Source organism: Diadema setosum, chromosome 10, assembly GCF_964275005.1.
Source record: "Diadema setosum chromosome 10, eeDiaSeto1, whole genome shotgun sequence".
NCBI classification, from domain to species: domain Eukaryota; kingdom Metazoa; phylum Echinodermata; class Echinoidea; order Diadematoida; family Diadematidae; genus Diadema; species Diadema setosum.
The window spans coordinates 6,133,238-6,235,553 of NC_092694.1; the positions used below are offsets into that span (position 1 = coordinate 6,133,238).

At 37.5% G+C, this 102,316-nt stretch overlaps 3 protein-coding genes across 3 annotated transcripts; 1 reads left to right on the top strand and 2 right to left on the bottom strand.

Annotated features, from left to right (window-relative positions):
* Nucleotides 1-8,962: 8,962 nt before the first annotated feature.
* LOC140234445 (uncharacterized) lies at nucleotides 8,963-14,166 on the bottom strand. The gene is made up of 2 exons (XM_072314490.1): nucleotides 13,829-14,166; nucleotides 8,963-9,194 (listed from the first exon to the last, which is right to left on the bottom strand). Exons 1-2 carry the CDS (start codon nucleotides 14,164-14,166, stop codon nucleotides 8,963-8,965), a joined length of 570 nt encoding a protein of 189 aa, XP_072170591.1.
* Nucleotides 14,167-21,383: 7,217 nt separating this feature from the next.
* On the bottom strand, nucleotides 21,384-35,344 carry LOC140234534 (regulator of chromosome condensation-like). Its single transcript, XM_072314575.1, has 9 exons — nucleotides 35,218-35,344; nucleotides 32,844-32,982; nucleotides 31,647-31,840; nucleotides 30,898-31,077; nucleotides 29,257-29,473; nucleotides 27,739-27,894; nucleotides 26,790-26,903; nucleotides 26,125-26,283; nucleotides 21,384-23,667 (listed from the first exon to the last, which is right to left on the bottom strand). The coding sequence occupies exons 2-9, from the start codon at nucleotides 32,926-32,928 to the stop codon at nucleotides 23,498-23,500; spliced, it is 1,275 nt and encodes a 424-aa protein (XP_072170676.1). The 5' UTR covers nucleotides 32,929-32,982; nucleotides 35,218-35,344; the 3' UTR covers nucleotides 21,384-23,497.
* Nucleotides 35,345-40,260: 4,916 nt separating this feature from the next.
* On the top strand, nucleotides 40,261-94,730 carry LOC140233621 (proto-oncogene tyrosine-protein kinase Src-like). Its single transcript, XM_072313722.1, has 12 exons — nucleotides 40,261-40,377; nucleotides 49,549-50,117; nucleotides 57,406-57,523; nucleotides 70,990-71,085; nucleotides 74,487-74,590; nucleotides 79,003-79,158; nucleotides 79,856-80,011; nucleotides 82,152-82,297; nucleotides 85,842-85,955; nucleotides 87,537-87,690; nucleotides 92,390-92,521; nucleotides 94,434-94,730. The coding sequence occupies exons 2-12, from the start codon at nucleotides 49,952-49,954 to the stop codon at nucleotides 94,640-94,642; spliced, it is 1,551 nt and encodes a 516-aa protein (XP_072169823.1). The 5' UTR covers nucleotides 40,261-40,377; nucleotides 49,549-49,951; the 3' UTR covers nucleotides 94,643-94,730.
* The last annotated feature ends 7,586 nt before the right edge of the window (nucleotides 94,731-102,316 follow it).

Genomic DNA, 102,316 nt, shown 5'->3' on the forward strand with positions numbered 1-102,316 from the left:
TTTGACAACAGTACAACTGTTTTGTCAAGAATTTGTATGCAAGCACTGTACTATACATGCAACGCCACCTCCGGCTGTTTATAGACAAATAATCCAGCTATTTGTGTGATTCTTAGTCTCATTTCAAGGACACACGTGGGCAATCTTTGTTGACAGTGGTTGTGTGGCTTCTGCATAATAACCCCAGAGGTCATGCATAATGACTGCACTTCCCAATGAGCCATCATTGTAATGCACAATTTCGTATCTATTGTATTACCATATGATTTTTTTTTTCCATTCTCAACTAGCTTTATGAGATTGAATGAATGGCCAAAACTCTTTATTTGGAGTGACTGAACAATATTGGTTGTCATTCTTTTGAAAATGTGATTGATGGTTGATCAGTCACTGTACAACCGATCAGATTGACTTCTGTAGTGACAGTCTACATCTTGCATTTGCATTTTTCATTGCATTCAAAATGTAAACACAGTTTTGTTACAATGGTGTTCTTAAACAAACAAAAATTCTGCCACAATTTATCAACAGAAGCGTGCCCTGTTTCAAACCAAACCTTCTTTTCTTGTCGCGCTGTACTCAACTGGAAGAACCCCTGAATTTAAACTAGTGAGTTCAAAGGAAATAATAAGTAAATTTAGACTGCAACAGCATCATTACAAATAAAGAAACATTAATTTTTTATTCAAAATCTTTCTTTGACAATGATATTCCATCAGGAGGTACATAAACTATCAAATGTGATTTTTTTACACAAACCCGGATATTATATTTGTTAATCAACTTTTGATTACTGCATACAATTCATGGCTTAATCATTATTTTTCAGACTTAATCAGGGTGTGAGATGATGGGCTATATAATATGCATATTGAACAGATGAAGCATTATCCTTTTCTTAAAATATGAAGTCATATGCCCTGATTTTCTTTTCTTTCTTTCTTTCTTTTTTGCAAGAAACAGAGAAGGGGGGCTGCCAAAGGAAAATTTACATTGATATCAGAGTACTGTAAAACCAGAAATATTTATGGCATGAAACTTTCACAAATTGGAGCTGACTGCCTTTTTGCACAGTATGAAAGTAATGCAAACTGGTAACTGACATTCAATGCATTGCTTAGAAACAAAAACTTCTGCATGTATTTTAATTGGGTGAATCTTGGCTCGTTGCTAGTAAAGGTCCTGGTTTTACTGCATATAGCCAATAGTTTCTATGTCAGGCAGTGTCTCCTGTCATCATCTGGGATCTGTTTCACTAAGCTCTAGGATCAATTCTAAGTTCAGATAGACTGATCATAATGGCAATTTTGGAATGAATTTGTCCTCAGAAGTTGGGAACCATTTCAAGGAGCCATTTGGGAACAATATCTTGTACCCACTGTCTTCTTTCAGAATTCGTCTAGAATGTCTTGTATACTTCTCCACTATTACAGCTCTAATCTGAATCCGGGCCAATATTAGGTTCATTGCTTGGCTTGATTTAGTTCTCATGTTAGTAAAGGAGAGCTCTATCTTTCATGCTGAAGACAGACACACCATAGCACTGACTGGTAAAATTGTGTAACTAAATTCTATATAGAAGTGAATATTTGCATGCAAATTGGAAAAAAGAAAATATGCAAATCTACACCCCTTCTGGGCCAGGAGACGTGACTGGTGTGAGCAATGCTTTGGCGTTACTTGTCCCAATCCATACTCATCAGCACTGAAAGCACTAGAAGGTTTAAAAAGATAAAACTAGTGATATTTCAGTCAAAACAACATGATCATGAGTGCCATGCAAGTAATTTGAAGGCCAAGGCAGCTCTCTTGAGGTATGCTATGTTTGATCACTTGATCAAATTGACATGGTCCATTATTTCATAAAATTTGTAGTGCTTCCCTATAAGTTTCCAAAGATGAAAAAGGCAGTTGATCTATTCATTCATCATCTAAATAATATCATTCATTCAGGAGTAATTCAACTTTAAATTTCAGATAATTCTAAACACTCCATGAAGCAAATTCCTTTCAACCATCCAAAGGCTGTCAATTTCCTGTTTACTCTGCATCGTGATCTGTGTCTACCTTCCAACTCTCCTCCCTCTCTCTCTCTCATCTTTCCGTCTCCCTCTCTTTCCTTTTTTCTCTATCATTTCTCTCATCTACCTCTCTCTCTCCCTCCATCTATCTACCTATCTATCTCTCTATATCCCTCTATCTATTTCTCTATATCTCTCTCTCTCTTTATCTCTCTCTCTCTTTCTGCTTGTATCTCTCTCTCTCTCTTAAAATAGTGAAATATTATTATAAAACATATAGCACACATTTAAATATTCCTATGGCCATATAAATAATGATCCTGAAAGGGTATTATGAATCAGTACACGTCCACGTGCATTTGCAATGTATAGTCCCTTTAAGTGGGGCTGCAGGTTTACACAGCATATTAAAGTTTGAATCCTAGTCATTTGGCATGATGTTTTACAAAGATCCCTTTTTGTGTCTGGAAGGGAAGACTAGGCAGGGATCCTGGACGCAATCTCGAGGAGATAGCAAACCACCCAGAACGGGAAACCCAAGACATTGTAAACTTAGCAGTGAGGGCATGACGAAGGGGGGAGCTAGGCAGTAACTCAACACAGACCCCTGGTGCCGCGTGAATCCCGGCTGGCAAGGAGAGATAGTTTCTGCAATTATTTCGGGGACATACATATCACATATTCAATCTCTGCGCCTAGCTGACCCCAAACCGACCCCCCCATTGATCGGACGCAGTGTGGCGGGCGGCACCGTCCGTGCCGTTCGAGGTGGTGATAATTGCATTGATATGTGATCGTTCTTGGCGCATCTTCAACTCCTTCCTTGCCAAATTCCATCTCCTCATCCAACTGTTGATATGTTGAAGTCACACCAATCTTTTTCACACTAAACACTACTAAGAGGATACACAACATCTAATCTACTTCAAGTTTTTACATCAAATGTTAACCAAGACTTTGAATTTTTGTGATACTGAATATATGAAGGGTTTGTTTGCAAAAACCAATAAGTCCATTTTTGAAGATTTTGAAGTACGATCTCTGTCATAAAGTACAAAATAATACCTTTTAAATGATATATTTGTCACTACATATAAAGGTATATTTTTGAAGTTATGGTCAAAAGAAGCAAAAATTTTCTTAATATTTTCTTTATTTTTCTTGACCTTTAATCGCAAATATCTCCATTTGGCAAATATGGACTTATCGGTTTTTGCAAACAAACTCTTCATATCCAGAGCAGTGCAATCAATAACCAGTGATTTTTACTTTAATTTTTGGTCATTTATATGACATTCTACAGACAAAAAATTTCCCTCTGACAATGCCTTGTACTTCAGTTGTCAAATCTTACACATTAGAATCAAGAAATTATACATTATGTGTGTCAATGTTGAACTGAAACTTATGTACTTCTTACTTTGATATTAGAAGCCTGGAGGAATTAAATATGATTATTTTTCCTTCAGATGAGCATCATGCCTTTTGTAAAGCCTGCAGCGACTCTCACAGGCAGAATATCACAGTGCAACATCATTATTTTGTCATGGTAACCATGGCAACCTGACAACAGGAAGCCACCTTGTACCTGATGGGAATTCAATTAGACATGACTCCTGGGCCAATACTAAGCATAAATCAGTTTGAATTAGTATTCAGCATCACAGACTTATTGCAAGGTGCATTCTCTCTCTCCCTCTTTCTCTTTCTCTCTATCTATATATTTATGTGTATAAATTCATATCTCTCTCTTTCTCTCTCTATATATATATATTTATGTGTGTATATTTATATTTCTCTGTTTCTCTCTCCCTCTCTATTATATCTATGTGTATATATTTATATCTTTTTCTCTCCTCTCTCTAACACATGTGTATATATCTATATCTCTCACTTTCTCTCTCTCTCCCTCTCTCTCATTTTTCTGCATTCTTTCTCAAATGTGCATCTCCCTCATTCCCCCTCCAATGTCTAAAGATGACTTGTCTTAGGTGCAATCTTTTACCAACTGTGATTATCATTTCTCCCCCCCCCCCCCCTCTTCCTTCTTTCTCTCTCTCTCTCCCATTAATCTCTAGACGTATTCTCCTATCTTCCTATCTTACTTGTCGTTTATATACATCTTGATGAAAAGTTTGATTGCAAAATGAGTTACCTCCTTGCTTGTTAATTTTAAATTTTGGGGAAGAAAGCTGATTTAAAAAAAAAAAAAAATCAAAGAAAAAATAAGAAATATGGGATATTTCTATCAGTCATAATGTCATTCATATCCTTTGTTAATTAACAAGTAAGGTATTACTAGAAAGGTTCTATGTTGCTCCATCTGATGAAGGAATTGGGATAAAATGTTTAAAAATGGTGCTTGATCCCTTTTGTCATCAAACCTCCCAACCAATCTCGCCATCTTTCTTTCCAGCTATTTATTAGTCATTCACTTACATTTATGTCCATGCATCTCTGTATATGAAGAGTTTCAATGCAAGAATATTTGAGATTGACAATGCTGAAAAGCAAAAAAAAAAACTGAATAAGAAATATATGGTAGATTTAATAATAACTTCAGAATATTTCTTGTTAGGTAATGAGTACAGCATCACTGAAAAGATTCAACTTTCTCTATTTGATAAGGACCTTACTTGTAAAAAAAAAAAGGCATTCATCTCATCTTATTATTTTTTTTTTTTGCATTCAAACTCCTTACATCTACATAATCTATTTGTATGTATAGCTACATGTAATCGTCTTTAATGTCTTCAAAGGAGGCTGGAAAAGTCAGACTACTAAGTTCAGGGATTATCACTTGCTCTGGCTACACATTGACATGGGATGGAATGGAAGGGATCAGACCCTTGACCGCTATGACCAAATTCCATGGGTGCTTGACCACTCAGAGTTTGACCAGCACAGGTGCCAATGGGTTAAGATGAGAGGGCATGCAGGAACAAGTGGTCAGAGGATGAGAAACATTACGGCCAGGGCCGGCACGCCGGGCTTCCTGGGTAGTTCTATCTCGCGGAGCGCAGCGCGGCGCGAGCGTGACCAAGAGGAAATCCACTATTTGCGCGTTGAGGGTGGGGCACGACCGCGGTCTGATTCAACAACCCGCTGTCCTGGACGCGATCCAAGCAGTCACTACACAGTACATCTACAATTGCCCCAAAGTGTATATGTACATTCACAGAGTATGCATACAGGGACTGTATCCCCCTCTCTTTCTCTCAAAATCCTCTCTCCCTCTCTCACACACAATATTCTCTTCTGCTTGGACTTCATCTGTATGTTTCTCTCTTTCTATACCCCTCCCTCTCTCTCTCTCTCTCTTACTGTCTTAATATTCTTTTGTTCTCTTTCTATCTCTCTCTATCTCTCCTATATCTTTTCTCTTCTATAATATTTTCAGTATTTTGTCCCTCTCCTTTCAATTCGTTAGGTGAGAATGACAAAGGCACGAAGTTGCTACTAAAACCGAAGTGTTTGAGGCACTGTAATGCCCTTATCATTCTCAGCCGACGAATTCTAAATCAGCCATAATCTCATATTTCTCTGTTTCTATCTCTCTCCCATCTCTTCCTCCCCTTCTCGTGCTGCCTTGTTCCTTTTTTGTTCTCTATCTATCTCTCAATCCTTACATCTCTTCTCTTCAGTCATATATTCAATATCTCATCCCTCTCCATCTTTTTCTATTTATGTCTTCATTTCTTCTCCCATCTCCCACTTTCTCTCTCTCTCTCTCTCTCTCTTACTATCTATCAAGTCATATCTTTAGGCGAACAGGACTATAAGACAGAATGAAAACAAACATATACACCAACACACACACACACATACATACAAATACTCATTTGTGTTTTACACCATTACCCTATTTAGCTCCTTTCACCTACTGAGAGCCAGATAGACTATATGAGTATTTCTATGGTGATGATGTCCGCCTGGTTCTAACACAAAACAGACAAAGAGTGTGTCAATATCTTCTTCAGATCAAACTCTCAGTAGAATGGGCCCCAGTATGACATTTGACACTCTTCCTCAATATCTTGACAGCCAAGGATTCATTCTTTTATCAGGTAAACATTTTGTTCATCCATTATGGATGTCATTTCTTTGTGTCATTTTTACAACAACATTCTTTTGCTATTCTCTATGTCATTTTACATGTTTACATGGATATCTAATTACCTGATTGAACATATCATTTATTGCTGTGTTTATTAATTTTAAACATCTTAAATATTTAACAAACTAATAAAGTAATATTTCCATTCTAACTATCTTTCTGCGAGCATTTTTGTCTGTCATCTCCTGCAAATTTCTTCATCCTTGCCTTTTCTTTTCTCAAGGTTCAGCTGAGGTTTTATACATACATGGGCTTCATTATGTTGTTCTGTCTCTATGTAGGTCGTTTGCTGATTGCATTTCATAATGGTCTTTTCCTGCTATTCTCTATTTCAGTCTTATCTAGTTTTCCTTCTTCCCTGATCATATTTCCTCCTTTTTGTTACTTCAATGCCCTCTGCCTTGATGGAAGACTAAATCCTTCCATTATGCAAGGAGATTCTGTTATATTGTACATTGTAATGTCAACAAAGTATGCACACTGTTTACAACAACAAAAAAAACCCTCATATTTACATGCTCTCATTGAAGATGGAAAATAAATGAAGGAATAAATGAATGAATGAATAAGTGAATGGATGAATAAGTGAATGAATGAACAAATGAATAAATGAATGAATGAATGAATGAATGGATGGATGGATGGATGGATGGATAGATGAATGAATGAATGAATGAATGAATGAATGAATGAATGGATGAATGGATGGATGAATGAATGAATGAATGAATGAATGAATGAACAAATGAATAAATGAATGAATGAATGAATGAATGAATGAATGGATGGATGGATAGATGAATGAATGAATGCATGAATGAATGAATGAATGAATGAATGAATGAATGGATGGATGGATGGATGGATGAATGAATGAATGAATGAATGAATGAATGAACAAATGAATAAATGAATGAATGAATGAATGAATGGATGGATGGATAGATGAATGAATGAATGAATGAATGAATGAATGAATGAATCCATACGAGATTAAAAGGCAAAAAGCACTATTTCAATGCTTTTCCACTTCTGAGGTTGAGTGAGCTTGGCAGAATCCTCAAGTTTATGAGGGATTTACTCCCCATCCAGCTGATCTCAACTAAATCTCATTCTAAAGTCCCCAGCTTTGCCACACTGACATATTTGATTCTGTTGTCACTGCTGCCTTATGATGGTCAGAAATGCATTGGAAGTCCTAACACAGAAAGGCAGGGAATAAATATGTATGATATTGATAATCAGCTGGGCATTTGTACTATTTTGTAGTGAACCTTGCCAATGTTCTTTGGGGTCTCAACTGTATGTGTTTTCTTTATTCATGGCCTTTAAAGTAAATATAGTTTGTTTTGAAAAAATAAATTCATTGTCCTGTCATATATTACTATTTTTCTTCAAGCAATATTGACATTGCTATTATTTGATTCATTATTGAAAATGTTATCAATACCATTATCATTATTATTTTTTCAATAGTTACTATACTACTACCAACACCACCATTACTACTATAATTGATGCTGAGTTTTATCAACATTTTTATCATATCATTGTTATCATTACTGTTGTATTTATCATTTCAGTATCAAGCATAACAGAAACTGCAAGTTAGTGTTCATATTTCACCGCAATTGGACCTGTAACCCTCTGAGGACAGGCTGATTGTGCTATGACAGACACCTGCCCGTAGTACATTAGTTTCCCAAACACATCTACTCAGACAATACTTAGGACTAGTCTTCAACAGCTTAAAGGTAGGGGGTACCTTTTACAGAACTCCCAAAATGCAGCAAAACATTAAATATGAACCTCAGGGGACTTGTTTAGGCCACTGCTTAGAAATTTGAAAGTCAACAGTTATCTACAATTTGAATAATGCACAAAACTCAACTACTCAGTAGTTCTGTGTGTCAGCCACACTTAAGCCTTTTTGTTGCAGTCTTCTGTATTTTTTTTATCTATAAACACAAATCTAAAAGTATAAGAGCTGATGTAATAACATATAGAGTGTGTGGCAAGAATGTATATAGAAATGTTTATAAGTTTTGATGAACTTTATTCACAAAATATACATGATGGACACACATGCAGTGCATGGGTCTGCAAACGTAGCCTAGTAATGTACTGGAATTTACGGTGAGCCCCGAAAAGAATTCAATTCAAAATCTAACGGTCAAGAAAAATGTACTATTGTTACCTTCCACTTTCAATACTTTATGGGAGTTTCTAAAATGATACTCTCTTCAACATACCACTGTTTTTATACAACTCTTCATTTGAGGCATGCAAATGGGATTCCCTACCTTTAACATGGAAAGCTTCATGTCTTTTCAAGAGTATATCAGGGCTCCACACTAACCCATTTTTTTCTACTTATTGGTCTGACCTGTCTGTCCTACAAGTAGGTACCTTTTTCTTTTTTTTTTTTTTTTTTTTTTTTTTTACTGGTCCATTCCTGAAAAAGTTACTGCTCCAATAGTCTATAAGTTTCATGTTTGTAGTACTGTAGTTGTTTACAAAGACTGCAAGCTTAAATAACAGCCACTGCAGATTTGTAATCACGACATTGTGATGTGAGGGTATTTGTGATATCCTGTCCCACAGACAGATGAAGTCAATAACTTTGTTCATTGGTAAACATAAACAGATTCAAATAATGTGTGCAGGAAGAAAAAAAAAATAAAGTAAAAATGTATGCATTGCAAGCTAAATCACATTCATGTAATATCCATACACATCATACACAGCATTCTCAGCTCGTTTTGTCCCTCCTTGTCAGTATCACACATCATAATCCCACATCATCTCATTCCACCATCTCTCATCACCATGGTAACCAAGATGCTGATCCCTTACCCCCAAGGTAGACCACGGCAGAGGGAGCATCCCCAAACTTATTGGTGAGGCCGTTCCTGGCTCCCATATGTTGGTACGCCCTCAGGGTCAGCACGCTGGTCTGACCGTCAACAGTCAGCGACATGACCCCTGTCTCCGGACTGATGCTGAACTCCAGCGTGTGCCATTGGTCATCACTGACCCTCTCTCCTGCTGTAATGCTGCAAATGGTTCAAAAAACAAAGTACATGATGTTGATGGTCAATTGATTCTAGTTTTGCTAAAGACATCATCATACATTTAAAAAAAAATATGATAGGTAGATATCATAAATGGTATGAACTTTTGGAATAGAATGGATAGCAGAAATTTTATACTAGGAGGTCTGAATTACTAAACAAAACAAAAAGTTGGGATATGTACAGAACCTGTAATCACCTACAACTCCAAAAACCATTGATTTGTTATCCTTGTATGTGTGTGTGTGGTTTTGTGTGTGTGTTTTGTTTTTGTTTGTTTTTTATTTGCTTGCTCTTGAAATCCACAAGTCACTGCAGGTATCAAAGAATAACCTGTAACTGGCATCATGATATATAACATTTTTTTTTCACCTAAAGGTATATCATACCTTTTCTTTTCAAAGACCAATATGAAAAGAAAAAGAAAATAAGTGAATATAGATTGACATTTGCTAATGCATCCAGGGGCTACATGGACAATCTATCTGAAGGCCTCAGAATAAACAGATACAGTACATGATGTACAAAAAATGTGAAGAATTCTCCCAGATTCCTCCCTAACTTTCAAATATCTCTTCAATAATAATGACATCATTAAAGTGCAGGATAAAGAACTTTAATCTAAATCTAAAAGGTAAAAATATGTCATATCCAAAGAATTTCAATGACAATTACTCAATGCAGCATCATTTTGATTTCCTTTTTAATTTAGTACAGCATTCGAGTGATATGATTCCCAAAATGTGAAATATCAATGGGGAGCAAGTTTGACAGGAAACTAATTATTAGATAACTCCCTGGTTGTTGACTAACCATGATATTTATAGTAGGGATAGATGTATTCTGTTTCACCTCCGGCAATACTGGAATTAAAATATGCCATATAGAGGCTCACAAAATGTTTTAAAAATATTGTTCCCAACTATTGACTATTTTGACATCCTATTTCTGTCATATTGCCTGATGTAATATTCAACTTATATCATATAAATCAGGAATAATCTCGATGAGCTATATTCTTTTTGCTCTTTTGGTGTCCTCTTTGTTAAATCTGTCTTTTCAAGCACCTTTTTTTTCTCCTTCTTTATCTCTCTATAATTATGTATCTTCCTTTGACCCAGAGTGTATTTATGATAGGCACACAAATGCCAGAGAAAACTAAGCTACAATGAATTCCATATGAACATATAAATATATTTTCATCTATGCTTCATCATTTTTGACAGCACAAAAAGTTTATTTGCTAGCAGGTTCTTTGCTTTTTTCACCCTGCATCGAGAATATACTCGCTGACCTGCCTTTTACTCACTCTATTCCAGCCTAAAGCCACGATGCCTTGTAGCTCATCTTAAACATAATGATGCAGGGTCATATGATTTTGGGATGAGGTTTTCATTGTAGGGAAACAGACCACACATACTGCATTGCACTTTAAACAGATCAGTCAATTATTAACCCTTTAAGGCCTACAGATGCTTTGTGTTTGTGTGTTAATCTATGTTTCTGTGTGTGAGTGTGTCAATGCCTACATCATATGGGTAGGTGGCTGCACGTTCAGACCATGGATATGAGAACATTGTTTGAATTTCTTGTTCTGGTTCATATCAAACACACACACAGACACAAAAACACACAAACACACACACATCATTATAATTTGCATGATGTAAGAGGTATCTGTCTGTTTTTATATTATGTCATGTGTGTATGCATGATTTTGAAACTTACATGACGAGAAAAAAGCAAAGTAATATTGAACTGCAACATGCATAAAAATTGTAAATATTGGCAAAAAATAATCATTTCTTTACACCTCGGCATTATGCTTGAATTTAAAGTGCTTTCTAGTGATTTAGTTTCAAGAAGCTCCCTCCCTTCATATAGACCAAAGTCTCCATCTTGGAAAGTCTCCATGTTGAAAGTTAACCCGTTGAGGACGGTTTGATTTTGCTACAAGACGCATTTCCCATAGATGCTGAATATACTCAGGACTCGTCCTCAACGGGTTAAGAGGAAGAGAAAATGTTATCATTATACACACACACACACACACACACACACACATACATACACACACATATACAGCGATCAAGGAGAGACAGAGATAGATGATAGATACAGAGAGAGAGAGAGAGAGAGAGAGAGAGAGGGAGAGAGGGAGAGAGATGGAAATTCCAAGATCATTATATTCTCCATCCCCCATCAACATTCTGAGGTCTCACAGTAGAGACAGCAGCACAATCTCTTTCCCTCTCCTCGCGACGACGACGAGCCAAGCTCTGGCTTTCACGCCGGGCTGAGTGACACGTCCTGTGACAGAGCCAGGTCCAGGGCTTGGATCTCAACTGACAGGATGTGGTCTCTTTTCATCTGGTCCTGAGTCAGACCCTGACTCATCGCCCCCTTGGCCTAAACCCCCAACCATCCCAACCTTCACCGGGAGGGCAAAGGTACTCGTGGGTGCTTGCTGCCCGCACCATGTGCTCGACTCCTTTCGGATGTACCTCAGGTTACACAGAAGGCTTGTGATTTACTATCAATCTTTCAGCATGAATAAAGGGCTTAAATGTGCCTTGTTAAAATGCCTCTTTCATTATCCCTGATAAAGCTTCAGTTAAAATGTAGTATTAAGCACAGATAAATAGTAATCAACTTAATCTACAACTCACATATCTTTCAATAAACTCTGAGATCAAAATGCAGTAAAGTTTGGCTAATACATTATCTTTTCTTGTAGTATGGACATCTAACTATCAGACTGACACTTTAAATATTTAGCTGGCCAACAATGGATATTGATAACAAAATTGTATATACATGTATATACTTTTGGTAGTACTTCATGTAGGTGAATTATTACAGGACAGGCTATGATGCAAAGACAGAAAGAAGAGCTCTAAAGAACACGTTTTTACTGCTTGGGATATGGACTTTCTAATCTGGAACGTATTTTTTGTTCTCACATTATTATAATGCATTAGCCTTCCTTTGAAAAACATTATGGGGATGCAAGGTAGAAACAGGTGTAATATATCTCAGCAATAATTCATGTGATGATGAAGGATATATTACTTATTTAAATCAAGGGGTAACTTCAACAGCAAAGTAAGGTCACTTTGTCTCAAGCAATTCAGAAACTGTATTTCACCATTAAGGATTAAGATGAAAATTTTAAGAATAATATATTCTTACAATTCACATTAACAAAATTGTAGTTCTAATGTCATCTTCAAATGAACATATCTAGATTGGGGTTCAAAAGGAAAACCTCTACTTTTCTTCCACTGCTTCTTGGCATTTTGTTCCAAAGCTTTTAATCACATATCAAACATGTTGATGACATTTGACACAAAAACATTTTACTTACATAGTCTTTACATTCAATGTGTCTGCATATGGGGGGAGGGGGGGGGGAGGAATTCCCAACCATGTTAACCAAAGCTTCCCCCTCATTACAGCAAAGAATTGCAGTGAAACTGCTGCCTCCTTAAGCCGAGTCAGGATGCACAAGATTGTTCTACTTAGGAATTTTCCACAGTGCTGAGAGGAAATTGGAGCATAGCTGCAATTAATTTCCATGTGTGCTGGGTTTTACTACTCTTCTGATAGTTCTTTTGCAAAATGCAAATCCCCCATTTCTTGCTGAATCATGTGCTGAATTTTCACTCAACAAAGTTGCAGAAATAGCCCATGAGTACATAAGACTCATGATAGGGCAGATACAAACTTGTAGTTTGTCTGCTATAGGCTTGAATAGAATGCAATCTGAAACTAATGACAAATGTCAGCCATAACCCAAGACTAAAATGTCTGGGTTAGCATCAACGATTCTCTGCTATGAGAATGAAATATTGTTGCTGTGCTTGATGTAATTTCTTTTGTCAAAAGAATTTGAAGCTAAAAGCAAAGCTGCCACCCTTTCCTTGGTTCTGGGTAACAACTCTTTTGACAAATAAGAATTTCTACCAATTGAGGAGCCCAACAAGAATTGCTGCATGAAATATCTTCTTTTTTTTTTTCTTACTAAGGTACACGTATCAATTAGTCATATACATGTTAGTGTTCACAATCAGGGGGAATTAGAATTGATCAGTAAAAGTATAGGTGCCTAGCCAAATGGCATAATCAACCACCTGCACAGCCATCTGTCTTACTGATACTGTCTACAAATTCAGCAAGATATGGTCTTGGAGATCGAATGTATCACAAATGAACCATTGTTGAAAGAGCAAACTGTCTAAATGTGCCATTTGTCATTACATTGAGGTGGTTTTAATGAACCATGATAATGTCACTGTGGCATAATTTCATTCTGATTTTACTGGTTTCACCTCAGTAACAGTTGCCTCTCATAGTCTCAGTTTAGATATATGTATGGCATAGACAACTGATTTATCCTATAAATCACCTTTGCATGCTATGCACAGTGATGCTTTTTATCCCCTCTCTTTTCATTTGCTCTCATTTAGATCTGTGTTTGGTTAGTCACGGTGATTGGATTTATTCGATAAGGTTGGATAGGTACAGAGAGACCCGTGTGTTCTTGGAGTGTGAATCAGATAAAATGAATGTGCAGTCAAAAATCATGACGTCATTAATGGATGAAATGACATTACCTTTCGACTACCGTTTCGTAGTAGTTGGTAGCCCTGATCCTTCCCGATATCACCTGCAAAACGACGGCATACTTATCCACTTCAAAATTGTACTTGGTTTCATTGTCGCGCATGTAGTGGTGGGCGAAAAGAAGCGCGTTGCTCGTTACCGTACGAAACTGGAGCGAGATTGCCTGGATCTCGCCGGAGGGCATCCAGGGAGGGTTGTAGAGCACGTACGACCGCTCGGGATCGTTGAAAGTTAGTCCGCACACCGAGTTTGCGAGGAAGAATACGACGCCGAGAACGGCTATCGACAATCGAACTCCGAGATTTCCGTGGAGCGATATCCGATCCATGGTTGGGGAATAAGTGCTCCGAGTGGCAGCCAAAATGAGAATGAGAGGAGGAGGGGAGACACACACTCCACAGGCTAAGTTCGTTTCACTAGCTGGCAAGCGACGGTGAGGAAGCGATCATTACGGACTGAACTCACTGAGGCAGTCAGAGAGTGAACTTCAGCTGACGAGAAACTGCACGCCTACACAATAGAGGACATTATAAGGCCATCATATTGGTATAGGCCTACAACGCACGGGTGCTCCTTACTGGCATTGTGTGTGATTGGTTAAAACATAAAGCGCTCATCTAAGAGATATTACCGTCTTCCGCTGAGGGAGAAGTTACGAAAAAGCGCATTATGATCGCTGTGTGTAGTTTTAATCAAACCATTCTGTTTGGAGTTTCTTAGTATACACTATCCTCCTTGCCACCATAAACATAAGTGGGATACTTTCTTTCATTTTTTTTCCTTTAACAGGTGCCAATATTTCGCCCTTATTTTCATCTCCTTTCTCTTTTTTTCTTTCTATCTCTCCATCTTACACTGATATACACACAACATTGCATGTATGCTAATATGCTCTCTCTCTCTCTTTCTATATAGTATCGTGCGTAGCCATATGCAATATCTTACTATCTGCTGTTACATCTATATAATTATGTAATACGTCAGAAAGTGATATATATATAGGGAGCCAGTCAGTTATAATTGCCATAATAACATGCCGATATTGCTCCCTTTCAAGCTTTCCCTTTCCCTCTTGTTTATGGAAATATCACGATGTGAAGTATAGGGTGTAATGTGTGGTGTATTTAACATCTTGTGCAACATACACGTTCAATTAAACATCATTTATAGAAGCCCCCGACCGACGTGCCCAAAAATAGATGCTCATTTTTCGTGTCTGCTGTTTTCCTATCTCTCTACGTCGTTTTCTTTCTTTCTTTCTTTCTTTCTTTCTTTCTTCTTCTTTCTTTCTTTCTTTCTTTCTTTCTTCTTCTTTCTTCTTCATCATCTTCTTCTTTCTTCTTCTTCTTCTTCTTCTTCTTCTTCTAGGACTTAAAGGGGATGGCTAGTAACTGATCAGTGGGAATCAGAGGGAATGCTGGGGGATGATTGTTCCAATCGTTGTGGGATTCATTTAAAAGTGGAAGTTATTTATATATCTATTGTTGTGTGAAAATTATTTGCCTCAGAATGGTCTCATATTCAAGTAATGTGCAGTTCAATGTTAGCGATCTCCCCGTCATTGTACAGGCATGCTGACCTGGAAGCATTAAACTGCACATTACTTGAATGAGACCATTCTGAAGCAAATAATTTTCACCCAATTCTATAATAATGTACTCTTAAATGAATCCCACAAGGATTGGAACAATCATCCCCCAGCATTCCCTCTGATTCCCACTGATCAGTTATTAGCCATCCCCTTTAAGTCAGAAACGTACTATGAAGAATCGTCATCATAACATATCGCCTTTTAATCATAATTATTGTAATCAATGAAATTTTGTATTCATAGGACAACGGGAAGTCTGTATCGCTCAAGATTTCTTTTCTTTAAAAACAGTGACTCCATCATTTTGTAAATTTAGATTACACTTTCAAGAGAAAGGTCATCCCAGACTAGAAATATATCTAATCATCTATATATCTATCTCTACCTTTCTATCTGTCTATCTTTCTATCTATCTATCTATTTGTCTATCTGTCTGTCTATCTATTTATTTGTCTGTCTGTCTGTCTATATATCTGTCTATCATGCTATCTATCTATCTATCTGTCTATCCGTCTATCTATCTATCTATCAAAACTGTGGGCCCTATCAATCTATCTATCTATCTATCTATAATCATCTTCTGATTTCAACTTTACTCATATGTGCCGCAATTTATCATGCAATGTTCATATGTTACTAGTATTTGATTGTTCTATAAACTCGTGAAAGTGATATTATGCTAACATCGGCTATGATGATTGCTATACAATCGGGACACCTGACTGCTCGATCCGTTTCTGGAGGATATTACGCTGTTCACATTACTTATGCAATAACTTAGTTCAGGTTACCTGTGAATTCAAATTGCATAGTTCAAATTCAATGCAACATCACTAGCTGAAAATTATAAATATGCAATAAAAAGTATTCATTTTCGAAGGCGTGCGTGCTTTAAGGGGTAAAGCAATTTTTTACCACGTCGAGCTTTTTAGAGTTGGGTTTTTTCTTCTTCTCTTTCTTTCTTTTCTTTTTTTTTTTTTTTTTTTTGCAGCTGAACGCTGAGATTTTTCTTTCTTTACTTATTTCTTTGTAGCCTATTGTCACAAATAGCGCAAACTGTATCTATGTAATAACCCAAATTCTTTGGCGTGAATATCATGAAAATCATGCTAGGAAATCGTTATGAAACAGTAGACCTTTATCAGGGACCGCAGTTCCACCCCCCCCCCCCTTTACGTTGACATTTCACGAAAAAAAAAAAAAACGAACGCAAAAAAAAAATATGAAAAAAAAATCACGAAACAAATGACTTTGCAAGAGTTCCGTCCGGAGATTCTTCCCATCAAACAAGTCACAGTTTTCAAGTTCCCTTCTATCGATGGACTCGACATGAGATTTGCTCAAGGGCGTGGCCTCAGAACACTCGTATAAAATTGTTTTAATCAGAGTCCCGAAGTTCTAGAGCAGCGTCGTTAGGGGGTTAAACCAATTTTCTTTTCCTCTGTTTAGGAGGTTAATTCCTAGTTCCGTTTGATTCAAGACATGCACGCAGCGGCATTTGAAGCGCATCTGAATTACACCCATAGGTACACTACGATGTACTTTATTCAGCAGTGTATAATACACAAACTTGAATTAGAGGTTTACTTTGTGAAACCAAGAAATTACGAATAATATATTATCGACATTTATACTGATAACACACACACATAATTATGCACACGTTATGTTCGTTTTATCCGCAACTGATTTCGTTGGTGGCCTATATATGAGAGCGAATTAAAGCAAAATGTCGTTGTTGTGAAGGGGAAAGTTTCATTTTGCCACGCTAAACCAGTCAACAATGTGAAGAGCCCGCTTGAGGTGTTTACATTATTGTATAAACTTCGCCAACTTGTTGTCAATACGCTTTATTGACAGGGTATGATAGAAATATTAGTATAATCATGACATGATAATTATAATGATAATAATAGTGGAAACGGCAACAACAACAATGAGAATGGGCGCCACTATTTGCCAGTCATGGAGTTTGATGAAAGTAGGGTTAGCATGTGCTGTTAAAAAGACGAAGCTTATGAATATGAAACAATAGGAAAATTATATTTTTACAAAGAAAATTAAAAGAGTTGAATTCACTTTGGTGAACCAACAACAAAATAGATTAAGATAGCAATAGACCTTTCGGGTAATACTGTGGCAATCTATTATTAAAGGGTTTAGGTTTATTCGATTCTCAGTTACGCAGACCCTATTGTGAAAAGGTTGAAACATGTTATACGTGTAGCTGTAGGTGATGTCCTATCAATAATTTGCGGTATGGAACAGATAGAGCTAATCTCCGGTTTGATCAGCTACGATGAATGTTTCACATGGTCTTTTCCCTATACGATCTGCCGTGGTCGGATGGAGAGATTGACTTCTTACCATTAAATCACCGTCTTTAATCTAACAGAAACAAAGAAAGAACATGTAATTTCCACGTATTGACTATTGATTCGGTCTTTCACCAATCTGTTGTTAAGAATGGGGCCCTATAAAGCAGCCTCTGTCCCAATCTGTTCACATGTTATTAAACGAATCATAAAAAGTCGATATTCCATCTGCATGTGCATTGACCACCCCCCCCCCCAACTTCACCAGAGATGATAATACATAATATGAATAGCAACGCTCTTATTTAATCCCTTGTGAAAGTCCAGGCCATGCTCCGAAAATTCGGATAAGAATTAAACGCTGACTGTGCGAATGTATTATTGTCAATCTGTGAACGATAATCATAAATTATGGTATTAAGTTGAACGAGTTTTCTCTCCTTGGATACCAAAAATCAAAACATTCATCCATTCATTCATTCATTCATTCATTCATTCATTCATTCATTCATTCATTCATTCATTCATTCATTCATTCATTCATTCATTCATTTTATCACATTTACACCAACTGTCTTTATGGAAAATTATATTTACATAACGTGTGTACACTATTTATTCAGAGTATTGCATGCATGAATTCAGACAACTAGTGAGACACCGGGTTCGTCACACTGACTGCTTGGTCAGTGTCGTAAGTAGTCCTGGGGCCGTTTCATAAAGCTGTTCGTAAAGTTACGAACGACTTACGAGCGACTGGTGATCAGTTCTGATGTGCTATACTTATCAGAATTTCCATAATTCAGCACAAGAACTGATCACCAGTTGCTCGTAGGTCGTTCGTAACTTTACGAACAGCTTTATGAAACACCCCCCTGGCCGTAACTAGAGCGGGTTTGGCCGGAACGCGCGCACGCCATCTACGATGAATATAAGCACAGTCAACAAAGACCGAGGCTTTTATAATTCGGAGGCGGGACTTCGAAGCTTGGTGGGCCTATATTCGTGGTTTCCGGTGTCAGGAAACTTGCATTTGAAAACAGGAATGCCGCTCTTTATTCTCAATTAGACTTCCGTAAGAGAGTGATGAATGCATTGTTCACTCCTTACACTAAACTAACTTTGTACTCGAACATTTGAGCCCCACCAGCACACGGCTTATTCTTTGCTCACATACAACAAAGTATAAAAAAAAATATTGTACAGATAATGGTGCTCGTGAAAATGTTTTCTCTGTCCCCTGGGTCCGTTCCTTCTCCTTCTCTTTGACCTTCGGTGTGTAACACTGTCATTTTGTTCTTTCTTTCTGCACAAAACTATTACTTCTTTTGCTCATAAGTGAACAATTACTTTTCCCTTCCCTATTTTTCCTTTTTCTCTTTGCCTGATCAAGTGCACAGTGTTTGTTTGTATGTATATTGTACTTTTTCTTCACCATATCACATATCCCATTACCATCCTGGTACACACGGTTCAACGAATTGTGTCTGTGCCCTAAATTTTATCTCATTGTTTGTATGTTCTCTATACTTCAAAACAAGTATGTTGTACTATCTATATCAATGTATTTTGATATAACCTGCAACAAAATTACTAAAATATGTTATAAAAAGCTTCCATTGTGAATAGACAAATTTGGATTAATATTTATTGGTACAGTATTGTTTTTCGAATAATGTTCTCTTTTCGTTGCTATTATTTACTTTTGGTCACCATTGCAAATATGCATTGCTATCATTCATACCCCAGTCACCAACTTAATATTCATTCACACACTCATTTACACTTCTTCATGTACAGTATGTTATACCTTCATTTTTTTTTTTCAAACACACACAATAGAAACATACTATTGTAAGAGCAGTTCATACAAAATATTCACATTTAATCAAATGAACAAGGTGTCTATCAAACAAATTATTTTTATAGTCAGAAAGGGGGTAAGCTTGGATGGTATTTAAAGGCACAGTGCAGGATATACACAATTCACATGATTAAAACAAACATACAAAGAAATGGTTGTGATCTCTAAAACGGCAAAGGGGGTCAATGACTGTCGGAATCCATTCCATTTGCAAATGGGCCAGCTTTCACCCACAAGATTCCCAGAGTTGAGCACGTCATGTTTTTTTTTTTTTGCACAAGTACACACTACATCGTAACATTCTGATTCTCTCTGCTCAGTTCAGGTGAGCTGAATTCACAATCATACAGCCTTCTGATGGGTCAGTAGCCTCCCCCAAATGTTAAACTTAATTCGTTCTCAAAACTATGACATTGTTTTGTTTTATTTTGAAGAGCTGAATTAGGTAAGGTAAAAAAGAAAATGATAAATGGTCTGAAATTGGTCTTAGAAGCTCTGTGTTCAAATAGGGGAAAATGTGGTGCTTTATACTTTTCACTCACGACGGTCGTGTCAGTTACGTGACTGACTCCACGACAAAAGCATGTTGAACTTGGCAGCTAATATGCAATGTGAGGTAAGGTGGCTGTAAGCATCAAATAGCAATCAAATACTCTCACAATCAGCAAACAGTACAACATACACAGCCCTGCAGATCTTTGCTCGATAAGACCGCCAAATGCAGCTTAGTCCTGACTAAGCCAATTTCTACATAACCTGCCCACTAATGCTGCAGCATATCATGAAAAGAGGTATAAAAAAAAGTCACAAAACTTCTGGATGCTAAATGCTTGGAACTATTAAGAGAGAGTCTCCCATAAATAGTGCAGGTGCTCAACTGATGTTGTTTTCTTTTTGTTTGTTTGTTTTCCTAGGAATACCCAGACTGATGAATGAGATCACAACACTTTCAAGTTTATCAGTCACTCTCTAGAATAAGTCTCTGGTAACCATGGAGATATATTGTACACGTACATCACAGAGAATACATCCGACCGCCGCGGGAAATTTGATCAACAATATCAGCAGTAAGCCCTTTCTTCTGTTGAAGAACACAATATTTTAACTGAACACATACTTGTACATATTTGTACAGAGAAGATTCATTTAACAACCTCATGTGAGATGGACCATGTGGATTGGGAAGTTCTGGCATCTTGCTCAGACGAGTGGCAGCAGGTTTTTCAATGGGAACTGCCGAATCAGGTTCTGTCAATTTATACTATTGTGGTATATACTTACGAAAGGTTGGTAAAGGCAGATTGGTAGTAAATCTTACTTTTAATTAAATTGACTTTAGGAAGGTACCATATTTGGTGGCTATTTTCTGGCCCGTGTTAAGACCCTCCCTCGACTGAATCTGAAATGTGAAAGGCAGGCTAGTCTCTCGGCAAAAATGAGAAAAAAAAAAAAATAATCATGATGAGATAAACATATGAAATACACAGATATGAAGATTTTCCTAGTATCATTAGGGCAACTTTCTCTCATGCCAATGCATGTACACCGTATGATTACATTTTAGGTAGGTATAATCCTTTTTCTCCAAAAAATACTAGCAGTATTATTCAAACATATTCATAATAATAGCAACACAAGATGCAAATATCGGAAGTAATGTTGGTATGGTTCTCATGTATGCTTCCAAATGACAGAGAAAACCTTAACTCACCCAGTCCCATGTATGCTATTTCATGTATGTAAAATCTCCTCCCACCCCCCCCCCCCCCCAACACAAATGTATTAAACAGATGAAAAAGCATGCATGTATAATGCTACTTTGAGCACATTTATGGTTGCACCAGGTATGGCTAATATCATTCTTCCTGGGACACAACTCCATACTGTTTGACCATAAAATGATGATAAAAAAGAAAGAGAGAGATATACAACAGAATTATGATTATGGTACTCATATATTACAATCGCAGTTTTGTATTCCTACTTCTCTAGTGCACAGCACTATACCACCTGCTTCCCATCCTACCGTACCAAGCAGCGGTGCTGCACAACTGTGTCTTTACCAATGGTTTGAATGAACTGCGGAGTAAGGTACATGAAAAAGTTCATTCTCATGTTGATGTAGTCAACAAAACAATCCCTGAAACACATACTTAATGATTGCACTCAAGCAGTGGCCACGTACAATACCCTATTAAGACTACATTGCCTGCACTTTTATGTAGGATGCACCCTTTTTCTTTCTTTCTTTCTTTCTTTCTTTCATTCTTTCTTTCTTTATCTACAATATAATTTCTGTTCACACATGGTATCACAAAGCGATTCCAATGTGACTGGTGTTTCCCGTGTCGTGCTTTGCATTATGTGTGCTCGGTCTTTGAACAAGTATTTTCACAATGATAGTCTTTTACCAAGCCACTGTATTGTATTTCTTATTTATCAAATTGTATTTTCTTACCTGTTTCAGTTTAGCAAAAATGAAAGTAAAAATAGGGGGAAAATACAATGAAAACTTGACGAACAGAGGACCATGAGGGTAGATTTTTTTTTTTTTTTTTGAAGTATTTTGCTACATCAGTGACCACAAACAAATAAATGACAAAGGAATTTATGTCAAAACAACCAAGGAAGACAGTTTGCTTCATCAGGTATTTTGCTGTATCAGATTTTTTCATAACAATTTTCCAAGAAATCATGAAAGTTACCACTGCCTGTTTGATACGAAATGAACTCACACCCTATCCTCTGTTATGTCCCTTTACCTCAGAATAGAAGCACAAAGCCCATACAGAGATCCTATGGGAGGACAAAGTTATATCACATCTGAAGAAGTTTGTGCCAACAGCAAAATTTGGGGCACGTTGTGAGACTTTATATTAATATTGACACTGCCACGAGGTAATACACAAAGACACCAATTACACTTAAAATCTGACAAAACAACATGAAGCCCACGTACAGGGAATGCAGCTGTGTATGAAAAACCAACACACATCCACGCATTCCCACCAAACAGCTGCATGTTTGTCTCTAAATTTCTTGCCAATCTTGTTTTAACCATTCCTGTTCATGGCCCCCAGAACTGGTACATACTGTTATAGTTTTCTTTTTCCATAATGGAAGAATCAAAACACAGAGATATCAATATACTGTACACTTCTTTAAAAACTGACAATTATATCTAGAAATGGTAGCCTTCATTTGCACAAAAAAAAAGAAGATGAAAAAAAGGCGAACAAATACAAAAACGTGGACGGCTTCTTTTACAGAAACATATCATATTTTGGGGACTCTCGATGTACACACACTGCAATATTTGGGCTCATACTTAATACCGCCACATTACAGAAATTCTACAACACACTTCCATGCAGGAGGAAACCACTAGCAGCTCTGAAATACAATGAGAGTAAAAAGGCATCAAGGAAGGCTTCACTTGTTGCTGTTTCCTCACAATGTAGTCCAAAAGCTGTTATTTTTGCGTACGGATATTTTCACACGCGAGGAGGTCACAAACTTTTTCACCGGATGTTGTTTTTGCAAATTTGACACTAAAAATCTCATAAGTGTACTAATGCCTGTCCTTTTGCAACATTTTCTCGCATTGTAAATTTGCGGCCAAACAGTGATTCGCAAATTTAGCTGAAATCACTGCCTCATGAAAAATAGTAGCTTTTGCAGTATTCAGAGCACCGTCTTGGGATTATATGGAAGATTGTATTTTCCAGTGCAGAAATCCTCTTTCGAATAAGACCATGGAGATGATGACACTAATGATGATGATGTTGTTGGGGTGTTTGCAAATGAGGGCTACCACAATCAAACTTCCTTCTATCAATACAAAAAAAAAAAAAAAAAAATGAAAATAATAATTAGGGTGTGGCCAGTCTCATTTCTCCACTGCTAGGAGCACGGTATGCTGCCCTCCGGCATCAACTTTGATGGCTTTCCTCATCTCCAGCTGTTTGCTGGCGATCTTCGTTGGCACGTACAGGTCCTCATCTTCATCACCGTTGCCTAGCTGCAGGTTGCTGCCCATACCACAGGCATACACGTCACCTGGAAAAGGGGATTTGGGGATGGATAATATTCAGTGATTATGTCTATCAATGTCTCTTAAAGGACAAGTTCACCTTCATAAACATAAGCAGGGCTCGACACTAACGGTGGCCCGGTGGCCCGGGGCCACCAAAAATGAAAGTCGGGCCACCAAATTTTAAAAAAGGGCAAATTTGGTGGCCCGCCTCGGGCCACCAAAATTTTTTGAAAAGTATGTCAATAAATTCGTAACTTTTTGCGCCGGAAATTAGCAGTTAAATTTGTGTAAAGGATGGATAAAAAGGACTTAATGAGTGCCTGAGAGTGAGTGTTGCAAGTTTGTTGAAGTTTATTCATGAGTAGATATGTCAAACTTCTAATTCTTACTATCATAAAACTTAAATATTTGACTCATTTAAAAAAAGGACTTTTAATGTTTTTTATTGTTTTTTTCGGGCCACGAAATTTTTCTCTCAGGCCACCAAAAATTTGAAATTTAGGATTTTAGTGGCCCCATCGGGCCACCAAACAAAAAAGTTAGTGTCGAGCCATGACATAAGGACTGAGAGAATGCAGCAATATTAGTAGAACACATCAGTGAAAGTTTGAGGAAAATTGGACAATCGATGCAAAAGTTATGAATTTTTAAAATTGTTGTGTTGGAACCGCTGGATGAGGAGACTACTAAGGCTCATGATGTAATATGAGTACAACAGTATAAAGAAAATGTAAAGAAAATTCAACATATTTTCACTTTTTTCGCATAATAAAAGAGCACTTGACTTGCCTCTTTCTAAAGGCAAGTGGAATAATATTACCCATAACATACGTCAGTAACGAGTCAAGTGAATGTGTGCTTTTTTCAAAAGATGAAATCTTGTGAAATTCTCTTTATATTTTCCTTATATTGTTGTACGCATGTGACATCATACACTGCAGTAGTCTTCTCATCCAGCTGTGACTGCACAAAAACTTCAAAAATTCATAACTTTTGAACGGATTGTCCGATTTTCCTCAAACTTTCAAAGATGTGTTCTACGAATATTGCTACATTCTCTCAATCCTTATGTTAATGAAGGTGAACTTGTCCTTTAACTGTTGCACTTGTGTGCTCTCTGAAGGTACAATGACATGTTCGTGGTACAGATGGAAAGTAAGAATCACATCCCGTTTCTAACTGTGATTCATCAACCTGCCATACAGCATTCATATCCACACTTTGAACTAATCAATGTGTGATAAATTCAATGTTTACAAGATTCATGATGAGCTAAGGTTCTATCTCTTCGTTTTATTTTGCTTGATTACTTCTGTTTTATTCCCATAGTGCATTACAGCCAGCTCCAGTACCTTCACTATGCACACTGGGACTGATGTAATCATCATTTACATTGGGATAATCTGCACCAACAAATTAATGATGAACAAAAACAAAAAATTGCAAAAATAATAATAATATGAATTTATATTGCGCTAAATCCACTCTGTAGAGTGCTCAAAGCGCAAACATACTATTACTACCCCAGTCTCTGGATACATTATTTCCTGCCAGCACTGACAATGCTCATTCTCCACTCACAGGGGAGCATTCCAGCCAGTCGCCATTTTACAGGCGCGCACATGCTGATCAACCAACATAAACATTCTCATCCTAAAGGGTACCCATTTATACTCCTGGGTGGAGAGCAGCAATGCGGATAAATTGCCTTGCTGAAGGGCGAACATGTCCGACTTTGAGGGGCTCAAACTCATGAACCTGAATCACGCTCACGCGATTCAGAAACGTGCGTTCTTACTGTTCTTACTACTAAATAAGAAAGTAAAAAAACAAACAAAAAACAATTGTTTCTGAGTGGCAACTGCCACATTTCCTCAACAACCCCCCCCCCCCCCCAACTTTTCACACTCTTAACTTTGATCAATTCATCCAGCAGTGATCCCCAAAATATGACAAGGTTGCAGTAGCTGGCATGTAGGGAAAGACATCCGTTAGGACAACGCCCACGTACAAAAACCCGTTATGGTGACCGAGCCTTCTCTTCCATTGCTCCCACTCTTTGGAATAAACTCCCTCTGTATATTCAGAATGCCTCATATGTCGAATCATTTAAAATTCTTCTTAAAACTCACCTGTTTAATCAGTTGTAAATTTATTTATTTATTTAATTTTTCTCCTGCAGGCGCACACAGTTATCAATTATTGTATCATTGTATCACATGTATTTTTCTTTTCTTTTCTTTTCTTTCTTCTTCTTTTGTTACTGTTAACGCTGATTTTGTTAATGTTATTGTGTTTTCTAATCTATTTGTATGAGTAGCAAAGTGCACTTAGAAACGTCAGTATGAAGCGCCATATAAATGTAATTATCATTATTATTATTATTATTAAGAAGGTCCCACACACCTGCATCGAAGCCATACACCCCTCCCCTCCCCCCCCCCAAAAAAAAACCCAACAAACACAGTAGTCCCACATACCCGTATCTGTGCAGGCTAAGGTGACACTTGCTCCACACCCAATGTCGACAAACTTCTCCAGCTTTACTGCAGACATGAGTGCAGGTGAATGTGACTCTTCGCACTCCTTCCCCAGACCAAGGCGCCCATAGTTGGTGTTTCCTAGGGCATGCATGTGACCTGTCATGTGATAAGTAGAGGAAAAGCAAAATGTGGGTGAAATACAAAAACCATCAGGTGATCAAAAGATGTGTCAAAAACAGGGGCACATCTACTCCTTCTGGGGACTTTAATCAAGGACCTCAGAACCTCATGACTGATAGTCTGTGGTCTTCTCCACTGAGCTAAAGCAACTTCTGGAAAAAAAACCAAAACAACAGCAGGTAACAGAGGACAATACTTAGAATACCTTCCCTGCTGTCATCCATTCAATGCCATCAGCCAGAAGTTTTGCTAAGTTTTGCCATTGTGGTCAAAAATACAGTACACAGTGCAGAGGGAAGTGGCAATGCCATTTTCATGGCTTGCCTTTGGTCAGAAAGTGATAATGTCAGTGTATAATCAGTGTATTTGAAATCATTGCTAACCTTGGATGTTAGGAGGAACATACTGCTAAATAAGGAAACGAATGAAAAAAAAAAAAATGTCTGCAGTATTTTTCATATCATTTGTCCCTTTATACTGACCTTCCTTGTCCAAAAGAACCGTGTGATGTTGTCCTCCCGCAATGGACTCAACTTGGACGTCGCTGAAAGACAAGATGGGCTGGGGGGTGAACCAGGATTTTACATCCTCCAAACCTGCGGAAACAACATTTCAATATCAAGCAAGTATTATCATGCTGTCTCTTCTAGTAGAGGCAGAACACTCTGTCCCTTGAAAACATAGATATTTGGTAAAAGGACATACAATGTACAGCAATAAAACTGTAGATTTTAAAAGATTTGAGGATTTTTGAAACAAGAAAATCATCAGATAATAAAATTTGAAGTGCATCGAACATTCTACAAGAGAACTGACTGCCATCCTAAGATTAGTTACTTCTACAGTCATGGAAAATTGCAAAACTTAAAGGCAAACTTTCTCTGTTTGTTGTTGTTGTTGTTGTTGTCTGATTAAGATATACATACAAGTAGGCCCTTTAGCGAAATCACGTCCATGATCTGTATGTCAGACATATGAAATGGATGCCCCCATAAAACTTGATGTCCTCTCTTGTTTTATGTCAATGATGTCATAGTTTGTTTTAGAGTAAACTGGGCATTCATGATGTGCCAAGGTTGGTCAACAAAAGATTTAAGCCTTCTAGAACCACGCAATACCCAACAGAGATTTTGGTATCATAGCTGACAGCGGTAATTATTTTTTTATAAAGGGGAAGTTTCCCCAAACAAACATGTGCATAAATAAAGTAAATGCAGCCATATTAGCACCCGGATAACACAATTACACTGTTAGTATTGTAGTCTTGTCATCCAGTGATGGTGGCACCAATCCTTCAGAAATTCATAACTTTTGATCGGGTTGTCCAATTTTCCTCACACTTTCACTGATGTGTTCTACTACTTTTACTGCATTCATTCAATCCAAGTGTATATTCGGGAAAACTTCCCTTTTAAATAGTCCCAGACATACCTAGATGGTGATAGTTGTTGAGTCCCCAGCCGTAGTATCCCCCTCCCTGTACCCTGGCAAAGGTGCAGTAGTTGGAACACCAGATTCCGTCGAAGAGGACTTTTCCTTTACCCCTCACCCTCTTGCAGTAGACGACAGAAGGTTCTAGAAGAATACCTGTACAGTAGCATGGGGGAATTAAACAGACATCGTGTGGTGGTCATCTTCGCAAGTCACATTTCAACAGTACAGAACTCTCAAGTGTGCTTTGCTCAAGGTGTGATTATATTCTCATACCATTTCACAACTAGAAAAGCACTCTGAGAGCGCAGACCTCCACCATGCAGCTACTTTCCACCACGATCTTGCTCTTCCACAGAGATCAGTGATTTCCACCCACTGAAAAATCGCCCGATTTTTCCCAATATAGAAGCCTTTGTTACGTCATAAACCCTCAGCTGCGCAGCACACCTCGCCCTAGCAGAAACTAGAGCACACACTTTAGTGCGCGCATGCAAACCGCAATACGCGCAGCCTGAATTCCCAAGTTCACTGACCCTATCTGTCAAAATATCAAAAATCCTTCAAAAATTCCCCCAAAATTCTCGGATCACTACCAAATTTTAATCATCTGTTACTTGTATCATTCTAAACCTTTCCTGCAAGTTTCATCCAAATCCGTTCACTACTTTTTGAGTTATTTTGCACACGGCCAAACTAACTAACTAACTAACTAACAAACCAACCAACAAACAAACAAACCAATGGTAACAAAAACATAACCTCCTCCCTTGGCTGAGGTAATAATGCATTAAAAGCCCATTTGGATGGGACTGTAAAACCAGAAATTAAATTTTTGCGAATGGGAATGGACGGCCTTTTAGGCAACATGTAATTTTCACAAATTGCCACTGCCATTTAAGGCTTATAGTGTAGACTAGAACTTTCATGCACATTTTAATTTTGCAAATTTTGGCTCCTTGCGAAAATTTTGTGTACGAAATATCTGGTTTCCCAATGCTTTGTACAGAAAAAAAAAAATGAAGAGAGATTATAAATCAATAGCACAGCTTCAAACAGGCAGCAGATAAAACATGTAAACAAGAATCTACACAAGAATAATCATTGGGACCTATCACTAGATTCAAAGTTTCCTCAGACAGAAAAAAAGGCCAAGGCAATGTTTTTGCAAGCTTTCATGTATTTTCCAAATTGGTGCAAGTAAATTAAAGTGACGTTATCTTTTTCTGTCTTCCCATAATGTTTTCTTCATTCTAGTCCTCGGTATAATACCATTTATGAGAAATGCACAACAGGGAAAATATAAGTGTTTTTTTTTTCACATATTTTAATATTCCTATACAGTTCCATCAGCAAAGCTGGCACTTTTTTTTTTCTTAATTACGCTATCACAATGTTCAAGGGGTTATTTTGATGTGAAAGAGAAGTTCTGTCTACTGAGAGAATGCTATTCTGCACTCAAGCAGTAACAAGGAGTGAGAATTCTGACCCCAGGAATTGGAATAGCTCCCAACTCACCAACGCCTTTCCTGCCTCCTCGTATCGAGAAGCATTCCGCTATCCTCCCCAGCTGACCCTGCTCCCCGCAACCCATGGTGTAGATCTCCCCTTTACTGGTCAGCATGCACAGGTGGTCATTGCCGGACGCTATCTGGACGACGGTCTCCTCAAGGGGCACGAGGTACGGCGACTTCTTCAGTCCCTCCACTGTAAGGCCTATAGGACCATTGCCATCCTGTGAAAGACGGTTCATCAATGGAATAGATGTACACATGGAACTGACAAAATCTCACAGCTTAGTTCTTATTACCCTTGCCAGGAAGGAGGAGGTTAAGGGATCATCAGCTTTAGTATGCCTGTTTGGAAAATAAACTCAGAAATTGTTGTAAAGGATTTGAATGAAACTTGCAGGAAAAGTTGATAATGACACAAGGAACAGATGATCAAATTTTGGTAGTGATCTGGGAACTTTCATGGATTTTTGAAGGATTCTTGTTATTTTGGCGTATAAGCTCAATGAACTTGGGAGTTCTAGCTGTGCGTACTGGAGGTTTACATATATGCGCACTAAAGCGTGTGCTCTGATGACATAAACAAAAGGCCTCTACATTGGGAAACTGCATGCGTGTTTTTGGTGAAAATGAGTTGCTAAATTAGTTGAGGTCTGTGTTCTTCTAGTTGATTTTAATAGTGAACAGAGTTAAAGGCCCATTAGCATGGAGAGACTATGCTGGCTTGATTGAATTAATCTTCATTTGCTGTCCACCAGGGTAAATGTGAAGAATGCATCTCGTGCAGGCCTGCTAGAACAGAAATGCTCTTCAGGTAATATGTGCAGTGAATCCTCAGTTGATATTCTTTGAGTGCTGCGTGTAAAGCTGAACACAATTTGTTGCAGGGACTGCTGAATATATCCGAGTCGCTCCAACCTTTGCAATACACAGTCTCCCCAAACTACTGCTTCAAACTTTAACACAAACAAACAGAACAACATAACAGTACATTTTTGTTGAAACCTGACAATGAATAAGTTACGAAATTCTATAGTTATGCATATTTTTCTTCTATTCTTTTAGCATTTTTTGCAACATGTTATTATAACAGATAACACAGACATCTTTCACAATAACATACAGCCCCCCCCCCCCCTTCCCCTTGCTGTTGCTATTTCACTCTTTTCCTTTCTTTATCCCTCTGTTGTTCCTTATCTTGTTTGATGTTGCCTCCCTATTCATCCTCTTCCCTCAATGGTTGCCCCCATGGTCCTCAGGATCATCACTGACCCTCCTCTGCCTTTTGTCTGTCCACCCTCCTGCTCTAATCCCCCTCCCTTGACCTGTTGGGCTCCTTGCCCATGACCTCCTACCCTTTCCTTTTGTTTTCTTTGTTCTGTGTCCCTAGCCTGTCCCTGACTGTTCTTGTTGTGTGAAGTCCTTATAATTATGTGATTGCTTTCCCTACCTGATTGTCATTTTGCCTCTGATGAAGATTCTGCTACAGGATTGAAAGCTCAGGCCCCTTTTGACTCCATTGGCTCGCCACTATTGGATAAGTAATTTTCAGCAGCTTTTTTTGCTACACTTAATAACATACTTAAACGAAGATGCGATGTGATGATGTGATGGCAACTTCATCTGCCTGCAAAGGAGCAGAGCTCACCCTAAATGTCCCCCAGGCGTAGACCTTGCCCTCCTCAGTCAGGGCTGCTGTGTGCGAGTCTCCTGCTGACACCTGCACGATCTTCGCGTCCAGTGAGACTAATCCCGCTGTGAACTCTGACCCCTCCTCGCTCGTGTCGCGACCCAGGGCTCCTTCGTCATTGCACCCAAATGTGTAGACCTAGGAATAGGATGGGCAAACAAGGCACATATTTTTGAAGACCTTTTCTAAATCAACCTGGAGATGATAAAAATAAAGTCTGCCATGTAAACTTTAATGCAAACTTTAGTGCATTCAATTAAAATGAACATTACAAATGAGGAAGAAATATATATCCCAGCATGATTTTAGTTGTGTGGAGGTTATTAAGGAGAGAAGAAACTATGTGTACCAGTTGTTGAACAACATACACTGCATAACGTTTGCTTCAGAAACAAGGAATAATATTTCATTCAAACAAAGACTTTACATTCTAACACAAATGGAAAAAAAAAATCTACATGTATGTCAGCTTCCAAGCTGCCCACCAGATGTTGTAATTCTCATTCTCATGTTTTCTCTTTTTAAGAACTGCAAGAGTAACACAAAAGATATTTCCCCACTTGCCCAAATGAAGAGCACTTTGGGCAAGTGCAGCCATCTTATATCACTTGCCCCGACAGAGCATTTTTGCTGCTCCGATCAAGTGGGCAAGAGGGCTTTTAACACCCAGTAAAAATTTGGTTTTGGCTCAAGTCGCCTTCCCTTACCATCCCGTCCTCCGAGATGGTGACGGTGTGCATGCCACCAGCCACAACATCCACCATGTGCTTGGAGTCGCCAATGCTGGGCAGCGCTGGCTTCTTCCTCTCCATGATGTCCTCTCCTAGACCGAGCTGACCCACGTCGCCCTGACCAAAGGTCAGAACGGTGCCTGGCTTTGACCGATGGGACCAGTGAGAGACTGAGAGCAAGACGGAAGAAAGTTAATATCATAACATGATCACAAATTAGTTGAATCAAGTAACTGGAAATAAACTCACTGTTTGCGACGTTTCGCCAATTATCAATTGGCTTCTTCGCGCGAATGAAGCTCCCGATGATGGAATGGCCCTTAAATAGTGCAAGATTGTGCAGAGCGCACTGGACCTTGTCCAGCCGCGAAAGACGGCTTGGGATTTTGCGAACGGCCCGGTTCCACGCGTGCGATAAATTGAAGCGGAGACCTCCTCTCTTGTTCAGTGTAGGTCTGCACAATCTCGCACTATTTAAGGGCCATTCCATCATCGGGAGCTTCATTCGCCCGAAGAAGCCAATTGATAATTGGCGAAACGTCGCAAACAGTGACTTTATTTCCAGTTACTTGATTCAACTAATTTGTGATCTTGTCCTTCGACTGGATTAATGAGAAGAATTTACATCAGTTTAATATCATAACACTCACTAAAGTCTGCACATTGTGAATAGATGTAATCTGTTTGGGGCACTTGAGCATTCTATTCAAAAATTGGTTTGGTTTTGGATATTTTGCCTGGCTCTTTTTTATTGACCATCATCGTACCCTTCAGATGTTTTTCTCGCAAAGTTGCTAAGCGTATTACCACTCTGCAATAATTTGATGGAGGGTAAAATCTTGATTTCATCTCAAAATTGTGCAAAAATTTGTATTCAGGTTGGTGGAAACATTGTGAGGCAACAACATCATCACCAAATTCTATTTGCATAACCGTATATAGTGTACCAATATGTTGTGAACATAGACCCCTACTTAGCATAACTTGGTTAAAACATCTACTACTTGGTCTGTACATACAATTGTAGGCCTATATACCTACACTGTAGCTTTTTATTCTTCTATGTTCAATTTCAATGAAAACCTCTACTGTTGAGATCGCTTGATCACGTTCAGTTTACTAAAGTAGACTTGTACATGGAGTGGCAGTTTTGAATGATGTAGCTCTGCTTACTTTTGACTTTTTTGGCAGGCACTTCATCTACATGATTCTCTGTTGCGGGTTTGGTGGCAGACTGCGTCTTTCTCTTTGGAGGCATTTTCGAAGACAGACCAAGAGGCGTTTGATCCAAAGCTGTTATTCACTTGTTTATCTGTAAACAGAAATGAGGACATCAAATCACAAACACACACACACACACTACAGAGTTACAATCTAGGGTCACCTAGACAGGTTTTCACCTTTTGCTTTGGCCTAAACAGTATGTGATACACAAGAAGTAAGAAGAGGGTAGACTGTATGATCATACTTCAACGAAGAAACAAGTTAGCATACAGTACCTATCGCCTATACTGCAGTGTCTACCAGTACATCGCAGTAGAATCTAGTCAGTGGGGCGATAGTGTACTTTCGCACCTGTTTGTCAAATGATCTCCAAACATGCACAAACACACCCTTGTTACCTAAAATACTTGCATCTGCGTCTCCAAAGTCAAATAAACGCTAAGTTTTAACGCTTTTAGTATTTACAAGGGTCAGAAAATCATTGGAACATTTGATCGCTTAAAATACTGCTCTGTACACAAGCACAGTACGAGTATGTTCAGCGCATGCTAAGGTCGATCATTAGGTCTGAATGTAGTGACACAGCGGCTTTTTCTATGGTGTTGCTGAAAAGCTAAAATTTGTTTTTTTTTCTTTTCCTCGGCAAAGTCTTGCGTTAGCGGTTGAGGCTTCAAAGAGGTTGAGCGCGTGTGCAAGTGTGTGCTGCCACTTCTATATCTTTCTATCTTTTTTCTGTCATTTTCATGTAGAATCCATACCGGTACCTAGATTTCCCTTTCCTTCCTATCATTCATTTCTTTGTGGTTTTCCTCTTGTCTAACTTTCCCAATTTCCTATTTAACTGTACTTTCTGCCTTAACTGTTCTTTGTTTCCTTCATGGGTTGTTTTTCCCCCAGGACTTTCTATCTTCTCCAACATCTTTTTTTTTTTTTTTTATGCGTCATTCTAATGAATCCTTTTCTTCATTTCCTTTTCGTATAATTCTTTCTTTCCTTCCCAATTATCTTTGCTTTCATCAAGTTTTGATTCATCTCTCATTATTCTCCGTAGTAGATACAATGTACATTGTACATGTATATTTTTCTCTTTGCTTTCCTCTTTTCTTTTCAAACATATCCCTCCCTTGCTTTCCTTTATAATGCAAGTTTCTTTTCTTTCTTTCCTTTCATTATCTTTTAGTGAACTATTTTGTCAACCTTTTGTCTCACTTTTTCCAGATTTTTAAAATACCTTTCTTTCATTTCCTTTTCCCCCCTTTTCCAAACTTTTGGGTGCGTTCGAGCGCTCTAAAGCGAACCAGAGCGAACTGAAGCAAAGCGTACCATACCGAACTGTGCCAGTTTTGGAGCGTTCGAGCGCTCTGTGGAGAAAGCGTACCTCACAAGTTATTTTTAGAAAAGGTCACGCTTGTTTGTCAAGAATGTCATCCACCTGGCTCTTTACTACTTACAGCTGTCCGGAACAAAGAGAATGATGTCTTTGCATTGTGACGTATGCGCATGATACGCGCATGCTTTACATCAAACTTTTTTGGTACGCTTTTGGTACGCTTTTGGTGCACATCGGGAAGTGGTCCACTTTTGGCTCGGTATAGTACGGTACGGTACACTTTAGGAGCATTCAAGCGCTCCTCTGGTGCGGGTATGGTTTGCTTTTAAGAGAGCGCCCGAACGTACCCTAGTTTTAAGGCTTTAGATATTCTTTCACCCTTGTCCTATAACCATGTTTTTCACAATCTTTTTTCATGCACACACATACACACCCTCACACATACGCATGTGCGCACGTGCGCACACACACATACACACAATACAAACAACCCCAATCCTCAATTGTTTGACCGCGACTCGGTACAAATCTACAAGCTGAGAGAAAGGTGGAAAAAGTATTGCTCTGACTGATCGCTCTACTGCTCTAGGTCTACATTCAGATCAATCCCGGCACTCGCTTCTGCTGCCGTGAACGTTTTGACTTTTGGACACCGTTCTGCACTTTCTGCTCTCGTGCAACACAGGTCATCGGTCACAGTTAGCGCAGAGCGAACTAACTACAATCGACATAGTCCGACAAGTGTAAAAGTGTCAAAATGGTGAAAAATTCCTTTTCTACTGACGTTGCGCCTGCTTTGTGGCACTGGAACTAACGTTAGTGTACATGGTATGGTACACGCACACGTGTTACCACTCAAGTTTCTGTGTACTGTAAAAGCACGCAGCAGTACCGGTGCGAGAGCTACGCTACGGAACCGTACATGAAATTCAAAGACCCACTTCAAAGTCTAATTCACCATCACTTCGTAAGCTTTTCATATAATAAACATACCCTCGAGAAGCAAAAATTCAGCAAAGTTCACTCTGTGTTGCTGTTTCCCTCACATTACTGCATACGGCTAAAATAATCACGTAAATTACCGCTGTATTCTGCACTTCCTTACGGAATGTTGGCCTGGACTTCGTACGTGTTGAATTGTACGTGCAAAATTTTGCGTATGCCGCCTTGTACGAAGTATGGATCGCCAAACCAAGCCTGAGATCTACCTATGGCTCGCCATACAGGTCAAGTTAATTTTGATAAAAAGCGAATAACTTGGCCCTGTTGCATAACCACCCTTACCACTGGCCGGACTTACCGCTCCTTCCTAGCGGTAAGTCTTCAAATTAGCGGTAAATTTTATAATCCTTGATGCTGATTGGCTGTGACGCCTAATTTTGACGGTAGCTACCATTGAAATTCAATGGTATAAGTTTTATGCAAGGGGCCACTTTTCAGAAAAGTTGACTTGAGTGTAGTTGACTTGAGCCTATACTACTTTACGTAGTATTACAATTATATATGATACATGTACTAAGTACTATATTGATGCTTCATGGTGTTTGAAACGCCTGCAGCCTAAAAAAAAAAAAAAAATGTTTTAAGATTGTACCCATAAATCTAAGAGTTAATGCTGAATTAATGGGTAAATTCAAACCGCAATTACGTACACGCCTTTCAACAACCTCTCGAATATAAAAAAAAAAACAAACAAACATGCAAGACGATGGGAAAAATCCAAACAAATAAACAAAACTGAACAACCTTATAATCATCGTTCAGATATTATTGACCGTAATTTTCATCCGACATGATATGCACACGTTACAATATCAATGTTTGCCACAGTGGCTAAGATTTAACAACTCAGTGAAAAGACGTCCTTTTATCTCATACATCATAGAGAATGCATTTCAATTCAGCCATTTTTTTCTTCAATTCAATCCGGTAATTTATTTCCATCAACAACAACAAAAAAGTGATACACAGACTAGGGCCTACATTCGGCAAATTCATATTAAAAACTCTAAAGAAGTACTACAGTAGGCCACCTACACGTTATAACGAGTATGATGCAAACTTGTATACAATTATTATCAAATTACAAAATACGGCGTCAAAATGCTAAATAAATCGATGGAAAAGAGTGTTACTGAAAACCGGAGCTTGTGAGAAATGGATCACTTTCAACTATCATATGCCAAAAACTTATTATATAAGCAAAATGTATCGTTCTTGATCTATGGTACTACCGATGTAAATGCCACGCAGAAAAAGAGGAATGTTATGATAAAGTGTACAATGTCAAATTTTCACGGCATATTTGTAATTTTGACATTTTAAATATTTTATAGTGCTAGTTATCAAATTAATGACTTTGGTTGTATTTTCCCCTTTCTTGGACCACGAGTCCCCTTTTCTGGGTTTGAAAACCATTTATGTTAACTTCTAGGCCGTCGTTTCTATTTTAGAATCGATCTTTATGACTGAACTTTATCTTTCAAGCATTACAAAGCCTCGACAAAAAAAAAAAAAAAAAACCAAACAACAACAATGATCTTTATGTTGAAAATTCTCATTGCTTGGGTTGACATCAATATTATACTCTTGAAGAAAGAGTAACAATCAAACAAGCCAAACTCTAAGTCATGATTGAATCGGACCATAACAGCTATTAATGACACAGTTGCTGATTTTCATCGTTGCATAATTAGGCTCAAAGGGGCTGTACAGTTCTGGTTGAGGTGAGGATTTAGCTTTTAACGTTTTGCGAGATATTCAGAAACCACTCTATGAGATGTCAAAGAGAATAGAATTCTAAGGGGTATCAATAGTTTATTTGATGAAAATCAGTTTTGAAATGGCTGAGATATCCAAAAACAACGTGAAACAAAGAGATCCTAATAAAAGGCGTGGCCTGTCGCCTTTTATTATCATCACCTTTTTTTTTTTTTGGATATCTCGGCCATTTGAAAACCAATTTTCATCAAATAAACGTTGAATCCTTCTTAAAATTACATGCTCTTTCATATTTTCATAAGAGGTTTCTCATTATCTCACTTAGGAATGTTCAAAACATGAATCCCCACCTCAACCAGTATACTGTACAGTCCCTTTAAGGTTTTCACAAGCAGTATTCATACTTGGCAATGGTATCAATTAGCTAATGATGCCAGAGTCTCACAAACAAACAAACAAAACCAACAATTTGTATACCGTACATGTGAGCCTTGAAAATGATACACTATGTTTACAATCTGGTTGCGATGGCTCAACGAGGATGAATTTTCTTTTTTGATTCTTGAAGAGGAGACTTGTCTCTCTCTTTTTTTGTAAGACAATAATTATTATTTACAAAGAAGTTGATTATTTCGATTATTGTTGAACAGCATAATTATGAATGAGTATATTGGGAGTAAGTCCAACTGCAATGGTACAACAAATTAATGAATTATGATAATTATTACAGAAAATAGAACGTAGTCTATTGCACTACTGCGAGATTCGCGCCCTCTATTGTTAAGACCTGCTAACATTACTAGTATTTTTTTTTCCATTGTCCTCTCTCGCTGCTATTCTTTAAAAACTAAGTCGAGATCACACCGGCAACACTTCTTGAAGATTAACGATATGATGACACTTCGAGAAGTTTACTCTTCCGTTTGTACTGGCCCTCAAACTTCTCGATTTTTTTTTTTTTTTCAGTTTTCGATAAGTTCTCGACTTCTTGGTCAGAAGAGCGCATGCGCGACAAATTACAAAGCACAAACTTGAGCGCGCGCTTTATAGGTCGGAGGCGCCGCCCGCAAACAGGTGGTAGATTGGGACAAACTTTGTAAAGTTTCAGCTGCGAGGGTTCAGATTGCACAATAATTCAAGAATATTTGCACTGGGATTCTTTAAATTTCGCTAGTTTTAGGAAGAATTTGTTTCCCGAGATGTTTTGGAGAGGTATCTGCGGTCACACTGGCAAAACATCGTGAAGTTTCAATTACATTGTACTAAGTAGACCCAACTTCGTGAAGTGTTCCATCCACAATCAATGGCGGCCAAACTTGGGTCACTGGTGCTCATAGTCATGCGCAACATAGAAGAAAACGCGTCCCGTCTGATAGCTAATAATTGTGACGTAATAATGTACACGTATAACATCCCAATGATCGCGCTCTTCCTGGAGGGGCTCCGCCCGCAAACAGGTGGTGGATTAGTCACGTGACTAAAAAACTTCGCAAAGTTTGAGTTGCGCGCGTCCAGAGTGTGCAAACTTTGCTGCTCATGGGCTCGGGAAATTTGCCTAGTTTTGATATAAGAAGTTTAGATAATGCGAGAAGTTTCGAGAGAAGTTTTCGGAAAGTTTGTGGTCACACTGGCAAACCTTTTAAGAGAACTTAATAATCTTAACGTTTCAATATAAGCCTAATGCCATGATTAAATGTGACCCGATGAAGATTGCAACTGGTATAAGCTACTGAACGCAAGTAAAACTTTTCCTCCTATGACGCTAAACAAATCTAGCAATTTCCTCATTTTCGGGATACAAAATACATTAAAAGTAGGCCTATTGCTCCGACAGCATGATCAATGATTTCCTCACTGCAAAAAGTTAATTTTCTCTCCAAGATGACCGGATCAATTTTGTTTGTCTGTCACAAGGGCTTCAGGATGATTTAAACTCGGATGCATCAGATCTGATTTAATGACGACACCAAACCTCGTTATTGTATAGGTACAGTTATGAACGTAATGTAATTACTTGATTGAATATCTGTTTGCAAAAAAAAAAAAAAAAAAAAAAAATATCTGTTTGCTCATCTACTCTCGATCATTGATTCAATCGTGTTTCTATCATTAGAATTAGTGGAGTAAAATGGAGTAAAAAGGGGCCTTGGCTTTTGATACCAGCTGAATCTTCATCCGAGGAAAAAATGACAAATTTTGCCACTGACGAAGATTCTGCTATGGATCGAAAAGTTCATTAGAATCCTTTTTTACGCCGTTGATAAGTCTCCACTGAATCAAAAAAAAAAAAAAAATCGTGTGTTTATCTAAGTAGGAGTTACCTGCTTCATTTCGTTTTTTTTTTTCTTAAAGGGATAGTAAAGTTTTGGTTGAGATGGGGGAGTCAGATCTTAACTTTTTTTTTTGCCAGATAATAGAAATCACTTATGAAATATTAAAGAGCATACAATTCACAAAAGAATTCAAAGTTTATTTGCTGAAAAAAGTTTTATAATGACTGAGATATCAAAACTGAAATTCAATAAAAATGGTTTTATAGTAAGAGGCGGGTCCCACGTTTTATTAGGAGTTCTCTGTTTTTGAATATCTCCTCAGCCATTTCAAAACCACTTTTGATCAAATAAACTTTGAATTCCTCTTAGAAATGGTAAGCTCTCACAATTCGTGAGTCAATCGATGTTTTTCATAATCTCGTAAAATTAATAATAGCTCCCTTTAAACACGACTCTCTTCATGCAATTCATCCCCTCTTCATTATCCGTCCAACTGTCGCCTTCCTCCTCCTTATTCCTCTTTTTCTTCTTCATTTTCTTTTTTTTTTAATTCTCTTCATCGTCTTCTTCGATCTTCTGACTTCTCCATTCTTCCTCCTACTTTCATATCTTCTACAGTTATAGTGCGTCTATACACCTCCCTGGTCTATCGTTCTGTTGAATCAGTGATTGACGGGGTGATGTTGAGGGATATACTTCATTGTAAGAACTTATATGATGAACTATACAACTGAAATGTTGGAGCTTTTTCAGCTCAAACACGAAAAGATGTATGATGTTGGGGGCGAACATTGCCCGGGCGGTGGTTGGTCGTGGGATTTGATAGGAAGCGGTACTACGGTAGTGAAGCGGAAGTGCGCAAAAACAAATCCTTGTGAAGTGATACAGAGGGCATAGTATACGCACTACCACCGCAGGAATTGTTAGCTATTGAATTTCACCGACCTGTCATTACTCCGTACAGTAAAGTAGTGTACGTCGTCCGACTCTAACCAAAGAGCGTACGTACAAACCTTGCAGTGATTACAAAGTTCAATGATATTACCAGCCTTTCCTGTAACTCTCGTCTGGAGCTAGCTGGGATCTATCGAGACTGACGAAATCGCGTCGACAGACATTTGCTCCCAAGTTTGGGAACACGGATCTGCTCACAAAAACGGTGAGTTATGTCGACGAAGATGTCGGAGTTGACTAGATCGGTGTGTTGTGTAAAGTGGGCGGTAAAGTGTGTATTCGAAAGTTTCGAAAATAAACGATAATGGATCTATGGAAGTTATCTCTCGTATAAATGTGTAAACTATACTCGTATTTAATATCCTACTGGTATTTGACTAGGTAGCTAGGAGGGCAGAAATTTAAAACCTCAGTCGTCGAGAGGGCAATACTATCATATAGATAAATTAAACAATTTGCCACACTCTTTATATCTGATTTAAGTTACCACTTCAATCCACTAAAAGTAAGACGAGTCTTCCACTAGCATGACTTGGGTGGTACCTACTTAATAGTGACACCTGTGTGGTGCTGTGGTAGGTGGTGGAAATCATGTCTGTGTTGTGTGCACACTGGGTCACAAATCATGAAAGGACAGGATACGGCGGAGGAAGAGAATGCCATCAATAATGATTAGCATACTGAGCTTTGAAAAAGTTTAATGGAACAGTTGTGTTGCAACTGATTGACAAATTGCCCTACATCGACGTAAAAACATCTCGAAGGAAGAATGTCATGAATTTGAGGAACAGTAATTGTGGTTCGCATGTTCCTCACTTTAGCTGTTTAGAATAGAAGTGTGTCATTTGTTTAGAACCGTACCTCATCACTGTTGGAGAATATCCCAGCAAACACATGCGGTAACGTTTTCAGAACGTTTCCTAAACGTTTTTTTTTTTTTTTTTTTTTTGAGGTTCCGTACATGTTATTATAAAATGGACGTTTTTAAAACCTACATACAACGTCAAAGTTGGGACTTAGCATTTACCGCAAAGCACAGGTTTTTTTTTGAAAACATTTTAAATGTTTTTATTATAAATGTGTCTTCGTCCTTTATGAACGTCCACAAAACGTTTTTATTAGGTCTGCTATGTCAACTTTTTCTTTAATGAACATTTGAAAAACGTTTTCATTTGGTCCGCTACATGTTCGTCATTGGTTTCTTTATCATGAATATTCATGCATATATTTATGAATATTCAAATAAAGTATAAGATTTAAAAACTAGTGGAAATAGATTAAAGACATATGATATTGAAATCTAAAGACTAATGCTGGGTTCAAACTTTCTGTGTTAAAAATACACTTACCTATGTTATAGACCATGGTTCAGTTATTCACAATTTCAAATTGTGTTATGAAGAGGTATTTTTATATGTTAAGGTGTGTGTGGTTTATGGTAACCATGTCTCCATGCATTACAACATTTTGCTGGTACATATGTATATAAACATTGATAAAAGAATGTGTCAATACAGATTTATTTATCAATTGGGAATAGGATGTAATAGCGATAGGTGGTAGGTCATTAGGAACAGGTTAGGATAGGATTATGGATTAGTATTAGGGTACATTAAATCCAGATTGTACCTGTATAATCTTATAACTATAATTTTTTTTTTGAATACCCAATAAAAAATAAACATTAGACATGTTAGACATTCTTAAAAGGTTTTCTAGACGGATATGAAAGGTTCGCTAAATGTTCTGGAACAGGTCATAAGACTTTTTAGACGTTCTTAAAAGGTTTTCTAGATGTTCTAGATGGATGAAAGGTTCTCTAAATGTTCTGGAACGGGTCATTTTTTTTTAGACGTTCTTAAAACATTTTTTGAATGTTCTAGATGGTTTCAAAGGTTTTCTGGATGTCCACAGAGCGTTTTGAATATTTTTAAAAGGTTTTACTGATGTCTATAACATCCTAAAGGTTTTCTGCAGGTCCTTAAAAATTCCAAAAGGTTTTTATTGTTTTTTTTTTTAAATGTTTAAAAAACGTTTTTATAACATCCATGTGAAACGTTTTAAATGCGTTGAAAACCTTCCACAAAAAGACGTTCTGAAAACGTTTTGACAAAACATCCAAATAAGGAACTTGGAACGTTTCAATAATGTTCAGAAAATGTCCAAATGTTAGCTGGGATGCTAAGGCTTAAATTTGTTTCTTGTCATGCCTACTCCTAGCTAGCTGATGCTGGTGCTAGCTGATGTAAGATTTACAATAGGCCCTATTAATGTGAGAGAAACTTTGAAATGTACAATTTTGATAGAGGGTGTTTTGTAGTACTCGGTACCTAAAGTTGATGTAAGACCACAATCAGATCAATGCTATGAACATGTGACTCACATTCAAACAATCATCACAAAGTGAGCAGCTCGTCTCTGAGACAGAAAAATCGTGTCTGTCCGGAGGTTTTTTTTTTTATAATTCTTTGACATTGATGGCTCTCCTCCATAGACATCAAAAGGGGGTTCAGAGAGCCAGGCGTAATCTCCACGGAACATATTCGCGACAACCAGATACAGACTGATCTTTCGATCAACTTGTCTCTGTACAGACTCTAGCTCACTGATGTTTTTCTGAGTAGCAGCATCCAAAACACAGGAGGCATACTCAAGTGCTGGTCTTACAAAGGCGTTGTACCCTCTTTCGTTGATCTTACTGGAACTTATTTGAGATTTCTTCTGAGGAAGCCCAGTGTTCTGCTTGCTTTAAATATTGTAATTTGTAACTGAGTATAGGTACATAAGTATATCATAGTCATGTTTAGTTTATGTCTTGTACCAAACTATTCTTGATCATTATATGAGATTCAGCTAATAGATTAATTACTATACTATTACAGACTTGTTGCAGAGGACCCTGTATCTTGCAACGCAGTCCATACTATTATGTTGACGTAGAGTAAATATCATGCAAACTTTGGAATTCATCATAAACGTCCATGAAAGTTGTCTTTGATTATAAGTGAACAACATATGTTTGTGCATGCAATAATCATGATCCATTTTCGTTTGAAGATGATGAGTCTTATATACAGTGGTTCATAAAAATATGTTTGGTTCTGAATGTAAACAGTAACTGCCCATTATGCTGGTTAGGCACATAGGGCAACAACACTTTCAGCTCTCCACTCTGCTCTGTCCATGGTCAGGCGTGGTAGTGTCCCCTATGTGTGGTTTAGGTCCTTCATCCCTCTCTCCGTTGTCCTTCTCGAAAGGTTTTTGTGGTTCTCATCCCTCTTCCTCCTCCCTTCTGGAGTCCAGAAGAGCACTTTGTTGGTACAGTAACTGGGCAATTCCCGATGGGAAGGGCAAAAACAGCAAAATTCAAAGTAAAGTCAATGCTCAGAAATTTAAGTTTCCAATATGGATGATTTGTTGTATTTACGGAAATAAAACACTTTTTCCAATAACTTTCCTATTTTTTTGCACACACTTTTAAAGAGGGGAAGAGTATTCATTGATTTTACCTTACATTTGACATCACCAAATGAAAATTTAAAATAAAACAACTTAAATATCTCTCTGCTATATCCATACTTTGACATTTTGCTTGTAATGCTTCAATAATCACATTTTATGAAGCAATCAATGACTCAGTATGATATTTCTTTTTGAGAAATCTTCAAAATCTACCAGTTGACAAATTGATGTAATTCCATTACTGTGAAATTGAACAAAGTTTTCCCCTGAACAAACTAATCGCTGATTTTGCAAAACATTTTTGAAGGTGGGCTGGGTTGGGGGTAGCCTTTTGTCAAGGCCCTCTCGCTGTATGGTGAAGAGAGCCCAGCTGAGTGGGGTTGCGCGAGGGCCTTTTGAGATCTGCTTCGCATCCTTTTGTTAGCCCTTTGAATTACCGACTTTTGCTCCCCGATTTCGGGAGCAAAAGTCGGGGTCCAATCAGCGTGTCTGTCTGCTCGAACCCGATTTGAATAGAGCAAATGCACGCCGCTGCCGCAGACCTCACAGAACTCTACACACAGAGTGTGTAGAGTTCCGTGGCAGACCTCCTCGGGTGGTCAGTGATGCATGCGAACAGGCATGACCACCAAGGCTGAGGATGCGGGGAGCGCGCCATTCCATTGGTTGACCGGAAGCCATTAAAATGAGTATTCAGAAGGGTTCACGTGTCATGAATAATAATGTGTGAAGCAGATCTCAAAAGGCCCTCGCGCTGGCGCGCTCGGCTGGGCTCGCTTCGCTCGCCCATTACAGCGAGAGGGCCTTGACAAAAGGCTAGGTTGGGGGATGAGATTTGCAGGTTTGCAGGTCATTGATTCTCTACCTTCCCCCCCCCCCCCAATTGCACAATTATAGCTAACATGGTATCAAAAACATTGTAATCACCATTCATACATGTAGTTACATCTAGGTAAATATAAGAGAAGTACAATGTATTCTCATGATTTGAGATTGAGCAGGAAATTCATGTTAAGTTCACCATAAGAAATGCAAACTGAATATAAACCACTCCAAACTGACATGCTGTGTGTGTGTTCCAATATTTCGCACAGAAAAGAAAATTGACAGCTGGTATAGGGAAGAAACATTCACCCGCAAAGTTTGATATAGTTGTGATGTTTGATGCAGATGGAGATACTATTCAGTATGTCTTGAGGCATGAAATGAATTTTCTGTGATTAACTTAAAGGAGGCCATATTATTTGAGGAATTTGGTCTTTACTACTTTAGTTTTGTCATTTTGTACAACTACGAGGAATAATTTTACTCCTCAAATTTGAGTAGCAGTTCTGATCAATTGAAATAATACTTTTAACAAAGTTCTGTACATTCATATAAGAAGATCTGCTACACACAAGAAATTTTGTATAGCAGTCATATTTAATAAAAGAATGCATAGCAAATTGCAATGTGATACCAGGAAAATTATTCTCTGTTGTAAATGTTGTAACTGACTGTGTTTTCCCGAGTTATGGGTGGGGAAGTTGCAATGTACAGAGTGCATGTGTATGGTGTCCATAGAGTGTGTGGCAACGTGTGCTTTACAGTAACTGTGAAGGGATATCCTCCTGGTGATAACGTTCGTGGTTCTGTTTCCTCTGCTGTTGTATCCTTTCACAAACACCGCTCGTCAGTCGGTGAGGCCGCTTGTAGGAAAGGATGGATGATTCATGCCGCGGTATTTTGTCAAATTCCCATTGTCCCAAATAAATCGAGAAACTGATCAAATTTGGCCATGAGGGACCAAAGTCTGCGGAATCTCTCCGTGGTTATAATGTGTCCGCAGTTGTACGTGTACCAGGTGCGCTCTGACCAATCCATTATAGGCTTGCATTAATAGTGAAGTTTTGACAGAAATGCCACTTTTATTTTTGAGAGAGAATTTGAATATCTGGTAAAAGTGCAGTGCCACAGGGAGCTCAAATTTACAAGGCTGACATGACATTTGCTCCAATGACAGTTGCTCTGGTCTTATTCTCTCCACGGACTTAGGGTTAGGGTTGGTGTTGTGATAAGATTTTAAGTTTAGTTTGATATGAGGATTAAGGATTAGGGTTGTGATAAGGTTTTAGGTTTAGTTTGATATGAGGATTAGGATCAGGGTTAGGGTTATGTTTGTGTGTAGAATTTATATTTGGCTTAGCCTGCAGATATTTCATGGGAGCAATATTGTTGCTGGAGCAAATGCCATGGAACCCAATTTTGCTTGGATAAACAGTGACTATAAAAGTCATAGAAACAGACTGATTAAAGTTCATGAGAAGTAAACTGAAATAAGAAAAATATGGAATTGGTTGAAGTACAATCTGTACAATGTAGCCCACATTTTCCCAACACTTGATGTATTTTTTGTGGTCTCTCGCTACCGTACTACAGTTTTCAGAACGAAGGTATTAAAGGACAAGTTCACCTTTATAAACATAAGGATTGAGAGAATGCAGCAATATTACATGTAGTAGAACACATCAGTGAAAGTTTGAGGAAAATTGGACAATCGATGCAAAAGTTATGAATTCTTAAAATTTTTGTGTTGGAATCGCTGGATGAGGAGACTACTAAGGCTTGTGATGTCATATGAGTACAACAGTATAAAGAAAATGTAAAGAAAATTCAACATATTTTCACTTTTTTTCGCATAATAAAAGAGCACTTGACTTGACTCTTTCTAAAGACAATGGGAATAATATTACCCATAACATCGTATGTCAGTAACGAGTCAAGGGAATGTGTACTTTTTTCAAAATATGAAATTTTGTGAAATTCTCTTTATATTTTCCTTATATTGTTGTACGCATGTGACATCTTGTACACTGCAGTAGTCTTCTCATCCAGCGGTGACTGCACAAAAACTTCAAAAATTCATAACTTTTGAACGGATTGTCCGATTTTCCTCAAACTTTCAATGATGTGTTCTACTAATATTGAGCACATTCTCTCAATCCTTATGTAAATGAAGGTGAACTTGTCCTTTAAATGAATATGATGAGAGGAGGGAGGGGATCGTGAAAATGTTTGCTGTATTATGGGATAGACATTGTAACCAATTTTAGTGATGAACATTTAAATCAACCCTATTTGTACATTCAAACATTTTAAATCAACCCATATCGATGTGTTTTATCATAATGTTGTATTGGAGAGCTGCAAAGTCTTTCTGATCCTGCAAGAGACTTTCTGAAAAATGAATATGAAATAAAATGTATTATGTCTATATATGTACATTGTAACCCATCACAACAAAAAGATCCTAATGTCACTGATGGATGAGCCGAGAAAATGATCGGATTGCTGTTTTTGGTGTAATTTTACAGTCTAATGTATTGTCTATCATCTGCCACAATTTCGAAGCTAAATGATCAAAGGAAAGGCAAGAAATTAGTGTTTTTCTGGGCCATGATTTTCTGACTTTCAATGGAACAGAAGCGTGTCCAAAGATCTGGATTTAGCGTTGCAGCTAGACTCCGCCCCTAGCAACGAGGGAGTTATCTTATTGGTCAGTGCGTGGCATCCTTGTTACTGATTGGTTGTGCGTAGACCGCTGGGGCTAAGCTTGAATGAACATCGTAGAGGTTGTTAGGAGCATACATTGTTACCTTCTGTCAGTCAAGGAAAACTGTCTTGCCTCCCCTTGATCATGATAGCGTCAGAAGGAAAACTTTGAAGGCGGTTTTCTCGAAACACTGATTTCATAAACCACTCAACATGTGCTAATAAATTCATCAATATCTCTGCAGCGGAGTACTTTTAGGAGTTGTGTTGTATATGAAAATTAAGTAGAAGAGTAAGAGAATAAGGTCATTTCATTTTCAGAAAATTACCCTCTCCTGACTTCGGACCGATCCTATGTTGCTGTAGTGGGTCACATATGTCCTGACATGAGAATATTTCTACAAACCTTCCAATTTTTTTTTCTAAAATCATCTTTTATCGGGTCAAAGTTTTGGAATAGTTTGCCCAAAAATATTAAGGAGGAAGGAACAAGATCTTCATTTCGAAGAAACCTAAAAAAATAACTTGTTAAATGAAGTTTAGTGAAGAAAAGAATATTCAGTGTTTAGTTTAATGTACTTTTATAGTACAGTTACTTTACAATCTAGACCTTGCAATGTAGCTATAATGGGAGAACCATTCTCGACTAGCACTTTGCTAACATTTGGTTCCCCCTTTAACAACATTATCATCTGTTTTTCTATTTTTTTTTCTATTTTTTTTTCAGAACCTTTGTCTATGCGTATTTCTACATTACATACTTATTCATACTCTTTGCCTTAATTCAGTGATAAATGTATCACAACGAAACTAAATCTATTACACCACATGTATTCTTATGTAAGATAAATATAAGTATGTAAAATATATGCTTGCATAGCTGTAAGAACCTTGTACAAAATCATTGTATTCTCATAAAAAATGTTCATGTTATTGTATCTTACCCTATGGAATTTCATGTTATCATGTTATCATATTCACATGTATGTTGTTAATAAACTCAACTCAACTCAACTCATCTTGTATATAGGTGCACAGTGAGAGACATCTTGTAGACTACCTGTATGAGAGCTCTTGGGAGTAGTGCTGAGTTTGATTGTGAGTGTTGCTGGCCCTTCTACAGCACTACTGTAGATAAATAATTTTAAGTTTATATACATGTATATCAATTATGAAAGTGGTTGCTTTCAGACAGTGAATGTTTGCTGAAAAGTATCATAGATCCCCATGGTGAAATTTACTAGTTACAACGTTGTTTGGTGAAATTCACTGTCAGTTCAAAGACAACCATGAGAGTTCTTACATTGTTGATTCATTTAATATTTGAAAAAGAAAATTTATATCATATATATGCTTCTGAATTGTCTTCAGAAATCAGTGTTTGATTCAAAATTGAATCCAAGCTCTGTTGTCTTAAGATTATTTCTGTTGATTTTCAGAGGTATAATATTCAAAGGTGATTATTTCTGTTGATTTTCAGAGGTATAATATTCAAAGGTGATTAAAGGGAAATACCAGATGTCCTGATATCTACGTGTAACAAATTTACCAAAAACTGTTCAACACATTGGTCTACATCACACCGAGTTGCAAATTTCATTTTCCTTGCCAAACTTCCACATTTCATACTTTTTTATGTGTCCAATCCCCTCCCCCCCCCCCCAAAAAAAAAAGAGAAAAAAAAATTATTAATCTACAATACTGTACTTTCCTGATTTTTCTGTTTTCATACAAAGCAATATACTATCTGGATGAAATTTCCTTTTATACAAAATACAAGTTTTGCACAATATTCAAAAAATTGTTACTGTACACACCACTCTTAAAATCCTTTTAATATTATATATATATATATATATATATATATATATATCGTCGATGGGGTGACAAGACTTTTATCTGCAATTTTGGTGAAAATAACTTTTTTGGGTTAATGGTCAAATAATGGATTAAGTGATGTCCTGTCCAAATTCCAACTGTCTTACACCAAAAATGAAGCCACCAGGGCATGTCAAAGGAAAGGCTATCCCATTCGCCACAGTGCTTTGTCCGGCATGTTTTTTTGGCTCTCCTGAACATTTGACATTTTGTAGATACGAGGTCTTGTCGCCCTAGCAACGATATGTCACCCATGTTGCTGAAAAAAGTAACTATGCCAGTAATTTAAAACATGTTTAATGAAGCAAAAAGGTTGTTATTTATGAAGATTATTGACACTTCAGGGATCAAAAAAGTCCACTAACTTCAATAAATCGCATGCTCCTAAAACAAATTGTAATTCCAAAAGTAGGTTAAACATGTGACATGATCCCATGAACATTGTGTTGTTGATGACCTATAGAGTATAATGATGTTGTTTTTATTACCATTTCACAATGAACAGGATACAGTACATCACGGAAGCATGTGAAACAAATCAACCATGGCAATTCGTTGATGGCGGCATCTGGTCTTGGTGCGACTCTTCCACCATACACAATGTCCAAGCTCTGCCATTTCCAGTTCACGGAAGGAACTTTGTGACAATGTGGTGAATAATAATTGTTTGCATAAGAGGAAAATCCAGTTGTAAAGACAGTTTTGACTGATTTTATGTTTGTGTAAACAAAAAACTTCTTTCACCAAGACTGACCGACCATTAATTTGTCTGCAATATGGTAGCAGTGTGAGACATTACGTCTGCAATGAGTGTGACCGACTGTTGAATGCAGTCCAGCCAGGTTGTTTTGGCGCATTTTTGAGTGGAACACGTACTCTCTGTGGGACCTCGTGAATGTTACGCGAAGATGGGGCAAGCCCTGAGGAAGCTATTTCGGCGTGGAGACGACAGTGCGGGCCCGCCGAGGAAGTCGAACGACGTAACTATCCGCAAGACGAAGCAAGACAGAGAAACGCATTATCCGCAAACAAACCTCCCGCGTACTCCTATGCAAGAAGATCCACCACCGCCAGGTGAGAAGTAACTTGTAACCAAAGATGTTAAACATTTAAAGAGTTTTATCGCAAAGTGAGCTAATTCCGTTCTTGTTAAGTTGTGACATTTCTGATTGAAGCTGCTAAAAACAAAGAAAATAATAAAATACAGGATATTTTTGATCATATCAACTTCAAGAATATTCCTTGTTATGTCACAAGTGAGGTATGGCTGGAAAAGTTTAATTTTGTTTCATCTGATGACTGACTTTGAAATGTTTAAAAATGGCACTGGGATCATTTTGCAATAAAACTTGTCATTAATAATCACCTCCCATAGAGGGCAGACTAGGTACATGTCTGCAGTCATTTAAAGGAAATGTTAATGTGCCCCTCTTGGTTATAGTGCGGACATACAATTGTAAAGTGCTCCGAGTGCTCACAGTACTTATTATACCGTATGTCCCCCCCCCCCCCAAAAAAAAAAAAAAAAAGAAAGAAAGAAAAGAAATTACAACACTACCCTCGGCAATGATAACTTTAAAAATAGTGAATCAATCCAAATACAATTTCAGGGTATGAAACTATAACTCATTGTCCACATCTTACAGAAAACCCCATTCGATTTGCTTCAGTGGTTAAGGATAAGAAATGAGGAATTTTGTAGAGTAAACTTGGAAGAATCAGACTCATGACATGCTTTACAACAATCCACATTTCTCTGTGACCACTTAACCAAATAGAGTGGGTTTTCTGCAAAAATGTTATATTCTAAGACACTGAAATTAGCGTTTAAACGGTTTAATCATATTGGGTGTTATCGATGCAAAAATCTGAGTGTAATTGTAGATTGATGCAAATTTTGCATCTTATACTTTAGAATTGACTTCAGATAAAAGAGCACACTTGATGACATCTTCACCTTCAGCTGCCCCTGTGCCAGAGATGACAGCGTGTATAAAATGCTGAGTTTGTGTCTTTGTGTGTGTGTTTGTGTGTGTGTGTGTGTGTGTGCTGTAGACATTTGTACTTTGCACTCTAAATGTATGCAGTACAGTTAATAGTGGTATGTTTTCTTGCTGAGAAGATGTACGGTTCAATATGCATTTCCTACAGTATTAAGCAAGAGACTCTCTGAGAAATTAATTTGCTAGTAAAGTCACTTGTGAAATTGGTAATTTGCCAAGAAGGGCAATGTTTAAAAAAATTAACTCATTACTATTAATTTGCTTTCAGACCAACCCCCCCCCCAAAAAAAAAAAGAAGAAAAAAGAAAAAAAAGAGAGAAGATCAAACTGGCAAGGTAGAATCACTTTGAACAGCAGACATTTTCATTTCAGAAGAGCAGAGCTGTAAACGTGAAACATTTTGTAGCTCTGTCGAAGCCAGTCCATGAAAACTTTTAATAGCCAATTTACCCTGATGTCTGTCATGCCAACGCCGGACATAGTATGCTACTCCATTGAATTGTGGGGTTGAGGGATGGCTACTCATTCCCAGGAAGTGGTCAAATGCCAGCTGGAAAAGCGGTAATACCAGACCGGAGTAACATATAATGTACCTTTGTACAATGTACCTCCTTTTACAGATGAAATACAGAAATGGGGAAAAAATTTGGCAACAAACACTTAAAAAGCAAAGATGTCCATAATGTTCAACATAACATCCTTTTTCTTTTCCAAATACAGTAAGAAGAAATAATATCAAACAGCCAATCGCATGGGGAATCAGATCTATGAGGACTTGAGAACTCTGTTTGGTGACTGTCAATGCTATCTGTGACAGTCAAACTTGAAGTCATGAATGCTTGTAATATTGCGGAACATGTCGCCTCGAGACATAACCGGAGCAGTGACCTTATCGGGTCTACCACATGGCGGAAGAAGATACATACAGAGGTGACTGTACTCTGGTCATGTGACCACCGCAGCAGTTTATAGCCAAGGCCCTCTGGATTGTAAAACCCCTTGGAACATACTTGGCACATGTGTTACATGTGGTGTTCGAAAGTGACAAGTTTGTTGAAAATGGGATGGTGGAAGAAGCAGTCAAGTGAACTTTAAAGGCATAATTTACCATTTGCAGATGAAAGCATTAGTGCTTTAAAATAGTTCTAAAATGTGAGTTAGGGATAGAAACAACCACTGTCAAAATTTGAATCCATATTTAATCGATGTTAAGTGTTGTTAAATACACAAAATGTGAACAATAGTTATAATAAAAATGTTTCCAGACTAAACCGTATACAGTTACGGTTTACTGAGAAAAACCCTGATATCTCCATATATTTTAGGTTTTATTGCAAATATTTCATATGGTAGGATGTTTTATGATACAACAGACCTACATATGTACACATATGCATCAAATGTGATATCTTGAACATTTTTGAAATCACTGCTCCCAAAGGTAAACTGGACCTTTAATGTAGATCGTAGGGATAAACACAGACATCTGACTGAGGTCAAAAAGGTTGTTTGTACACCAGAGATCTGTATTTAAACGGCATCTCCAGTGTATTCTAGTTGTGGTTTCAGAGCCTCTATAAAATAGACAAAGGAAAAGTTTGTCAAAAGTAAGGCAGCAATGTGTTTTACTTTTTTAAATGCAATACAATACTTAAAAGGGGATGGCTAGTAACTGATCAGTGGGAATCAGTGGGAATGCTGGAGGATGATTGTTCCAATCCTTGTGGGATTCATTTAAGAGTACATTAGTTGTGTGAAAATTATTTGCTTCAGAATGGTCTCATATTCAAGTAATGTGCAGTTTAATGTTTCCACGTTAGCGTGCCTGGTCAGTGACGGGGCATTAATCTGCACATTACTTGAATATGAGACCGTTCTGAAGCAAATAATTTTCACACAACAGTGGCTATATAATGTACTCTTAAATGAATCCCACAAGGATTGGAACAATCATCCCTCAGCATTCTCACTGATTCCCACTGATCGGTTACTCATAGCCATCCCCTTTAAAACGCTCTTCCAATGAGGCTTTATAAAATGCTTACAAAATTACAGAAAAGGAAACATTTACAGACACAATGCAAACAAAAGAAATTACGTGAATATTTATGTGCAGGGCAGTGAAAGATTTAAATGTACTTTACATAGTAAACATCATTCACATCCAGAACTTTGCACATAATGGTTTTTATTGTACCATCACCACTGTTTTGAGGGAAAATAAGAAACTTTGGCAAGTCCATAATTATCTTAATATGAAGAGTTTGTTTGCAAAAACCGATCAGTCCATATTTGCCAAACGGAGATATTTGCGATTAAAGGTCAAGAAAAATAAAGAGAATGATAAGAAAAATTTTGCTTCTTTTTACCATAACTTCAAAAATGTACCTTTATATGTAGTGACCAATGTATCATTTAAAAGGTATTATTTTGTACTTTATGACAGAGATCGTACTTCAAAATCTTCAAAAATGGACTTATCGGTTTTTGCAAACAAACTCTTAATGTGAATCATTTACCATTCTGTTGTGCACTTGAAATTAAACTTGCTCCTGAAGATGATGATACATGGTTTTTTTGAAGTCACCAAACCACCAAAAAAAATCTTTTTTTTTTTTTTTTTCATGACAACTGAAAATATATTGATCAGAATTTTATTAGATTCATCATGGAGTAGATGTAGAAAGTGACAAAAGTACAAAATGTAACCTGTCAAAAATGTAACAACTGTCAAAAGAAGAAGATGGGAGCCTGATAAATTTGTTATAAAATAGATACACTAATGTACCATGCATATCATAAATGCTCCTGCATTAAAATCTTGTTAAGATTTTGGACAATTATTCCGAAAAATTATTTTTCCAGTGATTAGCTTTTGTTTTCTTGAACCTGTGGCAAGCCACAGAAAAGTATGGAAAGTTTGTCACCAGATTTAAGAAGACACAGTTATGAGAAATGAGATTATATATAAATGAAGCATGCACTACAGCTGTACATTGTATACCAGGAGGCAACATCAGCCATTTAGTAAAATGTCACTTTTAGTGAGGAGAGCCAAAACATATGAATACTAATGATTGAGCACTGGTGCAGTAAATAATCATCTTATAAGAAAACTTTCTTTTTAATTTATGATTTAATTGTAATTTTTTATGTTTGTCACTGAAACACAACTGCATCTTTTCCCTTAACAAATCAGAAGTTTCAAGTATCCTTTGTGTTCATCCTTAGTATTAAACATTGTGTTCAATGATGGGTCTGTGCACTCTGCTCGGACTTGCACTGTAAAGTGGCACTTTATGACTTATGATTAACATTCAATGTCAATCTGGACAATTTTTATTCTTTTCTTGTACATGTGCACATAATATTTATGTACAACAGTTGTAAGTAATTCACACATATTATCAATAATTGGCATACTTAGGAACAAGAAAACAGAAAAAGGTGTCTTGCATGATATTAACAAAAGAAATACAAGAAAACTTGGGTATTGTTGACTTAATTTATAGAATTGTATGTGTAGAGCTATTGTAGCGCAATTCCGTTACCATGTGTCTTAGATGTAATTTTCCTACAGATTGTGAAATTCTCAACTTGAAAGTAGACAAATCTTGATGGATGTGGTACTTCAAAGTTAAGAGATCTTGACTGTCATAGTTACAACTTCAAATCACAGTTGTTAGCATGAAAATTTAGTTTTTTGACAAAAGAAACTCATTTGGCACCTACAAACTTGTAGAATTTCTAAATTAAAGGCTAGAGAGTACTTATTTAGTGGTTATATTTTACTTGAAGGCATAAACAATCTTTATCAAGACATTTCAGAATACATGAGTACCAAGAATTTGTATTTTTTCCAGTGTATTTCAGAAGGTGTAATTCTGTTACCATTTGTGTAATTCCGTTACCCCTGACTTTACAGGGGAAAAGCCTGCTGCTAAGAAAATGTGATGAAATATTAGAAAAACAATCCAATTATTAAAACTGAAGTGACACAATCAAAGAATGATGAAATCAGACTACCACCTAGATAGTGTATGTGTTATAGATTTCAGAGAAACTACTCCCAAAGTCAGGGTTGAAGTTGTGACTCAGTTTTCTGGTAATTCAGTTACCATCACACATAGACCTCCTTTGTAACCAACCAAGTGAGAACATTCAACAAATTTGTATTTTGGATGATAGTGTGAGTATCTCTGCATCTTTTAAGTATATTAAGAGAAGGCAAAGTAATCAATCCAGTGTACAGGAAGAAAGAATATAAGCCAAAATTCTCTGATTTGTAATTCCGTTACCGCGGAATTGCCCATCTACAATGTATCCAGAGCATGTACATGTAGGAATTGCTGAGACCCAATGACGAGGCATTTAGAACATTAGAGTATCATGCTTTCGAAAAGTGAGTATTTTTTTTGGAAACATTTTACTGTTTTGAAACCTAGAATTGAGGTACATTGTATATGCCACGTACATTGTATGTACATGTATGCTGAGTAGTATAATTTTTCTTTAAGGTTTTAACTAGTGTTACTAGTTTTCAAACTTCACCATTAATTTACATTTCTCTGCTTAAAGTCTAGAAATTATCAGGGTAACAAAATGACAGTCATACACATGAGCTACTGCACATTGTACACTTCACTTGAGTTCTTATTTATGAATCCTAATTAATTTAGCTTTCTATACAATAGGAGTAGAAATAATATCCTAACTGCTTTAATACAATATTTGAAAGTAGTCCAAGCTCATCCGAATGACTAGCGGTATCGAATATACATTATTTTGTGTAGAAAGTGAGCTGGGTATCATTAATGTGTGCAGTGATGGATATGGTTGATAATCGGGGTTTTCAGACCAACTTGAGAAACAATGATGAAACAAGACACCGATGACATTTCGTTCAACAGCAATAAGAGCTAATTTCACACCGCTTCCTCTTAAATTTTATCCCACTTTATTTTAAGTGCAGTGATTTGATGTTGATTTTGGCTCCATTGGATGGCGTGAATACATTTGTATGATGGGTTTGGCTGTCTGGCAATTATTCACTGAAGTAAATGTTCATTGTATGTCTCCAGATTAGAAACTAAGTGCACTTGTTGAGTCCCCACTGAGAGGGGAAATTCCATTCTGATAATAATTATATTGCTTTGTATGAAAACAGAATAATGAGAGAAGTAGATCATTGAAAATGGTGGGAAAAATTGGGCATGCAAACAGAAAATAAAAATTAACCATGAACTGTAGAAGTTTTAAGAGAGCAGGGCAAATTGGCAACTGTGATTTACATTGTAGATGTTGAGCAGGTCTTCGTTCAGTTTTCACATTCAAGAGATCACCAGATTTCATTTTGCTCCCAATAAAAGAATTTTCTTCAGAAATGCATTTTGTGTGTTGCTGCTATACAATAATATGAGTAACGTGTTCTTGTGGTACAGTGTAGTTCTCTGGTGTATAAGTTTTATTTGTGCCCAAGCATTTGAGAAAAATGAAAATTAGTTGTTTTTTTTTTTTAAAACAAACTGAGGGCTGCTCATTACATATATCACACAAAGTTCCCAATTTGTCTTACACTTAAAAATTTTACAATTCATAACTTTTGTATGCATGTTCAATCCCCCAAAAATCTTTACTAACTTTGTTATATTTCTTTTATTTTTTTAAAAATATTATATATTAAAGGGATGGTGCAGTATTGGTGGAGATGAGAATTGGGCTTTTAACTTTTTGCAAGATACCAAGAAAACACTTATGAAATAGTACAGAGCATACTGTTTTAAGAGGAATTTAAAGTTTATTTGATGAAAATCAGGTTTGGAATGACTGAAACATCCAAAAACAAAGTAAAACAAAGCAATTTTCATAATAAAATGTGGGTCCCACACTTTATTAGAATTGCTCTGTTTTGGATATCTCAGCTACAAGTATTTCAAAACCAATTTTCATCAAATAAACATTGATTTTCTCATGGAATTACATGTTCTTTCATATTTCATAAGAGGTTTCTCATTATCTCACCAAAAAATGTTAGAAACCTGAAATTAGGTCTCAACCAAAACTATACGATCCCTTTAAAGGCAACATACTGTATATCAGGGTAGAATTTCCTTTCAACTTTTTGGCAGTATAGTGACTACCAGAATTGTTTTTCCTCTAAAAAAAAGATTTTGATGGTCATCTACTATTGAAGGGAATGTGAAGAAAGGTTACATTTTGTCTTGTACTCAAGTATAAAGTGCCCAAATTTTGTATCACTGCACTTTAGCTCTGCCTGGATGATGAACTTGCGATACCTCACAAAGCAATTAATGAGATTTGATGAATGTGTTTTAATTTGGTCTTCCTGCATTTTCTAGCTGTGCCATGGAGACCACAAGCGGAGCGGCATTTTGTGGCCCTGTACCCGTTTGCAGCCCGAAATGATGGTGACCTGTCCTTTGAAAAGGGGGAGGTGCTGAAGGTATTCGACACAGAGTATGTAACAACAATTTGTTTCATATTTTATACACACTTTATTTGTTTTGTATTGTTAGTACCTCTGACATGTGAAACAATCCTTACTGATTAAATCCAATGAGGACAGGCTGATTTTGCTACAACACGCATTTCCCATAGACACTTGCCTGGGTATACTCGGGGACTCGTCCTCAACGTGTTAAAGGGATGGTACAGTATTGGTGGAGATGAGAATTGGGCTTTTAACTTTTTGCGAGGTACCAAGAAAACACTTATGATATAGTACAGACCATACCATCATAGAATTAAGAGGAAATCAAAGTTTATTTGATGAAAATCGGGTTTGGAATGACTGAAACATCCAAAAACAAAGTAAAAAAAAAGCGATTGTAATAAAGTGTGGGTCCCACACTTATTAGAATCACTCTGTTTTGGATATCTCAGCCATTTCAAAAACAATTTTCATCATATAAACTTTGAATTCCTCATGGAATTACATGCTGTTTCATATTTCATAAGAGGTTTCTCATTATCTCACCAAAACATGTTAGAAACCTGAAATTAGGTCTCAACCAAAACTATACGATCCCTTTAATGTTGGTATTCTTCTTTTCTTAGTGAATGATGGGGGGGGGGGGTTTCCTTGATTGGATGACATGACATTTGCTCCTGTGACAATTGCTCCAATCTTTTATTTTCTCCAACACAGACTTAGGGTTAGGGTAAGGGTTGTGATAGGGTTTTAGGTTTAGTTTGATGTGAGGATTAGGATTATGGTTTGGGTTATGTTTGTGGGTGCATGCAGATATTTCATTGTCCAGAGCAATTGTTGCAGGAGCAAATGTCATGAAACCCCTTGATTTGGAGTTGAGTAAAGGACAGTTTCACTTTAAAGGGATCGTATAATTTTTGGTTTAGACCTAATTTCAGGTTTTTAACATTTTTTGGTGAGATAATGAGAAACATCTTCTGAAATATGAAAGACCGTGTAATTCCATGAGGAATTCAACGTTTATTTGATGAAAATTGGTTTTGAAATGGCTGAGATATCCAAAACAGAGCAATTCTGATAAAGTGTAAGACCTACCTTTGTTTTACTCTGCTTTTGGATGTTTCAGTCATTCCAAACCCGATTTTCATCAAATAAACTTTGAATTCCTCGTAAAATGGTATATGCTCAGTAATATTCTATGTTTACAGGCGTTTTAACTTGGTATCTCGTAAAAAGTTAAAGGCCCAATTCTCGTCTCAACCAATACTGAACCATCCCTTTAAGCTTGTGATCTGTCATAATTTTTGCCTCATAACCAAAGAGATACATAACATCTGGATGATAAGCTAAAGAGCAGATCATGATGTCTGACCACACCCCCACTTATTACATATAATGAGTCTTCTATTGGTGCCATTATCAATTCATTTCCCCCCATAACTGTAAATTCCCCTACAACATTTTTTTTTTTTTGTCAACCAAGTAGTTGTAAATGGATTGTTAACAGTATACTTTGGTGTGTGTAATTGCTTCTTCTGCACAAACCACTTCCTATACAGTTCGACCTCGATTATCCGGCCTCCTTTTATCCAGAAATCTCTATTGTCCGGACGCGTGCACGCAGTGAATGCATACATGTACTTGCCAACTAGTAAGATTTTATCAGATTCAGTAAGATTTTTTACGTTAAAAATAGCAAAATCAGATTTTCTGTCAGAGAAATCAGATTTTTGAAAAATATTTAGATATACCTTTCATGTGTATTTTCTGAAGATTTGACCGAAAGTAAGATTTTTAACTTCAGTTTGCATATAAAATAAGATTTTTGCAATCCACAAGTAAGATATTTCGTCTTGAAATGTTGGTACAGTAAGGGCACCGGTTTTCGACACTTTAGCACATTTCCTTGTTTACCATCAATACTGCACCGTTTTACCTCGGAATTTCGATATGAAGTTGAGCTACAAAGGCCAATAATAATATGCCTTAAACGAATTCCCATGTAAATGCACTCGCGTTCAATTTTAAGCGATTTCCGTCACGCCGTCGCTGGCATCAGATTTCGACACCCAGCATCATTTTTCAACACAATCACAGCGCGCATCACACAGAAATCACATGGCGCGTACAGTACGCGTACACTGCATTGTGGACGCAAACTAGCAATCATACCGGCGCAAGAACTTGTTGTTTCCTCTGTAACGTGTCTTGATATGGAAATGTCGAAATCTGGTGCCACATTCTCAAAGCCAACTCTTTCTACAAGTTTGCTCATTTATCATGAATTCAGCCATGAAATTACTAAAGACGATTATGAAATCAAACATCAAGATTTGGCAAACAAACTGATACTAAAGCAAGATAACCGGCACGGGTGAATTTAGTTTTACGGCGATGTATACAAAATGCGTCATATTGTTTTGAACCCCTAAAAATGGCTGACATTAACATTTCTGCTGACACTGTGTTGCTTTTCTCCTAAATATTCTACCGTCGGATTATGATGACAAGTGACAAACGGTGTTTATATAAGACTAGAAATGTGATTGATAACTTGGTTGATTGCTGAAGTCAGACATTTGTATTGAGTATAAAATTTTATGAGAATTATCTGCTGGGTGTCGAAATCTGGGTCCTGTTGAAAACTGGTGCACTAACGGTAGGTATGTGAATGACTTTTTTTTTCACCCAAAAATTGAGAAAAAACAGTGACTTTCATGGATCTATTTCACTAATTTCATAAGATGTGCATGATAGGTTTCTCAATATCTAATGAGGTAAAACACATATGATTTTCACATAAAGATATACTTTAATTTTGTGAAGAAGGGACTACAATTTTGCGCAGGCTAGCATAGATTACACCACCGTTGCGGGGTACGCTACCTGCCTAACTGCCAGTGCACTGGGACGGCTGCTTGGACGGCAGCTATATACATTAACATTGTGTCTCCCATATCCGGCCAATTCGCTTATCCGGATGAAGCGCCGGTCCCGACATGGCCGGATAATCGAGGTCGAACTGTAGCTGTAAATGGATTGTAAACAGTATACTTAGGTGTATTGCTTCTTCTGCACAAACCACTTCCTTTATTAAAAAGAACAGAAACTGAAAGATGATGGATGGTCGGCTCACAACATTGTATTCAGGATTATGTCAAAAGGAGCACAATGCTACCCCTTACTGCTTGCAAACTTGCTGCGAGACTACTGTAGCTTTTGTGCACACTTCCATGTGGGAAAAAATGGAGAAAACCATCTTGGAATAGATAGAGACAGCTCTATAAAGACTGTACCGATGAAATGAATGTTCATGTATGGTATACTACATATGTATTTGTCCTTGTTTTCATGTTTTCAAACTTTGAATTTTGATAAGAAAAGGGTTACTCTGTCTGAAAATACACCAAACCCAAAGGCAGCCGGGTTTACCCATTGTACCAATCCATTTACAAGACTCTGTTTTAAAACTCTCTATGTGCCATGTTTACATGCCTAACTCAGTCGACGGTGTGCCAACTTCGCATTACTTTCCGGTCAAGCGCATAAACCCGCCCAAACCGATGCCACAGTACAATAAAAGCATTCCTCTCCCACACAGCTTGGATTTTATGTGGTGAATGACCAGCAAGCAGTGTCCCCTACTGGATTCTGCGGTTAAATTCTAGGTTTCTTTCACTGTTTTGTGTGCAAAAGTTATGCCTTTACAATAAATGTATCTCTTAGTCATTTGAAAGAAAAACAATCATAGATTTGTCATACAGTTTACATGAAAGTGAAGCTTTGCATTTTCTCTACAACATTGCTCACTCCATGTCAGAAATCTATAAAATTTTACATAGATTTGAAACACAGAATGTTTTCCCAAAGCATGATGATGTTGCTGTCTCATAATAATGTGGTACACAGTGAGATTATACCATGGCATGTAAAGAGTTAAAGGGACTGTACAGTACTGGTTGAGGTTGGGATTCATGTTTTGAACATTCCTAAGAAGTGAGATAATGAGAAATCTCTTATGAAATATGAAAAAGCATGTAAATTTAAGAAGGATTCAACGTTTATTTGATGAAAATTGGTTTTCAAATGGCTGAGATATCAAAAAAAAAAAGTGATAATAAAAGGTGACAGGCCACGCCTTTGATTAGGATCTCTTTGTTTCACCTTGTTTTTGGATATCTCAACCATTTTGAAACCCATTTTTGTCAAATACACTTTTGATATATCCCTTAGAATTGCATGCTCTTTGACATCTCATAGAGTGGTTTCTGAATAATATCTTCCAAAATGTTAAAAGCTGAAACCTCGCCTCGACCAGAACTGTACACACCCTTTAATATCAATATCAAACCTTGTCACATTTTTTAGTTGGATTTATGATGCAGTCACATTTGCAGACAAAGATTCATTGAAAGTCGTTCAATACAGAGGACTTGGACTGTTGGGCGTTTGTTTATTTCGTTTTTCCACCTGAGAAGATGGCTGGATAGCCCATATTTACATGTACCAGGGAGGTGGTCACCTCCCTGCATGCACATGTAGCTGCAATACTGTAGCTGGTCCTGTTGGATGTGAGTCGGACCACTACACTGGGGTATGCATCTTGCTTGTAGTGAAAAAAGAATGAAGCAGGATCTTTTACATGCAGAGTTGTGACTCTGTCACACACTAGACCTCCATTTTATGCCCTATCCAATGGACAAAGTGTTTTGCCTCTTACTAGAGGGGACAGGATGATTACACACAACATGATTATTGCTCAGTTATAGACCTTGGAACTGAAACCGGGTCCTTTGGATCAGGAGGCAGATGCGTGCGACCGACCGAGCCATGTCAATTTAACGCCCATAGAAGCCTTTTCGATAATAACACTCACACAGCATCACTTTTAGGCTGGGAAAACATCTAGGGAAAAGTAGTTGCGTGCAAAGATGGTTTGAGAGAGATATAATTGTATGTCACGAGATTCATTTCAAAAGTCATGATCATAAAGTGACATTACAAATATTTTGAAATTTGATACTTTTATGTTAGGGCAACCACATGATGCACTGCAGGCATTCAAAAGAAAAGTCAGACATTCCTGGCATCCAATTTCCACAATAGAACATATATGTGCACAGTTCCATCTCTCAGAAACTTGAGCACAATGTGGCTTTTTTGTATGCTTTTATGGAGACAGTTTTCAGGGCCTATTAAAAGTATGTTGCTGTTGAACCTGTACTCCATAACATCATAAAGATGACTAGCCACAATGATATAAAAATTGACGAGGTAATGTTATCTGGTCTGTCTTCCAGTGATCTTGCTTAATACAAGTTGTCATTTAGATTTCTTGTTTCAAAAGGAAATTGCTAGGAATATAAATGTTGAGTATATATCAAACCCACCTTGTCACACCTGTAATTGTGAAAATCTAATGATGATGATGACATTTAAAGGGGATGGCTAGTATCTGATCAGTGGGAATCAGTTGGAATGCTGGGGGATGATTGTTCCAATCCTTGTGGGATTCATTGAAAAGTACATTTATCTATCTATTGTTGTGTGAAAATTATTTGCTTCAGAATGGTGTCATATTCAAGTGATGTGCAGTTTAATGTTTCCAGGTTAGCATGCCTGTACAGTGACGGGGCGATCGGTTAACGGCCCGTTAATGATCGGGGCAATCGGTTAACGGCCCGTTAATGATCGCCCCGTCATACTTGAATATGAGACCATTCTGAAGCAAATAATTTTCACACAACAATACAGTAGATAGATAAACGTACTCTTAAATGAATCCCACAAGGATTGGAACAATCATCCCGCAGCATTCCCACTGATTCCCACTGTTCAGTTACTAGCCATCCCCTTTAAGAGGGCATAGGAGTTGTGAAAACATGTGGAAGCTCATAATTATTAAATTATTAAATCATTATTTCATAACCTTCTCACTTTTTTTCCCATTTTCACAAACCTCTACCAGTCTTAATTGTTATATCTAATTTTTACTTTGTTTGTTTGAGGTCAACATGAATAGCACCATGAAGACAATGTGCAGACTTTGAACTTTTAACTCTTTTTATTGCTATGGGGGTTTGGTGGTGTGCATCATGGCAGATAATTATTACAATATTAGGGCCTCTCTGGGGAAAGCCCCATCAAAAAGCCCCTCAGGGCCTACCATTCATTGTAATTGTATCAATTTTTAAAAGGGTTTATACGTTTGTGGATATGTAGTGTCAAATAAGTGTAGTGACTGATGCCCAGCCACAATATGTACCTTATCCGTTTACTCAGTATGCAGCAGATACTGTAAAACACTGTATTTTCGCGGCATGAAATTTTCGCGAATTGGAGCCAATGGCCTTTTTGCGGAATGAAATTTTCGCAAGTTGCCTCAACATTCAATGCATAGGGTAGACAAGAACTTTCGGATGCATTTTAATTTAGTGAATCTTGGCTCTCACGAAATTTGCAAAATTAAGATGCACCCGAACATTAGTCATTTTACAGTATTATACTGAGATCAAACAACATGACAGTAAATTGTAGTGAATTATGAACACTATGTAGTGAAGACATGTAACATCTTGTAGTTGATAAATATGTTATTGCATTCATTAGACCTGATGTCTACCATACCTTCAAAACCCCATCAAATCCATTATGACTATAAACAATGGTTTCAATATCACCTTTTTGACACTTGATGATTATCAACTGCCTAGATAGAAAAATGCATTGTACACCCATTGCGACTTACATTTGTACAATGTAGGGCACAAGACTTACTAATAACGTAGTTTGTATTTTGCACGCACACTCATCCCCCAGCGCATCCATAAGATCACTAGCTACACTGTATACTTCTCCAGTCTCTCGCACATGAACATAACGCTTCATATAAAGTAAAGATCAAATTTGGAGTGTGATACAAAGCCAGTAACTATTGTGTGTGAATGGGTCTACAGAAAGTGAAATGAAAGATTCATGTTACCGTACATCTTCACAAGTTTGTAGCTATCCATGAACCATGACACAACATAATTGTTCCTGCCACAATTGCTCCAGTCTTATTTTCTCCAAGGACCTACATTGTAGGATTAGGGTTGGATTTGTGATAGGTTTTAGATTTATTTTGATGTGAAGAGTATGATTAGGGTTAGGATTAAATGTTTGTAGGTGGGTTTTGGGTTAACGTGCAGGTATTTCAGGGGAGAAATTGTCATAGGAGCAACTGTCATGGAACTGACCTAACCACAAGAAAGTTTGTGGTTAGAAAGCAATTTAAATGACAAGTTCGCCCAATATTGAGTGAATGCAGCAATATTAGTAAAACATGTCAGTAAAAGTTTCAGGAAGATTAGACAACCTGTTCAAAAGTTGAGTTTTTAAGGTTTCTGTGCTGCCTTCACTGGATGAAAAAACTAGTACTGCAGTTTGAGGTGTCATGTACAGTGTACATGTATGTACAAAGATATAAAGAAAATGTTGAATTATCTTTATCATTTCCTGAATATATCGTTGTACTATTTATCACAAACTGTAGTGTTCTCATCAAGCGATGGCTGCACATTTTTTTTTTTTTAGATTCAAATAACTTCTGAATGGATTGTTTGATTATTCTTCTTTAATAACCTTCACTGATACAATGTATCTTCTAAGTTTGACCTGCATTCACTAAATACATAGCAGTATATTTTGGTTGACAGGTTCAAAGTCATAACTCTATGTGAAAGAGTATTCCCAGGATCCCTTTAGAACTGATAGTTTCCATCCTTGGGACTCCATGATCATCAAAACTAGCTAACCTCAGAGTTACACGTATATTTTACAAGGAAGGCTTGAGGGTTACAGGCAGTCACCTCATGCTTTGCAATGGTGTGTTGGTGTGTGATGCATCCCTTTAAAGTTTATAAGCCGACTGGTGTGAACTGAAAGTATTGATACCTGTAATGTAAAGTTGTCATTGGTAATGACATGCCATCTATCTCCATGAGTGTTATGAAGGTGAATGGTCTGACAAGCTTTGTACTGTAATGAATTACCGTGTGCACTCTCATTCACCAATCTGGTGTGAGTTGATGTGGCTATTTGAAAAGCATACAGATTTAGTTTACATACATTTCACTTTCACTGTGGTATGATATATACTGTATCTGTAATAAAAGGCTCAACAAAAAAAAAAACTTTTTAAAGCTTCAATATGTATGCTCAGTTTGATATTTGAGACTTACATTGTAGTACCCTCATTTGAAACCAGACATTTCAGACGTTCTTTTAAAACTTACTGCTCCTTGGCTCCTTTTAATACACTGAATTATGTTTAGTCTGCAGTTACTGGTACAATGTAGTGCATAGCAAGCAAAGGGTTAAAATAATGTAGCTCTGTCATACATGTATGTGTGTTTGAGATCTTCTTTTAATGCAGTGTGCTTCATTTCTGTTTCTTCTTTTTTCTAGTTTTTCTTCTCTCTCTTTAAAGGGACTGTACAGTACCGGTTGAGGTGGGGATTCATGTTTTGAACATTCCTAAGTGAGATAATGAGAAGCCTCTTATGAAATATGAAAGAGCACGTAATTCTAAGAAGGATTCAACGCTTATTTGATGAAAATTGGTTTTCAAATGACTGAGATATCCAAAAAAGTGATAATAATACAAGGCAACAGGCCACGCCTTTAATTAGGATTTCTTTGTTTCACCTTGTTTTTGGATATCTCAGCCATTTCAAAACGGATTTCATCAAATAAACTGTTGATACCCCTTAGAATTGCATGCTCTTTGACATCTCATAGAGTGGTTTCTGAATATCTCGCAAAACGCTAGCTAAATCCTCACCTTGACCAGGGGCCTGTTTTATAAAACTTGTCATCAGTGACAACTGCCACATTTCTATGACAAATTTGCTCTTAGTCAATCAGATGCAAGATTTCAGTAGCTTGTCACATCTATGACAACTTGTCACTGATGACAAGTTTTATGAAACGGGCCCCAGAACTGTACACACCCTTTAATGGTGTGCTGTTTTAAATATAAAGGTCAGATAAAGGGATATCAATATTTTTTTGTGAGCCTGATCCTATGAGATATCATTTACTCTTTCCTCTGATTTTTTTTTTTTTTTTTTGGTGTCTGTGATTGTTCAATTTGATACTCCGCCATCATACAGCTATTCAGATGTTGCATTTTACCTTTTTTGTTGACATTAATCAAATAGATTATGCTGTTAAATGATTTGCCATCTTAAAGGAATCACATAATTTTGGTTGAGACCTAATGTCAGGTTTATAACATTTTTGGTGAGATAATGAAAAACCTAAATTATAAAATATGAAAAAGCATATCATGTCAAGAAGGATTCAATGTTTATTTGATGAAAATTGGTCCTGAAGTGGCTGAGATATCCCAAAAAAGCATCCTAATAGAATTGATAGGCCATGACTTTAATTAGGATCTCTTTGTTTAGGATCTCTTTGTTTTTAGATCTCAGTTCATTTCAAAACTGACTTTCATCAAAATAAACTTTTGATTCCCCATACAATTGTATGCTCTTGAACATTTCATAGAGTGGTATCTAAATACAATGTATCTTGCAAATAACTACAAGCTGAATCCTCACCTCAGCCAGTACTGCAGGGGTGGATCCAGGAATTCTGTAAAAAGGGGGGGGGGGGGGCGCAACTAATATTTATGGTGCCACTTCCGGGTTTCATTTCATATTTTTTCTTTGTATTTCTTTTGTTTTTAACGAAAACTAAAGGGGGGCGTGTGCTGGCTGCGCCCCCCTCTGGATCCGCCACTGGTAGGGCCTACTGTACAGTCCCTTTCCAACAGAATGTTTCAGAGAACTATCTACAAAGGGGCACACCCCCCCCCCCCCCCCCAAAAAAAAAAAAAAAAAAAAAAAAAAAAAATCTTGAAAGAAAAGTAATGAAAAAAAAGATAAAGGGGTCCATTTTATTTTAGATTGTAGTGACATCAGAAAGTTGCATGGAAGCCTTTTGTTTTTGGGCAATTCCACGATAAAATGGATATGACCATCATATTTTCAAAATAGTCAAATCTCATTCATTTTGGTATCAAATGAAAGCTTAAGGACTGGATTTTTCATATTTGACCATCTTGTTAAAAAATTACATAATTAACTTTGCTAAGTATGTGCATAAAATCAGCATAAAATTTTAAATTTGACATAAATATCTTAAAAATATAATGAAGTTAAATGGATGTGTAGCATGAGAAAATGAAAAAGGAGGGAAAAACTTTGCCTTTGTTTTCAGAGTGTAAGGGTTGAACATCATTACCAAATCATCAAAGTGCAAGATTTTCTATGTGTTTAGCTTCAGCGAACATCGCAATGCTATACGATCATCAATAATGTCACGGTGTTACAGTAAAAACTGATGTTTTTAGAATTGTTTGAAAATTACAAACACAAGAGGAATTATTTTGATAGCCCAAATCATGACCACCTGTAGCTACCATATACAAGTACTAAAATGATGGTAACTCATTTTGTTAATTGATTAAAGTTGATTAATATGTGTCATGGTGTTACAGTAACTCTAACACCGTGACTATAACACCGTGACTTGCATTGCAATAACACAGGACACGTACCGGATTACCAATAACTAACTGTTGAAGTGACCATCTGATTTCTCTGTCACATTTACTCAAAAGATAGAGGTTTTTCAAGGATTGTTCATAACAGATGGGTCAAGCTATATCCACAAAGATTATCAATTGTACTTATTGCCAGTATCATGGAATTTTAACCCTTTCTGTGCCAAAAATCTAGAACTGTGTTTACAATGCCGTGGGGTTTGATATGCCAATCAACAAAATGGAAGCAGTCCACTCACAGTGTGCCACCTACCAGATTTGTAACTACAGAGCAAATGTTTCTGAAGGTTTTGAACTTTTAATTACGGCAACAGTTCCAATTGAGTTAATACCCTTTGTTTAATATTTTTATCATAATTAACCATTTTATCACATGGTTTGACTCTTCTTTTGTAGACTCAAATAGCAGAAAAAATTTTTTGTCAACAATGCTTTCTTTACTCTGCAAACTGCAATAATACATGTAGCTACACTGTCAACTTTATATTTTCTAGCATTTCATATCCAATGCCAATTACAAAGGTTCTGAAGGAAAGGGGGCGGGAGACATACATGTATCATGTAGTCATTGCTATACACATTGTTGTATGCAATCATCAGAATTTGGTCCATTTTTTTTGTGGAAGTTATATTAGTGCTCTGCCTTTCAAGAACAAGTTGATGTTGAATTCTGCCATAGATTCCTTAAAAAAAAAGCTTGTTAACAACTGTTATAATCTAATTGTGAATGCCATGGACTGACAATTTGCATGCAAACTGATGTTAGTATTCAAAAGGTACCATAGACTGGCCATTTGTCATGCTCTTTGCATTAATTGCGCATTTCAGTGTGTTCCTAGCATAATAAAGGTCTGAAGTCTTGCTGCAGCTTCCCTGGTATCCTCAAGAATTACTTAGGGCATACTGAAGCTAGATCAATGTGTCCACCAAAAGTTAATCTCACTGGAATACTACTTTCCTATGCATGGTAATGTGCACAATCTTACAAGTTTCACTATAAAAACAGCCACACTCACTGGGATTTACTGTGTATGAATGAGAATTTGCATTGTAATCATTGTTATATACATGTTCATTTTCCAGTACATCTTAGAAAAAGAATAATAATTACGGTACATTTTGTACCACACAAATTGCTTGAATATATATTTTTTTTTTTTATTGTTTAATACTGAAGTGTTGCTAAGTGGGTTCAACTGGCTTTGTGACCAAAGGTATTAAAATCAAAGTTTCAAATTTTTATGTCATCTTTAAATATACAAATTGGATTTTTAAAGAGTAGTTGTAAACCCTAAAAGTTCACTCAGAAATATTTAACAAGCTTTCAATAATGATAGAGGGAATTATGTCTCAAAACATATTAGTATATTTTACTGAAAGAGCAGTGTTCCTGACTGTAACGTGTACAAATGTATAATGACATGACGTCATGGTGTTACAATGCAAACTTTTTCTTTACTTTGTTGTTTTTGTTAATCTGTTATGATTTCAATAATTTTTTTGTTTTATCTGGAAGTGTTATACTGTGATGTCAAAAATTCATCATGAATCATCATTTCATTCTACCTAAAGGAGAAACACTATGAGCTGTGAGTAAGACAACAAGATTCTCCATACATGTAGGTTTTCTACACACATTTTAGAGGTCACGGTGTTACAGTCACGATGTTACGGTGCACTTATTTATAATCTATGTCATAGTTTTCCTGTCAATTGATTCTTTGATCAAATTTTACTTCGTTATTATCATTGAGTCTCTAGTACATCCAGTGAACAGATCCACTTATCAAAATGTTCATTAACTTCACAGAGTTTGGTCAGTAAACAAAGTGCATAAAAACCCATGTCCATTTTGTGTTACGGTGTTACACTGGTAATTAATTATGCATAACTCAATTACCAAAGAATTTTTTCTTCCTTTCTTTTGTTTTCAAAGCTGCTTATGATGATATGCATTGATACATAGTAAAAAAAAATTTTCTTAAGTGTTACATTTTGATTATTGTTTACATTTAATGAGTGAAATTATACTCAAAAGTGTCACGGTGTTATCGTGGAATTGCGCTTTTTTGTTTTGTATAGTTTTATTTTATTTTATTTATTTTTTTGCCTGTCAACCGATGATACTCAGAAGTGGCAGCACGGTAGTCATTTTTGTTTTTGTTATTTTTACTTGTCAGCTGATTAAGCCTGCCCCCCCCCCCCCTTTACGGACTTCCTGGATCCCCCTCCCCCTTGAATGGAAATTCATAAAGTGTAGGAATCAAACTATTTCAAATGTACAGTAATCAATGCTTTCCCCCTTTTTTTAAAGAGCCAAAATTGTGTGTGTGGGTGAGGAGGGGGGACCAGTGGGGAATTCAGGGGGGGGGGGCGTACTGGGTGCACGCCCCCTCTTTATATGTTGTTAAAACAAAAGAAATAAAAAGAAAAATTGAGTTGAAGCCCGGAAGTAGCGCCAGAAATATTGTTTGCGCCCCCCCCACCCCCCTTTACGGAATTCCTGGATCCGCCTCGGGGGACTGCTTTCAATTCTTGTGCGTGCCAATCCTGCACAGTACAGTGTTTAGTCCTGTAGTGTATCATGTTCTCTATATTAGTAATGATTGAGTATTAACATGTACTCAAGACACCAACTGACCGATGCTTTTCGATCAATATGCTGTCATTTGACCAATCTAACCCCCTTATCCTCTCAGTATGAACCACTTCGGCTATTTCTTTATCATACTTTTTCTCTGATGCATGTACACCGAGTTTCTTTTGTTATTATACATTTGTGTGCATGTAAACCAAATATGAAAACACAGCTGTAATGCATGTGATTGTGATATTCATGTAACTCCTGTTTTGTTTGTTGTTTTTTCTTTCTGTTCCCAGTGGAGAATGGTGGCTTGCTGCATCAGCATCAACTCAGCTCCAAGGTTACATCCCCAGCAATTATGTTGCACCAGTCAATTCATTGGAAGTGGAGGAGTGAGTGATGTATTCAGATAATATTTACATCCACAAGTGCATGCTTGGGGGTTAAGTTATTTACGAAAATATGTCGTCTGTTAACTCTTAATGTGCCACGTTCGCACGTCCGACTCGGTCGACGGCGTGCCAACTTCGCATATTCTGCTCAAACCCACAAACCCGCCCAAACCGATCGATAAATCGCCAAATGCCACAGTACAGTGAGAGCGTTTCTCGCGATTCACTTCCTCTCATATAGCTTGCAATTTTTGTGGTGATTGACTAGCAAGCGGTGCTTCCTATTCGATTTTCGTATATATTACAAGTTTATGTAACTATGTTGTTTGCAAAAGTCATGCCTTTACAGCAATGTAGCTACTGGTCATTTGAAAGAAAAAGACTCATATACATTTCATACAATTTACGTCAAAACAAAGCTTGGCATTTTCTCTACACCTTCGCTCACTACATGTCCGACTTATCAAATATCTACAAAGGTTACATAGATTTGAAAAGCAGAATGTTTTCTCTAAGCATGGATACGTTGTTGTCTCAGAATAATGTGGCACACGGGGTTTCCTCTATGGCACATAAAGAGTTAACCCATTGCCTAAAATCAATCAAATATTCATCAGCACTTAAGACAAACATGATGTACATTATATGCCTGAAAGTAGTCTAGAACTGGTATTTTTGTCATTATGACCATGCAACACAAAACCAACAAAAAAAGGCTTGAATTTACATGAGGACTCAAAATAGGTGAAACAGGTCAACCTAGTCAATCTTGAGTGTTTGGTATTTTCTAAAACTATTCTTCTTCCACATTATACTAAAGTTTGGGATCATATAACAAATGGGAAATTGTATTTTGTAGCAATTTTTCTAGAACACACCTTTTGCAGAATATTGTTCTTGGATATACCTTTGAATCCCCTTTCATTTCTGAAAAACCTTTTATGCACTCTTCTCTTTCAACTCTATTGAGTTTTGAAAAGGGAGATGCTACCGCTTTGAAAGTTTGTATGAGCAGTGGATGGAACATGTTAATAGTAGACCATGATGCGCCATTTGAGCGTAATCTGATAATCCCTGCATTGTTGTTGCTTTGGAGTGGTTTTACATCCTGTTCTTTGTCCTATTCTAGCACAGAACTTGGTTTAAATTAAAGGACTTGAATGGACTCTTAACTTTAAAGCCTCTTTTCTCTCACTTACACACTTTTCCAGAGTGTGTGCTATCTTTCCAGTATTTAGATAGGTTTAGAAAGTTCACCATTTGAATTGAGTTGTACATCATTTCATAACTTAAAGTCTGCTCTTTCAGAATCTACCCTTAAGTAAAAATCCATGTTTGGCAACTTTTTGTTGGTTTTGTGATGCAGCATCACATATGATAATGGGGAGCTTTAGATTTGCTGCTCGGACGTTTGAGACGACACCTGAGCTGGATGTTCTCCTCTTCCCTGCATTGTGCTGAAAAGTAGCTTTAGATTACGCTGGGACGCAACGTATGAAAAATAAAATGGCGCCCCCATATGATCGGTGCATCAAGTAGCTCTGTACGTCGTGAGCTGAGTGGACGTAAAAATAGCCCAGAACGCGTAGTGAAAACTCTATAAAAATAGATCGCGTCTGATACGCGATTCTGTGCATGCTCAGACCATGAACGTCCCCGTCGCAAAAATCTAAAGCTCCCTCATAATGATAAGGATTTGTCATATGGTGGGGAACCATTTAAAAAGAAATCTACTCACTTCTCTTTGTACATGCTTCATTTGACAGACAACTTACAATATATTAGGCCTACTAGCTTTTATAGCTACTCTACAGTGCTGGACTGCAGCAGTTTTAATATCATGAAAGAAAGACAAGAAAACATAAATGAGGGATAAACCAAAGTTTCTGAAATAATGAATTAGGGGTCTATGTTTTCAATGAAGATTTACCAGTGAGATCACACTGAAAGATGTCGTTGCCCCCTGTTTTTTGTTTGTTTGTTTGTTGTTTTTTTTTGACGTACACTTTAATACGGGAAATAAACTCTACCTGTGGTGTGGGGCCATATTCCAATTGTGACCCTGCATCACAAAACCAACAAAAAGTCGCCAGACATGGTTTTTTAGTTAAGGGCAGATTCTGAACGAGCAGACTCTAAGCTTTAAAATGATGTATACATAGCTCAACTAAAATGGACTCTCTTAACCTATTTAAATATAGGAAAGAAAGCACACACTCTGGAAAAGTGTGAACTGAGAAAAAGGCTCTGAAGTACAGTGTCTATTCAAGCGTTTAATCTTCACCAAACTGTGCTAGCTGTGCGATGGATGGGACAAATTAAGGTGTAAACCACAGGAGCAACAACAATGAAGAGATTATCAGATTAGGCTGAAATTAAATATACTCTGTTAACCCATCCTGTTTATGATTACTACCAACTTTCAAAGCAGTAGCATTATCCCTTCAAAAGTTACTTGACTTGAAACTGAAGAGTTTTAAAAGGGTTATCATGAAATTAAATGGGGCCTCTAAGACATACCTGGTCTAACTACTCTACAAAAAAGGGTTGTAGAAAAACTGCTAAAAATGCATTTTCCCATTCATTTTATGATCCCAAACTTAAGAATAATGTAGAAGAAGGGTAGCTCTTTCAGAAAATATAAAGAACCCAATATTCACTTAGTTGACCCATTTCACCTTTTTTGAGTCCTCATGTAAAATCAAGGGGTGGGACTTTTTGTTCGTTTTGTGATGCAGGGTCACAATTGGCCTTTGACCTCATGAAACATGGCACCAGACTGTAGATATTTCACGTATTACTGGTACTTGAATAAGTAGGAAGTACAGTGCACTCCCGTTACAACGAACACGGTTATAACGAAATTTCGTTATAACGAAGTAAAACTTCTGGTCCCAAAATTATCACCATTAAAGTCTATGGTACAAAATTCGCTTATAACGAACACGGTTATAGCGAAATTTCCGTTATAACGAAGTCTTTTCCGAGCGCCACAGACAAAGAAAAACAAGAGAAATGTGCTCCGTTATAACGAAATGCGAATTGCTTTCGAAAATACGTAGCGGAACAAGCATTTACAGCGTAACTGCATGGGCGAATGCTTCACATCACTACGTGTTCGCTCCTTGTGTCACGCACAGTTTCTGAAGGGAGCGTTTAATATAGTAATACAATAATCCCAAGGCACATTTTACATAGCTTTCCAGTGTATGCTAAGGATTCAGCAAACAGAATATGATATATATGCACGGTTTCCTTGTTTTCGTTATATATTGTATTGTTCGGTTATAACGAAATTTCGTTATAACGAAAGAAAACTGCCGGTCCCGAGCATTTCGTTATAACGGGAGTGCACTGTATTCATATTACTGGTAGTAATGTTAGATCTGTTTCCTTGACAGGTGGTTTTTTGGTTCCTGCTCGCGGAGTGACGCAATCAAAAGGTTACAACTTCCAAGGTTACCGAAGGGAACGTTTCTGGTGCGAGAAAGCGAAACCAGACCAGGTAGTGTATTCATTCTGTTCATTTGTGGTTTAAAGGGTGTGTACAGTTCTGGTCGAGGTGAGGATTTAGCTTGTAACGTTTTGCGAGAAATTCAGAAACCACTCTATGAGATGTCAAAGAACATGCCGTTCTAAGGGGTATCAAAAGTTTATTCGAAGAAAATTGGTTTTGAAATGGCTGAGATATCCAAAAACAAGGTGAAACAAAGAGATCCTAATAAACCGGGCTTGGCCTGTAGACTTTTATTATTATCACTTTTTTGGATATCTCGGCCATTTGAAAACCAATTTTCATCAAATAAACGTTGAATCCTTCTTGAAATTACATGCTCTTTCATATTTCATAAGAGGTTTCTCATTATCTCACTTAGGAATGTTCAAAACATGAATCCCCACCTCAACCAGTACTGCACAGTCCCTTTAATAACTGTTGCTTCCAGGAACCTGGAGGGGGGGGGGGGGGGGCTCCACATTTTGTGCACCATATAAAGGAATACATAAGATGTCACCACTTTGGGCCCCCCCCCCACTTTTTTTTTTTTTTTACCCCAGAAGTGCGTAAGTGGCACTAGAAAGAAATAGAAATTGATAGAAATGTGAATGCGGTAAGACTGCTTTTGCGCTGAAGACCTGCATTTTTTTTTCTTGTTAGCTGATGAAACCTGGAAGTGGCACCAGAAGTCTGAAGTGGGCCGCCACTTTTGAAAATGTGGCGCCGGCCATGGGATATATCAGGTTCCCGTAGCATCAACTTCGGTATGGTAACCTCATATACCAGTTCCCAAAATGTAGACAAGAGTGTCTGTATTCACAGCCTTGAGTCATGTTCGTTTGCATTATCCTAACCAGAAAATGACCTTGATCAAAATTTTAGTTTCTTTTATCAATGTCTGTTGTTTTTCTGTATGAAAAATGTGTGTATTTTTGTTTAATTTACCTTTTCCAATGTAGTAGTGCTCTTGTTTTGCTATCAAAACTTGTAAGAAGATGTAATTTAGCAATCAAGGCTGAGCTTACTAGATTTTGACTGCTAGTGACCTCATTCGGGACTCCCGTGCCCTTATACTGTATGTCAAAAAAAAAAAAATTACAATGGGACCCTCTGCTGTGATAATTTTTAAAGTAGTGAATCAATCCAAATACAATTTCAGGGTATGAAACTCATTGCACACATCTTACAAAAAAAAACCCCATTTGATTTGCTTCAGTGGTCAAAGAGAAATGAGGAATTTTGTAGAGCATGTCAGGAATCTCTTCCCTCCAAGTTCTGGCTATTGTGTTCACACATTAATATGCAATTCCAAGAGCATCAAGTGCTAAAACTTGGAAGAATCAGACTCATGACATGCTTTACAACAATCCACATTTCTCTATGGCCGCTTAACCAAATTGAACAGGGTTTTCTGCAAAATAGAGCTAGGATTTTATATTCTAAGACCCTGAAGTAGCATTTAGACAGTTTTATCACATTTGGAGTTATCAGTGCTAAAATCTGATAGTAATTTTTTTAGTGACATACTGTATAGAGTATTATAAAAGAGTTTGGGAGCCTAACACATGTCATATTTCATATCGTGACTGCTTTCACACCTGTAGGGGGATTACCAACATGTCACTTCCTTGTCAATGGGCAAAAAGACTGTAATAATTTTGGAGTGTGTCAAAAATAGAACAACAAGAAGTGACAGTAGCATGGGAAATTCCAGGAATGATGGTGTACAGAAGGGCTGTGCGTTGCGTCAGCCGATAGCACATCTGTCTTGCGATCTTGAAAAATCTCTTATGAAATATGATGTGCGTATGATTCTAAGAAGAATTCAAAGTTTATTTGATGAATCAAAGTTGGTTTTGAAATGGCTGAAATATCCAAGACAAAGCAATCCTAATAAAAAGTAGGACCCACCTTTTGTTAGGATTGCTTTGTTTTACTTTGTTTTTGGATATCTCAGCCACTTCAAAACCGATTTTCATCAAATAAAGTTTAAATTTCTCTTGTGTGCTTTTCAATATTTTATGAAGTGGTTTTTAAGTGTCTCGCAAAAAGTCAAAAGCTGAATTTTCACCTGAACCAGTACTATGCCATCCCTTTAAATTGAGGACCCAAGTTTAAGGGAGTCACGACTTGTGCATGTAAAAGACCTTGCTTCACTTCCTCATAGTGAGCTGTGTTCTATGAACCCGGTGAAAAATTCTATCCCACATAATAAGTACCTATGCCAGAAAACGGGTGATTGATGGCAACCTCTTGTGGCCGCCCCAAGTGACTAGCAAGAGTCAGCAAGCTGTATTAACTCTGTACCTGGTACTCTGCACACCAATACAATGATTTGCAGATCAATATTAGGGATCTCTGTTAACCCACTGAGGACGGACTGATTTTGTGACAACATGCATTTCCCATAGACACCTGGCGGAGTATACTCGGGACTCGTTTTCAACCGGTTAAACCTTTTCTCACTTCAATCTGCAATGAAACACAAATCTTGCAGCATCAACTCAATGACTTTGGCACTGCATATATGTAGATAGTTATAATAATAGGAGTAGTAATAATAATATGTTAGGGTTATTTATATACATGTAGGAAACCTACATGTATAGAAAGGCTGTGGGGATTTCAGAATCTGGTTTTGGAATGAGTTAGATTTCATTTGATTCAAACCGTCAAGTCCAGGGGAATCCTTGCTGCAGAGATTATCAACATTCTGATCATTTTGTCCTTTAGGAAATTAGCACCTCTAAATTTCACTGTATATCTTTATACTGGACAAATATTAGATGAACTTAGTGAAATCCATAATATCTGCACAAAATTGGAAATAACATTACAATTTGCCAATTTCATGAGGAGAAACAGAAACTTTAATGTTCTAAAATGTGTTCCTGATTTCAAAATGAGTTGTAAATTTAGGAAAACCATAGGCTTAAAAAAGAAAATCTGCAAAACAGAAACTGATGATCAGTAGTGACTGAGAGGAAAGAGTTAGGTTTGTCTTTCAGGCAGCTATTCATGCCATTCAGAACCCGTGTATGTTGATTGTCATCACACACAAAAAAGACTCTGACCATGTGAATATAGCAAGGAGCGAAAAGCTTCATGCCAATGGTTTATTAAAGGGATGGTACAGTATTGGTGGAGATGAGAATTGGGCTTTTATCTTTTTGCGAGATACCAAGAAAACACTTATGATATACAGTAGTACAGAGCATACCATTTTAAGAGGAATTCAAAGTTTATTTGATGAAAATCGGGTTTGGAATGACTGAAACATTCAAAAAACAAAGTAAAACAAAGCGATCGTAATAAAGTGTGGGTCCCACACTTTATTAGAATCGCTCTGTTTTGGATATCTCAGCCATATCAAAACCAATTTTCATCAAATAAACATTGAATTCCTCATAGAATTACATGCTCTTTCATATTTCATAAGAGAACTCTCATTATCTCACCAAACAATGTTAGAAACCTGAAATTAGGTCTCAGCCAAACCTATACGATCCCTTTAAAGCTGACTATGTAGTGCAATTAAAGCACGTTGACTTCTCTTGGGTCATAATACCCTGATGATTACTCACATGGCTAAAAGAATATCTAATTGTAACATTTGTACCATTTTACTTCAGATATGGATATGCCCCCCCCCCAAAAAAAAAAAAAAATCTTCTAAACAGAGATTCTGCTATTGACATCATCTGTCAATCATTGCTAATTAAAAGTACTAATATCATTAACTAAAGACATTGGAATGCATTTTCCCCCAGACTGAGCACAACTTGCATGTTTCTCTGTAGTGTCTTTTGTTTTTAATACATATGATCATAATCTGTTATGCTCAGGCTTGGGAAAGGTGCAATACGCCAATGTCTTTTGTTCATCAGAATAGTACTTTAGCAGTGATTGACAAATGATGTCACTGGTAGAATGTAACTGGTACTTTTTTTTTGGGTTTTTTTTTTGTGGATGTATCCAAGTAATCTGAAGAGAAATAGTGGAAAAATTATTATGAAATATACCTCTCAGACAGCCTGGCCCTTTTCACTCATCACATTGGTAACCCATTTAGGACGAGTCCTGAGTATGTACTCGGGCAGGTGTCTATGGGAGATGCGTGTTGTAGCAAAATCAAACCATCCTCAAAGGGTTAAGATTATCCATATTATTTGGCCAATTACACTGGAATCATCCCAGTTATACTGCTTTGTTGTGCCTTAAGCATTGGACAAATGATAAACAGCAACAAGCCATAATAGTAGGTAATGCATTTTTTTTTTTTTACTGTTATCATTTGAAGTACTGAATTATCAATGTCAACAACCTGCCTCATTTTTGTGTCACAGATTGAGAAGGTGTTTCTGAAAGGGTTGATGTGACTATTTGACCTTTTGACCTTTGTTGTTGGCCTGTCTTGCCAGGTACGTACGCCCTAACAGTGAGGGAGACAGACAACGGTAATCCGCCCACGGTAAAGAACTACAGGATCGACAAGACGAAGGACGGCAGCGAGCTCTTCTTCATCAACCCTCAGAGGAAATTCAACACGGTGCAGGACGTCATCAAGTTTCACACAGGTCCATCTCCTAACCCTGATTCTCGCCAGCAAAGTTTTGCTTTTTTCTCTTCTATTGCTGGGCTAAGCCCTCCCCCTCCCAGTAACCCTCCCACTCCTTATTCCCCTCTTCCTAAGCCGATTTCAGATTTTAGTGCTCTGCCCAAAATGCACTTTCCTGACTCTTTGGCAATTGAAATGCAATGAAATGTTCATAGTTTTATGCACTTCAGACTTTTTCTTCATAACTTCAAGATTTTTGTTCAGATATTTTTTTCTGCAAGTACTCTCCCACCCAATTAGGATAGTTCTTGATTGATCTGGATTGATTTTTTTTGTTTCCTGTTGATCTCATTCTAGCTGTTCGGCTTTTTTGTCTGTTTGTCTAGTATATTTCTGTCAATCTGTCTGATTATTAGTTTGTATGTCTGTCTGTCTGTCTGTTCATCCATCTGTCTGTCTTGCTGTCTGTCAGTAAATCTGTCTGTCTTTTTTATATGTGTATGTCTATCTACCTATCTTTCTATCTATCTGTCTGTCTGTCTCTCTGATGGACTGTCTACCTGTTTCACTGATACTCTGTCTCTTGTATGGACCCTGTTTGTTGATCAATCTGTTTTTAGTTGTTGTTTCATTTTGCTAGTCACTAATATAAGTCTCAATGTTTGTTTGTCTCATGGCATGTCTGTCTCTGTTTCGCTCTCCTGCTGTGACTGCAGGTCAGCCTGGGGGACTGTGTTCCAAGTTGATGTGCCCGTGTCCGAGGCAGGTGCCCAACACGCGGACCCTTGGCCACCAGATTTGGGAGCTGCCGCGGACTTCCCTCAAACTCTCAACCAAGCTGGGCCAGGGCCAATTTGGCTCTGTCTGGAAGGGTGAGAAGCTCGTATAGATTCACACTTGAGGAGCTCAGGGCCCCCGTTTCATAAAACTTGCTATCAATAACAAGTTAACGATAGTTGTTACAAGCTACTGAAATCCTTGTATCTGATTGGCTGAGAGTAAATTTGTCAAAGAAATGTAGCAGTTGCTACTGATAACAAGTTTTTTTAAACGGGACCCAGGTGTCCTTGCAATTTTAGTTTACTGTTGCTTGTATGTTGTATATGAACAGATGGACTTTCCCTCCATTTGTATCTCCAGTAGGCGTTTTCGTGTATACTAGTATTATGTTATTCAAATTTTATGCAAACCTGTTAAACAGAGGTTGTTCATGACAACCTGAAAGCCTGTCTGAGGCTTGTCTGATGTAGCAACGAGTAATATATTATGCAAAGTGGATTTCAGCAATTGAATTTCATTTGAGGAAAGCAGGTTAATGGAATAGCTTGTCTCTATGTTTTCGGAAATGAAACATCCATCTATTTGAATACACTATGAAAATGGCCTATTCTTCCAGTAGACTGATTTACTGTAAAAATGTAGTCAAAATTATGAATGTTTCTTTCCTGGAGTCCAAGTAAACAAGCTGCACCATTAACCTATTTCAGATGAATACTTAGCAATCACCATACATACATTAGTTGTTGCTATGCCAGGCAAGCCTCAGGGCAAGCTTTCTAGCTGTTAGGAACAACCTTTGTGTAAGAAAATATGCAAAGAATTTTGATGTGTTTAGTAAAAAGGTCTATTGCAATCAAAACTTATATATGTCATGAGTACATAGCATCTACAGCAGTGCAGTAGTCTACATACATGTTGTAGTTGTATATTAAATCAACTCAAAGGGCTTGTAACTTAAGACTTGAGGCTGGTTGCTTGCCAAAATCAGCCAATGACTCTTACAGCTGACTCATTTGAGTTGAGCAGTGAAGCAATTTGGAGAGAGACATTGTTATTGTGATTTTAAGCAGTCGTTTGACTGCTGCAAGTCTGGACCCCGGACCTGGCTCTAAAGAATTTGCATGATCTTGATTTTATTTCCTGCTTTCTGCAGTGGGGAAAAATATTCCCATGTACTCATCAAATAATCATGATATGTTGTCCTCGTATTACATAATGATGTATATGTTAAATGTGGAATCAGTATCTGCTTACAATCCCATTATATTTTACTGTAAAGGATTTGGTGCCAAATCAAATCTAAAATGGAATTACAGTGTACAGTGTACATAGGCCTTGAAGTTGTGAGATAGTGGTATTTGAGGGGGGGGGGTGTTTCATCAATTTAGTCAGCGCTGACAAGTTATCAGTCTCTGACAATTTCAGTAAAATCCTTGGTTTTGATTGGCTGAGATGCTCTGGTCACTGACTGTTACTATGGTGATTGTCAGAGACTGACAACTTGTCAGCACTGACTAACTTGATTAAACACCCCCTTGATTGTTCTATTTGTCAATCTCTCATACTCCTTGCCTTCCCTGGGTATATAACTTTTCATTAGTGAAAAGAGACAAAACAAACAAAATACAAACAAAAAAACCCATGATGCAAATTTGGAACAAAAAATGGTCACAGTTTTGGAAAATGTGGCTCTGTAAGTTTTGATGTATTAAAGTGGGTAGGGGATTAGATAGTTAAACCCTTTTTGTGCCAGGGACAACGTTTTAGTGAAATGTGCCAAGATGGAGACAATCTATAACTGTACAGTGATGTGCAGTAAAATGCTTGATATGTTTGTTCTATTTTTTCTTCTCTCTTGACTGAAACTTGTTGCCCAAACCACCTACCAGGTATATACCACTCTGACTGTTTAGGAATAAACTGAACCCAAAAGGGGATCCTTATGAGCCCTGTATAGTTTTAGAATCTTGTGGGGGATGACATAATGGTAGATTTTTGCATTCTGACTCATTTGCATCACCTTGTATGAGTCATTTACTTATGACTATATCTATATGATGGATGGTCAAAATTTTAACCACTGTGGGCCTAATGGAGGCAGTGAATATGTTACTGTACACTTCCTGTGATATTACTGTAAAAACATACATATTTACTAATTAAGTTGTTGAAGATGAGGTATTTATAAGTCTTATGATTACCCTGTTGCTATGGCAACCCTTCCATTTGCAGGCATCTATGATGGCAAGGTGGAGGTGGCCGTGAAGACGTTGCGGCCTGGTACGATGTCGCCGGAGGCCTTCCTTGCCGAGGCAAACGTTATGAAGGAGCTGAGGCATGAGAAGCTTGTCAACCTGTACGGTATCTGCTCTGATGAGGTAAGGTTGTTGCCTACACATTTTATTACTGTTTCATCTTTTCATGCATTACTATAGCAGAGACTCCAACTCTCCTGCTTTGACGGGAGATCTCCCCCCCCCCCCCCCACCGCCAAAAGCCCATTTTTGCAAAATCTCTCGTCCTCCCGCTTGAGATTTAATTTCTCCCACTTGAAATGATCTTTCTCCTGCCCAAGCACCTTTCAGATGCCAATCAATTTCCATGCATGCATGAAAATAGCGTCTGCATAATTATGATATTTCAAATGAAGTTTTATCAAGCCAAAATATATGATATGAATCACTGAATTATTACTTTGATACCTAGTGCCATCGTATGTTGAAAAATAAGCCTGAGAGAGCATCTAGAACCCTAGAGCTTCCAGGGCCCTGGACCCACTTTTTGCCGCAAGGGACTTTGCGCTCGTGATGTGTGCTTGCACATGTGCACATCAAGTTGGATTCTCCAGTTTGATATGGGGTTTCGGGTGGGAGAATCTGTAGTTCAGAAGGTGCTTGGTGTTGGAGTCTGTGCTATAATCAGCCAGCTGGTAGTGCTTGTTGGTCTTTCCTTCTTTAGTTGGGCCTTGGACTCCAGCAGTTTTTGAAGACCATTCACAGAATGTCACGTATATCTCTTCTACTCTACCAATGTAATTTAAGGAAGATTCATTGCTTAACCCATAATGTGTCCGAGCTCTTAGCATATTTTGCCAAGCTTTTCCGCCAGCATTCAGTAATCCATCCGAACGTGTCCTAATTGTAAAGTTAGCAAGCCTATTCATGTTTAGCAATGTGCCTCAGTCCAGCAGGAAGACCATGGTGATACAGTGGGGTTTAGGGGGATTAGGTAATCTCTATTTGTGGACAATTAGTTTACATTCATCTGTGCTAATCAGTGAAGAAAGTACTCGTGGCCAGCATGTGAGCCAATTTGCAATCAAAAGCACAGTTAACTAGGATTTGAAGCAGTTTCAAAGGCATAATTCCCTATTTGCAGATGAAGCAAAAACCCAGCATTAGTGCTTTAAAATTGTTCTGAAATGTTAGTTAGGGATAGAAGCAACCACTGTGAAAATTTAAATCTTTACAATCTTTATTAAGTATTGTGAAATACACAAAATATGAAGAATAGTTATGATAAAAATGTTTCCAGACTAAACCATCTACAGTTATGGTTTATTGAGAAAAATACTGATATCTCCTTATATTCAAGCGTTATTGCGAACATTTTGTATGGTAGGATGTTTTGTGATACAACAGATGTACACATGTGCGTCAAATGTGATATCTTGAACAATTTTTAAATCACTGCTCCCAAAGGTAAACAGGACCGTTAAGATTTGAGTCAGAAGTGTATGGTGCTTAAGATCAAGTAGTCAAAATGAGGGAAGTTTGCTGTATGCCCTGAAAAATGAAATTTTTCTTAAAAGGTCTCTACTCTGTTTTACTGTGTCCCCATGTTATATGTATGAGTTCAGCTTTAACCTGTTGAAGACTAGTCGTGATTATACTCGGGCAGATGTCAATGGAAAATGTCAGTTATAGCAAAATCAGTTCGTCCTCAGAGGGTTAAGGTTATCTTATGGTTATCCAAGTTTTATCGCATATACTGTACCATAGTAGCTCAGTCACACATTGTCATTCTAGGTGAAAATCCACTGCCAGATCACTTGCCACGAATCAAATGTAGAACAAAAGATGTTCCATCAAAAGATTTGCCATCCACTATCTGTTCAATTGTGTGGACGTAAATTGATCTTTGTATTCAAAAGTCTTGGCACCAACGAATGACATGAAAGTTCCTGAATTCTTTTATGTGTAGAGATATCCCTTTGTTGTCACTTGAAAAGTGAAAGTATTGTAAAGAGTGTGGGTGGGGGAAGGTTGTACGTTATAGCCTTTTTCTACAGCCTCCTACTACATGTAGTTAGCTCTGATGATTGTGAGCAAGAAAAGCATGATGCTCCGAGAACCTTTTGAGCTCTGTTAAAGGCATTATTTACCGTTTGTAGATGAAACAAAAACCCAGCTTTACTGCTTCAAAACAGTTCTAAAATGTGAGTTAGGAATAGAAGCAACCAATGTAAAAATGTTATTCATTATAATCAATGTTAAGTATTGTTAGAAATAAAAAATGTGAACAATAGTTATAATAAAAACTGTTTCTAGAATGAACCATCTACAGGTATGGTTGATTGAGAAAAACAGTGATATCTCCTTATGTTTAAGGCTTTATCACGAAATGTTAATATGGTAGGATATTTTTTGATACAACCGACCTCCACATATGCATCAAATGTGATAACTCGAAAATTTTTTAAATCAGTGCTCCCGATGGTAAACAATACCTTTAATGTGTGTACAGGTATTATTCAGAGCCAAGAAAATTAAAGTCGTACTCCATGCACCATGGACTTCTACAAACTGTAGAATTAAGATCCTCATTATTGTTCAGTATAAAGTCAGTTCGACTGATGGAATTGATAGATTTGCCCAGCCACAATGCATGCACATTTTACTATGCACAAAATTCCTTGAACACAGCTCTGCTGAGTGTGCAGGGTGTGATTGTCACTACTGAATGTTAATTTTGGTGCCGGTATCAAATAAAAATTTTGGCAATTCAAAGTGTGAGTTCAAACATTGTGGGACGAGTCTCTAAAAGGTCTCCTTCATCCAGAGACTTCACTTTGCCTCTTACTGGTGACTTTGGCTATGTCTCATGTAGCAATTCTTGCAGGACAAGTCCATCCTCATAAACATGTGGATTGAGATCATGCAGCAGTATATAATAAGTACATGTAGAATATATCAGTGAAAGTTTGAGGAAAATCGGACAATCTGTTAAAAAGTTATGAATTTTTAAAGTCTCTGTATGTGTAGTCACTGCTGGATCAGAAGACTAACTACAGTTGATGATGTGACATGTGTAGAACAATATAAGGAAAGTATAAAGAGAATTACGTTGAAGTTCATTTCATGAAAAAATTGACACATTCCCTCAGCTTCTAAGTGACATATATTGATTGATTGATTTTATCTCTGCCTTTTTCCAAATCACACATAACAAAAGAGTACACATATTTAGAAATTAATGTTACATGACATTTAAGCAAGCATATACTGTCTTGCAAATTAATTCAAGGTACAAGGTACAGGGAGATTATTAAGGGTAATATTACTCCCCCTGCCTTCTGAAAGAGACAAGTCATGTGCTATTTTGATATGTAAGAAAAGTGAAAATGTGTTGATTTTCCTATATATTTTCTTTATATCGTTCTATGCATATGACATCACAAGCTGTAGTAGTCTTCACATCCAGTGATCCGGGAACTAGAACTTCAAAAATTCATAACTTTTGAATGCATTGACCGATTTTACCCAAACTTTCACCAATATGTTCTACTAATATTATATTCATTGCTGCAGTCTCTCAATCCACATGTTTATGAAGGTGGACTTGTCCTTTAATCTCTCTCTCTCTCCCTCTCTCTCTCTCTCTCTCTCTCTCTCTCTCTCCCATTTTCTCTGTCAACCCTAGGAACCAATCTACATTGTTACTGAACTGGTGTGCAATGGAAGCCTCTTGGGGTACCTGCGGGACGGCATGGGGCAGTACTTGGGGCTGAGAGACCTCGTGGACATTGCAGCACAGGTAAGTCAACTCGTACAGAAACTGCATGTACCATGTTTCGAATATATTGGAAAGTTACCATTGATGTCTTTTTGCAACTGATTGACAAATGACAACATAAATACAGATGTAAACACTGATTATTCAGTGTGTAGAGTGATAGTCATTGAGGATAAATAGGCCTCTCATAGGCATACATACTCAGGAAGGATTAAGACCCATGACATCCTGATTGCAAGACAGGCGTCACATCCACAAGACTACCAAGCCTCCACCCCATAGCCAGTGATTGTTTATCCCTCGGAAAGAATCCTCCTGCTGGCGAGGAGGGTCTGCTTGAACAAAATTGATCTTTATCTTCGTCATGTTACATTGAAAGAATAATTGGGTTTGTTTTTGCACCTTTGCTACTTGAATAAATAGGCCTATGTATTGTTCAAGGTGTCATCTTATGTTCCTTGACAGAAAAATTTTCTACTATTCCACTCCAAGCATGCACCAGATCTTTGAATTTCAATTGAAAGAACATGCAAAAGCTCCCTCCTATGCTCAGTCGCTTTGCTCGATCCCTAAATGTACGGAGTTGACTCATCACATAATTACAAGCCTTTCTGTCATCTCTTTATCAAGATCTTGCTATATCCTCGCTCTTTTGTTCAACCCTCATGAAGATGAACAACAGATAATGTTTCCTTGAGTTGTCATCCCGATGTGACCAAGAATGGCCTCAAGGTTTCACTCCGCCTTGGCCAGAGTGTGAACTGACCGTGGGAAATGAAGGGGGTGGAAACTTCATGCAAAAAAAATGTTCTGTTTTAAATGGCCTAGCTCATTGATGGCACAATGCCTTTCAAAACTCAGCAACCTCCAAGTGCAATCTTGTGGTTATTAGACCTTTGTTTAAAAGTCGCCTTCTTTCAGACTCGTTTGCAGCCATTCCAAAGCATATAGATGTGAGCTTGCTGTGTGCTACTTCATAATGAGAAAGATATGGTGTTTTATGAGTTTCGGTTCTAGCCTGGGGTGATCGTTCTGTGATCAGCTCACACTGAACACTGCTGCCCGTCTCATCACTCATCGCACCACCCCTGTCATCCACAATCTACACTCTGGCTGTAGTTAATCCCACAACAAATTAAGTTCAAGATCCTTCTTATCACCTACAACATCATCCATAACTGTTCACTCTCATACTTAAAACTGGCCTGATCTCATCGAAACCTAGACTGGCTACACGCATGAACCTTCATAGATCATCCTATCTACAGCTCAGCTCAAACTTGGCCCTCATCACACTCTCAACCGTTACATACAATGTATAGTGATCATGCTTTTTCTGTTTGTGCCCCTCTTCTCTAGAACAACCTCCCTACTCATTTTCAGTACTCCACCCCAATTGATATTTTCAAAAAGAAACTTCAAACCCATTTATTTCAAGAACAGAACTGATTATTGTGTGGGCTCTATTGTGAATATTTGTATTTTATTTCGTAGTTGATTTATACAGTATGTTTGTTCTTTCTTTGATAATTGTAAAGTGCTTTTAAACGTGTTTGTTTTAAGCGCTATACAGATTTTCCATATTATCGTTATTATTATCAGATTGCGAGTGGAATGCACTATCTGGAGAGGAAAGGCTACGTACACAGAGACCTGGCTGCCAGGAATGTCCTCATCGGCGAGAACAACGAGGCTAAAGTGGCCGACTTTGGACTGGCCAAGTTAGTTCAGGATGACAACTACATGGCCAGAAGAGGTGAGCGTTTGCTGACAGTTCTTTTCATAATAAATTAAGATTTTGCCTTTTTTTAAAGCAAATCCATATCAGATCAGATACGTAATATCGCATAGCTCGTTCAGTAATTCACAGAGGTCACTACATACAGGATATCCCATAGTTGAAAAACAACATGCAGCCGCTCATTTCCTCAGTTGTGGTGACTGCTTTAGTCACTGAATAACTTCTGCAATGCAGGCCTCGAATTAACCGACGGCCACCGACGGCCATGGCCGTCGGCGCCCCTCTCGTTGGCCGCAATGCCCTTTCTTCCGTGATCAAAGTTACGGCCAAAAAAAATGTGCCCTTTTTCTTGTGGCCGTGGTGCCCTTTTAGAATGAAAGTTCTTGTTTATGACGTATAATATGCCCTTTCTCAAAGTCTACACTTCAATAAGCTTGGACAAATTTCCTCATCTCAAATATCATACCTTCTGTTCAGTTCACTCGCGTCCCATATATATCTGATTCAAACTCAACGAGACGACGTGTACGTACACGGCTTGTACTTATGTACGTACGGTACGGCCGACCGGCTTTGACCGTTGCGACTGCCTCCGCAATTTATGTCCGCAGCGCAGCGGCCATAGAGTTACTAGCTAGGTAGTAGTCCACTGTATTCGTAGTGTGCCCGCGCGTACGTACGGAAGTACTGTACGTTGATGGTGTTTGTACGTCGAGTGTCACAATCAGCGGTTGAGCGCGTTGGGTGGGTGCAGTATGTGCATGCGTGTGTTACTGTGGGGAATGCGGCTATTAAATCGTCTGGAGCAAGTGGTCGCAAGCCATGTGCCAGGCATGTCGGACAGCTGCGAGAATTGCCATCTCTCTCGCTCTGCATTCATGCCCGCATGCTCAAAGTAAATGTGATCGAGGGCACGCATGCGAAAAAAAGTGAAATAAAAATAATGTAAAAAAAATTGTGCAGATCCCCTACCCCCGTAACACTGTATGTGAACACGGGTTGGCTGGTTAGTTGAAAGTGTTCCTCAAAGTGCCCTTTTTTGTTCCTCAAGTGCCCTTATTGTTCCTCAAAGTGCCCTTTTGTTCCTCAAAGTGCCCTTTTTGTTCCTCAAAGTGCCCTTTTTGTTCCTGAAAGTGCCCTTTTTGTTCCTCAAAGTGCCCTTTTTGTTCCTCAAAGTGCCCTTTTCGTTCCTCAAAGTGCCCTTTTTGTTCCTCAAAGTGCCCTTTTCGTTCCTCAAAGTGCCCTTTTCGTTCCTCAAAGTGCCCTTTTTGTTCCTCAATGTGTCCTTTTTGTTCCTGAAAGTGCCCTTTTTGTTCCTGAAAGTGCCCTTTTTGTTCCTGAAAGTGCCCTTTTTGTTCCTCAAAGTGCCCTTTTTGTTCTTAAAACTGCCCCTTAGGAAAAAGTGTGCCCCCCTTTACAGGAAAAAAGGGGCACCTTCAAAGAAAAAAGGGCACATTTAGTTGATCCTCCAAAAGGTGGAGGGGCACTGTGTACCCCTGCCCCCCCCCCCCCCCCCCCCCCCCCCCCCCCCCCCCCCCGGAGAGCTGCCCCTGTGCTCCTTCCAGGCCCTTTTTGTACTTTCAGTTGCCCTGGTGCAAAATCGGTCCCATTCTCCTAAAAAGGGGCATATTCCAGAAAAGGGGGCACATTTTGATGGTGCCGCAAAAAGTATAGGGGGGGGGGGGGGGTATGTGCCCCCTGCCCCTGTTTTTGTAAATCCGAATATTCTAACGTTGATTATTCCGAAGCGGTATTAAAACCAGGGCCCTTTCTAAAAAGATTTATTACAATGCAACTAATAATGCAACTCAAAAAATCAAATGCAGGTGATATCAAATCACACGCAACTTTTGCATTTAAACGCAATTGCGTTGCTGAAAAGACTTGCGTTTGATAATCATATGAAACTAAAAAATAATTCTTACGAACCTGAAACTCAATTGCGTTTAAACGCAACTCTAAAAATCAATTGCAAGTCCATCAAATCACACGCAACGATGTATTTAAACGCAAGAGCGTTGCAGAGAAGACTTGCGGTTTTTGTACGAAACTAGAAACTGCGTTTAAATAAATCTCTACACATCTACGGAAATGACGGAAGTGCGTTATTGTTGAAAAGACTTGCATTATTTTTTTCATTTCATAAGCAAAATTAGAAATTAAACGCAACTCTGAAAATCAAATGCAAGTCCATCAAAACACATGGCACGCTAAAAAGACTTGCGTTTGATAATCACAGGAAACTAGAAAATTGTAGGAAACTTAAACTCAATTGCGTTTAAACGCAACACTAAAAATCAAATGCAAGTCCATCAAATCACACGGAACGCTGAAAGACTTGCGTTTGATAATCACACGATACTAGAAAATTGAAGGGAACTTTTTTTTAAACTCAATTGCGTCTAAACGCAACTCTAAAAATCAAATGCAAGTCCATCATATCACACGTAACGCTGTATTTAAACGCAAGTGCGTTGCAGAGAAGACTTGCGGTTTTTGTACGAAACCATAAGAAACTGTGTTTAAACGCATCTCTAAACATCTACGGAAGTGTGTTATTGTTTAAAAGACTTGTATTATTTTTTATTTCGTAAACAAAATTACAAATTAAATGCAACTGTATGCAAATTGTAGGGAACTTTTTTTTTAACTCGCGTTTAAACGCAACTCTGAAAATCAAATGCAAGTCCATCAAATCACACGGAACGCTGAAAGACTTGCGTTTGATAATCACACGATACTAGAAAATTGAAGGGAACTTTTTTTTAAACTCAATTGCGTTTAAACGCAACTCTAAAAATCAAATGCAAGTCCATCAAATCACGTAACGCTGTATTCAAACGTAAGAGCGTTGCAGAGAAGACTTGAGGTTTTTGTACGAAACTATAAGAAATTGCGTTTAAACGCATCTCTAAACATCTACGGAAGTGTGTTATTGTTTAAAAGACTTATCGTAAGCAAAATTAAAAATCAAACGCAAATCTGAAAATCAAATACAAGTCCATCAAATCACACGGAACGCTGAAAAGACTTGCGTTTGATAATAACACAAAACTAAAAAATTGTATGAAATTTGAACTCAATTGCGTTTAAACGCAACTCTAAAAATCAAATGCAAATCTGTTTTTAAAACGCAAGAGCGTTGCAGAAAAGACTTGCGGATCTTGTCCGAAACTAGAAACTGCGTTTAAACGCATAAAAATGTACGGAAGTGCGTCATTGTTGAAAAGGCTCGTATTATTTTTTATTTCGTAACGGAACTTTCGCCGTGACCGAACTTAGTCTGCACTTGCAGAGGAAAGACATCGCAACATTTACACGTTTCAAACTACCGAAACACATGCTGCTTCAAAATGTCAATGAAAAAAATGATAACGAATTATTGTTAATGTTCGCTATGCCGAAGTTTTAAATCTCAGTCCAAAGTTAAATTAGTCCGACAATGGTAAGAGGTTTGTTTTTACGAAGGTTATAGTAGTCCGAAAGATGTCGTTTTCGGATGAACAAACTTTTCTTCTTCTTATTTCAGACAGGCCCACGCCGTACAGAGCGGTAACACTGTTGCGAATCGGAGCGCGAGAACAATTCATTTTCAGAGCATGGCAATACAAATTTAAGCAGAACAAATATGGCGACTTAGGGAAGGAAAATCACACATATTTCAACTCAGTCGGCACTGAAAAATAATCTCGACAGAATCATGCGAAATCACACGCATATCTTCCCAGCAACGCACTTGAATTTAAATCGCAAAGTTTAATTCAATTTTGGGGAATATGCCTTTGATATTTCAAATCAAGTTTAAAACGTTAAGTGTCTAGAAACGGGCCTAGGTTTCCGATCCCGCTCTCTCAAACTCTCTCTAGAGATTTGGGAATTGTGCGTTGTCGTTACTAACCCGCGCAAGATTTATGCATGAACTAAAACATTATTGTTGCTCATGTCAGTAGGCATGTTTTGGCGGCAAAAGGAGTAAGATATATGGGTAGCGATCCGCATCGTGATCCAAATCTTACTCTGTACAGAGGAAATTAATTTTCATTTATAAGTCGACAAAATGTCGACTTTCGCGTAAGTCGACATTCGCGTAAGTCGACGTGTTTTGCTCAGTCCCGATTATGTCGACTTACGCAAGGTTGACTGTATATATATTATGTATTGGGGGGGGGGGGTTGTTGTTGGAATATGAAAAAAAACCATAAAATTCTTGCAACGTCGCAAAAATCACCCCTTAAAAAAACACCCAACATGCCCTTTTCAATGTGGCCTTGGTGCCCCTCTGACTGACCTAAGTGTCCTTTCATGGCTGGCCTCTTGGAAAAAGTGCCCTTTTCTAAATGGCCTTGCCCCTCCAAAATCCTATTTCAAGGCCTGCAATGTATATGCCAATGATTTATATAAGTATAAAAATACAGAGAATTTTCTCCCTTTTGAAGTGATGCATAGCTTGCCCATGTTTCATTATTGGTTTGCCAGTAAAGAGCAGCTCTTTTGAGAGCTATTGGATTGAATGCACTCATGAGGGAAAAGGGGGTTGGCCTCCCCATACACGTATTTGTGTGCATGATGTGTGCTCTGGCCTGATTTGGGTTAAGAATCCAAATGTTGAAATGCTGCTATATTTAAAGGGTTGCCATGGTTTAAGAACTTATGGTCAAATTTTTGTTATCCTGCTTGTATAAAAGAATATTTTTCCATAATTTCTCCACTATAGGAAGCAAATTCCCCGTAAAATGGACTGCTCCCGAGGCTGCCCTCTACGGAACATTCAGCATCAAGTCTGACGTCTGGTCCTTTGGTATTCTTCTCTCTGAAATTGCAACAAAAGGGAAGACACCTTATCCAGGTAAGTCAGAAGGCAGATATTTTTTATCATCAGAGAAGTTTGGAGAGATACAATATTTTATATTAAAAAAGGCCTAAATTTTGATGTGATTTAGAGATGATGAGGTCTATGTAATCATATTGTGTAATATTTGATGGTATTTAGTGACATCATTTGTGACTGCCTAGCTCAAAACCAACAAAAAGTAGCGAGGCCAACATCAATTTAAATACCACTTTTCTACATGCATTGTAGTTTGAAAAGTAAGCTCCAAGCTTTCAAATGATATACAATATTGTAACTTTATAAAGTTGGTCCATCTTACATTTGTATGATTCGATTTAAAAAGTGATTGAAATATGAGAGATTTGGGAGGTGCAGTTTCATAGAAAAGGGAGAAAAGAGGATTTGAAGATTAGGATCACGAAGGCATGCTATTATACATGTGTGTGATCTGCGTATTAAAGATAACCACCAAAAGTTGCCAGACATGGATTTTTAGTTAAGGGCAGATTTTGAAAACAAAGACTCTATGCTTTAAAATGATTATAAACTCAAATACAAATGGACTTTCTAAACCCATCTTAAAAGTGAAAGAAAGTAAACATTCTGGAAATATGTTTACTGAAAAAAGTCTGCAAAAAAATGAACTTTTCTCTTAAACCTACCTAAAGGTGGAAAGATAGTAGGCCTACACATTCTGGAAAACTGTTTACTAAGAAAAAAAAGGCTTTGACATTCCGGGGCTCTATTCCAAGTGCTTAATCTCACCCTGCTGTGCTCTGTGCAATGAATGGGACTATAAAACAGGAAGTAAGTAGCAACCGCAACAAAGGATTATCAAATTAAGCACTCTTTAAGCTTATTCTATTCATGACTGATTAATTTTAAATGCATAAGGACCTTCCATTAAAAAATCATCATAGTTGAAAGTGAGGAAAGTCTAAAAGGTTTTCAAGAAATAAAAATCGGCTTCTAGATCATACTGTTTGACAAAAAAAGTGTTTTAGGAAAAAAAAAAACAATTTCCCATTCATTTTATGATCCCAAACTGTAAAATTATGTAGAAGAATTGCTCTTTTAGAAATTATGCAAAGCTGAAAATTGACTAGGTTGACAGGTTTAACATATTTTTAGTCCTCACTACTTTTGTGCAGCTTTTGGTTGGTTTTGTGATGCATGGTTACATACATGTACTAAAGTGCACTCCCGTTATACCGAACATGGTTATAACAAAATTCTGGTTACAACGAAGTAAAAATTCAGGCTACAAAGTTATCCGCTCTTTGTTCTTTATTGTTCATTTGTTTGGTTATAAGAAAATTTTGATACCACGAATGAAAACTACCGGTCCCAAGGACTTCGTTTATAACAGGAGTCCACTTTATGCAATCTTTTGTTGGCAAAATATTATGCCTGTAACACAAGCGGTTATGGTTGTTGCACTGAAATGAAAATGTACATTTTGCATATACCGTATGTCCAAAAAAAATTACAACGTTACCCTCCGCAATGATATCTTTAAAAATAGTGAATCAATTGAGATACAAATTCAGGGTATGAAAGTATAGCTCATTGCCCACATCTTACAGAAAACCCCATTCGATTTGCTTCAGTGGTCAAAGAGAAATGAGGAATTTTGTAGAGGATTTCAAGAATCTCTTCCCTTCAAGTTCTGTCTATTGTATTCACACACACGACCATCAAAGTGCTCAACTTGGAAGAGTCAGACTCGTGACATGCTTTACAACTTTTCACATTTCTCTGTGACCACTTAACCAAATTGACTGGGGTTTTCTGCAAAATAGAGCTAAGATGTTATATTTTAAGACTCTGAAGTAGCATTTAGACAGTTAAATCGTATTGGGTGTTATCAATGCGAAAATTTGATTGTAATTTTTTGGGGGGACATATTGTATTCTCCTTTATCAAGGTATGGATAACCAGACGACCTTGCAAGAAGTAAAAGATGGCTACCGCATGCCGAAACCTTTGTACTGCCCCGACTCTCTCTACGACCTCATGATGAAATGCTGGAACGAGCACCCGGCGGAGAGACCTACGTTTGAGACTCTCTACAACTTCCTCGACGACTACTTCATCTCCACGGAGCCAGACTATCACGATCCCGACGGATTCTAGGATTTTTCCAGAAACTATTTTTTAGCAGGTGGACTATTAGAGTGCAGTTGTGTTGCCACAAAGAAACACTTCTCATTCATTCAATCATCCATTCATTCATCCATTCCGTTTCTTTAGACTATGACAGGGTGTGTACTCAGATTAGCCTTTTACGTAACTGGTATTTTTCAATCATTTGGAGTTTGTGAAAAGTCATTGCATATGTGTTGCTCAAATTGTCCATGGAGTAAAAGTAGATTAATTACATGAACATGGTCATGTGCGTGCTTATGTAGATGCACCCGTTAGTTTCAACATTAATGTCTTTCTGCAAAATTAAGATAGCGCGTTGCTGTCAGGTACACTTAAGATCAAATTACAATATGACACTCCATCCAGTTTCTCTGTTATTGGAGGTTTAAGTAAACAAGTTTTATTTTGTCTTGCATCGGTTAGCTCAGACGTTGTCTGCCCCCTCCACTGTCATTTGATATCAATGAATTACTCAGCACTCTATTCTCACCCAGATTGATTTCCGGCTGTGCAATGCAGTGTTGTGTTAGTTTCAGTTTCAATTTATGGGAGTTTCCTTTTCTGGGAAGGAAGTACAAAAGCTTTCTATGAAAGAAGCACGCACTTGCTTTCTTAATGATGTAATGTTTTTATTTGCGTGTGTGTATGTGTGTGAGTTGTGAGTGTGCTTACGTTACACACCAGACCTGAACTTTAAACCCTGTGCAGGGAAAGCTGAGCCAGCCAATCAAACACACAGGAAAGATCCCAGGTCAGGGGAAATTAATTGTGTTGTTGTCCTTTCATACCAGATTTTCATTTTCAACACCACTTTGTTTGGGTTTTTCTTCTTCTTGTTGGGTTTTTGTGCATTGCATGCAAGAAGTCTATAACTTGATTTAATGACTGCATTGGAAGATCAACAAAATCATTCACTTTCTGCTCTTCATTTGTCTTTAATAACTTCCTCTATTTTCTTTTTTTTAGGGGGGGGGGTGTGGAGGGATGAATAATACACAACTTTGTTTGGAAGCAAAATATGTGAAGGTGTTGATAATATTTAAGCAGTGTATACAAGGTAACAAGTGCATGTACTGATGTCTTTTTCTGCTTTAATAGCCCACTTGCCCTCGTAACATACATGTACATACATAGTCACCAGCTGGTTTTGTACAAGCTGCAAGTCCAAAGAATATTATTTTCCTTCCATGCAATGTTCAAAATGACACTTAGAATATTGCATTTTTTTGAAGACAAGCTGGAAAAAAAAAAAGACTTTTAATAGGCATATAATGTATGTTTGCCCCAAATCATATATCTTTTTGTCTGAAAGCTGGCTGATCCTTCCAGCAGGCTCATAAGATTAAGATTTAGCTGAACATTTTGTACAAGTAGAAATATGTAGTACATGTTATAGGGCTATCTGACCGTGAAATTCCCCACAAATAAATACAGCTTCCAACGTTAATCCTCCAACACTGGGAGGTCTCTTGCAATTTACGCCAACTGCTTCTTGAATACCTCACAAACTAGTGAATTTTACGGAAGTTTGCTAGGGTTTACAAGGAGCTCATGGCATACCATTATTGTGGTTGATTGGTGTCTGCAAACCTACTACACTGTTGCTAAAATCCGAATGAAAATTACATCCATCTACCCATTTGTTATGTATGTATAGAAGCAGAATTTTACAGTAGTGTGATAAAAGAAAAAGATATATGAATCAGACAGAAACTTACATATGTATACGTTTTCATGCACTGCCCTCTATGCACATGCACATGCTTCGCACACAGACGTACAAAGGCAGCTGTTGGCATTGAAGCAGTTTTCAGGCCAAGTGGTCAGGTGTGGTTTTGGGGCTAATGTTTATACACATACCTGTACATGGACCTGCCACAGGTACATAAAGAGCCTGCAAAATGCAGTATCTTGGTCCTGAATTATCTCTTTGTTTATCGGAGAAAACATAAGATGTTTCTTGTCTTCCAGAAATCCAATACTTTATACGCCATATATTTCACGAGTCTAAATTTTCGCGAATCAGAAATTCCCAACGATTTCGCGAGTGGTTAAATTCGCGATCGTGGAGTCCTGTACTGAATGGAGAAATATACACATGTACATAACATTCATATTGTGGATCGAGTCAATATTTTCGCGTGTCTTTAATTTCGCGAATAGCACCCGACTTGCGAAATTCGCGAAAATATAAACCTCGCGAAATATTCGGCGTATACAGTATATGACTCTTGTCATACTCCTCTTGCCATGGAAATACAAATGCTGCAGAGCATTTGAGGATGTATGGCTGCAAAAATTATTTTGATGTGACTGTTATGATATGGATGTATTCTTTAGAGGAAGGAACACAGACAGAAATTTGTATATATTTTTTCTTTGCAGAGCGAGAAACAAAAACTCCCCCAATGTAAGTTTGACAGAAAGAGAGAGTTGTATTGCTATTTGGTTTCGAGATGAAAGGGAAATGAAAACCATTCCCCAAATTTTGATAGGTTTGCTCATCATTTGTTTTCTTTTGAATCAATATTTGTGCTATTAAGAGTGACTGGTTACTTTGAGCAGTATTATTCTGCAACTTGACTTATTTCTGAGACTCAAGGAGACAGTCTGAAGAAAAATAAACTTTTTTTTTTTCTTCCCCCAGATGAGAAACCACCTCTGTCGCTTTGATCATTGTAAACTAAAGTAAAAGGTTTTTTAATGAATCAAATTTGACCACTGGGTCAATTTCAGTGGCATTTCATTGGTTTAAAATTGATATCTCCCAATTACTGTATATCCGCCACAGATATTGACATGTTTTTGTTTTATTGTACACTCATCCAGTAGAGTATCAAATGGCTGAAAATTTTCATATGACAAAACATTCCATGTGTATTGTATCTTCACATTGTGAGGGAACCATTCACTTGTGAAAGTTTATAGGCAACCATGGGAGAAAGTAGCATATACACCTGAACAATAATCTCTTTCTCCCCCCCCCCCCCCCCCCCCACCACCACCACCACCACACACACACACTTTGGGATACACTTTGAGCAAACTGCACATCAGGCCTACAGGGGAATAGTTCTTGCCCTCCAAGTCGTGGGCATGCCCAGTTGAAAATGTTGCTTGTCCCGAGGCAGTGCTCTCCCCTCAAATCTGTTCACCATACTCTACAAGGATTAGGGTCAGGGGAGGAGTCTGGGGTATTTGCCCAGGGGGTAATTGCCCTAGACCCGTTCACACCATATGAGATGAGTCTTGCCATGTAGTGAGGCGCACTCAATGACTCCAGATGCTTGCGCAGCCAAATTGATACTGTCAAGCCCAATCATTGATTGCCACGCTATGGATTGTACTCCAAATTCGGACCCCCCCCCCCCAATCTTTCTTGCACCTGACATTCCCACGCAACTAACATTCCCTCATCAACTGAAGTACAATGTAATGTTTTGATATATGAGATGACAAGACAAGTGTTTGTTTCTCTATAAAGTGGTAATTGGACTAAACGGTCATTAGACGACCTGGCTGTTGACGAAACAGGATTAGATCATGTGGGTTGAGACTAAATGGCTAGTAGACGAAGTGGGAGTAGACCAAGTGATAAATCACCCTGTTAATGGGTAAATAGTGGATGGAATGATGGTACATGGTAGGCAGAGCTCATGAATATTCATGACTAAATGTCTTCAGATACCTGTAGACATAAAGTAGTTTTGCTTGTTTGTTTGTTTGCGTTCTTTTTCTTGCATACAAGATTTGCCTTGACATTCCAACTCCGCACTGTACAGAAGTGAATAACAGGCAAGGAAAAAACATACCTGTATTATAAGCTACCACACCCTCCAGGGGAAGCCAAGACCTGAATTGTTAAATTTCAGGTAAAGAATATTGTGTCATGCTTTTCAGTTCAGATTGAAAAAAAAGAGATGGAATAGTAGAAGATTGTCTTGAATCAGATGCTAGTCAGTGCAATCCGGCCATTAGAAATGATCCCCTGTGAATACACGATGCATTGTGTACATGTAGTCCATCATACCTGTGATGTATTTTCACCACTTGCTGTACTTCTTTTTTTCTTTGTACCATTTTTTTTTTCAAAGAGAAAAAGCAACAACTATAAAGTTTCGTCCATTGAAAGCGAAGAAAACAGTCACATTGTTCTGTTGGTATAATCCTTGTTATATGCATTCACATTACATCTTATACATTTCATTTCAAATCAAAAGCAAGAGAAATCTCTTCAAACATGCAAAGAAAAATAGAGCCCTGTTCACATACAGCCAATTTTGATGTTCATTTTTAGCTACTCAAGGATGTTGTGTTGTGTACGGTATTTAGTGGTGATTTTGTGAATGGAGAAACAACTCTGTATCGACAGAAAAATAGAGTATAATATTATGTTCTACGACGATGATTATCATTTGACAAAGGGACTGAATAGATCAGAGCAATGATATTACATGAAAATGATATTATATATTTTTTATTATTCTGATGACATACAAATGTATATTTTTTTCTCTTGAAAATGTTCATTGTGATCAAGTAATGATCCGTAGGGCCTATGCTCATAACATACTTATTATGTAAATTGTAACTCTGTTAATATTGAAAGTGTGGTGTATATTGCCAGTACTACCTTTATCAGGTTGAAGAGTGAGAAATATAGTGTGTTTGTGTTTGTATAATGTGTGTGTGTTGTATGTGTGTGTGTGTGGGAGAGAGAGAGAGAGAGAGAGAGAGAGTAAAATTAGTGAGGAATAATTTGGGGGAGATGAAAATGTAAGAGGTTTGAAAAAAAAAATGAAAAAACTACAATATATATACTTGTACTGTATGTTCAATCGATGATGCTTGATATCTGTGGTTAACATTTGAATATAAAATTTGTATATTTTATACTGTATATGTTTCTGTCATGTTGACATGTTTCTATTATGTGTTATCAGGTTTTGACAATGAAATATACATGTAGCAGAATGTGTTAAAGAAAATAGTCTTTTGGTACTTATATTGCAGTATGTATCATGTTAATTATAGAAGAGACAGCTGATGTAGTTATATGTCAGTCAAATATTTTATGCAGTAGGTCAAAGTTTACTTCAAAGTGGAATATAAAATGTTATAATGTATTTCCAACTCAAAGATCAAAGTGCAGGCATTGTTTTGTTGTTGTTTTTTTCAGTAAATGTGATTTTTCAAACCCACCAGTATAAAGTGAGGAATCTATAAAGATGTGTCTGATTTCAGTTGGTGTTCGCGTACATTGTAGACACTTTGTTATAAAGTTGTGCATTCGGAGCAGGTCTGTAATGTAAAGGCAATCAATCTTAAATCATGTAGCTGTGAGCCATGCAAGTACTTTATATTCAAGAGCTTGCTACAACTTGTAGATTCACTATGTGATATGTACCATGTAGTATATTAGCAAGCAAAAAAAGCAAAGGAAATTTTTTCAGCAATTAATCATTTCCCATGTACCGGTACATGAAATTCATTTTTAGTGTACACTGTACCTAGCACGCAAGTTTAAGGCCTAATACAGTGTCATAATATTCATACAGTCAAACCTGTCTTGTAGCAGCCACCCAAGGAAGATGAAGAATGGTAATTATAGACAGGCTCTAAGATATTTCATATGTATCACACACATGTATAATCTTTGTATACATGTACATACTTACTGTACATGTATGTGTATACAGCATGCATGTGTTACATTCAAGCATTCAACAATGCGGTTATTGCATGCGAGTGTGTATACAAATGTAGTACAGCAAGCACGCTTTTCACAAGTGCATGACTGTGCCGGTATGGCAGGAGAATGCCATGGTGGCGACCTTTGAACTGTTCGCCATGCATGACCGGCACGGACGAAAAATGTACTGAATTATTGCCCCAAACTCGTATGGATCTTGGCCGCCATACTGTATAATATAATATACAGCTGTACATGTTGAAATCTACCACGGTATACAAAATTGGTGGCCGGTGTGCACAGGATCTTTAACATGGCTTTCCTCTCGGAGGAGTTTTTGGTGGCTGTATACGGCATGAGGCCGCTATAAAGGCAGGTGTCACATATTTTTATGTTGATCAAACTGGGTACATTGACACAAAAATATTGAAGGATTTATTATTATCATTATTATTATTATTATTATTTATTCGGCAATTGCAAAACAATATAAGTGATAACAGAAAAAAATCAAAACACAAGAAAACAAAGTGTCAGGCTTTCCCTGTTGAGCTTCCCTGAGGAGCCGGGTTGGAAAAAAGCAATCAAAATCACTATGACCCTTGGGCCTCTCCAACCTCTCCAACCTCTCCGATGCTTTTTTTCCTGCAAAGTGAAAAATGAAAAGAATTAAGTCAAAATGTTGCTCACAAAATTTTGAGAATGAAGTAGACGAATATTGCCATACATGTATTTTGAGGATTTCATTGGTTGTGCTCTTCTTCTTTATATTCTGAAGCATTTCACATCCTGTACTCCCACCATAATTTATAGCTCTCTATTAAAGAAACACAGAATTCTAGACCCTTTAATTTGTATTTGCCTATGGTTAGTCCAGAATAGTGCACATTTCTGTGCGAGGTATGTCAGAATACAAAATGTATTTATCAATGTATTGTTATCATGCAACAGCATTGCAAATGTGATGTTACCTGTGAAAGTAAATATGAACATGACATGACTGTCTGGTACTTTTCATCTCTTGTGAATGCCATTAAAAAACAAATGTATTTGTTGTGTTGAAAAACATGTGTGTGTTTTTTGTACTCATACTGGGAAAATATGACTGAGAGTACTCTTGACAACTGGGGCCGGTTTCATAAAACTTGTCATCAGTGACAAGTTGTCATAGATGTGACAAGCTACTGAAATCCTTGCATCTGATTGGCTGAGAGCAAATTTGCCATAGAAATGTGGCAGTTGTCACTGATGACAAGTTTTATGAAACGGGCCCCTGAAAGAACCAAAAAGATTTATGTTGTTGTTTTGTAATTTGTCATACAATAATGTGATGAAAGTTAATACCCAGTACATGTTCTTGCAATATAAATGTATGCAGGATATGTTGAAAAAAAAGGAGAAAGACAAGAAAATAAATGTACAATTTTTAAAATGTGTCAAGAGAAATAAAACCATTCGTATTTGTGCATCTCAGATTTTTTGGCAGTGCAGTGTAATATTTGTGTGTCAACATGACATCAATGTGTGCTGTGCAACATGTGCTACGTATCCATTACCTGTGGATATCGTGACCCAGACCTCCCAACCTTTCTGACTGAAAAAAAAAAATGATTTGGCTAAAAAGGAGGAAAGAAAGTCAGAGCAGTTCTCTTTGATAGACATGTGTTGTAAAATTACCAAAGAAAAATAGAACAAATCCTATTGGAACAAGAGTTGGGTATGGCCAAAAGTCAGATTATTTCCTCAAAATTGAGATTATTTCCTCTAAATCCAGAATGGTTGGAAGGTTTGCTTTAGGGATAGTCAAATACCAAGCAGTGATTGGATGAACATGATCACATGATACTTCACCATTTTGTAAAGGCCCCTCCCCCCCCCCCCCATGGAAAAGAAAATAAATAAAAAATCATGCAAACAAATGGCAGAAAAGGGAAGGAGCGCATAGTAAAATTGGGACATGCAGTTTTGGT

Excerpts from the sequence above, each read along its gene's own strand:
- LOC140234445 (XM_072314490.1), bottom strand. The coding sequence starts at position 14,166 with ATGGATCGGATATCGCTCCACGGAAATCTCGGAGTTCGATTGTCGATA. Across the intron at positions 9,195-13,828 it reads TACGAAACGGTAGTCGAAAG|CATTACAGCAGGAGAGAGGG; the intron begins GTAATGTCATTT and ends AACCATTTGCAG.
- LOC140234534 (XM_072314575.1), bottom strand. The coding sequence starts at position 32,928 with ATGCCTCCAAAGAGAAAGACGCAGTCTGCCACCAAACCCGCAACAGAG. Across the intron at positions 31,078-31,646 it reads CCATCTCGGAGGACGGGATG|GTCTACACATTTGGGTGCAA; the intron begins GTAAGGGAAGGC and ends TCCTATTCCTAG. Across the intron at positions 29,474-30,897 it reads ACGCCTGGGGGACATTTAGG|GATGGCAATGGTCCTATAGG; the intron begins GTGAGCTCTGCT and ends CGTCTTTCACAG.
- LOC140233621 (XM_072313722.1), top strand. The coding sequence starts at position 49,952 with ATGGGGCAAGCCCTGAGGAAGCTATTTCGGCGTGGAGACGACAGTGCG. Across the intron at positions 50,118-57,405 it reads AGAAGATCCACCACCGCCAG|CTGTGCCATGGAGACCACAA; the intron begins GTGAGAAGTAAC and ends TGCATTTTCTAG. Across the intron at positions 57,524-70,989 it reads CTGAAGGTATTCGACACAGA|TGGAGAATGGTGGCTTGCTG; the intron begins GTATGTAACAAC and ends TTCTGTTCCCAG.